Source organism: Globicephala melas, chromosome 4 (assembly GCF_963455315.2).
Source record: "Globicephala melas chromosome 4, mGloMel1.2, whole genome shotgun sequence".
NCBI lineage: Eukaryota > Metazoa > Chordata > Mammalia > Artiodactyla > Delphinidae > Globicephala > Globicephala melas.
Genome location: NC_083317.1, coordinates 98,919,782 through 99,051,945, shown reverse-complemented (window position 1 = coordinate 99,051,945; position 132,164 = coordinate 98,919,782). Strand labels below are relative to the sequence as shown.

At 34.8% G+C, this 132,164-nt stretch overlaps 1 pseudogene; it reads left to right on the top strand.

Annotated features, from left to right (window-relative positions):
* Positions 1-10,694: 10,694 nt before the first annotated feature.
* On the top strand, positions 10,695-119,521 carry LOC115857582 (dysbindin-like; annotated as a pseudogene).
* Positions 119,522-132,164: the final 12,643 nt, after the last annotated feature.

Here is a 132,164-nt window from a genome sequence, read left to right as displayed (position 1 = left end):
CATGTTTAATATTAATATGTATAAATAATATGCACACTCAGAAGCAAGAGATGACATGAGAGATCAATGTTAAATTTCTAAAGACTATAGTTACTAAAAGCTGAATTTTTTACATCAGAAGGAATTGTTTAGACATTCCATATAAACTTATATATGAAGAAAAATTCTATGCAATTTTCAAAAAGAAAATATTACAACTATTCTTTTTTTCCGAGTGTAGCAGTTTCGTTTTCACTTTGTCTCAAGCAGGACTTTATTTCACGTTGAGGTAGTCCATTTTAAAAACAATGTGGGGCTAATATTGCGGGAAAAAGCCTTTTGTCTAGATATCTGAATGAATCAATCTGCAAAGATGCAGCTTGACATCTGAAACTAAATTAGCATTTAAAATGGAGCATTTATATCTCATAAATATATTCCAGAATTTAGAAAACAATGAATGCAGGGAAAGGCCATTGACATATTACAAATAATACTGAATGCACACATGGAAAAGTACTGTATATTTAATGAGGGGTATTTTGGAACACTCAGAATATACATGTCACATAACCAAATAGCTTTTAAACATACTCATAAGCATCGTATCCTATTATTATAGGTAATTTTTTTTTACCAAGCAAAGATGATTAAGGGGACCATTCAAATATATTTAAATTTATGCAAATACTTAAATTAGCTGGATGCATATACAGATATAAAATGCATATATATAGATATATAGATATATAGATAAAAGCATGTGTACAGATGTGAATATGCATGTAAACTTATATGTGTGTATCTGGATGTATAGAATGGCAATATAAAAACTACCCAGAAGCTAATTGTAAATATGCTAAACATGTAATGGGTCCTTTAAACATAATCAGGCACTGTTAACTAAAGTGCCCAAAGATATAACATCTCCCAGACCCCCAGTATAGGTTTTGGGCCTATTTGATGGACACCTTTAATCTGTCCTTTATTTGAAGAAATTTCATCAAAATCCGGCTCCATTTTCAGAGAAAGTATATAGCATGAATGAGATCTGAGGAAAATAAAAGCCCAATAAATAAAAATAACAAAAGTGTTTAATAGTATTTTCAATCTTAATCAAAGCCAGTAGTATTTGGAATATTGTCTTTATTTTTTATCCACTCTAAAGAGCAAAGGAGAGGCAAATAGAAAAGATAATTGGGCTTCCATTACATTTATTCTAAATGAAGAGCTTATGTATCATCTGATGTTTCATAAATTCCAACTGATAGAAGCTTAGGTACTTTTTCAAGGTTGCAGTATAGATGTCTGTACAAAAGTAACTGAATGTAAGCAAGCTAACTATTCATCACTTACTTTGCATTGTGAATATTGGTTAAAAAACTAGTTCCTTATCAAATAACTGGAAAGTAAGATAGGTGGGAGAGAAAATCAGGTTGCTTGACTCCAAAGCTTTGGCCATTTTCTTTATATTATAAAATCATTAGGTTGTTCACCTAAGCCTGGAAGAAAGTACACTAGTGTCTGAGGTAATTAAGGTTAATTTGGTAAAGATTATGTAAATACTTTTTATTCGTTTTGGTTTTTGCTGGTATTTCAATTAACTGTGATAGAAATACAAATTTAGTTTTCTTTTTTACCTTACTTTTATAATACATGAAAACTACAGAGATTAACTCATTTTCAAAGTGATCACTGAAACACTAAAGTGATATTTTTAAATAACCAGCCATCTCCTCATTTTCTCACCTTTGTATTACCACACTTCCAACTCCAAGCTAATCAAATAAAGATATTGGTTTGTTATGTATGTATTAGTCTATAAAGCCATACCAAAAATTAAAAGCAGAATTATGTGATTTATTTTAACTATGAAAAATTTATATCCAGGTGGCAAAAAACTTTAATACACACACACACACATATTACACATTTTAGGTTGTAAGGATTATATTACTTTTAAAAGGTATCTTTAGTATTGTAATAATCTAATTTAATTATTTACAAAGAACTTTATGTATTCTTTCTCATTCTACACAAAATTCTGTAAGACATAAAGAGGTGAAGTGACTTGCCCAAGACTAAAATAAATGGCAGAACTGGAACAAGAGTCCAAGCCTTCAGTCTTATTGCAAGTGCTTTCTTTCATTCATTCCCTGTCTGTCTCTCTCTCATTCTTTCTTTGAAAAAAAAATGAATTATTTCAGTGGAAGAAATCTTACTACTCCCTGGAAAGTCATGAAAAAATATATCATGTCTGCATAATTTTTCAAGTATTTATTTTTTCTAAATCCCTACTACAACATTTTTGGACAGTAACATGCTTATTAGTGTTGTAGTGTTAAATATATGACAACATGCTCTAACATTAATTGAGAAATGTCTATCATTAGCATGTTGTTCTACAAATTGCGAAGTTCAATATTAATCAAGAAAAAATTATAATGCTAGCACCAAGATTATTATTAAAGCAAAATATCTGTTATAAATAATACTGAGTTTTGGAATCTATTACATAAACATGTTATTTGAGTTCCTGGAGTGTTTCTTATGAAAAGATCAGTATGGAGAAAACCACGCAATACTATATATTTGAAAGATATAACTGTTAACCTATTAGATTGGGATGAGGTCCTCAAGAAGCATGAATGAACAGAAGATGATTGTCAAAATGACTTCTAAGAAAGGTAGAGTCCTCTTAATGTGAAAGGCTCTGAGAGATGTCCTCTGTGGGTAATTTGCTCAGACCAAGGGAAGGGACACAGAGGATCACTAACAGTGGTATGGTTGCTCCATTATCCATGATTAAGAAATATTTTTAAAATATGGTTTTGAAGAGGCTACACATTAAGCCTGGAGGGATGTGCCCTTGCTCCAGAACCTAAAGGTCTGCACTGAGATACCCTATCACGACTTGTCAGGAACCTCACAAGGCATATTTATATTCCATAAATACCTCTTGGACCACAGCCTGGACCTGCTGCAGAGCCTTCTCAAAAATGACAACCTTCTGAGTCACATGGCAAATATATCAGAAGAGTATTCCCAAAGAGTACTGTATACAATCTTTCCAAAACTCAAAAGAAGCTGATCAAACACTGTGACTCTTTTAATTGTTGGAGGTTCAAAATGAAATATATTGCCACCCCTCTTTTTAGAGGAGTTATCCCAGCATGCTCACTAAGTTTAATTATCTTCTGCCATAATTCATCAGGGTTTTGCATAGGTAATTCTGATAAAATAAAAACAAATATGATGGGCACAGTCAGTGCTGCATTCTTTAAGTCTGTATATTACGAGTGGTTCTAATTTCTGTCATTGCACCTGTGATACAATGTTGTTTCAGTTTCATTAATCTGTCAAAGGACGGAAGCTTTAAAGACTTCCATTTGCCTTTTCCCCAATAGTAGTTCTTACTGCATAGGTCAGGGGACCCAATGTCAGTGTTTTGCTAACTTTATCTTCTCTAATTATACATTCAGGAATAGGTGAAACAGCCAATGATTGGATCTGTAAACTAATAGACTTGCTGTGGCATGGCCTTGGAGCAGGACCAAGTCCTTATTCTAATCACAGGGCTTCTGTATAATCCCATTGTAAGAAGGCAACTATGACAGATATTAGTTTTCTCCCTAGACTCTATAACCAAGAGCCATTAGACCATCTTGAGGATAATAATGAATAAAGATTTTTTATTCATTATTATCCTCAAAATGGTCTAATTGGAGAATAAACTGTGTATTATGTTCCAAAAATAAAATTATAATATATAGTGATGCTCTATATTAAACACTGTTAAGCTATATTACATCTATGCATGCAAATGGAAATGTAAACATATCTGTATTTAGGTATACATATATAGGGATACATGTGATAAAGAGATAGATACTATCTATATATAAAGACATAAATATAAAGGTATACATAATAGATATATTTAATGTCTCTCTATTACACAGGTTTTAATGATTATAAAGGTAATCATTATTGAAGTTACAAGTCAATTCTCTTTTGACTCAGAGAGACACTGAGGCTCATAGGGGTGAAGTACCTCTTAGGAAAACATTTAGCCAGTAGCACAGCTAAGTCTAAATCGGACATCCTGACTCCTAGCACAGTAATCCTTCCTGCGGTTCCCTTTTTATTCAGGAACTTTCTATTATGGCTCTTCACATTGCCTAATTAAGATATATCTTAAAAGTTTGAAAAAGAAAGTAGGCAAATACCAATAAAACATGTACTCATTTTAACATCAAATAATCCAATACTTTGTGCAGTGTTATTGGCTTTTAACAGTCCAGTGAGATTCATTCTGCCACTTTATTCTTCAAAGTAATGTGTCCTAATTACATGTGAAATGTTACACTGCATTAGTATGAAGGTATAATCAATGAATGGCCAGTTCATTCAGTATTTTGAAGACTTTGCAGAATGGAAGGTCATGCCTGATGAGAATACAATAGCAAGAGTGTCACCCAGTGCTTATAGCAATTCCACAGTAATTAGAGTATTACTTTTACTTAGATGCAGTGTTTTTTTTTGTTTGTTTGTTTATTTGCGGTACGCAGGCCTCTCACTGCTGTGGCCTCTCCCGTTTCAGAGCATAGGCTCCAGACGCGCAGGCTCAGTGGCCATGGCTCATGGGCCCAGCCGCTCCGTGGCATGTGGGATCCTCCCGGACCAGGGCATGAACCCGCGTCCCCTGCATCGGCAGGCAGACTCTCAACCACTGTGCCACCAGGGAAGCCCTAGATGCAGTGTTTAACTGGGTTACTGCCTAAAGTAAAACTTAATATCAAGCTCTTCTTGCTTTAAATATTTTATCAGCAACCCAATTCCTAATTGAAATGTAAGACCAGTACCTAACTATAAATGTCCTTTAAGTGTAGTCCATTTTATGAGTCTATTAGAGCAGTGAGTATACATCTTTCAACAAGTGATATTGTAAAACACAGCTAAAGAGGCATATAGTCAAATTTCTGAGAATTTTTTTCAACAAATACTTATCGTATATCTGAGCAGAGTGCTGAATACAGTGTGGTAGGAGAAGCAAATGAATGCTGTGACTAACAGGTTTAAAAAATACTAACAATAATAATAATAACATAAATGATACCACTTAATTGCATGAACAAGCTTTTTCCCTGGACATTATAATCTCAATTTTATAAATGTGCAAACTGAGATAAAGTTAAATTACCTGCTTAGTATCATTCAGCTATATGAATGTACACGATTTTAACTCGTTTATTTGCCACAAAAATATTCTGCATTTATGTCAAATTTGAGAACAACTGGTTCCTGCTCTCAAAGCTTTCATTAATTAATGATAGATGGAACTCACAATTAACAACACAACTAGGTACCTTTAGGAGAATATATACAGGTTTAAACACAATGATTAGCGGGCTCTATAGAGTTAGCATTTAAATTTGACTTTAGCAAATGTAGCATGAGTCCCAGATAGGGTAATATATGACCCTGGATTTGCATGGACAAACAAAAAAAGTTAGGTTACTTCAGTGATATTGAAGGCTGTGAGTAAAGACAAGTCAAGAAAGACCCTGGCATGTCCAGGTGTTAACAAGCAGTTTGGTACCTACAAAATACAAAATACGTAAAGAATAGCAGAAGAAGAGGGTTCAGTAGCAAGAGATAAGATTATATGAACTTATAAGAGGAAATCTTATGAAGTACTCAACTTGCCATGCTAAGACATTTTAAAGTTTTTCTACTGGCAATAAGAAGAAACATAAAAAATGAACAGTGAGGGAATGGTCTCAGGTGAAATGGCATGTGGAGTGACTGAAATCAAGGGAGTCATTTGGCAGGATATTGTAAGGATTTAACTGCAGTTAGATACACTTCTCCACATATCTAATGAGTAAGTATGTATCCAGAATCATTCTATAAACTGGATGGTTAATATTACTTATGGTAATGACATCCATTTTGATATCACTCTATAGCTTAAAGTTATCTCATATACTACCATATTCAATGCTAGCGGTGGGAGACATGAAAAAGGCAATGCAGGTATTCTATCAGCATTCTAAGATGCAGAATTTGTATTAGAAAAATAAAGATACCTGCTCAGACTCATACGAGCAATAACTGAAGAAAACAAAAGGAGAGCTTGAGGCTCCTAACCCTATTCGTCATGTCTTACAGCAAGCTCTAAGTAACAAAGGCAAATGATATCAAATTTTAATCTGCATAAATTAACACCATACTAACAGTTAATGGAATAATTATTTATTGCTAGCACAAATGAATCACTGATGAGAAAAGCTACCCATCCTTAATCAAATCTAAAACCTTGCAGAGAACACAGAAATCAACATAATAATTACTAAAACTAGTAATTCCTCTTTAGCTACTACTTAATTTTAAAAATCATAGTAATTTACATCTTTAATTTATACCCCTTCATCCACAATGTAACAGAACACATTGAGGTAAAATGTCTTGTTTTAAATGCTATAAATTACTTGAAATCTTGTCAAAAGTATAAGTCCAGTTCTTATAATTTCTTTGGATGCAGTCTTGGTAGCAAGATTTTTGGAAATAGACTTCAAAAACTCTGAAATCAAAGTTTTACTGAGTAAAGAGGGCTTATGAAAGAACAAGAAGAGGATGAAGGATTTATAGCACAGCTTCCCCACATAACCTCACAAAATAAAATCAAGGAGACTTTTCTGTCAAAGGGAATAGATATGGTTCAATCATGACAAAGCTTTCAAATGTATCTCTAGACACACCTAGATCAAAATGACAAATGGCTGAGCATTCACCACTGTAGAGTTTCCCAATTTTTTATGCATGGATATATAGAAAAATGAAAACTCTCAGCAACTTGGAAAAAGAAAGACTGGCAGACAAATTGACAATATGAGGGGGAATCTCTTATTAATGATAAGATATGGCATCCAAATCTGAAAAACCTAACTGAAATTGAACTTACAGCACGTACCGCAATTGCTTCATGAGAAGACACTAAGGAAAAAGTTAGAAAGTTGTTTCATTCTTAGATCTATTACCCACCATCTGCTGACCCAGAAATTTGGGGCACAGAATGCTCAGAGAAGATGGCATTTACTTCCTCACATAGGGAATTGACTTGTAAGTTAAGATGATCCCTCCCTTCAACCTCTGAAATTCCATATTCTCCACATTCACGGTGTATTTTAAAAGTAGGGTAGGTAGTTGTAAATATCACAAGTCACACGCTGAAATTAGGAACTGACTGGTGGTAGCATTGTATATTTAGAGATGTCCAGTCATGAAGTGGGAGAGAATTATGACTTTGTGTACCCACAAAAGCTTTAAGAACTTGAAAGTCAGGCAAACAGAATAAAAGGAAGACACCAGTAGAAAAGAATAAAAAAATTAAAGTGCTAAAATCAAGGAATTGTGCTAGAAGTTTGGCATTTCTTGAGTTCATTTCTAGCTGGAGAATTGAAAAACAAAGTTAAAAAGTCCAGAGAAAACCATAATTCAAAAAGACACATGTACCCCAACATTCACTGCAGCACTATTTACAATAGCCAGGACACGGAGACAACCTAAATGTCCATCAACAGAGGAATGGATAAAGATGTGGTACATGTATACAATGGAATACAACTCAGCCATAAAAAGGAACGAAATTGGGTCCTTTGTATAGACGTGGATGGACCTAGAGACTATGATAGAGTGAAGTAGGTATGAAAGAGAGAAACAAATATCGTATATTAATGCATATATGTGGAATCTGAAAAAATTGGTATAGACAATCTTATTTACAAAGCAGAAATAGAGACAGACGTAAAGAACAAACATATGGATGCTAAGGGGAAAAGGGAGGGGGTGGGATGAACTGGGAGATTGGGATTGACATATATATACTATTGATACTATGTATAAAATAGATAACTAATGAGAACCTACTGTATAGCACAGGGAACTCTACTCAATGGTCTGTGGTGACCTAACTGGGAAGGAAATCCAAAAAAGAGGGGATATATGTATATATTATAGCTGATTCACTTTGCTGTACAGTGGAAACTAACACAACATTGTAAAGCAACTATACTCCAAAAAAAATTTAAAAAAAACAAAACAAAACCTTGTTAGGAGGTTGAAAGGTAAACAGGTACTCCCTACTCCCTATTATTGGATAATCTTGTAGTCTTTTTTCTTTAATAGATAACAAGAATGTGGCTTCAATGCATAACATCTAAAATCACCAGGAGAAAGCTGGCTAATATTAAAAAGCAAGAAAATATTAAATACTCAATAGAAGAAATAAGGAAAAATGTCGTGGAAATGACAAATCTATTCAAATCTATACTAAAAAGAGTAAAGAGCAGAATTAATCCAATCAACACAAAAAACAAACTAAGAACAAAACAAAAGAAACAACAAAAAATGCAGTAAACCACTAAAACAACTCATCAGTTGTTGAGCAAGTTTGAAGAAAAGTTCTTAGAATGGAAAAGAAAGGACAAAGAAATGAACATTATGAGAGACAGAATATTATCATTATAGATAATTGGGAACAAAAATCCAAGATGTGAATATTGAAAATAACAAATCATATTACACAGAAACTAAACTACTTGTGTACAGGAGAGACATACAGAGTCAGGCAAAAACAATAACAACAGCAACTGTGAAGGCAAATCTTAAATATTAATAAGTATACTGTCTACTAAAAAGCAGCAAGCAACTATATAAAATGCCCAAAGTTTTAAACAAAAGTACTACCCTTAAACAATATCTCCCTTGCAACTAGTAAGTAGATAAATGTGTCCCTGAGATGTAATGCACAGCATAGTGATTACAGTCAATGATACTGTATTATAAACTTCAAAGTTTCTGAGAGACTAGAATTTAATTGTTCTCACCACCAAAAAAGTTATAATTATGTGACATGTTAGAGGTGTCAGCTAACTCTATGGTGATAATTGTATTGCAATATATAAATGTATCAAACCAAGATATTGCACACCATAAACTTACACAATGTAATATGTCCATTATATCTGAATAAGAAAATAAGAAAAAAATAAAATTACTAGACATGCAAAGAAACAGAAAACTCTGTCCCACCTTGAGCAGGAAAAACCAATAAATAAAAACTTAATTTCAAGAAGACTCAGATTTTGAATTTAGCAGTAAAAGACTTCAAGGAAGCTAATATAAATACATTACAGTAACACAAGAATGAGGCAAAAATAAATAAACAAGTGGTAAACTTATTGGAAAAGGAGTTTTAAAAAAACTATATTCAAAACACATTACTGTATATGTAGAAAATACTAAAACAATTACAAAATTCTACTAGAATTAACTAGATTTAGTAAATTTGTAGAATAGGAAATAAATTTACAACAATTAATTTATTTATATATACTTGAAGTGAGTATTCCAAAATAAATTATAATTAATGGTTTTTAACCATTCATAGTATCATTAAAAGAAAATAAGAATAATTTTAGCAAAGATGTGCAAGTCCTGTACACTAAAATCTACAAAATATTACTGAAAATAATTAAGGAAGGCCTAAGCAAATGGCAAACTACATTCTTTTCATGATTTGTAAGACTTGGTTTTGTTAAAGTGATAATTCTCCCCGAAGTTATTTATACATATAACACTATCCCAAACAAAATCTCAGCAGGCCTTTTAAAGAACCTGACTAGCTTATTCCCAATTTTTATAAATAAAAAAATTGACATTACAAAAGGCAACATAAATTTTAAAATTAAAAAACAAAGTTAAGGAGTTGCAGTACATTATTGTTACACTGAAATCAGGACAGTATGGTATTGTCACAAGCATAGATATTAAATATATAAGTTATTGGAACAGAAAGGAGTGTTTGCATGGGCCCACATGGTGACCCACACATATATGGATTCAATTTGATTTTATTAAAGTGACAAGATAATTCAATGGGAAAAGTACGGTCTTTCCAACAAAAGATACTGAAGTACCTGTATACTCATGTGGAAAAAAAAAAAGTAACCTTCGGGCTTCCCTGGTGGCACAGTGGTTGAGAGTCCGCCTGCCTATGCAGGCGACGCGGGTTCGTGCCCCAGTCCGGGAAGATGGCACATGCCGCGGAGCGGCTGGGCCCGTGAGCCATGGCCGCTGAACCTGCGCGTCCGGAGCCTGTGCTCCGCAACGGGAGAGGCCACAACAGTGAGATGACACAGATAAAAAGTAATTTCAAATGGATTATACAGATTTGTATATAAGAGCTAAAGTCAGAAATATCTAAAAGAAAACTTGGGGAAAAAACGTGACCTTAGGTTAGCAAATATTTCTAACAGAAAATACACAAAACTTAAAGGAAAAAAAAGACAAATTAACCTTTGTCAAAATTAACTTTTGGCCATCTGAAGGCACTATTCAGAAAATGAAGAGAGGGACAGACAAGGGACAGGGATTTCCTTGCCTCTGAGACGTCCGGATTCTCGGTTCGGCGGCGTGACTCGGCGCTCCGCGAGCTGTAGTTCCGCGGGACGTACTGGGCGCGCTCAGCTTGCGCGACGCGCATGCGCTCAGTGCGCCGGGAAACGGCGGCGCCAGCGCGCTTTTCTGTTTTTCCTAGTGGAGCTCTGGGATCGTGGCTTTCCCGCAAATGCAGTCCCTCACTCCCACCCCGCCCGCGTTTGGCTCCCTGCATGGGGGTCGGGGTTCATCTGTGGCCGCCTCATGAGGAAATGGTGACAGTTGGCACCCCAACAACTTGGAGCTTCGCTGGCCGCCAGGCCGTATGACTGGCCTCAGATGTATACCTGGAGCCAGTCGGCCCAGTGGCCCCTGTTCCTCCTCAGCAGCAGCAGTTTGGCTGGGCTCAGCTGCTCCAGCTGCCGCTGCTTCTCGAAGTGCTCCAGTTCTTCATGACCTTTGGACGAGCGGGTTCAAATGCAACAGCATGAGCATGATGGAGAGCTGAGAAGAAGGTGCAGCAGTGAGGTGCGTCCATTAGGCTGTGGCTTCCTCACCACTGGTTGGGGTCTGTGTCCTGCGACCCCTGGGCACCCCGAATCACGGCTGTCCCAGCACGGAAGAAGTGGCAATGGCTTCAGCTGTCCTGCTGCAACCCCGTGAACCCCATGCCCCAAGCGTAGAACACCTCACCAAAGGGTAACCCAGGCCAGATGAGGCAGGCAAAGGGGAGCACCTACCACCTACCCACCCTTGTTCTGTGGCAGCCCCTCCAATTGACATGACACAGATGCACCCCAAGGGGTAGATGCTGCCGGCCCTTGGGTGGTTAGGGGAGGGTTTGGGACCATGGGGGCCCCAGAAAGACCAGGGGTAGGGTGCCATTTTTCTCTGCTGCTTGGCACCCATCTACATCCCAATCCAAGCTTCCTCCTGCAGAAGGTCACTTTTGTAAGCTCTTCCCATGGTAACTACAGGGCTGGATCCTACCCCTCCTCCAGAAGGGCCTGGGGGTCAGGGATAGCACCCATATACTCCCTTCCCCAGTGAGGCTGGCCTCGTGTTCAGCAGGTCCTGCCAGCTTGTCCCCATGAATCCTGGGAACCATCAACCCACTACTGATACTGTTGCACTGAGTTTTTCTTTGACCACAACCTGTTGGTTTGCTTCTTAAAATCTACAACCATCACTTCTCATGTCTCATCCTGAGCATAGGCAGTACCCTGAGGACATGGCATGATCTTCCCATTGGGAGATGGTACAGGAAAGCATGGTCTGGCTGGGAACCTAAGGACCCACAGGATCTTCCTAGTTAGACCTGAAAACTCTTCTGTGAAGCTGCCCTGGGCGCGGTACAGCTGTCCCCTAGCCTGTGCTGCCTGGCCTTGCCCTACCAGTGTCAGCATTACTGTCCTTTCCTCTGAGACCAGGGCTACAGAAACAGGTCCTGACCATACCCTATTCCTGGGAGTTGAGTAGCTTGCTGGGACCCCAGTTAAATCTGTCTCCAACATTCCCCACATGTACTTTCCCCCATATGCTCAACTGTAAATATTACTCCCTTTCCAGAAACAAATTCCAAGGAAGCAAGACCTAAGTACTTACCAGCGATCCATCTTGGGTCAGAATGCAAGCCTCAACTCCTTCAGGGAGACACACCATGGTCAGCCTGGCCAGGAACTTGACGAGGCGCAGAGACGCTGGCCCAGCTGGCAAGAAGCTGAGTAAGTACAAGGAGTTTGTTATTCAGCACCTAAAACATGCATCTGCTTAGGCCACTGGCACTAGGAGGCAGAGGCAGGGCTCTGCACTTTCCTCTTGTAGCACTGTCCAGTTGCCACACTGATCCACACTTCTCTGTGCAGCAGATATGTGTGGAGCCCTGCTTAGTATCAGGTCCAGGGATTCCTACCTCCAATTCTCCAGCCCTTTCCTCAGCCCCACCCATCTGCCACCCAGCTCAGTGACCCCTCTGTAAACCTGGCAAGTCACTCAATCTCTCAAAGCCTCTAAGCCCAGTTTCTTCATCTGTAAAATGGATAAATGTAGGAAACTCACTGAGGTCAGCCCCTGGCTGTGATCACTGTGGTCTCAATCACCACCGCTTACTACAGGAGCTATAGAATGTTGAGGAGATGCCACTAAAACACAAACAGCACAGGGCTCAACACATGACACATAGTGTGAGGTCTTTAGCTTGACTTGTTAAAACACATTGTCACCATAAACCCTAAGAAATGTACACACTCACAAAGAAAAAAAAGAGAGAGAAGGAAATCAAAACAGAATACTACCAGAAAATTAGCATGAAAGCAGTGATGGAGAAAATGAGGGACAAAAAGGTGTAAGACATACAGAAAACAAATAGCAAAATAGCAGAAGTACTTCCTTATCAGTAATTACTTCAAAAGTAGATGGATTAATCTTGCCAGTCAAAAAGCAGAGATTGACAGAATGGATAAAAGACATGATCCAACTACACACTGTCTATAAAAGACTCACTTTGGACTCATACAAGTTGAAGGTGAAAGGATAGAAGAAATAGCCCGTGAAAAATAGTAATCTAAAGAGAGCTGGGGTGGCTATACTAATATCAGACAAAATACACTGTAAATAAAAAGTTATAGGAGGACCTTCGAGATGGCAGAGGAGTAAGATGTGGAGATCACCTTTCTCCCCACAAATACATCAAAAATGCATCTACATGTGGAACAATTCCTACAGAACACCTACTGAATGCTGGAAGAAGACCTCAGACCTCCCAAAAAGGCAAGAAACTCCCCATGTACCTGGGTAGGGCAAAAGAAAAAAAAAAAAAAAACAGAGACAAAAGAATAGGGATGGGACCTACACCTCTGGGAGGGAGCTGTGAAGGAGGAAAAGTTTCCACACAGTAGGAAGCCCCTTCGCGGGTGGAGACGGGGTGTGGGCGGAGGGAAAGCTTCGGAGCCATAGAGGAGAGCACAGCCACAGGGGTGCGGAGGGCAAAGCGGAGAGATTCCCTCACAGAGGATCAGTGCCAACCAGCACTCACCAGCCCGAGAGGCTTGTCTGCTCACCAGCTGGCCAGAACAGGTTGGGGCTGGGAGCTGAGGCTCCGGCTTTGGAGGTCAGATCCCAGGTAGAGGGCTGGGGTGGACTGCGTGAACACAGCCTGAAGGGGGTTACTGCCACGGCTAGCCGGGAGGGGGTCCAGGAAAATGTTTGGAGCTGCCGAAGAGGCAAGAAACCATTGTTTTGGGACACGAGGAGAGGGGATTCAGAGAACCGCCTAAATGAACTCCAGAGATGGGCACGAGCCGTGGCTATCACCAGGGATATCAGAGACGGGCGGGGCATGAAACGCTAAGGCTGCTGCTGCAGCCACCAAGAAGCCTGTGTGCAAGCACAGGGCACTATCCACACCTTCACTCCCCGGGATCCTGTGCAGCCTGCCAGTGCCAGGGTCCTGTGATCCAGGGACAACTTCCCCAGGAGAACACACAGGGTGCCTCAGGCTGTTGCAACATCACGCTGGCCTCTGCTGCGTCAGGCTCGCCCTGCATTCCGTACCCTCCCCCCCGCCCCCCCCTCCCCCGACCCCGGCCTGAGTGAGCCAGAGCACCCTAATCAGGCACTCCTTTAACTCCATCCTGTCTGGGCGAAGAACAGACGCCCTCAGGTGACCTACACGCAGAGTCAGGGCCAAATCCAACGCTGAACCCCAGGAGCTGTATGAACAAAGAAGAAACAGGGAAGTTTCTCCTAGCAGCTTCAGGAGCTGCAGATTAAATCTTCACAACCAACTTGATGGACCCTGTACCTGTGTAATACCTGAATAGACAAGGAATCATCCTAAAACTGAGGAAGTGGACTAACAACCTGACTTTACACATAAAGCAATTAGAGAAAGAAGAACAAAACCCCCCAAAGTTAGCAGAAGGAGAGAAATCACAAAGATCAGATCAGAAAGAAATGAAAAAGAAATTAAGGAAACAGTAGTAAAGATCAATAAAACTAAAAGCTGGTTCTTTGAGAAGATAAACAAAATTGATAAACCATTACCCAGACTCATCAAGAATAAAAGGGAGAAGACTCAAATCAACAAAATTAGAAATGAAAAAGGAGAAGTAACAACTGACACTGTAGAAATACAAAGCATCATGAGAGATTACTACAAGCAACTATATGCCAATAAAATGGACAGCCTGGAAGAAATGGACAAATTCTTAGAAAAGCAGAACCTTCCAAGAATGACCCAGGAAGAAATACGAAATATAAACAGACCAATCACGAGCACTGAAATTGAAACTGTTATTAAAAATCTTCCAACGAACAAAATCCCAGGACCAGATGGCTTCACAGGCGAATTCTGTGAAACATTTGGAGAACAGCTAACACCTATCCTTCTCAAACTCTTCCAAAATATAGCAGAGGGAGGAACACTCCCAAACTTATTCTGTGAGGCCACCATCACCCTGATACGAAAACCAGACAAGGATGTTGCAAAACAAGAAAACTACAGGCCAACATCACTGATGAACGTAGATGCAAAAATCCTCAACAAAATACTAACAAACAGAATCCAGTAGCACATTAAAATGATCATACACCGTGATCAAGTGGGGTTTATCCCAGGAATGCAAGGATTCTTCAATATATGCAAATCAATCAACGTGATACACCATATTAACAAATTGAAGGATAAAAACCATAGGATCATCTCAGTAGATGCAGAGAAATCTTTCGACAAAATTCAACACTCATTTATGACAAAAACCCTCCAGAAAGTAGGCATAGAGGAAACTTACCTCAACATAATAAAGGCCATATATGACAAACCCACAGCCAACATCATTCTCAATGGTGAAAAAGTGAAACCATTTCCTCTAAGATCAGGAACAAGACAAGGCTGCCCACTCTCACCACTGTTATTCAAAATAGTTTTGGAAGTTTTAGTCACAGCAGTCAGAGAAGAAAAAGAAAAAAGGAATCCAAATGGAAAAGAAGAAGTAAAACTGTCACTGTTTGCAAATGACATGATACTATACATAGAGAATCCCTTAGATGCTACCAGAAAACTACTAGAGCTAATCAATGAATTTGGTAAAGTAGCAGGATACAAAATTAATGCACAGAAATCTCTTGCATTCCTAAACAATAGTGATGAAAAACCTGAAAGAGAAATGAAGGAAACACTCCCATTTACCATTGCAACCAAAAGAATAAAATACCCAGGAATAAACCTACCTAAGGAGACAAAAGACCTGTATGCAGAAAACTATAAGGCACTGATGAAAGAAATTAAAGATGATACAAACAGATGGAGACATATACCATGTTCTTGGATTGGAAGAATCAACACTGTGATAATTACTACACTGCCCAAAGCAATCTACATTTTCAATGCAATCCCTAACAAACTACTAGTGATAATATGATAGGAATGATAGGAACTAGGATTTTATAAAACTGTCTAGTAATCTACAAAATATTAAGGTAAAAATAATTAAACCACTGGAGAGCCAAACCACACATCTGGGCACTAACATCATTCACTGGATACCTTGTTCCTGGACTCTGTAAACATGATCACCACCAGCTGTATGACAAGATACCCTCTTCATGAACAGCAGTGTCAGGAGACATACATTCAGGCCCCTTTTGTCACATCTGACTCTGATATTACCCTGCACCCTGAAGAATGTTCCATTGTAAAGAAACTCTTAATCTCTGTTTTAGTTGCTCTATGATCCATAGTGATGTCCTCGACCAAGGTAGTTTTAGTTGCTCATGCCATAACCACGTGCCCCGTTCAGTTATCAGTTGAATTCTGAAGGCTAAAATAAACATTGCCAACATCTATTGAGTACTGAGTGCCAAAGACTGTGCTAAGATTTTTAATTTGTATTAGCTGATTCAACAAAAAAATGAATATATGAACTACACATCATTGTTATCTCCATTTTACAGATGAGAGAATGATGCATAAAATTTAAGATTCTTTATAAAGAAAGTGAAGAGTAGAAGTTATAATTCATAATTCAAATCCAAGCAGTTGAATACTTGATCCAGCAATGCTAAGACTTCATAGGCTTTCAATTAATCCCACGGTAACATGAAATGACAATGTCCCAAAATTTTATCCTCAGTGCACTGAATCCCCAGGCCCATTATGCCAGTTCTAAGTTGACACTTTTAGTAAAATAACACATCTAATTATCAAACTGAGGCTCTCTTACAGAAATAAAGATACACTGAAATGTCCTCAAGGACAGCTTCTTAAACAACATCTACAACTGTATCCTTTAGTTTTATTTATTTTTAAATTATTTATTTGTTATTTTGCTGTAACAAACGGGTCTCCATTTATTGATAAAAATACAAATGCTTCCCACTTCTTTTTCACAATTTGACAGATAAACTTATCTGAATTTATGAATCAAGGCCAAGATCACTCTAATGTTTTTTAAAGTCCAATGGGAGAGCAGAGAACGGGCAAAGCTTACGCCTACCCCTCTCTCTCCATAATACATGGTCTCCTTTGTTTCTCTCATCTGTTCTGCTGTACTGGCCTGGTGTGTAGGGGATAGAATTTTTTGCTACTAAGAAAGGAGAAGGGTCAGGAATGGCTACCAGTGCAATCTATTCTAGAAAATCAGTCTTAGACCTGATAGAGAGGAAGTTCCTCACAAAGCAGTGTCATCGTTGAGATCAAGACTTAGTAAGTAACCATATCCAGAGAAGAAGCAGCCTGAATGAAACAGCAGGAACATGTGTAGAGGACTGTTAAACATCCTGAATTCTATCTGAGTCATAAAAATATTTTGGAAGAATTAAGGCAACAGCTTAAGAAGGGACTTGCTAATTCAGATCCAGGTTGTTAAAACAGTCAAACCATAGAACAGAACAGTGTTATTTTGTTCTGTTTTGTTTAAATTTTCTTGTTTTGGACAAAACATGCAAAACAGCTTTGTTTTCAGCATTTTTATAAACACCATCTACCTTTGTTTTTATATTTCCTATGCTACTTTTACAGGTGTGTGAGAATTCTGTCTTTATTTGTTCTTCAGTACATTGCCAATCCTTTCATTATTTGTTTATATAACTTAATCATGTGAATTTTCAGGAGAGCCACACAAATTGATACATTGTCTCTCAATCCACCTCTCCATCCATTAATTAAGTTAATTGGTAAAAGTTAGACACTTATGTTTCAGACACCTTGATAGGTAAGCCGAGGTAGTGAATAAAAGAGATTCCATCTTTATGCTTAGGAAGTTTACAGTCGAGGGCATCTGATGTTAAACAAATAATCAAACAATAAATAATTACAATTGTGGTGGAAGAACTATGATGGAAAAATCCACTGAATATGAATGTTTATTAAAGGATTTCCAAGGAAAATCTGTTAAGGAAAAGATTTGAAAAATTATAAGAAAGCATAAGTTTTGAAGGAGAAAAAAAGTATTTCAGGGGTAACATAAAGACCCTAGAGTAAGAACAGGCATGATATGCTCAATAAACTGAGAGATAAATGTGAATAAAGAGTTCATTATTCTCACTAGCCATGTAAAGACTATCTCCACCTAAACCTGCCAGAAATAGCATACAGCCAGCAGGAGAGTAATAGCTCCCTTATCTAAGATGCTTCTGAAAAGAGTCAATATCTCCACTAAGAGTTATGGTCATGAACATTAGAGAGAGAGAGAGGAAGACAGCGAGACAGAGAGAGAGAGAGAGCTCAACCCTCGAAGAGCTCTTTACTGTTCATTGAGGACTGGCCAGTTTAAACACTTATCATTTATGCCTAAGTCCCCAAGACTTGACTTCTCTGCTAGTTTCCCAGACTTCCCTACATATACCCCTATACTAGAAACAAAAAGAGGTGGGGAAAGAGGAAAACTGGAACCTAGAATTGAAAACGAGGTCTATCACATCAGAGGTTAAAATGCACGTCTATCACATCAAATTTCTACTTACTCAATTCCTAAGACTGTATCTTGCCTCTGGTGATTTTACATTCTTTGCACAGGATTTTCATCAGTGCACATTAAAAACAATTTCTGACTAGCATCTCATAACGCTGCAGTTCACCAAACTTTCCTCCTTGATTTGTTAACCCATTTTCTATCATACCTGCAAACTCATGTTATTCCCTGAATCTGATTTTAATTATCATATAATACTTTTATTCTTCTCTTTCCTTTATTCCTCTCTTCATTCCTGTCTCCTTTCCTCCTCATTATTTCTTCTGTCCTTCACTCCTTTTTAACCATAAACATTTATTACATTAAAAATATGTCAAGTCCTTGTGGTATTGAATGTGTACCACCAATTGTCTTTTCAAACTCTGAAGCAGGTACTCTTCTTACTTAAATATTTCCTTCTCCTTAGCCTCCAAAGGCTAATTTCCCCTTTGATAAGAGTCACCAGCATAGGGGGTCTGGGGTCTGTGCTTATATAGTCACAATTTATTTTAGGTATGGCCATATCAATATGGGATTTTTATTATTCCTGTTTTCCATGTTTGTTTTACTTGTCAGAATAGGGCCAAGAAAATCTGTACTCCTTAAAATTTTTCTATCTGTCAGAGAATCAAATTCTTAGAAAATCTGTAATTAATTAACAGATATAAACTAGCAGAAACCCTGAATTTCAAAACTTTTTACATATATAAAATATTACTATACTAATTACATAATCTATATCCAGTATTGGATAGGTGGTCTGACATCTATTTGCACTATAATATAATTTATTTCTCTTCCTCTTGTCCGCTATCTCTCCCCCCCTCTCTCATTCTCCCTTTCTCTCTCTTACTGACTTCAAAATGTCCTTTATGTTGCCTCTAAGATCCGTCTCTCTTGCTTCAATTACAAGGCTACTTGGCCTCTTCATCTACCTCTTCTTTTATTTCAAATTATGTCTCTTCTTGGCTCTGTTTCAATTGTTAGGTTTTTTTGTTTGTTTGTTTTTCCGGTACGCGGGCCTCTCACTGTTGTGGCCTCTCCCATCGCGGAGCACAGGCTCCAGACGCGCAGGCTCAGCGACCATGGCTCACCGGCCCAGACGCTCTGCGGCATGTGGGATCTTCCCAGACCAGGGCACAAACCCGTGTCCCCTGCATTGGCAGGTGGACTCTCAACCACTGCACCACCAGGGAAGCCCATTTGTTAGGTTTTTGATAATTTTCAAATCATTGATTTCATGGTTTATAACCTGTGGTTAAAAATCTCATTTTTCAGTGTATAAGCTAAGTATTAGCTCATTTTCCTAGTTTTAGGTTCTCTGAACTAGTGGTAAGCATTTCCATTGTCACTCTTTTGTATAAACTCTAGCAAATATCATTTGAATATTATCTCATAGTTGTATGTGAAAATTCTTTGTCATTCATGTGTAGTTTTAGTTAAAAATATAATTCTATTCTTACTAGTCTTAAATGAATATATATTAATAGTATTTATATGATGGAAATTTGATATATAGATAATAAATTAATATTTGTTAGGTTTTTTGAAATGACTAATCACTTCTCTCTTGAAGGGGAAAAACATGTGTCTATAGTAAATAATACTGAGTAAAAGCAGTGACTTGCACATACATTGAAAGAAGTGGAAAGAATTTGTAATAAGGAGATAAGACTATGAATAAAGTAATATAATAACAAAATAAAGAGATAAAGTAATACATGGGTATATTAATTTCCTACTGTAGCTAAAACAAATTGCCACACATTTCCATAGGGAAACACAAATTTATTACCTTTAGTTCTGGAGGTCAGAAGTCCAAAATCAGTCTTACTAGACTAAAATCAAGGTGTCACTAGAGCTGGTTCTTTCTTGAGGCTCTAGGACATTCCTTTTTCTTTGCTTTTTCAAGATTCTAGAGGCTACCAATTTCACTAGCTAGTGGCCACATCACTCTAACCTCTGCTTCCATCAGATTTACTTTTCTTCACTTTGACCTTCTTATAGGGATCCTGTAATTTTACTGGGTCCATCTACATAAATCAGAATAATCTCCTTGTCTCGAGATGCTTAATTAAATCAGATATGCAAAGTATCTTTCAGTATTTAAGGAAAAATATTTATAGGTTCCAGGGATTAGGACATAGGAACACTTGTGGAGCCATTATTCTACAATAATATATGGGAAATATTTTTAAAAATTAAAAGCAAAATTCAAATGTTAAGTTTTAGTATTTTCATGTCATGTGACCAAAGAATCACAAGTATGATACAGACCCGAAAGAGTAATTTCCATAGTTTTCTTTAACTTGATATTATGTTCACTTCTATTTGACCTTCACAGAAATTCTAGTAATATGTGTGGCAAATACCATGATTTCCACTCTCTAGAAGAGGAAATAGATACAGTGTATTCTCGTCACTTGCTTAAGTAGCATGTATAATTAGAGACAAATTTAGGGCTAAAATCCAAATTCCTAAAACTTAGTCAAGTGTATTTCCTGTTATTGTCCAATATTTTTTCTTAAAAGAAAAAAAAATCAACCACTGTAAGGATAGAAAGAATGTCTAAAGAGTCTAATCCCAATTGCACTAGTTCTTCAAGTCAGAAAATATGTCATTTTCATCCTTGTAACCACAGGAGTACACACAGTGACTAACACATAGTAGGTGCTTAAAGTATGCTAGGGAATAATAACGGACTGAGAATTTAGATTAATAACATGAGTTTATTTGTAATTTTCCCTATATATTTGATTTATTTAGTACAGATATACAATGTTTAGTGCAACTAAAATATTATTTTTAAAGGGAAATATTAATACGTACTCATGGATATTTTACTTTGCTTTTCTGGTTGGACCCCTTCCTATACATTTATTTCCTGCTGACAGCAAAACATGAAAAATCAAAGTCAGAGTAAAACAAGGCAAAAAGTAAATAAACCCTACTATATACTCCAGGTTTAGCTGAGATTCTGTAACATTAGCTGCACCTTCACCCAGTAGTTATCATGGACAGTTCCTTCAAAGATTCTCTATATTCACCTGGTGTAATTGGTTTGTGTTGAAAATAAAATCAATGCAAATCTTGGACTTTCATCATAGAACAAAATGTTCAGTGAACCATTTTCTTCACTTTGCCTGTGATTTTCACTGCAGGTAACAAAGACCCATTTAAGGGTGTGTTATCTGTTTCCCCCATGAAATTCTGTTCCAATCTATAGTATATTGTATGACTTTGTTTCCTAGAGTCCCTATGTTTTGAATAGGGACTCTAGGAAACGCCTTCAGCACCTCCTCTCAGTATATCATAGTGTACTTTCTTATTTCTCTGATTTGGGCGTTGGCCATGAGACTTGGTTTGGCCAGTGGATTAGGAGTGGTTGTTGTATTTTCAGAAGCTGTAAGTGTGCTTGTGTAGTTTGACCTGGCCCTTGCACTACCACTATTCTAGAAGAGAACATGTCTTGGGTAGCCACTAACCAAGGAAGATAAAAAATACATGACAGACGTGAGCTCCACCCACAGGCTGGATCTAAGCTGAATGTAACCACTGCTTGAGGTAGAACTGTCCATTCAAGCCCAGCTGACATTACCCAAGCTTTCTTCCAATCCACACACCTGTGAACATGAGAATAAATGTTTGCTGTAATAAACCACTGAATTTTGAGTGATTTTTAACAGCATTTTTGTTTCAAAAACTGACTTATAACCTTTCCAAATTAAGCTCGAAGTTCACCCAGGCTGGCTAGTTGATTCCTATCCCCATCCCTCTCCCTCTTTTCATAACCTGTGGCTCTCACTTCTGTTATAGCAAAGCCACATATTTGCTTTTAAGTTTCTTCCTTAAAATGTTTAAGGAAAGAGCTGACATTTAGAGATAATTTGAATGTTAACTGTATTGGAAGATCTATTATTTGCACTCCTTTTCTTTAATGAAAGGCTAAACACTACCTAAATAATGAATTAATTTTCAGGCTATGACTGCGTGGTATGCAACATCTTACTGAATATATTACCTTTTTGCTATTGGTTACAAAGTAGAGTGCACTTTTGATTTAGAATGCCTTTCTTCTCCTTATCTTTTGAACTTTATCTTCCTGCTCCATAAGTGAGCTAATGTAGACAAATGAGAAATATTGGTTGAACGTGAATGTTATACTTTTATTTCACCATCTTCTAGTCCTTGCTCAGACTTTGCACTGTGTAAAATAGCCATAATTAAAAATCTCAATCATTTGAAGTTATACATTATTTTATTACATTGATTATTGCTTTTTAATGATTACTATCAAGTTTCCATTAAATTCCTTTATATTCACTGTTATAAGTCTACTGATTATATGTTGACTTCTTCTGTGAAGAGTTTTCTGTTTACTAGAGCAGAATATGCCCATGTTTTGCTGGTGATTCTCTAATGAGGACTAGCAAAGTCATATGCAAACCATTTATTTCTCAGACAGCATTTATATTTTTGTCACAAAAATATTAACCCCCTTTCAATATTATAGCTATTACTTTACTCCTAAAGGGCTCATATCTAATGTCCACAAAATGCTAGTTTTGAGGCCATTAATCCTTAACTGTCTGATTCAGAGATACTAATTCTCTCAAATATGTTTGTTAAATCGCAATAATATAACTTATTCATGCAGTAGGTCCTAATTGTTTCTAGAAGATTCGAGGTAAAGGAAGGATCTTATTGTTCGTGTTTCAATTTCACACATAATCTCTGTGAAATGGTTAGATTATCGTATACTGAAAAATCCTCCCACTAATCAAGCATGAGAAGCCAAAAAATATATACTGCACAGATGGGCAGTTAATTTCTTTCCCATTGAGCTTGCAATGTGCTCCATGATTTTGCAACAGCTATGATGAGAATGGTGGATATCCCCAATCTATGCTTCATTTAACTTCAGGAACTCTAAGAGAGTGCATTGTGTAGGAAATAAAATTGTATTTTTAAGCAATGGAGCTTGTTGTCCTGAAGGAGCATTTCATTTTTAACAACTGAAGTTTTAGCACAAATGTTGATAATTGTATATTTCTTTCTTCTGACAACTTTATCATCAACTTAGATTGTATTTCATCACTAAACACATACTGTTGACTTAGTCCTAGACACACTAGAAAATCAATGGGATCTTGATGCAATAAATGGAAGAATTGTACAGTAAATATTGTGTTTCAATTGTTTACCACTGAAGTTTAGTTTTCAAAGACATCGATAATGCCATATTACATTTGTATAGCACTTTTTGTATTCAAAAGCATTCTCCTGTCAAATGGGAATAAAAATGCCTATCCTACCCTCTTCACAGAGCTGATGATATGATTACATGACATAAAAGAAATAAAATACTTTCTAAAGTATGAGTTTATCATTGTCCTCATGCCTGAGGAAAATTTTAGTCAGTAAAAAGTACAGAGGCTTGGAAACAAGAACTGGATTTCACTTCTGGTTCCACTACTTACAATATGTATAAAACTTGGTAATTTCCTTACTTTTACACTAAGTCTCAGTCTTTTTGATGTGTAAAAATTTTGAATAATTATAAATTAACAGATAAGGGGTGTGTGTGTGTGTGTGTGTGTGTGTATATATATATATATACACGCTTGAAAATTACAGGAGTTTATATATGGAAAATGCATAGTTCAGTGTTGAGTTAATGTATGTCATTTAAAATTTTTAGATACCATAAAAGCCATTATTTTAAAAATATCAACTGTGGATAGACTGGTAGAAGACACATTTTAACAACAGATATTAAGGGCCTACATCAAATCCAAGAAAGAAGAGGAAATATAATTATAATGGCTGAAGGAAATCTTGTGTCCCTTGTCCTCCATTTAGTATGCCTAAGTGGTATATTTAGTATTTCTGCTTAGACAGAGCCATTTGATGGTCATATTTCTGGTGGATCTGTAACTGCTAGATTATAGATCATAGATCATAATCCCTTTAGGAACAATCCTTGTTAAATTTCTAGAGGTAACTCAAAACTCCTCCATAGCATCCTCTTCCAGTCTCCAAGAATTGGTCAAGTCACTTCATCCCCAGAGAGTAAAAGTGTTATTCAGGTTTTAGAATAATAAAATGAGTAACCATGACAATGGGTAATATTGGTATACTGAGTTAAAATTTCGAATATACATAGTTATGGTCCCTTTTGAGACTTTCTCTAATATAGCTAAAGTAGTAAAAATTAATGGCTATTTTCTGTGATTTCCTTTTTTTTGAGACTTCTTTTGCTGTTGCATTTTTCTTCCTACATAATGGAGTAGAAATAACAGTAAGGTTAATTTTTCCAAAGAAGGTGCTCATTAATTTATTGTGCTCCCTTAATTGGAATCAGTTTCCTTTCCTGCTTTCTCACTTCCACGAGTCTCAAGGGGACATAAACCCAAGGCTCTTTAGAAAGAAAGCCCCACCATCTTTTCTTTCATGTATTTCTCTCTCTCTCTCCCATTCATATGCCATAATATGGATGCTGTTGTATAGGACATCCTTCTTTACCTGATGCCCCAGGCTCAAAGGCTCACAGTTCTGTGGTTCATGAGCTAAACCATCTTCTACTCTGGTGCAGAGGATATGCTTGAATCAATCATTGTATCCTCTCCCTGTTCCCTATTTAACATTCAAGTTTTAGACTTTACTATTTTCTTTTTTTTTACTTAAATTGACAAAAATTTAATAGAAATATTATTCTGGCTGCCACTCCACCCTTATTACAACTCATTATGGTTAGCAAGTTTAGAGAATAGAGTTATTCTGTACAGTATTTCTAATACAATCCCTGGAGGTATTTAAAACTAGCCTAGATGAAGTATTACAAAGTATATTGAAGAAAATAATTTTGCACAGGCAGGGAGATTTATTTAGATTCAATACATCTTTCTTTTTTCCTATCATTGCTCCTAATTTTTAAAGGACCATTGTGCAAATTATAATGTGCCTATTATTTTCTTTTTCTTTTTTAAAAATTTTTATTGGAGTATGGTAGCTTTACAATGTTGTATTAGTAGACTTTATTATTTTTTTACTACCTGATGTACCTTACCTTTTATTTCTTTACCTGTTTAATGTCTATCTCCTCTTCCTCCACTAGAATATAAACTCCATGTAGGCAGGGGTTTTTATGGGTTTTTTTTCCTGTTGCTTGGAGGAAATGGCAGGTGCAAAATAAATACTTGATGTACAAATAAGTCAGTCCATAAATAGAAAACCTGTTTTGACTTTAAAGAAAAGACGTATTTCCAGACTTTGGCTTTCCTAGTACAGCAGAAAGGTGCCATGTTCATATTCCAGCTTAGCATGATAGAGCTCTACCATAGGAGTAAGCCAAATCTTAGCTAATAATAAATTATTGCTTTGCTTTCTTTGTGATTGTTTTTCTCAGGATCCTCACAGCTTATGCTACTAAGAACAACTAGGCAAGAGATCAAGATAATACTGCCTTGGTATTACTGCCTAAAAGTACATCAATCCATCATTTTCAAAAATAGCATGGTTTTCCTAATAATAAGAGAAATTATAATAATTCTATAAAACAAAAAATATAAAAGTATAGAAAAAGGACACATACTCCTAAAACAGGGGAAAAATACAATAAAATTATAGTACTTTTTATTTTAGGCATTTTTCCTAGGTGTATTTTTATTTTCTATGTTAAATTAGGTTCATTGTCTTTGTTAATGGAATCATTTCTGCCATGATATCAGGAGTGTTGTCCCCTAGTATATGCTATATAAAACATGAATTCTAATGTTTGCATAGGGCACCAGATTATCAACCATATCGCCACATTTAGCTACTTCCCTAACATTGGGAAATTGTTTTGTTTTTCTGTCTTGTGCTCTCATTTCCATAGTTTGCTATCGGTGTTTGATTAGAAATTATTTAGTAAAAACCCTTTGATTTTACAGAGAAGACAAATTAGATCCATGGATGTTTAAGTTAATTACCCAAGCATCATACGTTAAGACTCAGAATTTGAACTCAAGCTCTAAATTCTTATTTCAGTACTCTAAAGAAATGCACATGGTTATTAAAAAATAAGTTGCATTACTTATTTTAAGCCTTAAGTTGTGCTCTGGATTTTTGACGTTAAAGAAACCAGATGGAATTATGGTAGAAACCTGTTATAACTGTTAGAGGAGTTGTGAGTCATAATTTTTTTCACACCAAGATTTTAATTTATTTCAATGAAAATTTACAATGAAACAAGTATTTATAAAATTATATCTAAAGTAAATCAATAATAAAAGACTACCCAAAAGTGGTGAAGGGGATGGCTTAAGCATAGGCAAATGGCCCTGGATGTCTGGGAATGAAGGAAGAGGCCACAGTGTAGAAGAAGAGGGAAAGAAAGTCTGTGGACACCATATTCATCCCTTTTTGGTTCCTCAGCCTATTTCCTCCAGCAATGTATTCACTAAGGTATTATCCTGTTATATGAAATAGATCAAAACAAAAGGATGGGGAAAAAATAACCACATTCATTAAAAAATGGCCTCAGTTTTCAAGCTCAATGTCATTTATATTAATAGTGTGTGTTTTGGGGCTTCCCTGGTGGCGCAATGGTTGAGAGTCCGCCTGCCGGTGCAGGGGACACGGGTTCGTGCCCCGGTCTGGGAAGTTGCCACGGAGCGGCTAGGCCCGTGAGCCATGGCTGCCAAGCCTGTGCGTCCGGAGCCTGTGCTCAGCAGTGGGAGAGGCCACAGCGGTGAGAGGCCCGCGTACCAAAAAAAAATGAAAAAAAAAAAAAATATATATATATGTGTTTTGTAATAATGCATTATATATATACATATTTATGCATGTATGAATGTGTGTGTATATATTTCACAGTGTTAAACTCACACACATATAAATACGTGTTCCCCAAAACAACTTTCTAGGTTTAAAAATACTGATTTAGATTGAATAAAATTTTTGTTTTAATAGCATTAAAATATTTTAATTCCACTGTATATTACTTGATAAAATTTAATAGGAAGTGCTAATGAAAAGAGGGATTCTAGGTAATGTATTATAAATAATAATTTAAAAACACTAAATACTAAGAACACTAAATACTAAGATGTTCTTGTGTTTATTGTGTTTGAAAATGATTACAGTTTAAACTACTAGTTCTTTTAATTAATTTTAAATTATTATGAAACCCCATAGATATTCTTATGATATCCTTATTACTATCAAGTGAGTATCTCTAGATGGATATTGTAACAGTATTTACCAAAGGAACTAATGCAAATAACATCTTAATTTTTAAATGCTGCTGGTATATTTTTAATTTTACTTAAACCTAAACAAGCCTAAAATTAAATTGAAAGTGGTCTTCAAAGCCAAGCAGGTGTTCTGGTCAATAGCTCAATTTTATTGAAATTCAGTGAAAACTAATTAAACATTTCAAAAAGAAACACTCCCCTATGAGAGCTTCACTTTTCTGTGAAGCCTTTTTGGAACTCCCATATTCAGAGTTGGAAAAACTAAACACCTGCTTTTAAGGGACTCATGAATGTTTAATCCTGGTGAATAGATTACTCCAGTGAGATCCAGGCAAACAGAGCAGATCAAGTAAACATGAAAACAAAATACTCCCTACTTCAGAGACATTTCCTTATGCTGCCTTCCCTCAGTCATTCTATTTTTCTATTTATTAAAATTTGTATTTTCTATTGCTCTTGATTATATATGTATGTATGTATATTCTTGCAAAATTATGGACATGTATATTAGATATAAATAAGAATATTTGATATGACTTTTGATTACTTTCTTAATCTGTTAATAATTTACATATAACATATTAATAAAAATTGTATCCACAGTTAATTTCAAGTTCTTTTAATACTTGGAGTTAATCCTAGGAAAACCATGTTTTCTAAGTATAACATATATTACTTGCTTTAAATAATGAATTCTTAGAATATATCTGAAGTATGCATAAGTTACCTTTGGAAAGGGTAAGAGTCATACACGCAATGTGTTATTCTGTTTATCTGACCACAGATCCCCTTTGCTTTGAACAGAACTAACATGAATCATGTAAAAATTGTAAAAAGTTAATGTAACTTACAGGTTTGGAGGATAAAGAGAATCTGTATGAAATATTAGATAGATGCATACATACATACATAGATAACCGATAAACATTTTACTTAGATATAAACAGTGCCATTTAAATCAATAATATTATTGTGTGCTGTTTTTAATTTACAACCAGTTCTTCAATCCAATAATTCTATAAGCTGCTAAGTTAGGCAGTGCAAATAAAAATTGAAAACAAAAATACAATTGAACAAATACTTAATTCTTCAGTAGTCTGGTATGACATTTACTCTAAGTGTGCACTTGAAGACATTCTGCCAGTTTTTCAATATCTCTTCTACTGTATTTGAGTATTTGAGTGGATTTTAGGTTCTTCATTGGCAAAAACATAAATAAGACATTTAACATTTTTTCCACACCTTAAATATGGTGTCCTATTTGGGTTGTGTAACCGAATCTAATTATACAGTTACTCTGCTCACTCAGTGGAAAACTAGGGCTAGGGAGAGCAAATATAGGATGGAATAAGGTGGTACAGAGTTGTCTAAACCAGAGAAACCTCAAAGCCAACAGAAATTAAGACAGCAAAAAATAATGCCTGATTTTTTTTTCCCTCACACTGCAAATTCTGTCAATCCCAACCTCCAAATATATATTATATTTGTTTCTTTTCACATCTACCATGAATACCTCCAGAATATGTCACCATTTCTCACATTTGATTATAGCTCTAGCCTCCTTACTGTCCTACCTTTCTTATTTTTTCTACTCTTGCCTATACTCTACTATGCACAGGAGAGCTAGCGTGAACCCCCCCCACCAAAAAAAAAATATATATATATATAGGTATAATAATCTCTACTGACAGACTTAGCAACATGGATGAATTCAAAGGCATTATGCTGATTGAGAGAAGTCAGTTTCAAAAGATTATATATTATATGATTCCATTTATGTGACATACTGGAGAAGTCAAAACTACAGTGACAAAAAATATTCAGTGTTTGCCAGAGGTTAGCGGTAGAAAGAGGATACAACTTCAAAGGAGCAGGACAAGAGAGTTTTTGGGGCACTGGGATCATTCTATGTCCTGATTATAGTGGTAATTACACAAATCTATACATGTGCTAAAGTTGTACACCAAGAAGATTCAAATTTGTTAATTTAAAAAATAAAATTAATTAATTATTAGTTCTAGTTTTTCAGTTGGCCAAATATAATTTGGTATTCCTGAATAAATTATTCAACGTCTCCAGCCAGCGTTTCTTCATAAATGAAAAGAGAACAATACTGTTATTTTTAAAGGACTGCTACCTCTAAAATATAAAATGTTGTCTCACTATCATATCCTTCTGTCTTGTTTAGGGTTATTTATTCAGTAAGTATAGAGAGACGCATTATTTATGTTTCTCAGGAGAGTTCAATTGATCTAGTCATTTCTGTTAATGCAGTCTATGCAGTACCTTGTTTTTGTCAGGGAACCAATTTTGTTGGAATCCCCACAGTTTTATATACCACAGTGGGTGTTCTGCAGATGATACATACAAATTACAAGTTAACATAATTGCTAAATCTCTTTCTATAAAAATATAATGATGACAGACTAAAATAATCTAATTGTATTTTTTAACGTGAAGGTGATATGCTTAAATAAGCAATTACAAAATAAGTCAAGGAGCCCTCCTAAAATGTAATAGGCCATACAGAATCATATTTTCCGAATTCAAGTCAAGTATAATAAAATATCCGGACTTGTAAAACAAATTATTGGCAATGCAGACATAAAATCCCTTTTCAAAATAGTGATCCTCAGGTGTCATACATCTGAATTTAGATAGATACCTGACATGTTTATTCAGTCTTCTTGCAATCAAAAGGAACCATGTGCCTCTTACTGATTTAAAATGAGTGTAGAATATCTCTGCAGTGAAGAGTGATTATTCTATTTCTTTTATGAGTATGAAAGTCTCATAACTCATAGACAACACAAAATGCCTAAGGAGTTTGTGAGTTATTAAGCTCAGCCATGGGAATAAAGAAGATAATCACTTTTTACCAGTGAAATATTCAATTTATTTTATGAGAAAACTTTTTTATTGATTACCACTTCAAGAATGGCAGAAACTAATAAAGAACCCAGAGGACTTTTCTGTCCATCTGTCCATATCATTCCCAGACCTATGGGACTGTGTCCTCGTTGTTTTAGAGATGGTCACACACTGAAACAATAGCAGAGAAGAATAATGATTTCTTTCAGTTAATTTTGTAATTTTTTAAAAAATATTTAAACATAAAATAACTGTTCTCTGCCTTACTTAATAATTTATTTTCAGAGAGTAGGAAAAAAAAATTTTGTTTTGGTATGGCCCCAGTCAGTGTGAAATAGGGATGTAGTTTTTCGGCTTTCTAAAATAGGCTTTCTTTGAAAACCAAAGGCCCTAAAACACAAAAATCAAGGACTACTAAGTAATTTTTGACTCCAGTATCTAAAGTGCATTTTTTAAAATGAGAACTTCATTTTGATAAGATATGTTTGCATATTCGCCAAACAAAATTCTAAAGCTATGAATACAGTAAAAATATTGAGCAGGATGAAAGGATCTTAGACCTCCTGAATAGCAAATGATGTAGTATGTGTGAGAAAATGTGTGTGTATGTTTGTCCTCCACGCACTTATAATGTTGAGTATTTAAACTTTATGACAAGAAAGAATGATATGGGGAAATATTTAGGTAATCTCAAAACTCAGTGTCCTTTGTATCTTATTGCTTATGAGGATGACTGTTTTGTTTTTCTTGTGTTCACTCATTAATTGTTGGTTCATTCAACTTTTATTCATTAATTTCTTAGAAAGGTCTCAATTTTATTGAGAAAAACTTCTCTCCTATAAGGTTTTACACCCTGGAAACAGTTATATTCTCTGTCAATATTTCAACAACTCTAATTTTATTTCCTCAAATATTTGAAGACAAATATCATTTCCTCAAATTTATCTATTACATAGTCAAAGCCACAAGGTCAAGATTTCCTTATTTAACTTAGCTTGAAGTTCCTTCATTATTCTACTTACGTTTTTCTTTTTTAATTTAGTTTTTCTTGCAATGATATTTAAAAATTGAAGTTTCTGTGTGACATGGACATACAGTAGGTGTAAAATTCACAAACAAAATGTCAGATGCAACATGCACATTGTCAAAAGAATTGGAGAGAGCTTGTTTTGGGAGTCTTGAAGACTCTTAAATGCTTTCCCTTACTTGAAGAATAATAAGAGAAGGTTGTGAAAACATTCATTTGTTAAGAATTAGCCATAAAAAGAATGAAACTTTTCCATTTGTGACAACATGGATGGACTTGGAGAGTATTATGCTTAGTGAAATAAGTCAGACAGAGAAAGATACTGTATGATATTACTTATATCTGGAATCTAAAAAATAAACCAGTGAGTATAACAGAAAAGAAACAGACTTACAGATATAGAGAACAAACTACTGGTTACCAGTGGGAGAGGGAAAAGGGGAGGAGCAAGATAGGGTTCGGGAATTAAGAAGTACAAACTACTATGTATAAAATAAATAAGCTGCAAGAATGTATTGAACAGTACAGGGAATATAGCCAATATTTTATAATAACTATAAATGGAGTATAACCTTTAAAAATGGTGGGGCTTCCCTGGTGGCACAGTGGTTGAGAGTCCGCCTGCCGATGCAGGGGACACGGGTTCAAGGCCCGGTCCGGGAAGATCCCACATGCCGCGGAGCGGCTGGGCCCATGAGCCGTGGGCGCTGAGCTTGCGTGTCCGGAGCCTGTGCTCCACAACGGGAGAGGCCACAACAGTGAGAGGCCTGCGTACCACAAAAACAAAAACAAAAACAACAACCAAAAAAATGGTGAATCACTATGTTGTATAACTGCAACATATAATATTGTAAATACCTCAAAAAAAAAAAAAGAATAAATGAAGTTAAGTTTTGCATACTGCTGCCACTTGGAGAGGAGAAGAGAGGTCAGCAGAATGAGACTTGTGAGCCAAGAGAAGTCTTGGAACTGAGAAAAGAAATATTTGCAGCCACATGAAGCAAGGACTCACTCTCTTGGGTAAAAACAACCATTAGTGGGAAGTGCCTGGTGATGGGGATTTTTATCTCAAAAAGTCCCTAAAAATACCCCGAAAGAAAAGCCAGCTTTAAACAGCAATATCCTAGAAGACCCCAAGACAGATTTTGAGGGTCCTAGTTCAAACAAGAATTCTGCCCTGTTTCACTCCTCCTTTCCCATATTCCTGCTCCAAAGTGGTGCAGCAATATACTTCATACGTTTCATATGTTCCCTACTTGTAACTTTATTTTGATAGGTTTCTTTAATTTCAAATTATATTTCCTTTTATGAAGGGATGACATACTTTCAGAATTCTTGACTATTTGTTTTAGTCATTATTTCATTTGTTTGCCATTATAAGTGTTTCTAAATGTTCTCGTTTGGAAAAATCTGGGGGTTCATTATTTTATCTTCCTCTGTCTTCTGTCTTCTGAAGTCTAATGTTAAGGAAAATAGACCTAGAAATAGCTTACATTTTCTTTTGGTTATGTTCTAGGTCATCTGTTTGCTTTACTTGGTAAATTTTATGGGACTAAAACACATTGAAATTGCATACACAAGCTCTTTTAGCAAAGTTCACTTCTCTTATGTTTTATTTGTTCTCTTCTTAATGGCAGTCTCTTCCTTTCATGGGTCTATCTTATTAGTATCTCTTTATGAGTCCTAAAACTTATACTATGTTCTTTTTATTACAAATAATGCTAATTATCTGTTTTAGGTGTTAATAATTTATTTTTTAAATTCTATGAAATCATTGTTGTTTTCCCCTTAATGTCTATTCTAGGCATTATCAGATATGCTTTTATTTTATTCTACTATGTTATCTTTCATTTTTTAAGCAACAGATTATTCTTTTTAACTGGTGCAATTATTAAATAGTTTCTGCCTAAAATTAAATATGTTCTTCTTCTATCTGTTGTATCTTTCAGCTGTTCTTTCCTATCTCATCCAAATATTTTTCCAAAATATCTGTGTTGTTTTAGATGTTTTGTTTATTTCCCTGTTTATCTTTTCATGATAGCAGTACTATCATGGATCCTTATAAATAAATGTGTGTACAGGGGCTTTCTTTTAAAGATTTGATTGCACTGATTAGGAAAAAATAAATAATAAAAATACCAAATATATTTATTTACTAATAGTGCAATTTTGAAAAAGATAAAGCATCTTTTAAATTATCAGAAAATTTGCAGTAATGTGCTGTTGTCTAATATTAATATCATGTAAAATATATAAGAAAATATGCCAGTAAAACATAACAGCATAGTTTTGACCCCAAAATTCAGGTACATATGTTCCTCTTGGAAGAATCTCCTACTCTTGACAACAGAGTAGGAACTGACTGATCTGGGAGACAGTGGCCCAATTGTTCTGTTCCTTTAGGTGATATCTTGAAAATTAGATAACCCCTCAGTTTATCTGGAGTCATCCATTAAGGTGAGCATTTCCTATTAGTAACATTGAATTCCAAGGGAAATTCTGTCTACAACATTCATCACAAGCCACACTTATTTCTAAGTGATATGGCTGGTGTATAAGTGGTTCTCAGGAATGAGAAAATAAAGTGTATAGCTATAGCTGATAATAAGTGCATATTCTTGGCTACTATGGCCCCAGTTAAAAGGTTTTTCATTAAGTACCTGTGGATTTAGGCTTAAAGTAGTTCTTCTCTTCTCTAAAGGCTCAGAAATTACTTAAAATCTTTAATTAAATAGGGCATTTTGATTATTGATTCAGAAGCAAATCTGATACTTATCCTTTTTACAATATGTTTAGAATGGTGACTTTTGAACCTCTTAACTCTGGCACATTAAAAATACACTTTCTACATCATGACACTACACACACACACACACACACACACACACACACACACACCTGAAATGCATAAAACCTATGCTCTACTCTGTTATTTCTCTTTTAGTCTGTTTCATTTGGAATAATAATAATGGATCTCACAAACTAAATCTATTTTGTGACCCATAATAAGTGACAAACAACAAATTTAGAACAATACTTCAAAAGGCCCACAACCACAATAATTTGAGTTTGGCCAACATCAACTAATCAAAATAAAAGTCTGTGAAGCCAAAGATTCTTATATTTAAATATAGGTTTCATTACTAGATTGGGACAAGACCTCCTCTAACAGAGATAGAGAATGGGGGAAGTATTCGTAAAAGTCCTTTATTGCCAAATCCTAAAATAATCTATAATTAAAACTCAGAGAACAAACTAGATATTCCCTTCAGGGCTACAATTGCAGAGAGATACTTCAAAGTGAATACTTCAGACTTGGTTTAGACTAAAGTTACATTTAACATTGAATAGTAACACTTAAATCTGGTATCAGAAAGGTAACCAGGTATTTGCCTTTTATAAAACTTTACCCACTAATGTATCAATTACTGAAAAATATATGCAAAATCAGTGTTTATTGATTATTTATATTATGAATTTATTAATGATACATTATAGATTAAATTATGTCTTCCCCAAATTCATATGTTGAAGTTCTAACCCTCAGTACCTCAGACTATGACTGAATTTGAAGAGAAGGTATTTAAAATGGTAATTATGGTTAAATAAGGGTGTTATGGTGGGGCCCTAATCCAATCTGACTGGTGTCCTTATAAGAAGAGAACATTTAGGCAAACAGAGAGACACTATAGCTGCACATTAACAGAGGAAATATCACATGAGGACAGCCGGAAGGTGACCATCTACACACCAAGGAGAAAGGCCTCAGAAGAAACTAAACCTCTCAACACCTTAATCTTGGACTTCTGGCCTTCAGAACTGTGAAAAAATAAATCTCTGTGGTTTAAGCCATCCAGTCTGTGGTATTCTAGCAAACTAATACAATATGTTTTTTGGGGAAAAAAAGCAAAATGAACTGTGCTAAGTGTTTTCTCTCTTTTATTGTTTCACACTAGTAGAAAATCGAACATTAGATCTATAAAACCAAAATCTCAGTCACTTTATTTCATTTGATGTCAGGTGCCTAAAATGTCATAGTGGTGCCTAGAAGATAATCAGAAATAAGTAAGTTATGAATAAGTAGTATTGCTAGACAAACTTAAAATGATAGCAGATTTCACAAAGTGCAGATGGGGAGGAAAATAAAACGAAACCATAAAATAAACAACCCAATATTCTTTGTTTTCTAATGGCTTCACCTCAACAATAACAAAAAAATTTGTCTTGTCATTAAATCTCAGAGGTCTTAAGAAAGCATCTGAGATGTCATACAGATGTGGTTTTAGGTAGGTTATTTGACTGCACCATGACCCATTTTTCTCATGTTCAAAACATTCGTGTAACAGAAATACCTACCTCATAACATTGTCTTGTACATGGAATGTTAGTGCACATAAAGCACTTATGTTTGTGTTTGCCGCAAAGTAAATGACAAAAAATGTTAAATGTTGAATGTTGAAAAATCATAAATATTGGTTCTGATTATAAAAATTGTTATTTTTTACACATGCACATAGCAGAATATTTTTCCACAAACTATAATGTTCCCTGAAATCTAAGTAATGAATAAAATTAATAAAAATAATATTAATAAGACCAATAAAATAAAGTAAAATAAAAGCATCAAGAGAAAATGAATCTAGAAACAAATAAAACAAACAAACAAAAAAGAATTAGCAAAAATCTACATATGAAGAAGAATGGGAGAGAAGAAAATGTTTCTTCCTGTGAATAATCTATAAATAATTTACAAATACACAATAATGATTGCTCACCTTTTAGACAGGCAAAAGAAAAGCCATCTTAGACTTATGAATTTTCCGGTAAGATATATGGTTTCAAATATTCAAATTAATTACCACAATATCAAGCAATAGTCACAGTTTACCAGATAAGGCTTTCTTTGCCAACCATATTGAATATTCAAGCTCAGTTTCACAAACAGCCCACATTCAATTCACATGTACTATGTGTTACGTAGGGCTTGGGGGAGAGGAAAGGCATGCCTAATTAGAATGTCAACATTTGTTTTTGATGAAATGACATATATTTCTTTTCTAACTTAATTTGTATTCTTTGACTTTTAAAATTGTTCTTGGCTATAAAAATGTGGCATTTCAGGGGCTATTCCAATTGACATTACGTAAGTTCTTATAATAGACGTTTCATAGGTAATTTAGCTTCTTGATCCACCTTCCCCTCTCTTGAATCTTAATAGTGGTTATTTCCAAAATTCAACTCTTGGAACTTTCTCTTCTCTCCTTGCAGAATTACCCAGGCTCACAATCTGAGCTTTATATGGCTGCCTACATAGTTTAAATCTCTGCCTTTTTTGCCAATTGATTTATAAGCTGCATCACTCAGCTTTCTATGTGGTAGCTAACTAACCATCCCTTAAAACTCAATATGTCACAAGTGAAGAGTATTTCTTTCCTCAATAAACACTTCCCTCCTCTTATTTCAGTTTCTGTTGGCTGCATCCCCAGTCTTCCAATCACCTCAGTTTGAAACCAGAAAGTAATCTTTTAGTCATTGTTTTCCTTCAGGTCCTGTATTTGTCCAACTTCTGAAAATCTACGTCTCAGTTCCTTTCTCCTTTGTCTTCACTACTATGATTCTACCCTGGGATATCACCTCTTTACAGTCCGACTACAGAAAGGGTCACTTCACTGATACCTTAGTTTCTAGGCTTTGATCTTTTCAATACATCCTCCTTGCTATTGCCAGAGTAATTAGACTATTTAGTTATGTCACTTACTTCTTCAAAATTTACAAAGCCTCTCTCTTTCTTCTTTTAAAATGTATTTATGTTTAATAAATAAATGATATATATATATATATTTAAGGTATACAACATGATGATTTGATATAAAAATACACAGGGAAATGATTACTACAGTCAAGCTAAGTAACATATCCATCTCAGCACATAGTTACCATTTTTGTGTGGGTTGCGAGCACCTGAAACCTACAATCTTAACAAATTTCTGGTATTCAACACAGTATTATTAACTATAGTCATTCTGTATATTAGATCTCTAGATTTATTCATCCTATGTGACTTTGTACCCTTTGACCAATATCTCCCCATTTTCTGTACCCTCTGGACCCTTGTAATGACCTTTTTATTTTCTGCTTCAATGTTTTCAACCTTCTAGATTTCACATAGAAGTGAGATAATGCACTATTTTTCTTCCTGTGTCTGGCTTTTCACTTAGGATTATGTCCTCCAAGTTTGTATGTACTTTTAGGAAATGAAATCAGTACCTCAAAGAGATACCGGCACTCCTATGTTCATTGCAGCATTGTTCGTAGTAGCCAAGATGTGGGAATAACATAAGTGCCCCTCCATGGATGAATCGATAAGTAAATTGTGGTATAATATAGATATAGATAGATAAATATAAATATTACTCTACCTTAAAAAGAAGAAAATCCTGCCTTTTATGACAACAAAAATATTTCCTCTCTCTGAATTCTAAAGCCTCAAATCGTCTTGACTATCCCACTTGTATTCTTCTATATGCTCCTACTTGCACTCACTCATTCTTGATTCCAGTCTTACGGCTGGCCTTGGCCTGGAATGATTTCCCATTTTATTCTATCCAAATCCTACTAATCCTTTAAGATCTACTTTCTAATATTTCCCCTTGAGAATGTAACACTTGTTGAGTTTTCTTAACTCTCACTTTCACAACACTTCCTGACTGCATCAAGTGCTTAGGCTCTAATCTCTTGAGTTGTTTGTTGCTACTGGCACACTGAACACAGAATATTAAATTGGGAAGAAACTGTGACAAAGACCAGTCCAGATTTTTTATGTTACAATTAAGAATCCTGGACTTTGCTACATTTAATATTTGAAAACTTCTTGAAGGTAGGATGAATGTTGTATCATTCTTCTGTATTCTAACCCCCTCCATCCATGCACTTAGTCCAGTGCCAAGACTCCATTAGGTACTAATTAATTCTGTCATCCAACTGTATTATGTGACTTCAATTCTGTCTTAGAAGCTGAATTTTAAGCTTTTTGATGTTCTATAATTCTTCTGTATTCTAGGACACATCTATTTAAGGCTATATGAGGTACTAATATTTCTGGACATCATGTAATTTTTCTCTGCTATATGTATATATAAATATAATATATATGAATTTATATTATAGACATACATATTCTCCCATATTACTGATGTGGACACTAGTCATTTACATGGCTGGCATGTGGTGAAGCCATGTTTAAGATAGGTCAGATATCAGAGACTCCCCAGATAACTTCCATGTTATATTTCCTCTTAGGTACTTAAAAACAGTGGCTAAATAAATATATGTACTTCAGTTAGGTTGATTTTGTAGCTGGTATTTAAGTTCTTTGTGATACCAAAATAATTTCATTGGATCCATTCTATGATGAAAGCTATTCTAGTGTGAATTCCAATAAATAAGGCATGTATTGAGCAAACATTAATTAAGTACTATTTATGAGCCAGGCACTAAGCTTGTACTAAGAAATAAAATGATTCTCAGATGGTGCTTTTATAGGCATGTGACATCTTCCCTCCTTTGACACAAAGCACACAGGATATGTTTGGTAGTGTGGTGACAGCTCTTTGAAGACAGGTACATTAACCAACTGGATTCTAAGACAAAAGTACCTCGATTTTGTATGACAATATGGACAGAGTCTTGATACAAATAGGTGAGTTGGTATAGTGTCAAAATGATAGGAGAGCTCTCTACTGAAAAGAAAAGAATAAAGAAGAGAAGAGAGAAGCAAAAAGAAAAGAAAAAAAAAGAAAAGAAAACCCTTTATCTGCAACTCTGATGTCCTGAATCCTAGTGAGAGACCCATTGTTTATTTTTATGACTTAGCTTTTAGTGTACAAAATTCCAGTATGACTTGCATGTTAATTTGTATATTTTTGTATAATTTAATTTGTATCAGTCATCACTGTATCATTTGCTGGCTGGTACAGTTCTTCAGTTTGCTTGAATGCCAATCCTGCATCCTCTGATTTATGTAGGCAAAATGACTAGATTGGAGTGAGTGAGAGATTAGAATATGATGTTATTTCTTTCACTTTGCAGTTTTGTTCTTTTACTGAAATCCCATATCAAACGCTAAGTAGTTGCACAGATAATTTATAATAATAGCTGTCACTAACATGATGTTTACTCTGTGCCAGGCACTGTTCTACAAAATTTACACCTGTAATTCTTTCAAATAGCATTAAACCCTATGATATGTGTGCTAATATTATTTTTATTTTTTAGATGAGGTTAATTAGCTGATCCAAGACGACATAACCAGGAAATGGCAGTGCCAATATTTGAATACAGTCAGCCTGGCTTTTACATTTTTGTTCCTAATTACCATGTTTTACCCACTCTTAGGAGTTTGACAGAAAGTGACAATATACATGTTTTTGATTACTTATTTTCTACATCATGACATTTGAATTTAATACTAAATACATTCTGACAGTACGGCTCACTAATATTTTTATTTGAGTGATAGAAAAAAATAAATGATTGGAGAATTCTTTAAAGATAGACCAGCACAAATAAGGAGCTAAACAATCGCCAATAAATGTCACAATTAGGATGTCATGTGAGTAAATTTCTGAAAAATAGATTTGATAACTTTGCTTTATGAGGATGGAAAGGGAGACTGAACACAGCATATCTTTCCATCTGTTTGTGCTATCTTCAACTTCTTTCATCAGTGTCTTATAGTTTTCTGAGTACAGGTCTTTTACCTCCTTAGGTGGGTTTTTTCCTAGGTATCTTATTCTATTCAATTTCCTAGGTATCTTATTCTTTCTGATAATATAAATGGGATTGTTTTCTTTACTTCTCTTTCTGATAGTTTATTTTTAGTGTATAGAAACACAGCAGGTTTCTGTATATTAATTTTGTATCCTGCAACTTTACTGAATTAATTGATGAGCTGTATTGCTTTTAAATTGGACTTCCCTGGTGGTGCAGTGGTTAAGAATCCACCTGCCAGGGCTTCCCTGGTGGCTCAGTGGCTGTGGGTCCACCTGCCAATGCAGGGACACGGGTTCGTGCCCCGGTCTGGGAAGATCCCACATGCCATGGAGCGGCTGGGCCCGTGAGCTATGGCCACTGAGCCTGCACGTTCATGTGCTCCGCAACGGGAGAGGCCACAACAGTGAGAGGCCTGCGTACAGCAAAAAAAAAAAAACAACAGAATCCACCTGCCAGTGCAGGGCACATGGGTTCGAGCCCTGGTCCAGGAAGATCCCACATGCTGTGGAGCAACTCAGCCTGTGTGCCACAACTACCAAGCCTGCACTCTAGAGCCAATGAGCCAAAACTACTGAGCCCACATACCACAATTGCTGAAGCCTGTGCACCTAGAGCCCATGCTCCACAACAGGAGAAGCCACCACAATGTGGAGCCCATGCACCGCAACAAGGAGTAGACCCCGCTCACCACAACTAGAGAAAGCCCGTTTGCAGCAATAAAAACCCAATGCAGCCAAAATTAAATAAATAAATAAATAATTTTTAAAATTTTTTGTAGGAATTTTTAACTGGTAAGATAAAAATATAGGCAAGTTTAGATCACTGGAATAATCAAAATTACTCCTTCCAAGAGTGGAGAATGGTAATAAAGCATGTTTAATGTTGAAATATTTGAAAAAAGGGACCCAGAATGAGGTTTAGCATCAGACACAGCATATATCAGAGAAATAAACACGGAGAACAAGGTGGAAAACAAGGTGACCTAAAATGGAGAACAAGGTGACCTAAAATGAGGAAAAATTTTTCATTTGATTTTGAAGTTTGGATTGAAAATCATAAAGACCTCTGGAAGAACCCTCAGGAAGATGTTTCTGATCAGTGAAATGTGAAAGAAAAGGAAATATATATGTATACACACATACACATACCCATACATACACACATTTTATACATTTAAGGTAAGGTGACTGTGTTGGATGATTTGATGTGTCAACTTGGCTAGGCCATCAAACACAGCTTTTGGTCAAACACCAGTCTAGATGTTGCTGTCATGGTATTTTTTTGAGATGTGATTATCATTTAAATCAGTAGGCTTTGAGTTAAGCAGATTACCCTCCATAGTGTGGGTGGGCCTCATCCAATCAGTTGAAGTCTGAGGTCTCCAAGAAAGAATAATTTCTGCCAGAAGACTGTCTTCAGACTTCAGCTGCAACATTAACTCTTCCCTGAGTCTCCAGTCTACCCTACAGATTTTGGTCTTGCCAGTCCCCATGATGGTTTGTGTCAAAATAAAATAAATCTCTTAATATATTATATTTACCCATTCTATTTCTCTTACTATATTATATTTACACATTCTATTGCTTCTGTTTCTCTGAAGAACCTTGACTAATACAAAGACCACTGTGGGGTTTTTTTTTTATAAGAAGACCACCCAAAATATTTTACTACAGTAGGAAAGGTTAGAGTCTCTACAAAAATCAGTCTGTGTATTACTCCAGATTCTGATGTGGCTCTAGCAGAAGTTTGTGGTGTTACCTAACTGCCACTGCTGTTCCTACAGATCCCTAGGCCCCATGGGAAGCACAGACTGACAAAGAGGTACACACTGAAGTATTTATGCATTGGCAGACAGTGCATAGCAGAGGCTGGCTTCTGCATCAGTCACCTGGAGGGGACTGGTGACAGGTACTTGTGGAAGTGCAAGGCAGATAATGGCAAATGTAATCAAATGGGATAGGAAGGGGAAGGGGAAAAGAAAATGCGGTTAGAAACAAGACATATGCTTCTCTACCACTTATAGCCCCCGTGGGATTTTGTCAGGCACAATAGTTCAAGGGGCAGCTATGAAGTTGCCCTATGAAATTGAGCTTGTTTGGAAACTGTAGCTAGCTTAGAAAAACATCTCCTTGTACTTGCTCTCCTTTCTCCCTCATTTTATATCCCTTTTATCCCTCACTTTTGCTTCCTTGCAATTATACTACTCAATTAACTGTTAGCACATACACTTTTGCCTCACATCAATTTATTTTGTATGGGACTCAGGCTAAGATAGGGCCCGTGGGAATTGTACAATATTTTGTCTGAGTAAACTCACAATTCCACACTTTAGTAAGAAATAAAGATGTACCTGTGCTGCATCTGAGGTAAATGCCATAAACATTAAAGTGTTTAAATGTTAATTACAGCAGGTTGGTAGGCTCAAATGAATATAATGAATTCAAGAATAAGATGTGTCATTTATTATTAAGAAAATACAAATAAAATGGTGTTGTTTGAACTACGATTCTTTTGAACCAAAAGTATCAATTAATGTGTATGTCTTAGGTGGTGCATTCTTAAAGCTAATATAATATGCAGTTGTGGAAAAATAAATAGATTTCAAAGGGTTTCTCTTTCATGTTGTTCTTATATTTTGATATTCTAGTTGAGAGTTAAATATAAAAATGCAATTCAAATTCCACTATCTCATTCTCCAGAAAAATTAACAGAACTTTTTGTGTGCCTATCGCTTTATAATCTATAGTGATAATAACCTTTTGTTAGCATTCACTCTACTAGAAAACAAGTTTTTGGCAGATATTAGTGACAATTCCCAGAATAATTAGGTTATCCCTGGTGTTGAATAATTCCAATTTTCAGATCCATGCTCTGAAAAGATTTATAAGGGTTACTTATATTAACATATGAAAATGTAGAGAAAAAATTTGATTTTGATGAATAAAGGCAGTTTCAGAATTAAATCTCTAATAATATATATTAGGGTATCCCTGACCTAACCCATTACTAGGTCTCCTCTTTATCTTCCTATTCTACTCTCTCCATCCTTGCATAATGCTTTTCTGAATCATCTTGAGTCTTTTATAACTTGATTTTTAAAAAGCCTACTCTCTAGGAACCCTTTTTTTCCTACCTTTAATCCAGATTGAGGTTTCCCCATTTAGTTCCTCTGTTCAAGGTAGGTAAGTTCTCTGTATAATAACTAAAAGTTCTCAATTTTAAAATTTACTTTCTGAATAAACAGAGGATCAGAGAGGAGGTTATGCCCTCCTCCTGGGCTTTAACCTACCTGAGTGGTAGGATTAAAAACAAATTTAGAATCTTATTTTGGAATTTGAGGGCCAGGAACTTTTTAGGGACAGAAACAAATCTTAGAGCTGTGAAATATTTTATTCTAACGTAACTATGCATCTGCATTGAAACACAATGTATAATTCTACAGAATCCATGTTTGTTATGAAAAGATCATTTTATAGTAGATATAATTAGAAATCATTCTTCTAGTTGTTCACCATTTCTTATATAATTATTTTTCCTTCCCTTTATTATTTCTCTGAACCATATACCACCTTAGCATGATTAGTTTTTTTCCATCAAACAATTACCTCTAAAGATTCTCTTGAAAATATATTTAAAGAGCATGTTCTTTGAGGCTACAGAAAGACACATAATGATACAAGGTGTAAAGAGAAAAAAAGGCATAGGCAGGGTTAGATTGGGAAAACCTTGACTAGCAGTAAGAAATTTTGATTCTTTTCATATATAATAGAAAGAGGGAAAATTTAGGCTTTTGAGAAGAATGTGATATAATTAGATCTGAACTTGAGAAACTAACCTGGTGTCCATGCAATGGACTAGAATAGAGCATAGCAATGGAAGACTGAATGAGGAACTAAGAAATAGTTCAGATAAGGGACAGGGAGTGTTTGAACTGGAAGCAGGAGATAAAGATTTCCTATAGGATATGACCTCCACACTTCCTCCTCACAGAAAATAATTCAGTGTTTGGAGAACCTCTCTGCTGTCATGGCTGTGTTTATTAAACCAAACTGTGAAATTGGCAACATTTGCTTTTTGAGTTTTCCATATGGCTGCCTATCAATCCTCATCCCCTTGGTGATAAGATCTCTTATTTTTCCACACTATTAAATCCTGATCTCAGAAAGCATATGATAAGCTTAATTCATAAAAAATGGGTGAATAACAAATAATGTTTACTATATCACACTTGCCAGGGCTTTGTGAAATTTAAGAAGGAATATTTATGAACTGTTCATGAACTGTGGGGGTTACAGGCATCATCCAGCGTGAGAGGTGATTTTTGAGGGTATAGGGAGTCTCTAATATTTCCCCATAAGATTGCATCACATAGGTGACAGGTTATTATAGGTATGTGTAAGGTGTATCATACCAACACAAAGAATACAAAAAAAATAATAAAATAGGAAATGGAAAGCTGGGTTTTCAAGTCACCTTAGGAGTTCAGAAATTTGGTTAACTTCTTTAGGCCCAAATGGCCCTGATCAGCAAAATGTAATTCCTTAATCCCTTCCTACTTTGGAATTCTATGTTTAGATCTCTTCCTACTTTTAAAATTCTAAGTTTGTGAGCTATGATCCAACTATTAGAGATTTAGACTGAAGAATAAAGACTACTAATATTAAGGACATGAATATAAGTTATATATTAAAACAAAACTTGGTAGTTTACAAAAAAAGAACAGCCAAATTAGTCAACCGATCCTGGGATGAGGGTAGATATTTACATATAAAATTATTGATAATTTAAAATATTTATGATTAGACAGAAATTCCCAAATTATAAAGAATGTCAACTCCCAAATTCTAGGGGTAATTTTCTAGGGGTATCATGTTACTTTGTATCTTATAATAAAATACCCTACCACTTTCCCTTCCTAACTTTTCTTCAGAACACTTATCACTGTTTTAAATATGTCTTTTTATCTCGTTATTACTTGCTTCTCCAGCTCTGCCATGATTTCCACAAAAAGGAGAGGATTAGTCCTTATTCTCCAGTGTATCCCTTATGCCTAAAACAAAGTCTGGCATTAATCAGCATTTGATATTTGTTGGATGAGTGTTACAAAATTGGAAACGTGGGGAAACTATTCAAATAGTTTAATTATTGAAAGCTGAAAACTTTTGGAAATTATTATGACAGATATATCAGAAATTAGTGAATTTAAAATGGAAAGTATATTTTAATTCAACTTTTTAAAATATGAAATCTGCAAACATGACATACTCATGATGAGTTAAAACTACCCAGGAGGAAAAGAAAGGACCCCTGCAGGGTTCACAGAGAGCTAAATTACATTCATAAATGAAATCAGAATGAATTTTTATAATGTAAAGCAAGCTTGGTTAAGTCACTAAGGATAGGAAAATCACATTCCTACTATCTCTGGCAGCTACCTGCTATTTGTACTAAAGTTATAATGTAAGATTCCCTGAGTCTCAATTTCTTTATTCTAAAAATTGGATTGAAAGCTCTGTTTTGCCTAACTCACCAGGATCGAGATATTGCAATATTCAATACAATAATATATTATAAAGATAAAAGGGCTATACAAAATATGTTTGAAAATTTTCACCTTAGAAAATCTAAAAATTATTTCATTCAAATAACCAAAAACAAATATATAACAAAAGTGTTTGAAATGTTAAGTTTTATGGAGGAGATATCAGTAGGTCGGGACGAGAGGAGACTGAAAACACTTGCCTTTAATGGAAACCTTTATAATATAATTTTGCAACTGGACTTGGAATTTTGTACTTTCAGTCCAGTTTCTCCTTAACTTCGTTGGGGAAATTAGAGAGCATTGTATTTAATCGTATGGGGAAATTAGAGAGCATTGTATTTAATCATATTTATCAATCAAGGCACAATAGATATTTAAACAAAAACTAAAAGGGACATATAAAACAATGTTACTTGTACTGAAATTTTTTAGACTTTTTCTACTTACTGAGAGTTAAACCAGGTACTGGCACATGTGTTCAGAATAATTTCCTAAGTTGATTCCCAGGCTTCTTGTTCTTTAGACTTATGGTGAGTTTGCTACCGACCTCTAAACATACTCCAAAATAATTAAAAATTTTGAAAAAAAAATGACACTGAAGTAGACAAATTTTCAAAATAGTTCTTTTCTCTCTCTTTCCTCTTCTTTCTTCTCCCTTTTCTCCTCCTACTTCTTTCTCTTCTTCTTTTGATAAACTACCAATCCAAATTTTAGGTGTGCATATCCATAACATTATGTGTCTTAGAGAAAGTATAATATATTATACATGTAGGACAATTTATGTCATAACATTTTCTTAAAACATTTGTGATGTGCTTAGAGCAAGGTCTTGTTGCTTATCTTGTAGATTTAGAAACCTATGATTCCCCAAATTTGTACCTGAAACTTCCCTAACATCTGATAAAACTGAAAATACGTAAACCATTGCTACTCTTTAATAGTATCTCTCTTCATTGTTTTTATTTGTTTGTTTTATACTAAGACCCATTCATAGCTAATTATGTGCCAGGCACTATTCTAAGCAGAGTAGGTCTCTTAGTTAATATGTATAACAAGCTGTTTTTTCCCCTGATTTTTTGAGATATAAATGAAATATAATACTGTGTGAATTTAATGTATGCAAGCTGTTGATTTGATACACTTATACATTGCAAAATGATTACTACCATAATGTTAGCTAACACAGGTTTTCCGTGCTTTCTGAAAGTAGAGTATTCCTTTGAAACCTTTCCTAAGCCGAAATGGCCTAAAGCAAAGGGTGTTCCCCTGCTTTCCAAAAGTTCCAGTCATGCCAATTTGCTTGTCCAAAATATCTGTATTAGTACAGTAATGGCTTTTTTCTTAAGTGGAAATCCTCTTCAGGTTTCTTTCAGTTAGTGAAAACAGGTACTGATGTAACTACTCTGCTGGCAACTTGCAAGTGTATAATACATTATTATTGACTATAATCACTATGCTGTACATTAGATTCCCCAGAAATTATTCATTTTATAACTTGACATTTGTTCTCTTTGATTAATGTCTCCCATTTTCTCCACCCTCCAGCCCCTGGTAACCACCATTCTAGTCTCCATATCTGTGAGTTCAGCTATTTTAGATTCCACATATAAGGGATATCATACAGTAGTTGTCTTTCTCTTATTTTACTTTTTGCACAACAGTTCTTGATGTAGATATATTACTATCCCATTTTCACAAAACATAAACTGAGTCACAGAGATATGATTATGAATGATCACAACAAAATTTTATCTTAAAATAATGTTAATAATTTATTAATTTTAATATTATTGTTTTATTCTACAAGCAGAAACTCTCTACTAAACCAAGGATGAAATTAATGACCATGCAAAATGGGTGTCAGGATAAGAACTGGTTGATTCGTGATAATTCCTATCCAGTAATTATAGCATTGAGATTACATATTTATGTCTATGTCTCTATATGTCTATATGTCTTTATATATATCTATTTGTCCTTCCATCTACCTGCTTTGGAGTCAGACTGAGTTTATATATTGAATGGTCCAACGGGAAATGTATCTAACTTTTCTAAGTTTCAATTTCTTCATTTGCAAAGATAAAAAGAAGTAGAGGAAAATAAAGAATCAGGAAGAAGTAGAGGAAGAAAAGAAGATGGAAAAGAAGAAGAAAATTATATGCCTTAAAGTGGTCATTCTCAACTGCAGTTGATTTTTTTTCCCCCTAGAGAACACTTGACAATGACTGGAGACATTTTTGGTTATCACAACTAGTGTGGGGGATGTACTAATGGCATGGAGGTAGAAGCCAGGATGATATTAGACATTCAACAACTTGCAGGACAGCACCCTGCAGCAAACAACTATCTTGTTCAAAATGTGAACAGTATCGAGGTTAAGAAACCCTGACTTAGACAGACATGTCATGAGGATTATAAGTTAACACACGTCGAAAAAATTTTAGTGACATATTGGAGCCAACCCACAGCAGCTTGTGAGAGCAGATTTTTCACATCTCTGACCAACTGCTATTGAGTGATATTTTATTGGTAGCTTGAAGTTGGCCATACTGGGGTATTTACACCAAAACAATGGACAAACTACAAATCAGGGCCCTCCCCTGACCCAGCCCTGGCTCCAGAGAGCTGGTGGTTAAGCACTTACTAGCCACCATTGCTTAGCTACTGTTTATCATATTGCAACCACAATATAAATGTTAGCTATTGTTACTCTTACTCTTAAGCCCTCTCAATTCATCTGGGAAAAGCACTCTAGATTTTATTCTTCCCTTTCCCCATTGTATATCAATTGTTCAGTTTCCATTTCTCCTTAAGACCTGCCATTGACTTCTAAGTGCCCCTACTTTTAACCACTCCCTCCTCTATCTTTCACTCTTCAGTCATATTCATTATTATATAATGCAAATCTAATCCTACTACTCCCATATTTAATATTTTGCAATGCCTTGTCATTCCTTATGGTATAAATCTGAACTCCTTCATATAGCATATGCCTAGACCTTAGCTTTCAAAATCAAAAGCCAACCATTTCACTGTTTTTGTTCTGAGGAGTCACATTTTTTTATATGAAAGAAGAGAGCATAGAATTTTCCAAATACCTCCTAAATAAAAAGGAAGGTCACAACAGTTAATATGTCAAAATTTGGTTGCCTTGTGTATAGCAATTTGAACATCTTTATGTTCTAAATTCTACAATGTGAATTATCTCTACTAAATGCTTTATATAATTTATATTTTTCAAACAGTACATTACAAAAGCCCAATAAATATTAAGTATAATAATTGGCATAGACAGAAAAATATTGGACAATGTGTTCATATGAAGCTCAAAATCATTTGGAACAAATTCTATTTAAACTACAGCATTATTATAAAATCTAAATACTTACAGGCATCAGCTAACATACAATTTATTTTGAGCAACATTCAACAGAAAACAAAGGAAAATATTTCCACTATGACTTTTATAAATGTTATGCCTTATGAATTCCCAGCCATATATTTACAGGTATCAGCTAACATACAATTTATTTTGAGCAACATTAAACAGAAAACAAAGGAAAATATTTCCACTATGACTTTTATAAATGTTATGCCTTATGAATTCCCAGCCATATACTTAAGTCTACAAAAATAAAGACAGACCTTTAAAAAGTATTTTCCACCACAGGATTTCACTACTTAAAATTGCTATAATTAAGCTAAGCAGAGGAAGCCATGTGCAGCATTTCTAATAAATGTATCATTCTTCTCCACTAGAATATTTTTTGAATTAACTTTTTTAACCAAGCACATCGAAATTCAAAGCACAATAGGAAACTGTACCCTGACTGGTAACATAAATGTAAGAAATTATGTAGTGGCTATCACATGAGAAAGATACCAAAATCCTGCACTAGCCCCTATTGGGAACTTATGATTTTCAATCATCAAACATTTAATTGAGCATCATAAAATGCCAGGGTGGAAAAACGAATAATACATGGCCTCTGCCCTTGAGGCTATCACAGGCTACAGAAAAGATATCTTGTAAACTGGAAGAGAAAAAAAATGAATGGGCAATTTACAGAAGAGAAAACAGTAAATGACCAAGAAGATATGAAGTTAGTGGAAAATAAATTAAAAGCACAGTGAGATACTATGTCACATCCATTAAATTATGAAAAAATAAAATATCTAGCAACACCGAATGATGGCAAACATATGGAGCCATGGGAACTTTTATGCATTGTTAGTTGGATAAAATTGGAACACCACCTTGGAAAACAATTTGGCAGTATATAAAAATTAAGGTAAAATATGCATGTCCTAGATGCTAACAATTCCACTTCTTAGTGTGAGGCCTAGAGAAAGTAATGCACATATATGTACAAAGATATTAGAGCAACAGATTTTGTAACAGAAAAAGAAATTACAGACATCCAAAATGTCTGTTATCAGGATAACAATTAAATAAGTTACATCTATGCCATGCAAAGGTACCACAAGTTTCCTCATAAATATATACACCACAAATTTATTGAACCTCTTTTCCAAAAAAGTCAGTTGTAGAAGAAAGAGCACACAAACACACATGCATACACATATATTACATATATTAATACATACATATTAATACATACATAGAGAATATTAATTTAAAACTTTAAGACATGCAAATAATATATGTATTATATATTTGTATATCTCTATATAGTTAAGGATATAAAATGTAATAAACACATAAAATATCTATAAAAACAACAAATACCAATATTAAGATAGTGGTTAACTCTGAGAAGGTGGCTTCTATTTTACTGATAATATTTTGTTTCTTACAATAGCTTGTGTGAGCATGATTCTCTCATATTATTGTTTAAGCTTTTTGAATATCAGAAATATTTAATAGTACATGTTAAGTGTGAGTAATACAGTGGGAGCACAGAGAAGGAAATGACAAATTTGTTTGGAAAAGTTAAAGAGGACTTAACAGAGTGCAATTTTGGGCACTCTGTTAAAGAATAAGCAATGATTTTTCTAGACTGGAAGGAAAGGGTGCTGAAAAATAATTGAAGACAAGGAGAGAGAAGAGAATTAGCTAAGACTAAGAAGCATAAAGAATGAAATGTTTAGGAACCAATGAATACAAACTTCATTGGGTTATTTACCTAGAGGCCCTGGAACAGGAAATAGTGGTTAATGGTGAACCTGGACAATTAAGTAGAAAACATATTGATAGACGTCTGGAATAATATTTGACCAGCTATCTGGGTACCTAGCCAAGCTGATGTAAAAAATTTGTCATCACACCCAATAACTCAGCTTTTGGATTAGTCGTTGCAATTTAAATCATGAAAATTCATTTTAGTACCATATAGGTATAGTTGACTACTCAAAAGTTTTCCAGGAAATAACAATGTAGCACTTATCTGTGATGGACTTTAAACATTAATTTCAAAAAATATATAGATGTTTATTTGGGCGTGTTAATATTTCATGTCTGAAATATCTCATTTTGTCTGTAATTTCTATAAAAATCTAATTCATAAAATGAGATGGTAACTATACATATTTTAATTTGTAGCATTTGGAATGCTGTTAAAATATTCAATCTCTGACTCTTAATATTATCCCAACATATAAATAGTCACAATGTAGTGTACTCTATTATGTTGTCAAATTGAGAAGTTCATTTTTCAGAATGCATAACTTTTGTATTTTTTTCTAATATTTGTGCTCCAGTGTCATTGAAATTTAAAAGAAATGGTTGAAATTTAGAAGAAATGGTATGGCCAATTTTTGTTTGCTTATTTATTTATTATACTGCATCAAATAAGTGATTTATATAGTCAGATTTATAGTAGAAAGAAAAATGAATCAGAAAACTAGGTGTGGATTCTAGGTATGACTAAGCAACCGGTATATGTGTGACTTTAGAAGAGTGGTTTAATTTCTTGGAGCCTAAATATCCTTATTTGTCCAACTGTAGAAAAGATTAGCTTAAATATATTGATAAATATATAAATATCAAAACATTATTTAAAGATATAAATACCTTATTATCAATTAAAATGAGATAATAGAAATCAAAGTATTTATAACCATAGTAGTAAATGATACTTTAGTGTATTAACACAATGTCTTTTATGCTTTTGGTAATTTCCTTTTGCCCCATAGCCTTTTCCCCAGCCAATTTATCACTACATGCAGGATGGAATTCCACCCTAAAAAATCAGAAGAGAAAATGATTCTGTGGGAGGCACCACACCACAGCCAGAGGCAGCTGCAGCTGCTGCCCTCTTCCCTGCTGCCAACTCTCTGGTCCCTTCTGTGATTACCTCTCCAGTTGCTGGGAATGGGCGAGAAGGGGAGGAGGGTGAGAAACTCCCACCGACCCAAAGAGGTCCCCAAACTCCACGAGGACAGGAGCTCCTTTGTTCAGGACCTTGCCTTATGTGTCTCTTCATCTGGCTGTTGGAAAACAGCGTCAGGCAAGGAGTCTCCTCCATTCTGCCTTATTGTAATTAACCAAAAATCTATTTCATGCAAGCCATCTAAAGACCAGAATCAAATTGTTCCTGGACCAGCATTTGTATCCGGAGTTCAATTCAATTGGCACTGCTTTAGTTGTTAATTTCCATCACAGCTCTACATAATTGCCTTTCTCAGACTTCAGTTCATGATTCCTGGGAGAGCTGTGAAAAAAAGAGAACCTTGTTTTCATATTTACTGCTAATAAAGAAAATTAAGAATATGAATACTTTCTGGTTGGCCTCTCAATATTTTGAGTTTATGAGTTTGAAAACAGAGTCAGGTTAAAGATGTGTTGGGACTTCAGCAGTGCCCCTTGGGTTATTAAGAATTCATCTGATGGAGCATGATGCAGTGAGGCCGGTTCCACAGAGGCACACAAAGCCAGATCACACAGGCCAGAACACCTGCTTCTCAGATGTTATAGGGAAGGACCTTCAAGATGGTGGAGGAATAAGATGTGGAGATCAACTTCCTCCCCACAAATACATCAAAAATACATATATATGTGGAAAATTACAGAACATCTACTGAACACTGAAAGAAGCCCTGAGACTTCCCAGAAGGCAAGAAACTCCCCACGTACCTGGCCATGTGGCTGACAGGGTCTTGGTGCTCCAGCCAGGGGTCAGGCCTGAGGCTCTGAGGTGGGAGAGCTGAGTTCAAGACATTGGACCACCAGAGACCTCCCGGCCCCATATAATATCAATCAGCGAAAGCTCTCCCAGATATCTCCATCTCAAAGTTAAGACCTAACTCCACTCAACTTTGGAGTTGGAAAGAACCCATAAGGTTAACATCTGATCTTTAAGCAGAAACTCTGTAAGCCAGAGGGGAGTGGCTGGACATATTAAAAGTGATGCAAGGGAAAAACCTACAACCAAGATTACCCAGCAAGGATCTTATTCAGATTTGAAAGATAAATTAAAACATTTACAGACAAGCAAAAGCTAAGAGAATTCGGCACCACCAAACCAGCTTTACAACAAATGCTAAAGGAACTTCTCTAGGTAGGAAACACAAAAGAAGGAAAAGACCTACAAAAACAAACCCAAACAATTAAGAAAATGGTAATAGGAGCATAGATATTGATAATTACCTTAACTGTAAATGGATTAAATACTCCAACCAAAAGACATAGACTGGCTGAATGGATACAAAAACAAGACATATATATATATATATATATAAATGTGCTGTCTACAAGAGAGGCACTTCAGACCTAGGGGCACATACAGACTGAAAGTGAGGGGATGGAAAAAGATATTCCATGCAAATTGAAATCAAAAGAAAGCTGGAGAGCCAGTTCTCATATCAAACAAAATAGACTAAAAGAAAGACTATTACAAGAGGCAAAGAAGGACATTACATAATGATCATGGGATCAATCCAAGAAAATATAACTATTGTAAATATTTATGCATACAACATAGGAGCACCTCAATACATAAGGCAAATGCTAACAGCCATAAAAGGGGAAATCAACAGTAACACAATAATAGTAGGGGATTTTAACACCCCATTTTCACCAATGGAGAGATCATCGAAAATGAAAATACATAAGGAAACACAAGCATTAAATGACACATTAAACAAGATGGACTTAATTGATATTTATAGGACATTCCATACAAAAAAACAGAATACACATCCTTCGCAAGTGCTCATGGAACATTCTCCAGGATAGATCATCTCTTGGGTCACAAATCAAGCCGTGGTAAATTAAAGAAAATTGAAATCATATCAAGTATCATTTCTGACCACAGCGCTACAAGACTAGATATCAATTACAGGAAAAAAAAACTGTAAAAAATACAAACACATGGAGGCTAAACAATACACTATGGAATAACCAAGAGATCACTGAAGAAATCAAAGAGGAAATAAAAAAATACCTAGAAACAAATGACAATGAAAACACAACAACCCAAAACCTATGGGATGCAACAAAAGCAGTTCTAAGAGGGAAGTTTACAGCAATACAATCTTACCTCAAAAAACAAGAAACATCTCAAATAAAAAACCTAACCTTACACCTAAAGCAATTAGAGAAAGTAAGACAAAAACACCCCAAAGTTAGCAGAAGGAAAGAAATCATAAAGATCAGATCAGAAATAAATGAAAAAGAAATGAAGGAAATGATAGCAAAGATCAATAAAACTAAAAGCTTGTTCTTTGAGAAGATAAACAAAATTGATAAACCATTAGCCAGACTTATCAAGCAAAAAGGGAAAAGACTCAAATCAATAGAATTAGAAATGAAAAGGAGAAGTAACAACTGACACTGCAGAAATACAAAGGATCATGAGAGATTACTACAAGCAACTATATGCCAGTAAAATGGACAACCTGGGAGAAATGGACAAATTCTTAGAAAAGCAGAACCATCTGAGACTGAACCAAGAAGAAATAGGAAATATAAACAGACCAATCAGAAGCACTGAAACTGAAACTGTGATTAAAAATCTTCCAACAAAAACTGCCAGGACCAGATGGCTTCACAGGCGATTTCTATCAAACATTAGAGAAGAGCTAACACCTATCTCTCTCAAACTCTTCCAAAATATAGCAGAGGGAGGAACACTCCCAAACTGACTCTACGAGGCCACCATCACCCTGATACAAAAACCAGACAAAGATGTCACAAAAAAAGAAAACTACAGGCCAATATCACTGATGAATATAGATGCAAAAATCCTCAACAAAATACTAGCAAACAGAATCCAACAGCACATTAAAAGGATCATACACCATGATCAAGTGGTGTTTATCCCAGCAATGCAAGGATTCTTAAATATACACAAATCAATCCATGTGATAAACCATATTAAAAAATGAAGGAGAAACACCATATGATCATCTCAATGGATGCAGGAAAAGCTTTTGACAAAATTCAACACAAATTTATGATAAAAACCCTCCAGAAAGTGGGCATAGAGGGAACTTACCTCAACATAATAAAGGCCATATATGACAAACCCACAGCCAACATCGTTCTCAATGGTGAAAACTGAAACCATTTCCACTAAGATCAGGAACAAGACAAGGTTCCCCACTCTCACCACTATTACTCAACATAGTTTTGGAAGTTTTAGCCACAAGTATCAGAGAAGAAAAAGGAATAAAAGGAATCCAAATTGGAAAAGAAGAAGTAAAACTGTCTCTGTTTGCAGATGACATGATACTATACATAGAGAATCCTAAAGATGCTACCAGAAAGCTACTAGAGCTAATCAATGAGTTTGGTAAAGTAGCAGGTTACAAAATTAATGCACAGAAATCTCGTGCAGTTGTATATGATAATGATGAAAATTCTGAAAGAGAAATGAAGGAAACACTCCCATTTACCATTACAACAAAAAGATTAAACACCCAGGAATAAACCTACCTAAGGAGACAAAAGACCTGTATGCAGAAAATTATAAGACACTGATGAAAGAAATTAAAGATGATACAAACAGATGGAGAGATATACCATGTTCTTGGATTGGAAGAATCAACATTGTGAATATGACTATACTGCCCAAAGCAATCTACAATTCCAGTGCAATCCCTGTCAAACTACAAATGGCATTTTTCACACAACTAGAACAAAAAATTTCACAGTTTGTATGGAAACACAAAAGACCCCGAACAGCCAAAACAATCTTGAGAAAGAAATTGGAGCTATAGGAATCAGACTCCCTGGCTTCAGACTATACTACAAAGCTACAGTAATCAGGACAGTATGGTATTGGCACATAAACAGAACTATAGATCAATGGAACAGGATAGAAAGCCCAGAGTTAAACCCATGCAATATGGTCACCTTATCTTTGATAAAGGATGCAAGAATATACAATGGAGAAAAGACAGCCTCTTCAGTAAGTGGTGCTGGGAAAACTGGACAGCTACATGTAAAAGAATGAAATTAGAACACTCCCTAACACCATACACAATAGTAAACTCAAAATGGATTAAAGACCTAAATGTAAGGCCAGACACTATCAAACTCTTAGAGGAAAACATAGGCAGAACACTCTATGACATAAATCACAGCAAGATCCTTTTTGACCCACCTCCTAGAGAAATGGAAATAAAAACAAAAATAAACAAATGGGACCTAAGGAAACTTAATAGCTTTTGCACAGCAAAGGAAACCATAAACAAGACCAAAAGACAACTCTCAGAATGGGAGAAAATATTTGCAAACGAAGCAACTGACAAAAGGTTAATCTCCAAAATATACAAGTAGCTCATGCAGCTCAATATCAAAAAAACAGACAATCCAATCCAAAAACGTACAGAAGACCTCAATGGACATTTCTCCAAGGAAAATATACAGATTGCCAACAAACACATGAATGGCTGCTCAACATCACTAATCATTAGAGAAATGCAAATCAAAACTCACACTGGTCAGAATGGCCATCATCAAAAAATCTACAAACAATAAATGCTAGAGGAGGTGTGGAGCAAAGGGAGCCCTCTTCCACTGTTCGTGGGAATGTATATTGATACAGCCACTATGGAGAACAGTATGGAGGTTCCTTAAAAAACTGAAAATAGAACTACCATATGACAAAGCAATCCCACTGCTGGGCATATACCCTGAGAAAACCATAATTCAAAATGAGTCATGTACCACAATGTTCATTGCAGCTCTATTTACAATAGCCAGGACAGGGAAGCAACCTAAGTGTCTAGCGACAGACAAATGGATAAAGATGATGTGGCACATATATACAATGGAATATTACCCAGCCATAAAAAGAAATGAAATTGAGTTATTTGTAGTGAGGTGGATGGACCTAGAGTCTGTCATACAGAATGAAGTAAGTCAGAAAGAGAAAAACAAATACTGTATGCTAACACATATATATGGAATCTAAAAAAAAAAAAAAAGAAATGGTTATGAAGAACCTAGGGGCAGGACAGGAATAAAGATGCAGACATGGAGAATGGACTTGAGGACACGGGGTGGGGAAGGGTAAGCTGAGACAGAGTGAGAGAGTGGCATGAACATATATACACTACCAAATGTAAAATAGATAGGTAGTGGGAAGCAGCCACATACAACAGGGAGTTCAGCTCGGTGCTTTGTGACCACCTAGAGGGGTGGGATAGGGAGTGTGGGAGGTAGATGGAAGAGCCAGGGAATATGGGGATATATGTGTACATATAGCTGATTCACTTTGTTATACAGAAGACTCTAACACAACATTAAAAAGCCATTAAACTCCAATAAAGATGTTGATAATTAATAAATAAAATAAATCTCCCCAATTAAAAGAAAAAAAAATGATTCTGAGTATAAAATGCCTATGCTTTCATGTTGTTTTGTCCTGCAGCGTTACTTTTCAATCCTTGAGGGTAGTCGAGCATAAATTATATTCCATAAAATACTATGGATATTCAAGAATGCACCATGACGTAAGAGCCAGGTTTTTACCTTTCCCTGACACCATGATAGATATTCTCCTCTTGCCTCTCCAGATGCATTCTTCATATTCTCCACGTGCTCTGTGTCTCAGACTCTGCACCATATTGAATGTATCAATGACTTCCCCTGCCCTCTGGAAGAATATCAGAGTCAAGGAAGAGAATACAGCGAGGGTATGTATTCTCCATTCCCTAGAGCCATATTGCTATTGATCAACATTGGTTGGCTGCATCCAGTGTCTGAAGTGCACAGCTCTTGGACCTTCCATCAGTTATCCTTTCCATACAGTTACTTTTTCTTATTTCCAAAAGCTATTATTTCCTTGGCTACTCTGAACTAGGGCTGCTAATATTTTACCATTGTTTTTAGTTCTGGGAATAACAGCATCCTGTATTGGTCAAACCAGCCGCCGTTTGAAAATGTCTCTTTATTGAAGGCTCCTTAATTGCTGTATTTGAATGTGCCTTCTTTTCCTGCCAGAACACTGGTGCAGTTCCAAATGATTTAAATATTTATAGACTGTTGTTGGAGGATAAAAGGAGAGAAATAATCTAGGTGTAAATGTATTTTGGAAGACATTGCTCAAATAAATCCAGGCTCTTCCTTTGTGCTGAGTTTAATTCCACCCTGGAATTGGCCTGCTCTGTTTGCTGAATTACCTGCAGGGCACTGAATGCTAATCGAGGCACGAAACATATTGATTAAATAGTGTTGGTTGGTAGCCATAGGTCTATGGAGTTTGGAGATGGTTTGTATCAGCTTGTCAGCATTCTTCTATTGATAACAGTGAGATTGATGATTTGCACCTGATATCTGTGGGGTTTCTGGGACAATTTGCAGTTGGGTCTGATTAGGTAGAATATGCTTACATGACCATCAGAAACCTCAAGGGTGTCCCCATTTGGGGTTCTGTTTCTGAGGTATTTTGTATACATATAAGTGTCCTGATCTGAGAGGGAAAATCTGTTTGATAAACCCTACAGAAGCAGGGCAATTGTGGCTCCCACCTGGCTTCTTCGGACACTTTCCTATGAGGCATCCTTCATCTGTGATACATATCCTTACTTTAATGCTGTCATCATATTGTATCTTTTCCTGCAATAGACTATGAGTATGTAAGTATTTTTATTTTGGGTCATATGATTCTTCTTTATCAATCAAAACTTTCTAACTGACACTGTTAATGTAACCTTGCTTTCTTCATGTTGCCTGAGAAGTTGGCACACCTCATTGCATTTATGGCATCCAGCATAGTTCAGAAGTCATAGGATAGAAACACTAGCAAGAGCCCTTTAGTCAGAGGGGTCTGAGAAAGTTTTGTTAGGTTTTTATGTACCAGTATGAGTAACATTATGTTTCAGTTGTGCCCAAGAAAGGTGTGGGCATGGTGTTGACAACCAGGTTTAGAGAAGTCTTGTGACTGGGAGAAGGAGGCCTCAACAACACTTTATATGGTCTGGCTCTGTGAGACTTGCTGAGGATGGAGATGACTCAACATATGCCAGTGGGGTGAGGTGACTGTACCCAAAGAACTTATAATCTCACCCTCCAAGTAGGTTACTACCTAAGCCCCAGATCATAGAACTCACTATGGGGTGAAAGAGACCTGTTTTGACGGGAAACACATAATGGGTTGCGATTTTCATTACTGATTGAATAATGTTTCTCTATCATGTAATGTAATAAAGCTCATTTATAAATTAAGTTCTTTAATAGAAAAGTGAAGTTACATTTGTAATACCTGAGGTTATAGCCTGAGATTGATATCCGTTTAGAATACTGACTTTTTTCCCCAGGCCACACAGAACACTCATAAATTAACAGCCTCCAGAGAATCTTACCCAGTACACCATATTTAACAAATATTTATTGAATATGTGGTAGGAAATGAATAATATTATGAACAAAATCCAAAAAGAGTCTTGTTGAAAATAACATGACAATCAAATCATTACAAATAAATGTATAATTTATTACTTAATAAATCTTCTGAATTATGAATACAAAGGACATGGTCCTAGGTATCTGTTTAAAGCATGGTCCTAGTATTGGAGGGGTGGGCCAATGAAGCTGTCTCTGCTGAAAAGACATTCGTGTTAAAGTGTGAAAGATCAAAAGAAGATAAATAGGCAAGTTTGAATGTACTAAGACAGGAAGGATATCTGCGAACGAAAAACATTAAATATACAATAAGGTAATAGATGGGTGTTCCCAAATACCTCTGAAAAGAAATCCTGATACTATCTCACCTGCAACTGAGAATCTCTACACTGAGGGTGTGTATGGGTGTGTGTGTATGTATTTGTGTGTGTGTAAATGTGTGTTTCAAAAACAACTGCAATTACAATTTAATTTCTTAACAAGAGTGGAAGAGGCTGTTTTTTTTAAACTTTGACTTTAGCCAAATGTTATAACTTAAGTCATACTAGAAAATGGTAAACTGCAGAGCTCATGCTCATCTAGAATGGAGAGTTACTAATAATAGCACTGTTGAATAATCAACCCAGGCTTAGGACGATACCAAGTATGATGTGCTAATAATGGTGCTAAAAACTACAACCGCGCAGGGAGGCGATTAACATCATGTCCCTTCTTTAATGATGAGGAAGCCAAATCTAATAAAGTTAACTCCTTAATATTCATCCAGTTTTTGAAAGTATTGATCTTCCACAATGAAACATATGATACCCATATGCATATTTATATTTATTGTGCTGTGTAAGTCTGAGATAGGAGCATTTATTTACTTTTACTAAACAGGGTAAGGAGTGAGTCTGTGTGGTATCCATGTTGTTTCTTCTCAGTGTGCAAATGCTGCTTTCTCCTTTTGTAAGAGGAACCTGATTGATGCACGTATGCTTCCTCGAGATCTCAACCCATGTGTTTCAAGGGAAACTGATTGATGTGTTCAAAACAGTCTAATCTAATCCTGGTAAATGCATTCCCCCTTGCAAGTATCTGACATACAAAAGGGCAGGCCTAAGCAAATTTGGTCAGTTAACCTGAGAAGAATTTGATACAGGCTTCATGGAAAGAAGCTTCCTTACCATTAAAATGCAACCTGAGGAAGACAGGCTCCCTCGCTCACAACTATGCATGAGCAAGCATAGCCCAAATAGCTGCTGCAGTTATGAAGGGTCCAGTCTTAGGATGTAGCAAACATGTTGGGGGCAGAGCAAAGCCAGGATTTTAGCAAAACAATTTGTCCTTGCTTTAATCATCTACCTGCCTTCTCTTTAAGACTCTGTAAATTAACGAGTGTATATGTGTATATGTGTGTGTGTGTGTGTGTGTGTTTTAAGTCAATTTAAGTTTTAATTTACTTCATTTATTTAACTAACTTACTAATAATGCAGGCAATGTCAAAAGTTAAAGAAACAGTATTTGGAAGAGAGTTTTCAAGCACACAGGAAAGGAAAAGGGATTTTAGGAAGATGAAAAGGATGGAAAGGAAAGAAAAGCATGGCAAGTGGCCTGGGACCAAAGGAGTTTCAGTATGATTAAAGCAGAAGTTAAAATTAGGATGGAGATATGTTAAAATTTAGAAAAATAGAAATAAAGTAGAAAAAAATACAAAAATATCAAATTGCTGCTTGGTTAGGGAATTCTAAGGAAAAGCATTTACAAATGCAAATATACATGTACTTTAATAACTATGTACATTTAAAGAGCAAGGAATAGAATAAAATCTAAAGAGTTATAGCAGTTATGAAAATAAAAAGGGAAATATGCATAAATTCCTATAAATAAACACAACACTAAATATTTTATGAGGGTGGATATATACCCAAGGACAGAATTGAAATATATTAGAGTGTGTGCCTTTGGTGAGAGAGGAAAATGATACTGGAGGTCAGGGATAATGTGGAAAAGAATATATCTTTAGGATAGTGATTTTATTTCATTGGATATATACCCAGAATTGGAATTGTTGAATCATTTGATAGTCCTATCTTTAAATTTTTGAGGAAACTCCATACTGTTTTCCATATGGCTGTACCAACTTACATTGCCACCAATGGAGTACAAAAGTTCCTTTTTTTCACATCATCACCAATACTTTTTTTTTTTTCACTTTTTGAAAATGACTGTCTACCAGGTGTGAGGTGATATCTCAATGTGGTTCTGATTTGCATTTCTCTGAAATACTAGTATGTTGAGCATCTTTTCATATACCTGTTGGCCGTTTGTATGTGTTTTGAAAAATGTCTATTTAGGTTCTTGCTGAATTTTTAAGCAGATTGCATTCTTTTTTTTTTTTTTTTTGCTGTTGAGTAAATGTGTTCCTTATATATTTTGGATATTAACCCCTTATCTGATATATGGTTTGAAAATATTGTCTCCCATACCATAGGTTGCCTCTTCATTTTGTTGATTGCTTCTTTTGCTGTGCAGAAGCTTTATAGTTTGATGCTGTCGCATTTGTCTATTTTCACTTTTGTTGCCTGTGCTTTCAGTATCAAATTTTAAAAAAATTACCAAGACCAATGTCAAGGAGTTTGTCCCCTATGTTTCCTTCTAAAAGTTTTATAGTTTCAGGTCTTACGTTTAAGTCTTTACTTCATTTTAGGTTGGTTTTTGTGTATGATGTAAGATAAGGGTACAATGTAATTCTTTTCCATGTTGATATCCAGTTTTCCCAGCATCATTTTTGAAGATACTATTCTTTCTTCCCTCGGTATTCTTGGTTATCTTTGTTGAAGTTTAGTTGGCTGTATATGTGTGGGTTTATTTCTGGGCTCTCTATTCTGCTCCATTGATCCACGTGTCTGTTTTTCGCCAATACCGTACGCTTTTGATTACTATAGCTTTGTAATATAGTTTGAAATCATGAAGTGTGCTACCTCCAACTTTGTTCATCTTTCTCAAGATTCTCAAGATTAATTCTCAAGATTAATCTGGATATTCAGGGTATTTTGTGGTTCTATATGAATTTTAGGATTGTTTTTTGTACTTCTATGAAATATACCATTGGAATATTGATAGGGATTGCTTTGACTTTACAGATCACTTTGGGTAGTATGGGTAATTTCAAATAATTTGTCTTTGAGTTTACAGATTCTTTCTTGTGCTTCATCAAGTCTGCTGTTGACACTCTACATTGCAATTTTAAAAATTTTCATTCATTTTATTCTTCAACCCCATAATTTCTGTTTGGTTCTTTGTTATGGTTTTAATTATACTTCTTTTAACAATTGTAAATGACTTACGTCTCTCCCTCTTTAAAATAGAATTATCTCAATGTTTTTCAATAGGCATTTATCCAGATGAGTTATGCATGTTTATCTACATTAATATACCCCAATTGAAAATATCATTTTTGAAATAATTGTTGAGCTTTCTTAAACTAAAAATAAGATAGTGCTCATAAAATAGATGCATTTGGTTCAGAGTCATACAAGTGCATTTTTTTCTGTAGGAAATATGACAATACTTGTGCTTTCATAGTAAAGGTTATTCTCTGAATTTAACAAGGCATTATTAAATATAAATCAACTTTACACTTTTTCAGAAGATGAAAATATGACAAAGTATTTTGTCCTATTAATCTAAAGAATGGAAAGATGTGGAACTTCATTCAGAACAGACTGAATTTGGGGGGAGAAACAAACATGTAAAATAAATAATTCAAATACAGTTCTCTAAATGATATATTAAAAGCAGGTACAAAATGCTGAGAGATGATATAGGAGATAAGAGTTAATAAATATGCTCATGTATATACATGTTCTTTCATAGGTTCAATTTCTTTCCAAGTTTAATTCTTCCTTAGAATGTGGTGAGTTGTAATCATCAAATCAAATTATTCCCAGTGTCCAAGCAGTTTCATTCATAACAACTCTCAATAGGTCATAAAGGTAATTTTGAAATTTAGAATTGGCTTACTATTTTATAATAAGATAACCTAAAATGTGTATAAAGCACATTATATATTATAGAATCTATAATTTTAGTCAATTACTATATTTAGTTGTCGACTTTAGTATTTTCAGAAGGAAGGGAAAGAAGTAAAGAAGTTGTAGTGGTGGTGGTAGTGAGGGTATTATCATTGTATCTTACAACAAACACAAATCCTAGACATATACCATCTCGGGAAAGCAAAACTATGTTCTGTCCATGTTTGCAGTTTTCAGTCTAATGTTTCTCAACTTCAGTGCCTTTGCTTAAAATCTTTTATCTCCCCTTTCTTGTCCCCATATCTATGTATTCAAGTTTTACTTATTTGTCAAGGCCTATTTCTCCTACAAAGCTTGCTAGATTGTACAAGTTAAAATTAATTACTCCTTTATAGCATTTTTAAATCCCAAGTGTGTATTAATACTATTAATTATAATCTGCAATGTGTTTTTTAGGGATCTTATCACATTCATCTTTGTAGTGCCCCATGGCCAACATGAGTCACAAATGTTCACTATAAATGGCTGTGACTAGTTTCAAGAATTCATTTTGCCGATGGTAAGAGATAATGACAAATTGTGATTAGATTTCAGATAGATTGCAAAAATATTTAAAAATAGAAATCAAATTAAATCAATCTCAGGTAGCATGATATAATGTGTAAAATAACATGGCTTTGGAACCATAGACCTTTACATTATAGACCTAGCTCACTAACTTATTTCTGTTATATAGGTCAAGCTATTACCCTTGAACTGTAGTGCCCTTCTTATTTGTATAATAGGGATAATATTATACAAATAACATTACATAATATTACATAACATTCACAGTAGGTCTCATAATTATAAATCATAAATGTGAATACCTGGAATAGCATCTCTTACAAATGCTCAAAAATTGGTGGCTAGTACCAGGAGAAGTAATCACAGTCAGTATTATCGGTCATCTAAAGACTGGCTAGACGAAAGCACCAATAAGTCTATCATATTGAAATTAAGATAACTATCAATCTGGTTAAGTCATCAACACAAGATATTTGTGGTAGTGTACTTATAAATCTAAATTAAGTGTCTGATAGAGCTTATGAAAAAGCTGCAAATAATAGACAGGTATAGCTCGATCAGATGTTTTGTGGTTTTAAGGTAATGAAATCGTTAAAATATGTAATCACAGTTGATATGAAGATGTATGCTATTAACTGACAATATGAGCTTGTTTCTCTTAATTGATAGAGCTAAAGTACTTAATTGTTTGGAAGCTACCCATGTTGCTTTGTATAACTGGAAATGCAATTATATAAATGTCCCAAATATCAGATACATGAATATATGTATCCACCTCTTTGAGTTCTACCTTATTTCTTTATTTGGGAAAAATTGTTTTATATCTCTGTGGGGGGTGTGTGTGTGTGTGTGTGTGTGTGTGTGTGTGTGTGTGTGAAAGAGAGAGAGAGAGAAAAGAAAGGAGAGAATGAGAAAGTGTACCAGGTAGAAATAATTTTTTAAAATAATGAAATAAAATAAAATGAATTGCAGAGACTACATCAAAAAGTTATCACTAAGAAATAGAATATAATACTAATGGAAAACAACTGTTGTCTTTCCCTGAGATTTACATTTTGGGGGAACTTTTATAAAATATTCTCATAGGAATAGTTCTCAAAACATAATGCATACTTACTTAAAAACTACATAAGTATACTTAAAAATGCTCTGATTTTCAGAACTCATTTCTAAAGTAGTTGTTTTCTAAAAGCTCCTCTTGTGCTGTCAGAATGGAGTTAGCATTCACACTCTTACATTCAATTCCTCGGAAGCATAAATCCTTCCAAATGCAAGAGGATCCTAAAAATAGTCACTGGCCAGTAAGGATTAATCAGACTCTGCTCACGTTATCGTTATTTATATACCATTTTCCCAACTGAGCATCCCTACTGCCATAATGACCTGAACGCATGCAGTGCTCAGCTGCCAGAGGAGAGCTTACAAGCGGATTTTATTGCTTTAGACACAGTGAACAAAACAAGAGCCCATCAGCACAGGAACATTAGGATGCCAGAAGTCTGTTCCAATCATTTGCAATAGGAAATCACTCTACAGTATGAATATATATCAAACCTTGTGTATCTTTTTTCAAAGTCTATAACACCCAATAAACTATACCTTAGCAGCAGTGATAAATGCATTCTCCTGAATTGCAAATGATATTTCTTTTTTTTAATTGAAGTATAGTTGATGTACAATGTTGTGTTAGTTTTGTAAATGGTATCTTAATTTTATATTTAAGTTAAATTATCATCATTCCCCACAAATGGTTTTATAGTTAACCTCTTTGCCTTTTGGCACCACTGAAATTTGGGGGCATATTGAATTATCTTCTACCAAATAAAAACAATAACCTTCATATCTATGATACAGAATAGTACTTTTATTTTTTGGGTTGGGTTCCAGACCTTGTATAGAGTATTCCTATTCATATACCATAATAATTTAATTTGTGTTCACTGTGAGTCATTGAATTAGACAGTGATTTATATCTTATTCATCTGTCCTTGAAAAATAAAAGGGTTTTTAAGTATGTATCTGTAGTATATCCATTCTAGAAGTCAAAGTAAAGATGGGATAATTATCTCTACTTCACAGATTTACATCTAAAGATTTTCCTCTTAGAAATTTCACATATGCCAATTTATAGTCAATATGGTTGATGATTTCATATTGTGAGACCCTTATCTTATGTAAAATATAACATATGTTTAATTCCATACCATACTAGGAGGCTGACAGAATTAGAAACTGTCAAAAAAAGTGTCATTGTAAGCAATTATTTTGATATCACTATGTATTTTCTTACAACATAAAATCTCAGATTGGCAAAATCTAAAATTCTTATTCATTGTCATAGCTTCATTGTAGATAATGAAACTATAATGAAATTTTAGTTATTTTGAATCAAACAGAACACCTATTGTGTTTAATTTTATGTTGATGACCAGCAAGAATCAAAAGCTTTCAATTTTTTTTTTTTTTTTTTTGCGGTACGCGGTCCTCTCACTGTTGTGGCCTCTCCCATTGCGGAGCACAGGCTGCAGACGCGCAGGCTCAGCAGCCATGGCCCACGGGCCCAGCCGCTCCACGGCATGTAGGATCTTCCCGGACCGGGGCACGAACCCGCATCCCCTGCATCGGCAGGTGGACTCTCAACCACTGCACCACCAGGGAAGCCCAAAAGCTTTCAAATATTTGACAAAGCAATTGCAAATGAGTAAATCAAAAAATAAATTTTAAAAAGTCAACTTTCTTCCATTTTTGCATTGTCATGATGATAAACACCTCTATATATTTAATTCATGAAATTTGTCATTGTTCATAGCTTTTTTTTAGATAATAATGTGAAGTTGTTTACGTGAGCCTATTACCATAACTTGATCAATTTACTAATACAAATGCAAATAGTCTCATTTCTATCTTAATTATTTAATATTAAATTGCAAGAAATAACTGATAGAAATAAATATGGTGAATGGTATGGTCTGTTCAAATGCTTGTCTTCCTAATAAGGAGTGCAGCTCAAATAAACACATTGAGCATAAATCTGAGCGGTTGCAAATGATAGAGCAATACCTAATTGAGAAATACTCTGAGTCATGAATTGTCAGAGCATCTAGCAGAGTTCATGGCTTATAGCACGTGCTTAATAAAATATTCTTGCTGAATTAACAGTAAATTATAAACTGATGTTTAGAACACATTAGAGAAAATACTACATAAATACATTTAAGGGTCTTATGGACTTGTTGAATCAATTATAATACTGGAATTCTTTATAATTAATTAACATTTAAATATGTAAGTGTGTTTTGTTTTACCTTGGACTTTTTTTTTTTTTTTTTTTTTTTTGCGGTACGTGGGCCTCTCACTGTTGCGGCCTCTCCCACTGCGGAGCACAGGCTCCGGATGCGCAGGCTCAGCGGCCTTGGCTTACGGGCCTAGCTGCTCCGCGGGACGTGGGATCTTCCCGGACCGGGGCACGAACCCGTGTCCCCTGCATTGACAGGCGGACTCTCAACCACTGCATCACCAGGGAAGCCCTTACCTTGGACTTTTAATAGCATTAAACCAATTTAAAACAGTTCAAAATAATTTAGAGTAAAATAATATTTGGAAGTATTCTGTTAGGCAACAAAATTGTACTGTACTAGATGCAGAGATGGAAGTGATGGTGTGATTTAGGGAATGGGCAACGAATGTCAGGCAAAGTGAAGTTTGGGTGGAGGGTGCCCAAATCAATAGAATTAAAGGGCCAAAGAATAAAATCATTTGTAAAACCCAATATGCAATTGATTTTAACATTCAGTTTAGAAGATGGTGTGACCACAGGTAGATGATAGTTAAATACATTTTCTCACTGTGATCTTGTGTCATGTTGACCAGGACTCTTGGGCATTTCTCTTTTAAAAATCTTGGGTGATCCAGGAGAAAGACCTGAATAGCCTATCATTGCAGAAAATATCAGATGTTAATTGGATAAAAGAGTAGCTATAGTTTAAAAACAGATTAATGATTTTGTCTAAAAAAATAAGATGAACTATTGTATGCAAAACCCCTAATGGAAAAAAATGGTGAAACGATTATATAATCTGTAGGAACTATAAAACAGAGATATTCTCCTGTGGAAACATTAATGAATGTCATTTTGCCATCAGCGTTTGGTGAGTGATAGGTAAAAGAGATAGAATGAAATTATAAAAAATATTAAATTAATCCAAAGAGGTTAGAAAAAAGAGGAAAAAGGAACTAAAGCATATGGGATTAATACAAAGGAAATGTCAAAAGAACAGACCTAAACTGAAAACTATAACATATACATAATAACGTTAAATATAGAGTATCCAAACACCCCAATAAATGGCAGAAATTGTCAGATTGGAGCAAAAAGGAAGGCACGACTCTATGCTACCTACTAGAAACCTACTTTAAATATAAATAACCAAATAGATTAAAAGTAAAAGGATACAAAATGACACATGCTCACACTAATTGAAAGAAAAAGTTGGAGTGACTACATTAATATCAAACAAAGTAGGTTTCAGATTATAAAATAATGACAAAAGCACTAAAGAATCTTATTTCATAATGTTAAAGTATTCAATTTATCAAAAATTATCTTCCTGAATGTATTCTATATACATAATGGAAATTAACCATAAATAACTTGAATGCATACCTTGCCTCATATATAAATTCAAATGGAAATTCAAAATGGATCATAGACATAAGTCTATACCTAAAAGTATAGAGCTCCAACAATAAAATGAGAAAATATCTATTACTTTCAGTGACCAAGATTTTTTAGTTTCAGTACCAAAAACACAATCCAAAATAGGAAAAAATTATAAATTTTGAATTTCATCATTGAAAGACATTTTTGATTTTAAATGATGTCAAATGAAAGAAAAGACAAATAATATTCATAGAATGATAGAAAATATTCATAGAATGATAGAAAGTATCATTCATAGAATGATAGAAACTTTGATCCATAATATACAAAATTTCTGAAAAAAATCAGTAAAGGAACCAGAAAGCTCAAAAATGAGAAAAGTATTTGATATTTAGATGTCAAATGATATCCTATTTGGATGTCAATTGATATTTGGGTCTCATAAAAGCTCTTTCAGAGATGCTCTACAGATTCTTGTTAGGATAATGTAAAATAAAGCCACAATAGGATACACAAAAACACCTATTAGAATATTTATAATTAAACGGATTGACCATATTAAGTAATGGTTGAGAATTGGAGAAACTGCTCCAATTGGAGAATAAGCTCCATGCTTATAAAATGGTGGTAGGAAATGTAAAATTACACACTTTGGAAAATAGTTTGTAGTTTCTTTAAAAGTCCATTATTGTCCACACAAAAAACTGCTCAAGGGTGTTTATAGCAGTTTTATTCATAATTGCCCAAACTTGGACGCAACCAAATGCCATTCAGTAAGTAGGTAAAGAGATAGCCTGTGGAATATCCATAAAATGGAATATTATTAAGCAGTAAAACGGAATGAGCTATAAAGCATGAAATGACGTGGAGGAAATTTAAATGCACACATGCTAAGTAAAATAAGCCCATCTGAATATGCTACATACTGTGTCATTCCAACACTGTGACATTCTGGAAAAGGCAAATCTATGGAGACAGTAAAAAGATCAATGGTTACCAGGGATTAGGGGGAGAGAGAGATGAAGAAGTGGAGCACAGAGGATTTTTAGGGCAGTGAAAATACTCTGTATGATTCTATAATGGTGGGTATATGTCATTATACATTTGTCCAAATCTATAGAATGTGCAACACTAAGAGTGAACCCGAATGTAAACTAAAGGCTTTGGGTGAAAAAGATATGTCAATGTAGATTCGTCAGTTGTAACAAATGTACTGCTTTGGTGGCGACTCTTGATAACAGGAAAGGCTATGTTTGTTTGGGGGCGGGAAGTATACGGGAAATCTCTGTACTTTCTACTCAGTTTTGCTGTGAACGTAAAATTGCTCTAAATATTAAAAAAAAAAACACTTTTGCATGTTTTCCTGCCTAAAAAGGCTGACTGAAAAAAAATTTAAAGCCAATGTTAGTGGTAAAATAAATAGATCAGCAATTATCTTTGGAAATTGTCCTGCTTCTCTGTAACCTTGGGCAAGTCACTTACTCTTCTCAGATATTGAGGTTTTGTTTTTTTAGTTTTTTTCCCTTTGTAAAATGAGGGCTTAGGAATCTGTGATCATCAAGAGTTGTTCTTGCTTTAAATTCTAGGACCCCATGGTCTTGTCTCTTTTTGTAATGTTTCCCTTGCTCATCTGATTCATAACAGATGATAATTCCTATGAAAGCAAGCAGGCATAAAGCTGACTCCTCATTTTAAACCTAAGATTAAAACACGACTAGACACTGAAAAAGAAAGTCAGTCACTGATCTGCTATTAGACCTAGCCATTCCATTTCTAGATATTTATTTATCTGGAAAAATGAAAGCTTCTATCTACGCAAAGACTTTTGCACAGATGTTTATAGAAGCCTATTTTTCTGTTATAGCCCCAAACTGGAAACAACTCAAATAGCCATAAGTAGTATGACAGATAAACAAATTGTGGCAAATCTGACAGATGAATTATACTGTTTGGCAATATAGAGGAGGAGACTGTTAATACAACAGTATGGATGAAGCTCAAAACAATTACGGTGAGTGAAAGAATCCAGATGAAAAGAATGTATATTATAGGATTGCATTTATATAAAATCTTATACATGCAATCTAATGTATATTAACAGAAAGCAGACCACTGACTACAAGAGGTCAACTGTGGAAAAGGGCAGGAAGGAAGGATTAAAATAAGGCATGAGGAACCTTTTGGGGGTGATGGATATGTTTATTATCTTGATTGAGGTGATAGTTCACAGTTATATGCATATGTCAAAACATCAAATTTTACACTTTTTCCATGTGGACTTTATAGTATGTCAGTTTTACATCAATAAAGCTGTTACAAAGTAAGTGTAATTCATTCCAAAAGAAAGAAAGCTGAGATAATTCATTACAACAAATATATTTCTGAGGGTTGAACTACTGGCTAATGCATGGCATAAAAATGAGTAATTTAAATTGGAAGAATCAGTGAAACTCCTGAATAATAAATTATGAGAAGATATAGAAGTCAAAGAAATGTGCTACTGATAAAAAATAGAGCCAACAACTTAGTGGAATTCATAGCCCCAAATAATCCTTAATATACTTACTATGCATATAAACTTAATTTATGACAAGATGATTTACAAATCAATGAAGAAAGGAAGAATTATCCAACAAATGATGTTCAGATAAGATGCTAACACTTGGAAAAATAAATCAATATAGATGCTCAGATCAATTTCAAATTTTATGTAATTAAAATATAATAAATATCAAAAACTGCCTAAAAGTAGAAGAAAATAACTTTTATCAGATATACGAAATCATTAGAAATTGTTGAAGGAAAGAGAAAAGAGGTAAAGAGAAATTCTCTTGTCTACATGAAAATAAAAAACTATTCATCAAAGAAGAAATACCTAAAAAAATGGCTAAAAATGAAACAGGAAAATATATTTGTAATAAATGATTTAAAAGGATATTTCAGTGAATTTGTCTGTATTTTGTGATAGAGCTTAACCAATGACTTAGGCCTAAGATTGAGGGCATGAGGGCAATCCATCTTCCAGGCCATATGTATCCATTCACAGATGAATATATTTCTCCAGCCAACCCAAGGAATCATCTTCAGGAAGTATGCTACAACGACTTTCTAAGAAATGGTCTGAGTTTGATGGTATAATTGACTCTGTGGATCATGGAATCCAGAGCTGCTGAGGGCCATTTTTAGTACCACAAAGAGAGAGACTGGTTGAAAATGAACAACATAAAAATAAGACTACATTTGAAAGATAAAATGGAAGATTCTTAAAATATTGTTTGAACATTTGAATCTTTGTCTGGAATTTTTAAATGCCTGGCCCTTCTGGCTCTATGAATTGGTAAGTTCTATTTTAGCTTCAGTCGAGAAACTTTTTGTCATTTGAAAATAACAGTTATGAATCATACTAATACCATATTTTAAAAATGAAGAACTCATACAAATCGATGAGTAGAAATCCCCTTAATGAATATATGATGAACAGATAATACATGCACACTCATATACACTTCTATTTATCAATCAATTGAAAAACTGTTGAAATTCATTTGCAATTGAATCTAGAAAACTACACCAAATTTCTTAATTGAGGTATAAATGAAATACAACATTATATAACTTTCAAGTGTACAAGATACTGATTTGATATTTGTATACACTGCGAAATGATCACCGAAATAAGTCTAGTTAACATCCATTACCATTCATAGTTATAAATTTTCTATTTTTGTTTTGATGAGGACTTTTAAGATCTATTCTCTTAGTAACTTTCAAATATGCAGTGCAGAATTATTAACTATAATCACCATGCTGCACATTACATTGCCATGACTTATTTATAACTGGAAGTTTGTACATTTGACCTCATTTTGTATATCAAATCTTAACTGATTAAAATAATATTTGTTTTAGTCATGATTTGGACTGCAATTTGGAAAGTCCTTGAAAAGGAAAGCTAGGCTCTGCTGCCCCTGGAGCAGATGGAAGGCTGCTGCTTGCTGTAATCATCTGATGAGTTGCTTACTCATATGTCTGGGACCTGGACTAGGAAGCTTTAGAGTTGGGCCTCCTTGACCATTTCTTTCTGTCTCTGTGCAGTCTTTCCTTGCGTCTGTCCAACACGGAATCTTTAAGGTAGCAGGGGTTTTTTGTTTTGTTTCGTTTCGTTTTGTTTTTTATGCATTAGCTCATCTATCCTGAGGTGAAACTGCATTGTCTTTTAGGATCTAGAACTCAGCAGCTATGCAGTATCGCTTCTGCTGCATTCTGTTCATTGTCAGTTTCAAATACAATAGCAGGTTCAAGGGAGAGGAAATGGACTCTACCTTTTGAGAGAGTGACAAGTTTCTGAAAGATCATGTGAGACTACAAATGCTCTTATGGTCATTTTTGGAAAATATAATGTACCACAAGTAGATCAGTGCTAGAAGCTTTCACTATAAAATCCTCCCAGAGATTTTCTCCTCCCAAAACACTTTGATACATTTCCTTTATGACATGGTCTTATCACTGAATGAATGTGATTTTAGTAATTTTACATGTATCTGTCTCTCCAGATAGACCCTATGTTTCTTGACAATAAAGACCATATCTCATTCATTTATATGTGCACATGTATGACAATAGTTGGTGATTATATCTGTATCTATCTGCCATATTGTGGCACTCAGTAAATGTACCTTGTGATGGATTAACTATAATTGAACTAAGGTACTACTAGTGCTATGGGTCTTATTTCATTTCCTCTGGGTGCAAGAGTTAGTAGATTGGTAGAGTTAGTGTGCCATGTTGGGTCCTATAAGAAGTAGAAGCATGGAGAGAATTAAACATGAATGGGATTTATTAAGGTTAATATCTAGGAAAGGTGAAGAGGAGAAGGATCAGGGGTTGGCAAGAAAACTTTCAACGAACACCTGATAGCTGTGAAACAAGAAGGGGAAGAAAGGGAGAGTAGATAGTAGGAAGCACTTTAGACTACAGCTATAGTACTTCTAGTACCTTTGCCATGCTTAGACATTGGCAGCCCAGAGAGAATGTGGCTACAATGAATTCAAAAGAAATATATAGAAGCTGGAGGCTGTTGTCTATAGTTCTCAGATCAGTTTCTCACTTGAAGGGAGATCTGGGTGGCACACTTATTAGCCTGTATAGCTGACTTCTTACACCTCTTGAGCTGCATCAATCCTCCACATTTTTTTTAGCAGAGATTCCTCCAGGTTTTCTGTAGCCTGTCATCTGAGGAGAAACTTAGAAGAAGGAAGTTAGCTGGACAAGTTATGGCTAATGTCACTAGTGATGGTCTCAAGGCTGCAAATGTTAATCATCTTCTTCCCCGCACTATTCATTCTAAATCCCCCTTATTCAGAGCTATCACCTCTGTAGGTCTTTATTAATACTTTCCTGGTAATGTGACCCAAACTTTTATTCACTAACCCTCTGAGCCTTAGATAATATTATGCTTCTAAAGGCCAGGGTTGCTGTATTTGTTTACTCACCGTAGCTATTAGGCAAGAGAGAATCAAATGGCAAACAGGTAAATCACTGGGGTTCTATACTTTCTGGCTCCAACTGTGTCAAAACAGTAGGCTTCTCCTGTTGATCAGAGTCAATTATTCCTGCCAAAGTGGTGACTCTTCCCACCCACTCATCAATGGATTCAAAGAATTCAAAGTGCCCAGGTAGCAGCTATAATATACATTTCAATAGAACACTTGCTATGTCCCCTGACAAGAGTGTGGCCTTTATGGAAACCAGCACTCCTAATCATTCAGAGCTTAGAGTTTCAGGGACAGGAGACTAAAGTTCTCTAGTAGGAGGTCATGGGTAGGGATGATAAGTGGGGTCTGCTCTTTCTTCCTATTTTGGTTGCCAGAATCATGTATTCTTCCTTTCAGGAATGCATACTAAGGCCCTGCTTTTAGCATATATAATGTACCCTAGAGGATGGCAACCTCTCCTTTTTGAGTATTTCCTCTGGTACTTGAGTATATTCTCTGGCTAACGCTACAGTTTTGTCTCCCGTAGGTCATTCCAATGATTTATCAGGCCGATTACTTCTTGATAGTGTGTCATATGTAAGGTCTATAAGATTCTATGGCTATGGGTCAAACACTTGGTAGGGACCCATTCAGTGTTGCTAGATGAAACTCTGCAAATAAGAAAAGGAAACCCATACCCAGAAAAGGTATCAGTCCCTGTGAGGATGAACCCCTGGCTCTTCTAGTAGGGAAGAGGCCCAAAGAGATCAACGTGCAACCAAGTGGCTGGTTATTCTCCTTGAGGAATAGTGCCATAGTGGGGGAATCTGTATTGATCTCTGCCAGACTAAACATTCATATGAGGCGATAGCTAGACTGACCTTGGTAAGGAGGAGTCTATGCTTTGGGGTCCAAATATAGCCTCTATATCTGCCACTGTGGTCATTCCATTCCTGTGGCCATCATTCCATTATGGCTAATAACAAAGGCTGGCTGCTACTGATTAGCCAGTTCATTTTTGTATTCTTGGTTTTCCAGTGTGTTTTCCATGGTGGATATTTTCTGGTGGGCATTAACATTAATACATAAATGCTCACACTTTTTGTCTAATCCCATATGTCCATATACATGATTCTATTCCACCTCTTTGTCTCAGATCTTCTAGTCATTGTTATTCCAGAACCTGACCAGCAGTCTATGTTGTGAGCCACTGCCCAGAATTCTGTATATATTCTTACCTCAGACCACTTCACCTCTCACAGAAGTGGATGATCAGTGCACTTCTTGAAACTTTTCATTCATTGAATGAACTTTTTGTTCAATGCTAAGATTTTACCTCAGTATTACCTCTCAAGGAAAACCCTGAATGCCCCTGTAATGTAGCTGCCATCCATTTTTCAGCTACATGCACCCACTGAGCAGACTTATCAACATAGCTCAAGATTTTCTTCCTCATTCAGCTAGTTAAATGGGAACCACCCCCCTTCTTTGTAGCCATATATGTAAGCTAAGGACCCTTTTTTATACCATGGAGTTTCATGCAAGTCTGAGCTACTTGCTTGTATTGTTTGCTCATGCTCTTTGGTCTTCTTTGGGCTTGGTACTATATGTACCATTTCCATCATATGATGGACTAATGCTGAGTTGGTCCATATTTATGTCTTGGTAGGTCCAACAGAATTTAGCTCATAATGAGCAGTTCCAAATGAATGGTCACTTAGTAACCCAGAGTCAAACATTTGTCTCTATCAGAACTACTAACATACTAAAACCTATTTCTTGAAAGGTGTAATACTCCAGTACAGGTGGCATGGCTTTGTTCCAAAGGTCCAGTGGCTCACATTGTGATTCTGCCACTGGGTCTGGCCATACATTCCATACTGGGTCATATCCCACCAATGATACCTCTAACAACATAAGGTCTCCAATTGTGTAGCCCAAAGGGGTAAGGCTATTTGCATTGTACCCTAACTTAGAGAAGAGCCCTTTCTTACATTTGACCCCACTGAAATCAGGCAGACTTCCATGTCACAGAGAACAGCGGCAGTTGCAGTATCCCTAGCTGTAAAATGTATTACCTCCAAAATGTAAAGAGGCTTATCATTCGCTGTGGCTCCTTTGCAGTAGGTGATGCAAAATGCAGCAAAGTGACTTTTACTTTGAAGGGAATTTCTTGCTGTATTCTGTCTGATGTATCCTTAAATATTTTACAGAGGTTGCAGATCCTTCAGTCTTCAAAAGGGTTATCTGTCCATGTATAGAGTGCATGTAGCTTAAAAAAGCCTTCAGCAGGCTAGCTATCTCATGTTTATCCGGCTTGATCAACATGATGCTATTGATATAATGATTCAGAGTGATATTCTATGGGATTTCCAGATGGTCTAGAGCACTTTGAACAGAGGACAGGAGATATAACATAGGCCTGGGGCAAAACTGTAAATGAATATTGTTGTACAGTCCAAGTGGGTATGGAATGATTTGGAACTTCTTCTCTGTTGAGATAAAAATAAATGTATTTTCCAAATCAACAGCTGTATACCATGCATCTGAGGTCTTATTAATCTATGACAACAATAAATATGTCCAGAATGGCAGCTGCAACAGTGCCTACTATTTGTTTGAGTTGCAATGGCCACCAAGATCTATCAGATTTTGGCAGAGGACACACTGATGAATTGAATGGAATTACATTGGGACCACCGAGTTTGAATACTTTAGAACCTCAAGGATTGCACCGTTATTTACCATTACTCACTCTCTACCCCCATTCCTTCATGAGATGCATTGTTGTTTTGACTTACTCTCTTGCTTGATAGTGAACAATTTCAGAGGTTTTTATTTGGTCTTTCCCTCTATTACAGCTTTACCCTGTAGGTGAAGGACTTAAATTGCTAAGGATGTCAGTTCCAATTATAACACTCAGGGGCTGGGGAAATAATCACACAAGTTTAGTTAATATTTCACTTAATACCTGGCCCCTGCATACCTCCACTTAAATATGGGGCCTTTATGCACTTCAGGTTTCTAGGTATAAATATCAATTATGACCCTATATCCAACAGTCCTCAAATATCTGCGTGTTTGCTTTCATATGGTTTTCAGTCACCTGAGTAAATATCCATAGGCTCTTTGGGGGAAGAACTGGAGGAATCATTTCAGTACATACTGACTTAAGTCAGCAAGTTCTAGGTATGAAAATTGGTTCATGTCTGGGAACTGAGAAAGGGATCATAAGTATTTTTGGGGAAACCACCTTCAAATTCCTACTGTTCCATTCATGCTTTCTTCTGAGTATAGATATTGAAGAGCATCTTCATTTCCTGCTTGATTTACCCCAGTAATGTTGTGTTCTATTAACTAACTTAACTCCTCAGTAAAGGTCTCTTTACCATTCTCCAACCTTGTTGATCTTTTCAGCAATTTGTGGCTCTCTGGCATCAGGTGGTTAAGAAACAACACCTGGCCTCTATTATTCTGAAGACCCATTCTTTCCTTTATATTAACACACAAGCTCTGTGGCTACATCTACCATTAGCTCCAGCCTGTGGAGGACTGCCTCCTCTCAGCGATGCTAGTGTCCCTTTCACCACTGCAGTTATTAAATCTTTGACTAAATGTGAGTTCTCTGGGCCTTCCTGTGGCACATGCTCTTTTGTGGGTCCTCTGGTCTTACATTACATAATTATTTTATATGCATGCCCCTTAAGCCTTTTTATTCCTTTATCTAGCATCTGCCAAGGTAACTCAGGTACTTCAACCTCACTAGGGGTCATCACTTTTTCTAGGTTTTATAAGTGCCACCCTAGCAGCTCATTTGCATAATCCCTAGGGTCCTTGCCAGGGAGTTAAATATTCTGTTCCATAAAAGTGCCCCTAAGTCAATGAATTTTTGCTTATTTAGTTCCTATTCCAGGTCCCTTGAAATACAGCAATAGAGGCCAGTGGTGCTACTTAACCACTGTAAAAATCAGCAAGGTCAGAGGAACAGCCAAGAGGGCTTTACTGACAGGAATTTGATGAGTTAGTTAATAAAACATAGTGTTGCTAGGGACAAAATCCAATACCGGGAATACTCCCTTGGCTCCTGTTGTTACATGCTAGCTAATTTTTACAGCTCCTTTGGGTTGTAATCTCTTTTCTCTATATTGAAGTTAGCATATTGCCAGCTTGGTTATGCTGAGATTTAACTGTAATTATCCGCCTGGGACAGCTCCTGAGGGGAATGCCTATTAGTCCACAGTATCTCCTCAAGCAAGGGAAGTGCAAGTTCTTAATACATTAGATGGGCCACCTCTACAAGCACCGAGTGTTCAGAGAAGTTTGAGGAGCCCCGGTGATCAGGGGAACCCATCTTGATGTCTTCATTCCTTGTTTCCATGTCTTAGGTAAGAGACCTTCCTTGGCTAGGAATTCAGTCATCTCTGGATCTCTATGGAGACAACTAAAGATCTGAGTATAATATCTGCATGGCTACCATACTGGATAATAGTATAATAAAAGATTTTTTTCTTGGTTCAGGTGCATTAATGTTGAAGAACCAATATCATTTACCTTACAAATTTATATGCCCTCAAAAAAATGCACTGATCCATGTTTCTAGGGTTTATGCAAAAAATCAGAATTGGTAAGCATTGGTGAATTTAAATTTGCAAATTATTTGCCCCAGTAATTTTTTCCCCTTCTCCCCAGAGAAGATCAAGATTCCCCAAGACATATGTTTAATTTATCTACTGACATTTGATTAGAGGGAAAACAGAATTTAGACTAAAAGTTTAATTTTTCAGAAGACCACATTAAATAGATGAAGTGAAATAATACCTTCATATTAGAGTTTCATTTTAAAAATTATGTTTTGTCTTCATTCTCCAGTGACGTAAGTTTAATTTATTAGAAATGATTTATATGAACTGGTTAACCACTTCTTGGTAGAAATTAGGAGTATTTTGAGATTGAAACTTGGAATGCTTACTGATATTTTGTATGCCAAACTTTCTGAGAGATTAAAGTTTCTATAATTTTCTCCTTTCTTTGGAAGAAAATAAGCTCCCTTTAATTACAGAAGTTCCCATTGGTTTATTCTTTAATTGTCTATAATATTAATAAATAAACTATATAAATTATTAATATAATTGGATGATACATTTTAAAAGTAGAAAATAAACAAATTTGAAATACTATAGCTAGCAAACTGTATTCTTAAATGAACTATTTGATACTAACTATAAATATAATTCAATTTTAAAGATTCAAAAACTGAACATTTCTTAAACAGAATGGTGTACAATGAAAAATATAGGAACTAAGAGAAAAAACGAATCAGAAAACCTGAATGAATTGGGCTCCATTAATCCATCAATTTGATAGCTTTCTCTGGGAGCCTTGGATTTCATTCCCTTATTCTATCACACTAGAGATGGCTAATTAGATTTTAGTAGAGAAAACCTATACCTTATCTATTATAAAACAAATATAATATACATATATATTCTTTTATTTCTAAAAATATTTATCTAAAAATTGATCCTATATCTAGTACAAGACGTGATAGGGCATGGGAAAACCAGATTTTTACTAATTAAGCAATAACAATTTCCTCCAATAATATGAAGTATAAAATAAATTTCTATTTTTTCAGTGAAACATGAAATCAAACCTCCCCACCTCATCCACATATAGATAACATTTCTTTGTTTAAGATGATTTTCTGTAATGTCAATCACATTCTGGATAAAGTGAAAAAGACAAGATTTAGATGGATGAAAAACATGACTTTTACATATATTCATCTCTAAGATTGCTTTGTGTTCGTGTATTATAGTGTTCATTTCTATTCTATATTGACATAGTTCTATAAGTTTATGAAAACTATGTTACAATCAAAATACAAATTGTGTTATATTTTTGAAATTTTAAGTTAATTTCCATGATAACACAGGTGAAAACAGAATTTGGTTTGCTGTTACATTGTTCAGCTAATATCAATCTCTGATCCAAAGAAAAAAAGGATCATAAGAAATAATGGTTGTTGTCATTATAAAAATGTCAAATGCATGTGGGATTACTTGACTTTTTAGAACCTTCTAAATTATTTGCAGAATCTCCCATTTACAAGCCATTTTGTGTATATATATATATATGTATACACACACACACACATACATATGTATGTGTATACATATATTTCTCTCTTCATGCAAATGTTTCAAGGCTGATGGCTTACCAGAAGAGTCATAGAAAATGAAATGGTAAAACAAAAATAGAAAATGATAGTCAAAGAAGAAAAAGCAAAGGTACCAAGCATGCATCTTAATGCCCTTTTTATACACGAGCTTCAGATGTCCCAGAGTTTCATAGAAAACAAGGCACAACAGGAAAACATAAGCAGTTATCTAGTTGTCATTGTTGGAAAAGATGATGAATGCCAATTCTTTAGGAGAAAAGCTCTCTATCACTAAAATTATGAACAATATCTCTCATCTGCAGCATTATAAAAAGGAAAATTGTATAAGAATATAATATATTCTTAATATTTCCAGAAATTTTAAGTCCTTTTCACTTAGTATTTTTGTCTTCTATCAATATTAGATCAATGTTGAGGGAATGACATCAGTATGTAAATGAATAAGGACATGCCTTCTATTAATCTTTATTAATCTATTGTTGGAGCTTACAGAAACTTAAGGCCCAGAAAACTTATATTTCCATAAATACCAGTTATGTAATTTTATTGAGTGAAGGACCTAGAATACTAAGATGAATTATTTCAGGCTACATAGAAAATCAGTGATGGACCATAGTGTCTGCTAGAAAGACACATATGACTTTACTGATTTGGTTGCACTTAGTTACACACCTTTCTTACAATCACAGACCTGTAGGAAATTTACTTGATTCACTTTGAAATTCTGTAATTTGTCCTTAAATCACAGATATAGACATATGAAAGGAGGTGATGGTCCTAATGAAGAGATAGGTACAGCATGAGGGATGAGAAGGATGGAAGGAGTGAAGGATTAAAAATAGGGAAAAAATAGTCAACAAAATAAAGGAAGGGTCAAAATGAATGAAGGTCAAGAAAAAAGAAGTAGATCTTGACAGGAAGAAAAGAGACAAACCTAGTAACATCAAACAAAGGGACAATATGATACAGATTTTACTCACCACTGCACTTATAGCATGGGACAAACTGAGTAAATTTTGTATCCTGAACTTTCTAATATACCTAATTCACTGAAACAGCAGAAACAGATCCAGAATAACTTCAGCTATTGCAATTACCTGAATTAAGTATAAAATAAATATGTTTGGTACATTTGATGCATTAGAAGATAAGACTAAAATTGTAAACTTGGGAGAAGAATATTTGAAGAAAAGCTTAATGAAATGAAAATATAATAGGGTAGTTCAAATTTCAACCTCAATGATGGATCAGCTAGCAGATTAAACACAGCTAAAGAAACAAAAACTGAAAAACATAAATTGTATAAAATGTAGTCTAGGTAGACAGATGGAAAATATGAGAGGTTAAATAGTATGAAGGATAGTATGAGATAGCTGAACACATACCTGATTAAGCAGGAATATAGAGAATGGGAAAGAAGAGATGCTCAAAAGTGGCTGATTTTTTTCATTTTTGTTAAAAGACAATAACCCCCAAATCCAGAGGCAACCCAAGGATTTAAGGCATACCATGTTGGCATCTAGGGACAAAAGAAGGTGTATATATCCTCATGGTGGAAAGAGTGATTGATCATTTGTACAGTCTTTTTCTGTTGCCTGCTCAATCCACTGTGAGTCCATTTCCTGGATTCATTTCAATGCTTTCTATCGCTGCTTCTCCTAATAAAAACTATTTACAGTTAATGTATGGTCTCTTATCTGGATGTAGTCAGGGCCCACTATCTTCCAGTCTGTCCCCTGCACTTCTCCCTGGTTCTGCAAATACCAGATTCTTAGCTATGTCCTCTATATGGTCTTTGCCTAAACTATACATTCCACAGATTCTAATTCAAGGTCTCTTCACTCAACTACACCACCCTTTGAAGGTCAGGGCTGTCTCCCAAATCTCAGCTATGTTTGACCTTCCTCCCTAGAACCTTTGGATCCCTTCCGTGCCACATAGGACTCGAAGAAAGGTGAGGTACCATAATCTCTGAACCAATCCCTGCCTACTTGTATTCTGCTTCTATTTCTACAATGCCAAAATTACACTATATTCACGTGGGTTCCCAGGATTCCAACAGAAAATACCTCCTGAGTCTCCTGATTCCAACAGAAAATACCTCCTCAGTCTCCTCTGCTTGCCTTTGCACTCATTCTATTTGGCTTCCATTCTCTCATAGACCACCTTCGGCATCGCTCAAGGTCTAGAGTGGCAGAGAATGTGCATACATGAGGTAATGGGTTAAAGCTCCATGATTTAGTCCTATTGTTAAAGGTTGCAAAGAAGGGGAAAAGAAGCTGATTTCCAAAAGAGGAAAGAAACATAAAGAGGAATGTGACAACTACTTGCCCTATGAGAAAAAAAAATTCCATGAGCACACACTTCTTTCTTTCTTATTTAAATGTGTATTTTACAAAGCTTGCTTTTAATTTAAAGCCAATAAAAATAACTTTCAAATTATCAGAATTTTCATAAAGTGTATGTACAATAATTGTTTCCTTATGACTTACTCATTAATATGGTATAAATTAAGACAAATATTTTGTAAGGGAAAGAAGAAAAAGAGATACTTTAATTAATTCAAAAAATTTTACTATGTAATCATTACATTTGATTGGGTTCTTAATAAGTAACAAGCAATGTTCATACATTTATGATGTTTTCACTAATTTATGAAATGGCATCTTATTTATATGATATAAAATTTAATGGCAATCCATTATTGATCTCAAAAAGGGCAGGACAATAATATTTTATGTTATCTAAAGACTACAATATTTTAATAATAGATGCATAATAATTTACATATTATTAAATAAAATATAAGGTCTATCTGTTATTATAAAGAATCAAGTTGAATTAAATCCTATTACATCATTTTATCAGAAAACTAAGATATAATTATTAAGAAAAACTTGTGACATAATGATTCAAAGATATTAGAAATTAGCCCCTTGGAAAATCTATGAAATTTATAATTATTTTAAATGCTATCTATTAACCTTCATAAGCAGCAACTATTTTGCATATATCAAAATATCTTCATTTTTCAAACATGTTAAGGTCATTATTAGGCAAAAGACATTCCAAACCCAAACAACTTCGTCAGTCTCATGAAAATCACATATTTTTGTTATTAAAGCTATAATCCCAGAATCCTGACTTGGCTTTGAGGTAAATATTCATCATTTTCCCATTTAATATTTTATTTTAATGAAAAATTCCTGTGATGTGGGAAATATATCAAATTCCAGATAGTGTGAAGGGGATATAATACAAATCATATATATTTAGAACTTATTTAGAACTTGTCACTGAAAAGAAATAATAAAACCTGATCAGATTTTCAGCAAATTTATGACAATGTTGGAGAGTCCTACAATTTCAGATATGATCCCCTTCTAACAGCATTAGCAACAAATCTCAGTAATGTTTTATCAATTCTCAATAAATGGATACTTTACAAAAAGGCCTCTTCCTACTACAAATTATGGTTACTTTTAATTGGGAGTGGGCCATTGTGAGCAAGAATGTGGAAAGGGGAAGGGGGACTGGATAAGAGGATACAGAAGAGAATTAAGTACAATTTTGTGTTATCCCAGAAGCCTTGGAGAAGAAGCGCGTTCACACCTTCTGCTTGTAGTGCAGTGTGGAACGTTTAGGCAACGTGGGCTGGTTCTTTGCGGGAAGGTGGGCGCCCTGGTGCTTGGCCAGCCGCGGCGTTGCAAGCCTTGGGGAGCTGCAGATTTGGTCTTTTTTCACTGATATAAGAGCTCAGGGGCGGGCCGCGCAGCGCCCTGACCCATCCTCACCATGTTGGTGCTGTTTGAAACGTCTGTCGGCTACGTCATCTTTAAGGTAGGTGGTAGATTGAGCCGTTGCAGGTGGAAGGTGGGTGTTGGGTAGGAGAGGAGAGGGAAAGACGTAAGGAGAGGAAGACGGTGCTCAGGATCGCGTGGGTGCCTTTTCTGTCCCCCTGCTCTGAAAGGAACGGGGAGGCTTTGGGCCTGGGAGGCGCATGTTTCGGTGAACACGTGGCCGCGCCGTTTGGGGCACTGGGTTCAGGAAGAGGATTTGGCCCATTTAGAGAGGTAGGCAGGAGACGTTTTAGAATTTTACAGGTTCTGATAGAAGTTTGGGTTTTGTTCTGAGAGTTTTGAGGAATGATTGAAAGGTTTTAACAGAGGAATGACCTGATCTAACTCTGTCTTTTTCACCTCTGTGGCCTCTCCTGTTGCGGAGCACAGGCTCCGGACGTGCAGGCTCAGCGGCCATGGCTCACGGGCCCAGCCGCTCCGCGGCATGTGGGATCTTCCCGGACCGGGGCACGAACCTGTGTCCCCTGCATCAGCAGGCGGACTCTCAACCACTGCACCACCAGGGAAGCCCTAACTCTGTCTTTTAATGAAGTTGTTTTGCTCTGTGCAGAATAGATTACGGGGAATGGGGTGCAAGAAGGGAAGAAGGATATTTTTGCATTAATCTAAACGAGATGAAGTTGCTTGGGTTAAGGCTGGCATGGAGGGAAAGAAATATCCGGAGAAAATTAGAAGGTAGAACTGACAGGATTGGCTGGTTGATGAATGCGAGGTTCTGGTTTAAGTAAGTGGATTTGTGGTGGTAGGGAAGGGAAGAGAAGGTTTAGGGATTTGGGGGCTGGGAATGGGGAGGATACTAAAGAATTGCAGTTTGGGCTGTGTGAAGCTTTCGATGTCTGTTAGACGTGGAAATACAGTGGTCATTTCAAATTTGAAGCCCAGGGGAGAAATCTGAGCTGGATATAACCAATTTGAGTTTGTTTTTTTTTAATCGGGAAAGTTTGAAATTAAGTTCAAGTTCATCAGCAAGGAAATAATTGAGCAATGGGACATTTGTGTAATAGGGTGCTGTTGAGATGTTAGGAAGCATGAGGTAAATTGAGTGCTATCTACGTGTCAGGGACTCTTGCGTTCAACGAATATAGCAACGAAAAACAAATTTTTCATATGTACTGACAAGTCAAAAAATTCTAGATAAACTATATATAGTGTGATTCTAGTTATAAATCAAAAACCTATGTGGTATGGGTGCAGAGAGTCAGGAAGGATATGTACCAAAATGTTTATTTGGGAAAGTTTTTCATTTTATTTTCCAAGTTTCTCTTTTGACGTTTGAAAATATACTTCTATTTGCATGTTACATTAAATACTTGTTATTTTTAAGAAAACCAATAAGATAATTAAAAACCAAAAGGTGATTTTGCTCATTTTTCCTCTCATTAGAGTTGTCTGAGATTGTAGTATTAGCAATTTTAAGGGAATAAAAGGGTTTAGAGCCAGGGAATGGGTCTATTAGATTGTCCACAACTTTTTGCAGTCTTTTCTAAATTTTTTTTCTAATATTTATTTATTTATTTGGTTGCGGCAGGTCTTAGTTACAGCAGGCAAGCTCCTTAGTTGTGGCTCTCAGGCTCCTTAGTTGTGGCATGTGAACTCTTGGTTGCGGAATGCATGTGGGATCTAGTTCCCTGACGAACGATTGAACTCAGGCCCCCTGCATTGGGAGTGCAGAGCCTTAACTACTGCACCACCAGGGAGGCCCCTCTAAATTCTTAAATAGAATTCTGCACATTCTCTTAGCCAGCGAAGTCTGTCATATTTTGAATCAGTGTCTGTGGATGAATTTCATCCAAATTGATGTTATGTATACTGTTCTGACCTGGATGCTAAGAGGAGAGGGGTAACTTTGCACTGTCCAGTGATTACTTCTAATAGTGGGGAGGAGTTAGTTTAGCAATTGTATGGTTTCTAGACCAGGGTTATAAAGTATAAAGTCATATGATGAATTATTGATTTCTACTAATAAAGAGTTTCTCCATTAAAAAAAAAAGAAAATACAATTTTGTGACTGATATTTTATTATTAACATCTCCATAAATGAAAAGATCATGTATTTTTTTTCTTTATAGTAATTAAATGACAGACTGGAGTTCTATCTGTTACAGAGTTTCACAGCAGTTGTGATTCAATCTGAGGAGATACTTGCTTGTATATGGGAAAGGACCTTTTGTAACCTGAGTAATTCCATTAGGTGACTGTACTTTGAGACTAACGTATATGTAATAGCCTCGGTTTCTTTCTATTCTTTTCACTCACAAAAACACTGAAAATATTCTACATAAAAAAAAATAATTAAAAGTCGATTTCTCAGCCTGTAAATCTAGAGGCTCATATCAATTAGCTCATATATTTGAAAATTCAAAGCATGATTTATGGCCATAAATTCTCATGAGAGTCTTTATGTGATCTTATTATTTAATACTTAAGCTATTTCTTTTTATTAAAAGATATAAAATAGCCATAATTACATATTTATATGCTATGGAAATATTTAAATTTGACATATCTATGTAGCTATATTGAGAAATATGCAGACAAAAGAAATAGCTTGAAAATTAAAGAGTTTTTTTAAGTCAAATTGTGTATTAAATCAGTAGAATGTAAGCACTAAAGTAAACAACAACAGAAAAATAATAGCATTTATATTGCATGAAGACCCATGTGGATAAAATGGTGACACTGAGGATGAAATGCCTATTTTCTCTAATACCATCATCTCTTCCCTTTCGGCTCTCCTCTCTCCCCTTCCCTTCTCTCTCTCTCTCTCTTTCTACCTGTGGAAATAGAGATTTATGTTAAACACATCTACTTTAAATTTCAGTTCTAATTTTTAATTTAAAACATTATGAATGGGCTTTCCTGGTGGCGCAGTGGTTGAGAGTCCTCCTGCCGATGCAGGGGACACAGGTTCGTGCCCCGGTTCGGGAAGATCCCACATGCCGCGGAGTGACTGGGCCCGTGAGTCATGGCCGCTGAGCCTGCGCGTCCAGAGCCTGTGCTCCGCAACGGGAGAGGCCACAACGGTGAGAGGCCCACGTACCGCAAAAAAACAAACAAAAAAAACCATTATGAATTAATTGTATGTGTAGCCTCAAATGAAGCATATTTAATATACAGCTTGTTGGTGTTTGTATGCTCAGATTTCCAATAGATAGGTAGATGGTATTATAGGTTTAATTGATTGTGTGCTCTGTGACTGGTGCTTTACATTCTCAAAGTCTGGAAACTAATACTCAGAACTGAAGCTTTGTTACCATTCACCTTACACTTATACAGTCACACGAAGACTTCCCCTCCAGGAATATATCTGCTCTGACTACATAACAAATACCTGGATCTAATGTTTAAATCACAATATTTAATTCCTTCCTCCGGGAAATTCTGACTTAATAAATCTGAGAGTTTCTCTAAATTTGTTTTCATTTTGTTCCTCACACCCAAGAAATTCTGTTAAAAGTTTCAGGTTTGGGAACTCAAACAAATGTCAACCAACCAGAGTTGGTACTTCCTGCCCCTCCTTCAGAATCTACGAAACTAGTTCACCCTCACCTTGCTGACAATGATACCGTATCATTTAGATTTCTTTGCTTCCAAGCCACAAGACTGATTCTTGATAACTGAATCAAAAACCATAACTATACATTTTTTTGCCTGACGAGTATTGGCTGCAAATATGTGTGTGTACATCTGTACATGCACATAAGCATACTGTTCATAGTATTTCCTTATAGTCCTTTTTATTTCTGGAAGGTCAGTAATAGTGTTCCCTCTTTCATCCCTGAGTTTAAGAATTTAAGGCTTCTCTTTTTCCTGGTTAGTCTAGCTAAAGGTTTGTCCTTTTTTATCTCTTCAAATAACTACATATAGAGAGATAAAGACTGATATACATTTGTTAAATATAAATACATAATATCTATCTGTCATCTATCTTCTATGTATGTATGTATCTATCTATCTATCTAAAAGATTGGGGATTTGCAATCATTCACAGAGTCTACTAGAAGGATAAAGAGCAAGGCTCAGAGAGTTTATGAACTGTGATAATACTTGGTATCAATGTTATTTGGACAAAGAATACATGTTGATTTTTTAATCTCCCAAACTTGGACTGAAACCATCACTGAAACTAAAAAAATGTTTAGGCGACTGTATGGTAGTCTGTGAAAAGCATCATTAATGAATCCTTTTGAAACTTAGATGAAATAATAGCAACAGCATCATATTGTCAAAACATTTAACTTATGCATTAAAACGATTTAGAAAAACATTTTGATTAGTGTAAACTTTTACTTGACAAGGCTTGACTACAAATCGCACAGACCACTTTAGCAAAGTTAACTGAATTAAGCTATGAACTTTTTTGAAATCCAACATACTAATTTAATCTTTCTCTAACAGACTCCATCTTTTTTGACATTTGAAGCTTCCTGTAGGAAATAAAATGTTCTCCACTGGGAGTCATTAATTGGAGGATTTGAACAATAACCTATTTTATTAATATACTCTGCAGTATCATTTAAAATTATGTTTGGAAAATTTTTATTAGTGTTATTGGTGCATATATTGATTGTATAAAACTCCCATTTTGAAAACAGCTTAATTTTAACCTATGTAAATACAATTTCACATTCTACTTATTTGTGACAGGAAATAACTCCTGGCAGTAGTGGTCTTCATTAATGTCAATGGCCAAAAGACAAATACAGCCTACTGCCCTCTAAATCTCTTAGGCACACAGGCACGAAAAATAAATAAATAAATAAAATAAAGCAAAAACAAAGAAACGAAAAACTGGGGAAAATGTGAGTATATAAGTTAATAATAATTTAAAGGAAATTAATAAGTAACATTATTTCCTTTTACATTCCTCAAAGGACCTAAAAACATTTATTAGAATAACCTATTTTTTCTCTGTTTTAAATAATGCCTGTCATATTCTTTAATTCTTTTTAATCCTTAAATCATGGTATGCCTTTTTATTGGATTGCCTTCTTTTTTTCTTTTCTTGAATTGTAGGAGTTCTAACATTAACCAGTATAAGATCTCAAATGAATCTTATTAATACTAGATTTAATAGAGAATAATGGCTCATTGAAAAGATTAATTTTGTTTTCTGTGTTCAAATAAATTCTTTTTGGAGTCAAATTATTTTATTTAGAAAAATCTTATCACTTTTTATAAAGCTAAATTTAAGTGGTTAAGTGAAATGTTTAAATATATCAGGGAAAGTTGATGAAGATAGTTTTAATTTTTTTAAATGGAGCAATTTTTCCCCTAATTACCTTAGAAGTATTTCTTTTGTTCCTTAGCTTGATATCTCAAACCTTAAAATCTTTAAAACATGCTTATAGTTGGATTAAGATATCTAACTCCAAGACGTGCAAAATTACTATTTTGGGACTAATACTTCTATTCCCTTTCACCCACCCCAGAAAGTCATTAGTGATGAAAGTTGCTGTATTTATCTTTAACACATATTATAAAGGTTATTAATTTGCTTTCCCACCTGTTATATACATATGTGGTAATACAGAATAATATATATAGTCAAAAAAAAATCCTTGCTTTTTGATCCAATACTGAACACTCACTGGGGTGATTAATATGCACTGACAAAGACTTCTTATTTTGTAATGAATATATGTATTTCTAAATTAAATTTTCTATCACACATGGAAAACTTTTGATAATTATGTTACACACATAGCCATATAAAAGCTACTGTGTTATTCCTATTTATATATTTAGTTCTCACTATTTCTTAGGCACAGATTAACTAGCAAATTCAGAAAAAACAGTTTCCCTTTTCTCCCTGTCTCCCTCGAGCTTAGTTATGACCAAATGACTAAGCCTTGGCCAGTGAATTATGAAGAGCAGTGATGCACGCCTCTTCCATGCCATTTCTATACGAAACTTGCCGCATGACTTCAACAGTCTCTTTGTCCTTCTCAGTCCTTGCTGAATTGAGGGTGACTCTCAAGGAAATTTTAGTAGCCAAATGTAAAAGCGTATTTTCTAACTCCTAAGTCACTAAACACCTAAAGGACTATGAAGCACAGTGACAGTTCTTACCATCAACAATCAGAACAGTGAAAAAGAAATAAACTTATATTGCATTAAACTATTATTTTGGGGTTATCTGTATAGGAACTTCTATTACCATAACTAATACAAATTCTAAATTATCATTAACTTATTTGCATCTACATTCCTTTGGTATCTTATGGTTTCCATGGACATTATTTTATTAGCCAATTAATCTAAAAATAAAGGTAAGTCATTTATGTTATGGCCTTATCTAAAAATAGAGATAGAAAGGACAGAATTGATTGTGAATATAATCATTGTTGAAATGGTGGGTGTAACCATTATTTTTCACTTACTCATACTTTGGAAAAATGGATTATAATAGAGGAAAACAAGAAAAACAAACCCGTATTTATCGAACATCTATTATGGGAAGCTACAGTGTGCCATTTGGTTTGCCTATTATCGTACATTGATTACCTCATTTCATTATCATAGGAGTCCACTTATATATGATAAACCTGAGGTTTAGAAACATAAAATAAATTGTAAATGGATGTGTTAGAACTAGAATTACAACCAAGTCCTAGTTATGTTATTATTGTTCTAAAATCTAAAAAGACAAAAGTTAAGGGTTCATAATACTCTTTTACTGTTATTTTATAAAATTTAAAATGTATTCTGGTGCTTTTACTTGTAAAATTTTCTTTTCTTTTATTTCCCTATTCTAAAAACACAAAAGAGTCATAGACATTTTTCCTTTTTTCATAATATTTGTAAAGTACCTTTCCTTTAAATATCTTGCTGCTTTCTGCAAAGCTTGACTATTCTTAATTGCTGACTGCCATCATTCAGCTGATAAACTGTTTCAGCATCATCATTTGGTTTGGTAAGCATTTTTTATCTTTTCCGGATTGCAGAAAACATGGAATTTGTAAAGCTCATTTTGCAAAATGATACGTTCATGGGAATTTTAATTCACATTACTCATATTTATTTTGTATCTAGCACAAGGACCTGAGAACATACATTTCATATATTCTATAGATCAGGAGATATATTTTCAGTGATTATTTTAATAGTTATAATTAATATGCACATAGATAAAATATTCCATGTATGGAATATATATCATGGGAGATTCACTAAAGAGAATATTGGAATTCAGTTTCAGTATCTGATTGCAGCTTAGCACTTAATTTTTAGTCAACCACCTATATCTATAGTTATTGTCTACATACAAGAGAAAGGACACTAGTAAATATTTATTTGACAGTAATTCTGAAATTCAGGTGGGTGCCCTAAGGACCTTCTTATTAGAGTCTATCCTTATCTTCCTACTCCAGCCTCTCCCCATTACCACTTAGAAACATTAGGTCATTCAGTAAATAAGGTAAATGCTTAAAAGCTTGACACGATCCATACTAATGACTTCAATTGCATATTGGAATCCACTTGAATTGATGTTTCCTTAGTGTTGATATTGCTCTACAAAACTTAGAGGCCCGGCTGCTGAATTTCCAAGTAGGTCATGTTTCTTCTCCATCTGTTTCAGATTCTCTGTCATAATTAGAAAACGAAGAGAGAAGAGCAGGCTCAGCAAATTGAATGAGCTAATTGAAAAGCAGATGTAGAGATGATTTTCCTTCATACATGTTACATGACCAAATTCTTTTAAAAAGTGCAATTGCTTGAATGAGAGTAAGAGTATAAGACAACAGATTGTTCAAACACATGATCTTGGATTTTTAGTTGTCTTTGACTATTTTGGAGAAAGTTTAAGGCAGTTTCATTCTCAGGAAGAATTTGCTTCCTATGTATTTAGACATAACTAAAAGTTATTACAGTGTCCAGAGATTACAACTACTTAAAAGTTGAGAAAAATTTAGCACAGGTTACACACCTTGAGAAAATGCTGTTTCGGAATAAACCAGTTTTCATAAATGTGGACTCATTCCATGTATGAAGAGACCAGCAACTAGATTAGAAACTTTCATTGAATCAAATAATTCAAGAAATATTTAATGAATAGAGTTTCATAGTGTACCTTTCAATATATAGATATACATCTCCTTTTATTTCAGGAAAGTTTTCTTCTATTAACTAATTACCTGCCCTGAACTCTTGAGTTGGCTTTCCTTTGCAAAGATCCCAACTATACATGTTGCATCCTCTTTAATTATGCTTTGCATTTATTGCTTCCTTTCAGATCATTTATTTCTTTTAAATTTTAATAACACAATTTTCCTTTTCTATTTTCTAGTTTATTTGTTGTGCTTTTTGTAGTGTATATTTTGATCTTATTTTTCTCCTGATTTAAACTTCATTTCTAAAATGAGTCTTATTTTTTAATACTTCTTGATTTTTATCAGTTCTCAAATTTTTCAACATCTGATCGAGATGTCTCAATCCCAAGACATCCTATTTCTGACTTTTTAAATTATTTTGAGGCCTATATAGGTTTTTGGGTTTTTTTTTTTAAGTTTATTTCTAGTTTACAATTCTGGCCTGATGCATCTTTTTTTTTTAACATCTTTATTGGAGTATAATTGCTTTACAATGATGTATTAGCTTCTGCTTTATAACAAAGTGAATCAGCTGTACATATACCCCCATATCTCCTCCCTCTTGCGTCTCCCTCCCCCCTTACTAATTTATTTTATTTCATTTAAACATATTAGATAATGGTTTCATATTGTCTGTAGTCCCTATTTTCCTAATGACTTTATTTTATCATAAACAAAATTTGATTCACCTTCATTTATTCTCATAATAACCTTTTTGTTCCCCATATGTGAATAACTATAGTTCTCTGTGAAGAGGGTGGTAAAGCCAGGGTACTTTACAAAGTTTCACAATTTATTATTTCCTCATCTGTTATCATCATGAAGTAGTCAAAATGTGACCTGTGTAGCCACTTCATAGCTTTACATCCACTCAGAATATTTTTATTGTTTTATATATGCTTTCTTGTTTCCAGATATTCCTAAATCTCTATAGGTATTGCCTTTCAAGAAAGTGCTCTCAAATTTATAGGTTGTATTTTACTGTCACTGTACTTTCTTTCTGCCCCTTCTGCCTTCTAAATTAGCTTCCCTTTTCATTTTTCCCAGACTTTCTGCCTTGCTATATTTGAATTTTGCGTGCAGGGTGGATTTCTTTGCAAAAGAAATTTGTTGGATATTTCTGAGATTCTTTACATCTCTGACCACCACATCCCTGTTTGATCACTTGCTGACTCTGCAAGCATTTTTTTTTGTTTTGGTTTGTTTTGTTTTGCCCTTACCCACAACTCCAGAACTATAATTTCTTTTTCTGGTACTTAAAATAATTCACGTACTCAATTTCTGCTTTTCTCACTCAGAGAATCCTCTCCTTTGGGGCATGAGTTACTTGTTGGAGGGTTCATTATTCCAAGCTCTTAACACTTGGTAGCATCTTCTCACCAGCTCTTGCACAAAGCTGCTGATGCTGCCCATATTCTGCTTTTTGGGATGGTAGTTTGGGCAAACACCGCTAGATATAAGTAGTATTTTGTGTTGAGTAATTGTATAATAAAGGAGTCCCCATCTCATGACTTCTATTGTCTCTATAAATCGGAAAGCAGAGTAATCTTCTGAGAATGAGGGGAAGAGTTAGAAGTTTCAGACTGAAAAGAAAAAAATTGATTTAGTCACTGTAGAGAGAATGATCAGAGAGGTGGTAACACTGCTTAGTCTTTCTAATGGCTTATTATTATTTGTTTTTCCACAAATTTATGGAAGAAACAATTTGTCTCTTAGTATGATTTTTTTCCTAGAAGTACTAGTTTGCTTAGATGCCAGTGTAGAGAATATCCAGAATTAGGCTCATCCAATATTGGGATTTTTTTAAACAAAGTTCGAAAAAATTTAGGCCAGCAAAGAATCTTTGTGAATTAGCAATCTAAGCTGGATAATGAGAAAATTAAAAATAAGAGGATAATTATAAATAATGTTAATGAAGTGGGAAAAAGTAGAGAAATGGATTGCACATCTTGACAAGGTTGAAAAGAAGTCCCAGAGAAATGAGCAAACTGGGAGTAGCCAAGGGTTGGTTCAGAGTGGGATGACTGAATCATACTTGGAATTGGATTGACTTAATTTGTTGACAGGGTTCCAGGTGTGAGCGTGGTAATGACTGACTGAACTGGAAAAGATTAGAAGGTCAGTGGTTATGAATAGGCTAAGGACTTCACCAAATAGAGGGATTGATGGAATATTCAGCTGCTCATAGAAGTTGCACAGAAACATAGCAGGACTTGGAATTTAAGGAGAATAAACCTCATGCCAGTTGATGAACTGTTTGTAGCAGGAATACATGAGGGCAATCACAAGGATGTGAGAAGAACATGGGAGGTGTCTTAGTCCATTTGGGCTGCTATAACAAAACACCACAAACTGGGGAGCTCATATACAGCAGAAATTCATTTCTCATGGTTTTGGAGGCTGGAAGTCTAAGAAAAGCATACCAGCATGGTTAGGTTCTGGTGAAGGCCCGCTGTTGCATTGCAGACTTCTAATTGTGTCCTCCACATAGTGAAAGTGGCTACGGAGTTCTGTGGGATCACTTTTATAAAAGCATTAATCCCATTCATGAGAGTACCACCCTCATGACTTAATCACCTCCTAAAGGCCCCACCTACTAATACCATCACACATCACTTTTGGAGGTTAGGATTTCAACATGGAAATTTTAGGGGGACACAAACATTCAGACCATGGCAGCAGGGTTTCTTTAAAACTTTGGAATTAACAATAATCTCTGAATACTATCTGCAGAGATAACAGAGAACACTGAAACAAACCCCAAAATCTCCAAAAAATCAGTCACTCAAGAAAATTATTGAACAGCCACCAGTCCAGTGATATTCTCAATAATGAGTCATTGAAAGAAAGAATGGAAGTAGAGAGAACTTTTAGATGAGAGATTAAAGTTATTAGAGGATTTCTTAGTTATGGTGCACAATTCTTGAGAGTACAATGAAAAAGTTTAGGATTCAGGTAATAAGAAAGATCAGAAAACTTAGGGTGATAGAAGATAGGTGGTCAGGGCCATGCACACTTTAATATTAACTGGTACAGGCAGGAATAAGTGGCGTGGAGGACTTAGTCTGTTTTAGAAGAGTGGACCCTGAGCCTTGTATCCAGAGGTTCTGCCCCAGTATAGAGTGATGAGTAATGATGTATTTTGAAATACATAGAGCATTTTACTAGTGCAGAGAACTATGTAAGCTTCAACAAGTTACTCAAAAGATGAGTTTTAGTGTCTTCATCTAAAAACATGACTATAATATCTATCATGAATAAAATCATATTAAAGCTTAATAATAAGTATTTATACTATTATTACCTGGTACTTAGAATGTGCTTAGTCTTTTTTAATTGTGCCATCAGTTCTTTTTTGTCAATATTTCATATCTTTAGTTTAAGACTTAACTCAAATTATATGGAAATAGTAGGTTCTTTATGTGAAAAGGGATAGCGTTTTATTTTTTATGCAACTATTTATTTTCAATATTGTACCCTTCAGAGATTATAAATCTTGTTCATTATATATTTTAAAGGGGAAATCTATGTTGTAGCCTGAAAGACAGATCAAGGTGAACTTTCTGGATCATGAACTTAAGGTATTAATCAAAGTATATACTCAGAAACATGATAATTTAATTGCTCAAGACATTAAGTGTATGTATTGTCAAAACATTTGTGAGAGTGATTTTTAGGTCATGATACAATCAAACGATTCAAGGAAATTTTACTGATCTACTAATAAATATTAAACAGTATAGTCATGAGGCTGCATATAAAAAATAACAAATTTGTTTTCTAACTCAAATTTATTAACCCCCTTTGGCAGCTTAGTTAGGAATTTTCCAAGCAGAAATGCTAATATAAAATGTATTCGCTTTCGTACTGAAAACCACTCAGGGCCCTCTTGTAATGCCAGCATTAATTTTTAACAATACATTGGGGCTTCCCTGGTGGCGCGGTGGTTGAGAGTCCGCCTGCCGATGCGTGGGACACGGATTCGTGCCCTGGTCCGGGAGGATCCCGCGTGCCGCGGAGCGGCTGGGCCCGTGAGCCGTGGCCGCTGGGCCTGCGCGTCTGGAGCCTGTTCTCTGCAACGGGAGGGGCTACAACAGTGAGAGGCCCGCATACCGCAAAAAAAAAAATCCCAAAAAAACCCAATGTATTGGCAGAATTTTCCACTATTGTGAGATGTGTAACAAATGATCCACAAATATTTTCCAACTTTAGCATACCTAGAGAAGTTTCAATACATTGATTCATAGATAATACAGATGCATATGTTACTTCACATTTCTTTGCATGATAACAGCATTTATTCACATGGCTTTGGAACAAAGGTACTATGAGTGAGAGGACGCTGTGGGAATACTGTTAGTATGAGAAACTGACCTTGATTTTACAATAACTCGTTTATTAGGGTGGAGGGCCAGAGCAAATAATGCAGAAAAAATTTTACATGCCATAGCACAGATTTTCTCTTTAATTACCAGTTTTTCTCCCATGTTCATTGAGGCATTTCTCCCTCCAGAAAATTATAGTTTCTTTTATGCCTCAGTCGTCAGCAGATTTTAAAAATTCAGTTAATATCTAGTTGTTTGAAATATAACTGTTAACTTCCAATTTATTTTACTTCTTTGATATATTTTCTTCAAAAAAATCTCCATTGACTAAATCTTGAATGGACAGCTTTGTATTTGCCACCTTTAGATTACGGGAAACTTTCTATATTTGCATTTAGGCCTTATATACACACATGCGCGCGTGTGTGCACACACACTTTTGAAGTCTAAGTTCATATTTATGAAGAATGGTTAGTCAATGTTGTGTCTGTTTAGATTAAAAAAATCTTATTGACAGACTAATTTGAGATACGCTAAATTGCCAACACTACATAATAGCACCTACAATGGCTAAAACCATACAACAAAAGCACATAATATTGTAAAAATTCTAGGTGAGAAATCAGGAGAACATAGATCTTGATCTCGTTTTGCCAATTAACCATATGATCCTGAACAGTTTTTCATTCGTTTTGTTTGGGACCTCAGTTTTCAAATTGGCAAATGAGAAAGGTGGAATAGATGACCTCCAAGAGTGACTCAGTCCTTGAAATATTTTAATCTTTATTGGGAAGTTGGCTTGACATATTGCACAGTCTCATCACTTCTTATTATAAGTTCCTCTGATTGTAAAAGACTTGGGTTACAAAATAAAAATCACTTTAAGATGTAAATGTATAAATATAAGTACATAGTATTATCCACTTCTTCAGGGAGGGAAAACTCAGTATACAGAAGTTAAAGTTGTTTAAAATTCTGGTTATTTTCATATGGATAAATAGTTACGTATTAAAATTTTTATTCCCAAGTAATCTTGAAAGAGCCCACATGGACTTAGTCTAATAAAATTCTAGTCTCGCTCTCGGCCTTCAAGGTGGTGGAGAAGTAAAATGTGGAGATCACCTTCCTCCCCACAAATACATCAAAACTACATCTACATGTGGAACAACTCCTACAGAACACCTACTGAACGCTGGCAGAAGACCTCAGACTTCCCAAAAGGCAAGAAACTTCCCACATACGTGGGTAGGGCTAAAGAAAAAAGAATAAACAGAGACAAAAGAATAGGGACAGGACCTGCACGTTGGGGAGGGAGCTGTGAAGGAGGAAAAATTTCCACACACTAGGAAGCCCCTTCACTGGTGGAGACTGGGGTTGGGGGGGAAGCTTTGGAGCCATGGAGGAGAGTGCAGAAACGGGTTCAGAGAGCAAAGCAGAGAGATTCCCACAGAGAAGATCCATGCTGAGCAAAACTCACCAGGCTGAGAGGCTTGTCTGCTCACCCCCTGGGGGGGTGGCGGGGGCTGGGAGCTGAGGCTTGGGCTTCAGAGGTCAGATCCCAGGGAGAAGACTGGGGTTGGCTGTGTGAACACAGCCTGAAGGGGGCTAGTGCACAACAGCTAGCTGAGAGGGAGTCTGGGAAAAAGTCTGGACCTGCCTAAAAGGGAAGAGACCATTGTTTTGGGGTGTGTGAGGAGAGGGGATTCAGAGTACCACCTAAACGAGCTCCAGAGATGGGCACAAGCCGCAGCTATCAGCACGGACACCAGAGACAGGCATGAGACACTAAGGCTGCTGCTATGGCCACCAAGAAGCCTGTGTGGAAGCACAGGTCATTATCCACACCTCCCCTCCCGGGAGTCTGTGCAGCCCACCACTGACAGAGTCCCGTGATCCAGGGACAACTTCCCCGGGAGAACACATGGCGCACCTCAGGCTGTTGCAACGTCATGCCAGCCTCTGCCGCCACAGGCTTGCCCTGCATTTCATACCCCTCCCTCCCCCCCGACCTGAGTGAGCCAGAGCCCCCTAACCAGCCGTTCCTTTAACCCCCTCCTGTCTGGGAGGGGGCCAGACGCGCTCAGGCAACTTATACACAGAGGCGGGGCCAAATCAAAATTTGAACCCCAGGAGGTATGCGAGCAAAGAAGAGAAAGGGAAGTTTCCCCAGCAGCCTCAGGAGCAGCAGATTAAATCTCCACAACTTGATGTACGCTGCATCTGTGGAATGCCTGAATAGACAACGAATCATCCCAAAATTGAGGCGGTGCACTTTGGGAGCAACTGTAGACTTGGGGTTTGCTTTCTGCATCTAATTTGTTTCTGGTTTTATGTTCATCGTAGTTTAGTAGTAGAGCTTATTATCATTGGTAGATTTGTTTATTGATTTGGTTGCTCTCTTTTATATATATATATATATATTTCCTTTTTCTCTTTTTGTGAGTGTATGCTTCTTAGTGTGATTTTGTCTATATAGCTTTGTTTTTGCCATTTGTCCTAGGGTTCTGACTGTCCCTTTTTTTTTTTCTTAGTATAGTTTTTAGCGCTTCTTATCATTGGTGGATTTGTTTTACGGTTTGGTTGCTCTCTTCTTTCTTTCTCTCTTCCTTTTTTATTCCTTTTTTATTTTTAATAACTTTTTTCTATTTTAATAATTTTATTTTATTTATGTACTTTTTCTTTCTTTTTTTTTCCTCCCATTCTTCTGAGCCGTGTGGCTGACAGGGTCTTGGTGCTGTGGCCAGGTGCCAGGCCTGAGCCTCTGAGGTAGGAGAGCCAAGTTCAGGACACTGGACCACCAGAGACCTCCCAGCCCCACATGATATCAAATGGCAAAAGCTCTCCCAGAAAGCTCCATCTCAATGCTAAGACCCAGCTCTACTCAATGACTGGGCAAGCTACAGTGCTGGACACCCTATGCCAAACAACTAGTAAGACAGGAACACAACCCCACCCATTAGCAGAGAGGCTCCCTAAAATCATTATACCTTCACAGACACCCCAAAACATACCATAGGACGTGGTTCTGCCCACCAGAAAGACAAGATCCAGACTCATACACCAGAATACAGGCACCAGTCCCCTCTGCCAGGAAGCCTACACAACCCACTGAACCAACCTTACCCACTGGGAGCAGACACCAAAAACAACGGGAACTATGAACCTGCAGCCTGCGAAAAGGAGACCGCAAATGCAGTAAGTTAAGCAAAATGAGAAAACAGAGAAATACACAGCAGATGAAGGAGCAAGGTAAAAACCCACCAGACCAAACAAATGAAGAGGAAATAGGCAGTCTACCTGAAAAAGAATTCAGAGTAATGATAGTAAAGATGATCCAAAATCTTGGAAATAGAATGGAGAAAATACAAGAAACGTTTAACAAAGACCTAGAAGAACTAAAGAGCAAAAAAAACCAATGATGAACAATACAATAAATGAAATTAAACATTCTCCAGAAACAATCAATAGAAGAATAACTGAGGGAGAAGAACGGAGAAGTGACCTGGAATGTAAACTAGTGGAAATAACTACCACAGAGCAGAATAAAGAAAAAAGAATGAAAAGAACTGAGGACAATCTCAGAGACTTCTGGGACAATATTAAACACACCAAAATTTGAATTATAGGGGTCCCAGAAGAAGAAGAGAAAAAAAAAAAAAAAAAGACTGAGAAAATATGTGAAGAGATTATAGTTGAAAACTTCCCTAATAAGGATAAGGAAATAGTCAATCAAGTCCAGGAAGGGCAGAGAGTCCCATACAGAATAAATCCAAGGAGAAACATGCCTAGACACATAGTAGTCAAAATATCAAAAATTAAATAAAAAATGTTAAAAGCAGCAAGGGAAAAACAACAATTAATACAAGGGAATTCCCTTGTATTCCCATACAAAGGAATACTCATAAAGTTAACCTCTGATCTTTCAGCACAAACTCTGCAAGCCAGAAGGGAGTGGCAGGACATATTTAAAGTGATGAAAGTGAGAAAACTACAACCTAGATTACTCTACCCAGCAAGGATCTCATTCAGATTTGACAGAGAAATTAAAACCTTTACAGACAAGGAAAAGCTAAGAGAATTCAGCACCACCAAACCAACTTTACAACAAATGCTAAAGGAACTTCTCTAGGCAGGAAACACAAGAGAAGGAAGAGACTTACTATAACAAACCCAAAACAATTAAGAAAATTGTAATAGGAACAAATGTATCGATAACTCCCTTAAATGTAAATGGATTACATGCTCCAACCAAAGGACATAGACTGGCTGAATGGATACAAAAACAAGACGTGTATATATGCTGTCTACAAGAGACCCACTTCAGATCTAGAACACATACAGACTGAAAGTGAGGGGATGGAAAAAGATATTCCATGCAAATGGAAATCAAAAGAAAGCTGGAGTAGCAATTCTCATATCAAACAAAATAGAGTCTAAAATAAAGACTATTAAAAGAGAAAAAGAAGGACACTCCATAATGATCAAGGCATCAATCCAAGAAGAAGATATAACAAATGTAAATATATATGAACCCAACATAGTAGCACCTCAATACATAAGGCAAATGCTAACAGCCATAACAGGAGAAATCAACAGTAACACATTCATAGTAGGGGACTTTATCACCCCACTTTCACCAATGTACAGATCATCAAAAATGGAAATAAATAAGGAAACACAAGCTTTAAATGATACATTAAACAAGATGGACTTAACTAATATTTATAGGGCATTCCATCCAAAAACAGCAGATTACAATTTCTTCTCAAGTGCTCATGGGATATTCTCCAGGATATATCATTTCTTGGGTCACAAATCAAGCCTTGGCAAATTTAAGAAAATTGAAATTGTATCAAGTATCTTTTCTGACCACAACGCTATGAGACTAGATATTAATTACAGGAAAAAATCTATAAAAAATACAAACACATAGAGGCTAAACAATACACTACTAAATAACCAAGAGATGACTGAAGAAATCACAGAGGAAATCAAAAAATACGAGGAAATCAAAAAATACCTAGAAACAAATGACAATGAAAACACGATGACCAAAATCTATAGGATGCAGCAAAAGCAGTTCTAAGAGGGAAGTTTATAGCAATACATCCTACCTCAAGAAACAAGAAACATCTGAAATAAACAACCTAACCTTACACATAAAGCAATTAGAGAAAGAAGAACAAAAAAAACCCCAAAGTTAGCAGGAGAGAAATCATAAAGATCATATCAGAAAGAAATGAGAAAGAAATGAAGGAAACAGTAGCAAAGATCAATAAAACTAAAAGCTGGTTCTTTGAGAAAAAAAACAAAATTGATAAACCACTAGCCAGACTCATCAAGAAAAAAAGGGAGAAGACTCAAATTAATAGAGTCAGAAATGAAAAAAACAAAAGAAGTAACAACTAACCCTGCAGAAATACAAAGGATCATGAGAGATTACTATAAGTTATTCTATGCCAATATAATGGACAACCTGGAAGAAATGGACAAATTCTTAGAAAACCACCACCTTCTGAGACTGAACCAGGAAGAAATAGAAAATATAAACAGACCAATCACAAGCACTGAAATTGAAACTGTGAATAAAAATCTTCCAGCAAACAAAATCTCAGGGCCAGATGGCCTGACAGGCTAATTCTATCAAACATTAAGAGAAGAGCCAACACCTATTCTTCTCAAACTCTTCCAAAATATAGCAGAGGGAGGAACACTCCCAAGCTCATTCTATGAGGCCACCACCACCCTGATACAAAAGCAGACAAAGATGCCACAAAAAAAGAAAACTCCAGGCCAATATCACTGATAAAAATAGATGCAAAAATCCTCAACAAAATACTAGCAAACACAATCCAACAGCACATTAAAAGGGTCATACACCATGATAAAGTGGGGTTTATCCCAGGAATGCAAAGATTCTTCAGTATACACAAATCAATCAATGTGATAAACCATATTAACAAATTGAAGGAGAAAAACCATATGATCATCTCAATAGACGCAGAAAAAGCTTTCAACAAAATTCAACACCCATTTATGATAAAAACCTTCCAGAATGTTGGCATAGAGGTTACTTACCTCAACATAATAAAGGCCATACATGACAAACCCACAGCCAATATCATTGTCAATGGTGAAAAACTGAAGCCATTTCCACTAAGATTGGGAACAAGACAAGGTTACCCACTCTCACCGTTATTATTCAACATAGTTTTGGTAGTTTTAGCCACAGCAATAAGAGAAGAAAACGAAATAAAAGGACTCCAAATCGGAAAAGAAGTAAAAATGTTACTGTTGGCAGATGACATGATGCTATATATAGAGAATCCTAAAGATGCTACCAGAACACTACTAGAGCTAATCAATGAATTTAGTAAAGTAGCAGGATACAAAATTAATGCACAGAAATCTCTTGCATTCCTATACACTAATGATAAAAAATCTGCAAGTGAAATCAAGAAAACACTCCCATTTACCATTGCAACCAAAAGAATAAAATACCCAGGAATAAACCTACCTAAGGAGACAAAAGACCTGTATGCAGAAAACTATAAGACACTGATGAAAGATGTTAAAGATGATACAAAGAGATCGAGATATATACCATGTTCTTGGATTGGAAGAATTAACATTGTGAAAATGACTCTACTACCCAAAGCAATCTACAGATTCAGTGCAATCCGTATCAAACTACCAAAGGCATTTTTCACAGAACTAGAACAAAAAATTTCACAATTTGTATGGAAACACAAAAGACCCCGAATAGGCAAAGCAATCTTGTGGGGGAAAAAAGCAGAGCTGAAGAATCAGACTCCCTGACCCCAGACTACAGTAATCAGGATAAAGCTACAGTAATCAAGACAATATGGTACTGGCACAAAACCAGAAATATAGATCAATGGAACAGGATAGAAAGCCCAGAGATAAACCAATGCACCTATGATCAACTAATCTATGACAAAGGGGGCAAGGATATACTATGGAGAAAATACAGCCTTTTCAGTAAGTGGTGCTGGGTAAACTGGACAGCTACATGTAAAAGTATGAAAGTAAAACACTCCCTAACACCATACACAAAAATAAATTCCAAATGGATTAAAGACGTAAATGTAAGGCCAGACACTATAAAACTCTTAGAGGAAAATATAGGAAGGACACTCTGACATAAATCACAGCAAGATCTTTTTTGAGCCACCTCCTAGAGTAATGGAAATAAAAACAAAAATAAACAAATGGGACCTAATGAAACTTAAAAGCTTTTGCACAGTGAAGGAAACTACAAATAAGATGGAAAGACAACCCTCAGAATGGGAGAAAATATTTGCAAATGAATAAATGGACAAAGGATTAATGTCCAAAATATATAAATAGCACATGCAGCTCAATATTAAAAACAATAAACTGCCCAATCTAAACATGGGCAGAAGACCTAAATAGACATTTCTCCAATGAAGACATACAGATGGCCAAGAGACAGATGAAAAGGTGCTCAATATCACTAATCATTAGAGAAATGCAAATCAAAACTACAATGAGGTGCTGAGAACTACAATCAAAACTACCTTACACCAGTTAGAATGGGCATAATCATAAAATTTACAAACAACAAATGCTGGAGAGGATGTGGAGAAAAGGGAACCCTCTTACACTGTTGTTAGGAATGTAAATTGATAGAGCCACTATGGAGAACAGTATGGAGGTTCCTTAAAAAACTAAAAATAGAGATATCATATGACCCAGCAATCCCACTACTGGGCATATACCCAGAGGAAACCATAATTCAAAAAGACACATGTACCCCAATGTTCATTGCAGCACAATTTACAATAGCCAGGTCATGGAAGCAACTTAAATGCCCATTGACAGACGAATGGACAAAGAAGATGTGGTACATATATACAATGGAATATTACTCAGCCATAAAAAGGAATGAAATTGGGTCATTTGTAGAGACGTGAATGGACCTAGAGGATGTCTTTCAGAATGAAGTAAGTCAGAAAGAGAAAAACAAATGTCATATATTAATGCATATATGTGGAATGTAGAAAAATGGTACAGATGAGCTGCTTTGCAAGGCAGAAATAGAGACACATGTAGAGAACAAATGTTTGGATGCCAAGGTGGAAAGCAGGGGTGGGGGTGGGGATGAATTTGGAGATTGGGATTGACATATATACACCAATATGTATAAAATATATAACTAATAAGAACCTTCTGTATACAAAAATAAAATTCAGACAAGAAGCCAACGGAAATGCACATGTACTATTCGTAAGAGTTAGTTTGGTGCACCCAATCTGAAGACAAATCTGTGAGTACTTAACCAAATATAATAAATTGTGATCTATGATCCAGAATTCCTATAACAGAAAAAAAGCATATGTATGTTCATAGGAGAGCATGTGTGAGGCTATTCATCTTAGCACTGTTGTGGTTATGAGGATTCTGAGGCAATTTAGAAACATTAAACATCTATCTTGAAAGCTCAATATATTTTTCATTTTCTTTTTATTTACTTTTCTTCTATTTTTTAAAACACTGTAAAACAAATAATCTGTAGCCTGTGGACACCTTTGGTAACCTACTCTAGTAATTTTTCATTTTCCTTCAAAACCTTATTTGTATTTAACTTTATATATGCTCTTGTATTCAAAACCATGTTCACCTATACTAACATATGTGAGTTGAGGCAGAGATCAGAGAAATACATTACAATAATATTTTATATAATATAAATCAACTATACTTCTATAAAAAGATTAAATAGATCACTGCTTTACTCTCTTTTTATACATATTTGTTTATTATACTATTACATATTATTTGTGGTATTGAATATGTAAATATTTTATCTTTTATTTTCTCAACTGTTAGCCACAAAGAACTTAAATTTCTTTCCTTTCTTCCTTTCCCATACTTTTCTTGCTTCATCTCCTCACTTTCATCTCTCCTGCACTTCTTGATCATTGTATTCTTTGAAAGTATCACTTCTTAAGGGGATACAAATCTATTACAATTTAGAAGGCGTTATTCAATGCCTTTATTGAAGTTACTAAAACAAACCCACAAAAAACAAACAACAAAAAAGAGATCCAGTTATATAATAGCCACTTTTGGAACCCTAGCAAAGAGAACTTTTGCTGAGGTGCAAGAAATGAACACAATTTGTTTACAGAACCTTCCCAGTATATCACATTCACTGTTACTTAAGTAAATAGATATTTCACAATAAATCAATTGTGAACTGGAATTAGATTGGTAAACTCTCTGCATATAAATGTATGAATTAAATAGAAGTTGCCCTACATGTAAGGTAACAACACAAGTATTTCCAAAGAGAAATAGAGAAAAAAGATTTTGCAAACATCTAGTTAATATAAAGGTCATTTTTTCTCCCTTTAAAAAAAATAAACTATACAAATCATCTAACACCTAATGCAATATAATGTAATTTTAAAATAGCTTAGGGGAGTAAATTATGTGTCAGAACTTTCTAAAAGTAACTAATCAAATTAGCTTTTAAAAATAACATAGGAATGATGATTATAATTCTGAATATCTCCAGAAGGTGAAAAATCAATATCATAAAATTTAAAAATTAATTTTCTTACTAAATTCAAGGAAATAATTTTTATTATATAACAGGAAATTATCACACACATACACATAAACCTACAGGAGACTGAGTGGAAATTAGTTCAGTTTATTGTATCAGCCAATCTTATCCATATGACCCCAAGTAATAGACTTTACTAATTGCACATTAGTTTATAGAAACCAGGAGAAACAAATCAAACCAATATTTTCATTTATGGATGGTTTTGTCTTATTTGTATATATCAATTAACAGAGGCTTTATACAAGTTGTCATTGGAAGGTAAATCAATTAAACATTTCCATAATCTACCAATTAGATCATGAAATTGATCATTATAATGATAATGCGATTTTGAGCATTTAGTTTGTTTCCAAAGACTATATTTTATACTTCATGTTTATTATTACACATAATAATTTTTGCTCATAGCAACCCTTAAATAGGGTTATGTTTTTATCCCCATGTTACAGATGGGAGAAATGGGATACAGCCCTTGCCTTGCTCATCATTATAGAAGGTCCATACGAATAGCCAATGTTTGAATCCTGGCCATATAAAAATACTATCTTGTGCTGTAATATAGGCCAATACACACTGGAAACCAATTTGGAAACAAGGTTGGCAATTCAATACCATGAAAATTGAAAACACATGTTCAACAGAGTTATATGCACATATACATAGAAACTTTATTTATAGTAACCAAATATTGGAAAAAATACATGTCCTCAACAGAAGAATGGAAAAACAAATATGATATATCTACACAGTTAAATACTACTCAGCAATAGTAGGAACAAACTACTGCTACATTCAATATCATTTTACTGAATAAAAGAAGACAGAGAAAAGATTGTTCATCATATTATTACATTTCATAAAATTCTAGAATATGAAATCAATTCAATGGTGGCACAAATCTGATCAGATTTTGCCTGGGGTTGGAATAAAGAGAAGGATGCATTAATAGGGCCACAGGAACCTGCAGAGTTTAATAGAAATGTTTCGTACTTTGAATGTGATGGTGATTTAATATTTTATGAATATATTTAAAAAACACCAAGATGTATAATTTAAATATAGGCAGTTTATTGTACATAAATTAAACCTTATTAAATCTGTAAAAGGATTAAAGGGTTTAAGATTATATGCCATCTGACATCTGTGACACATTAAAAGTTTCAAATTTTCTCTTTATTTTCTTGAAACTTTTCATTTATTGGGAACAAGAGGTAATGGAGACACTGCATTTCATGGCTATTATAGTAAAATAACTAGGCCTTTGAATCACAAAGACTTGATTAAGTGTTTAATTCCAAGTGCCATGTTTCCCCAACAGAGGGGTTACACAAATCCACCAATAATTTGTCCTGCCACAGAAACATGGATGATATGAAAACAGGACTCACAGTGAGGATCTCTAATGCTCTGCTACAATGTAGCTCAGAGCCTAGGCTGGTTATGCAAGGTATCACATACAGTGACAATAGATGAGTATAGACCCTGAAAAAATGCCAGCTTATTTAAGGGAAAGGAGGGTGAAAGAAATGTCTGTAATCAAATGGGTGTAAATAGAATGCCTGGGATGAGAAATCGGAGTTAGTTCTAACTGGTAAGAAATAAGGTGGTACTTCAGTGGAATTAGTAGCGAAGAATAATCACACTATGAGTAAGAGCATCTAAGTCATTGACTTCATATGGATCTGGCAAAAACAACAAAGATATAAAATTTAAGTGACCCGCCCCCAAACGGTGTACGAGGTTATCCTGGGTTAGTTATACAGTGAACATTTTACTCTAGAATAATTTAACTGAATCCTGATAGAAGTGTAGGATATACAGAGGAAAGGCATCTTCCAGGCAGATGAAAACGTGGCTATCGACCTGAAGGCATAATACAGTGTAGTATATTTTGGAAGTTGATGTAGCCAGATAGTACTATATTTTGAGAAGTGAGAAAGAAAACAATGGGGTAAAGATCGCAAAAGAAGGAGTAAATCATAAGGAATCTTTTATTCCATTTCTAACTTAAGATCTATTTTGTAGTTAACAGAAACCGTTGATTGATTTTAAGCAGGGAAATAAAATAACTCAGTTTGCATTTTAGAGCACCTAGTTTTCAGTTGGGAAGAGACATTTGATGGGGCATTCCTGACCATGTGACTTTACATTATATTATACACTATGATACTAGATACCAATATCCAAGACACTGTGAGACCAGAAACTGCAGAGGTGGGGATAGTCTTTATATTAAGTTGAATATACAGAACCTGATGACAGATACATTTGAAAGAGGGGATAAAAGGTATAAGAGTAGTGTAAATTGCTTCAATAATTTCTGGTTTGAGCAACTTTTTAGTTTATGGTGTTGTATGTTAATATTGGAAATAGTGTGGACAAGCATTTTTCACATTCGGCATGTTTAGTTTCACATGTCTATGGGAGGGCTCAGATAAGATGTACAGTACTTAGGTATATATTTGTCTGGAACCCAGGATAGTTACCTGGACTAGAGATACAGATTTAGGAGGCTTCAGAGTATGACTAGTAAACCAAGGAATGGATGAAATCTTTGAGACAGGCATTTTAAATTGAGGAGACTGAGAGAGAGACAGAGAGACAAAGACAGAGAAAGAGACAGAGATACACAAAGAGGGAAAACAACAAGAGAGGGAAAGAGGAGAAGAGGAAACAGATGTGTGAATTGAAACGGAATGTTCATAATTAAACAATAAAAACTGTACAAAACTGGTTTTTCATAAGCAAAGTAGGAGAAAATTTCCATGAAGGTATGAATAATTGTTTACAATGTACAAAGAGCAAGTAAAACATAAAGATTGAAATAATTCACTAAAATGGGCAAATTTCAATGGTGAAAGATGCCAGATTAAAGTAGGCCGGATACTAACTAGAAAGTATGAGGCCATGATTTTCAGTTTGGCTTAGTCCTGTTTGATGTTGAGATATGAAGATGAAAAGAGGGGAGGGAAAATAAAACATAATCAGAAACTGGCACAGAGTAGAGACCAGAAATTTTACTTATTTAGTAGTTTAATTTTAAGTTCATAAGCATCCAATATTTACTCACTACTAGGCATTTATCTTCACTGAAGACACAAATCAACTGACCACATTTTTCATCCTATTCAGTAGGAACTGCTTGAATAGAATCTGAATTAGTTTATCCAGTTTCAGGATCAAAAGTTCTCTGTTCAGGGAGGTGCTATAGAATGACAAAAAAACAAGAACTGAATTGGAAATGAGTAGGTAAGTTAAAAACAAGTCTCAGAAAACAGGTTTTATTATTTCTGTTGAAAATAAAATAAAAAATACTCTAACTCATTATACTATCCTAGCCTTTCCTTATTTATCAACTTTATATTACAATTCTAGAACCAAAAACACATCATGAAAATAGGAAGAAAACTATATACAGAACCTCTAACATTTGATAAGAATTTATTAATATGATTTGCATCAATATATTGCTCTCTATTTCAAAAATTTTTTCCTTTTATAAGGGTCTTTCTTGTACTATCTCTTTGATCCTAAAGAAAAGTAGGTAATTAGAATACCATTTTGGGGGGGATTTCGTTTTAGGTGAAGTAATTGAAGTTTCAGGGGCCCCAGGGAGGTGATTAAGATCTTTTATTCTGGAGCTTGATGCTTGAAGATTATATAAGAACAATAAGGCTACAGACATTACTCATATAGACTCCTAATTTATTCAAGTTTGAGGGAAAAAAGAATGTAAGCAAAAACTATATTGGTATTCATCTTATCATGAATTTCCCAGTACACTCTCTTATTGATTTAATGATTCTTTGAAAATGGACATTTAAAGCAGGAAACAGAAAAGATACACTGTAAGAAGACTATGGAGGAGTTATATATGGGGGTGGGCATGAATCATGCTCACCATGTAGAAAAGTGCTTGCTGAGCCTTTGAAATACTCTGTGCAATTTGTTTATAAGAGGCATTTGCAAAATTATTATTTGCCTTGCTCTTGTGTCTACATTTGTGCTTGTGCCCTCCAAGTTATGATTTGCTATTAAAGATATTTTGATATATATTTTGTCTTAGAAAAATATGAATTTAAGTTTAGAATCAGTCCTCAGTATAGCCTATTTTTCTTCTGATATATTCCAACCTGTTAATTTAAGATGATGTTGAAAGAGGACTGGAATTATATTTAGGTTTTTCCCTTTCTGAATGTCACTTGTACCTCTTATTACATAAGCTTGGATAAGGCACTTGAGTGCTTTGATTATTTTTTTCTGTAATTTTGAGAATACAGTAGCTTTTTTAACTTTTTCTTTTATATTGGAATATATATAATATAGTTGATTAACAATGTTGTGTTAGTTTCAGGTGTACAACAAAGTGATTCACTTATACAGGTATCTATTCTTTTTTTGTAGCTTATAAACAACAGAAATTTATTTTTCACAGTTCTGAAGGCTAGAAGTCCAAGGTCAGGGTGCCAGCATGGTTGGATTTTAGTGAAGGCCCTTTTCTGGGTTGCAGACTGCCTATTTCTTGCCGTGTTCTCACCTGGTAGAAGGGGCTGGGGATCCCTATGGAGCCTCTTTTACAAGGCACTAATCCCATTCAGGAGGGCTCCACCCTCATGACTTAGACACTTCACACAGGCTATACCTCCTAATACCATCACCTTTGGGGATTAGAATTTCAACATATAATTCAAAATTGTGTGTGACATAAACATTCAGACCATAGTATCTTCTCATTGGTTCTGTGACATCAACATGTATCTATTCTTTTTCAAATTATTTTCCCAATTAGATTATTACAGAATATTGAGCAGAGTTCTAAATACTTCACTGGGCTATACTAAAAATCAGCTAATGAATGCATAATTAATGGAACATATAGCTGAAGCAACATGGTACAATGGTAAAGAATGCTGAAGAACCAAATTCTGTGTTTAAATACTGATTTTGCCACTTTTCAGCTGTGTATGCTTATCAAGTAACTTAGCCTCTCTCTGCCTCAGTTTCCTTATCTGTAAAATCAGTATGATAATAATAGTTCTGACCTCATGTGACTGTGAGAATAGAAGGAAATAATCTATCCAATGCTCTTAGAACTGTGTCTAGAGTATAGTAAGAATTATTCAAATATTTAATGATGATGATGGTGATGGTGATGATGATGATGATGATGACAATGTGCCAGGCACCAGGATACAGTGCTTAAGAAATCACAATCATTTTTTTCAGTAGGAAAGTTGAAGAGACACAGAATCTTAAAATTATAGTGCTGAAACTCTATTAATAAAACCTATGATATTTCTGAAATTTAACTCATAAAGCCTACTAATAAATTTAAACTTCTTCAAATGATTTGCATGCTAAATCATGTTGAGCCACTTTTAGGTGTTTTCTTTTGACAGAATCCCTAGGAGACTATGGGATGTGATACAAAGGTCCAGGATCTGTCTCATCCAACCTTGTGCTGAGATCTCCTCATTTATAAAATGAACTTGCTGAATAACATGTTTTCTTAGGTTTATTACAGGCTGAAATTTAATGCTCTAGTGATTCCTTTATGTATAATTCTACAATTGAGAATGCAATAATGATAATTATTGCTTTGCAAGCTACTAGTTTCATTGCAAATGTCATTACTTATAATAAATACAGGATAGCCAAAAGAAGTACTTTCTAAAATATTATGTAAAATTAAAATGAGCATATAATTCTTTTAAAATAATTAATCTTGAAATAGTAACATGTTTTATAAAAAAAGTTCCAAAATGAAAATTTTGGAATTATCTCTACATACATATTCCAAGAGGCAAACAAGTTCTCAAGGACCATTATTGAATGCTTATAGAATATTAAAAAATAAAAAGGAATATAAGTCAAAACAATATTTAACACAGTATTCTAAAAAATCATTTGTAGATTATGATATTATAAAGAAGAAAAAGAAAAAAGTTAACTATATCTCTTCTGGGGTATGTGTGACTCCCAGCTTGAATTTTTAAAAATTCTACTGAATACTCCAATTTTGTCAAAAACAAAACAACAACAAGAAACGCACACACAAAACTACCACAGCACTCCCAAAGCTGTGCAGTGCTCCAGTGGCATATATTCTCACAGTTCACAAAGCATTTCCACAAACATTTCCTGGGACCCTCACAAAAAAACCCTGTGATTTAGGCAAAATATGTCTCTCAATATCTTTCCATACTCCTACATTTTCTCCAAATAGATTATGTGACAATTAGTGTCACTTCCATATCAGAAAAATAAACACATACAGCTACTTTGTGTTACATCTAAAGAATGGCTTAATTATAATATTGTGGGTCAAAGACTGAGTTTTCCTTTTTCTACAGAAAAGCAGTGTTCACTCTGCCAAACATTTAGAGTATAAAGCTTCAGCATCTATAAAATATGAACAAAAAATAATTACCTCAATTGTTGCAAAAATTCAATAACGTGCTTAGAAATTTTCACATAATAATCTGCAGACAATAAATGCCTCTACATCTTAGTGCTTTTCTTCTTTTCTGAAAAAACACTAAGAGATTTCATTTGTACAGTAGAAATGGCTTCATGATCAGGAAATTGGAATTAATATTCTACCACAGACTATCAGAATATGTTATTGAGTTTTTATTGCAAGTAAAATTCAAATAATACTACCTTCAGTGTTACTAACACTACTAGTAGTAAATATAATATTATCAGCAGAAATAATACTAATAATTATAATAATGACTAGATTTTATATAGTGCTTTTTTGTGTCTGATATTAGTCATTTCTATCTTCACGATAACCCTATATTATTATCCTATTTTAAATACAAAAAAACTAAGGGACTTGACTTGCCTAAGAGCAAAGTTCTGGTTACTAGTGAAGTTGAGATTTGAACCTATGAAATTTTCACCTTCAGGGCTCATGCTCTTTATAATTGTTCTATAGGTTATTTGTAATTTATAGAAGCTCTATAATAGAGTTATGATTATATTTTTAGAAAAATTGACTGCTTGGCTAAACATATGGAATTGCGTGCCAGTTTAAGCATTTTTCAGGCAGACGCAATGTGAAATAAACAAATACATTAAATAACATTCATGTGAGCTTCTTTTTTGTTGTTGTTGTTTCCTATTTCCATGTAGTAGAAGTAGGATCTTATTTTTTGAAGAACAGAAATGTTAAAATTGACAAATAATTTGGAATAGATAATAGTGTGCCTTTTGAGTGCCTTAATTATGTAATGAACATTTGCTGTTTGTGCATATTCTACTTTATTTTACCACTTGAAAAAGCCAGTAGATATAAATAATGTAATAATTGTGAGGAGTTTTGCATTTCTGGAGAGGACATTACAAATAAAATGATCAACACAATAATTCAAAATTGTGTGAGGCATAATATTTTCCAAATTTTTCATATTCTATTATGTAACTATTTCCAGTGTCTTTCAAGATAAGGAGAATCAATTTTTCTTGAAGATACAGATTAGGCAACTGCAAAGAAAAATTCAAGTGACCTTAAGGATTTTCTCCCCTTAGTCATTCTTACGCTGATTGTTCTAGCTTTCCACAGAAGGTAATAATATCTTTTGAATTACTGAACCATTAGTTCACTCTTAACCTTGATGAAAACTTCAAGAAATGTCTTATTACAAGAATAATTGTGAGGGAACATAAGGTGTTATTTTGGTTTGTACTTCATATTTTATATTATAACAGATATAGCATTAACATTAACAAATATGGCATTATTGATGTTGGAATTTTTTTATTTAAGCTCTTGGCAAGTTTCCATATTTTTATTATAAAAAGTACAAGCTTTTCTGAGAAAAACAAAAACATAAAGCAGCAGAAGAATTTTAAAATATGTTCTAACCAAGGTGGCTATCATGTAACACACAAGATAAAATAATGAACTTTACTGATTTTATTCTTATTTCTAATTATTTATTCTAATATTTTCCAAGATGTTCATTTTATATTTTGAATACCGAATTTTAAATTTATAGAAATATATGTTTAAGTTATGAGTTTATGAATTTTTATGCAACTTGCATTTTTACTTAATTAATCCTGTAAATTTTTCCATATCAGTAAATATTCCTAAAAATAAAATTGATAGAGCTTGTTATTTCCAAAATTTAAGTGTCAAGCTACAGTTGCCCTTTAGATCTTCTGATTTTCACTCCCAGCTGCAGCTGTAAGGAGTCCCTCTCTTTACCTTGGTTAACGATGTGCTTCATCATCAATCTAAATATCTTAGTGTAGAAGAAAAAAATAATGAATTTGCCCCACTTCTTCATAGTTATTTTTGAATCATAATATAAAGCAAAAGTTACAAAATAAAGGTAATTATATTTCAGGTATTAGAAGTTCTTTAAATGAATATCTACAAAGTATTAATTTGGTATATACACCTTGCATTAAGAATTATTATAAATATTGTAACTATAATTTTAATACCAAGGATATTATAAACAAAACATTTAAGTGTATGCATATGTGTGTATATGTATTTGCACATATGTATAGGATGAATATAGAGGCTATGTTTATTCCTAGTTGCATTAGATATGAACTCTCCCTTAATTTTACAAAAACTTATGTATAGATTTTTATGTGTATTCCTTTTTTATTGGGATTTGACTTTTATAAACTATTGAAAAAACAGATAATTTGTTGTTGAAGCAGAAATCTTGCTCTTTGTGGTGGAAATGGCCCTTTATCATATGTCATCATCTGATGAAGACAATTCTGTTAGATCTACTGTAATGGGAATTTCTCTTTAGTATGTGGTATGTTGAAGATTGAAAAAAAAAAGTCTTGTCTAAGGTTCAACACTCATATGTGCTAGAACTTTGTCTGGATTCTATAAGTTTCAACCCAACATTTTATTTGCCATGTTCCACCAGAGTGAGAGTAGAGATGGTTTTTTTTTCACCACTCTATTCCATAAGCTCTTGAAGCTCATGATAGAGAGAGAGAGAGACAGACAGAGAGAGACAGAGAGAGAGATAGAGGTAGAGATATAAGTAGAGAGATATATTAAATATTTAGTTTAAAATCCACAAAGGAAACCATAAAATCCCTAACAAACTTATCATTTGATTTTGTTTGATAATTAAGCTGTGCTGGAGCTCTATATGGAGTTAATTTTGAGGCTGTGAATTTTCCTTTGGTGATAGCCCATAAGAGGACAAACTGTGGAATGGAGTATGAAATGAGGGAGGAGGACCACAGGGATGAGACCTAAGCACTCCAAAGCCTCAGAGGACTGCTTGCCAACTCCAAGAAACAGGAGAACTTGAGGGACCTTGACCTGCAGATTCTAGCGAGAAGCCTTTCTTTTCACTTTGGGCAGACCTTATGATTCTGTTTTAACTTCATGAACTAAAAAAGAATAGCATAGGTATGCAATCACATCTCTGTAAGAAAAATATTTTAAAAAGTAACATCAAGGTAGCAACATAATCATACTTAAAATTAACAGTAGGGCTTCCCTGGTGGTGCAGTGGTTGAGAGTCCGCCTGCCCATGCAGGGGACACGGGTTCGTGCCCCGGTCTGGGAAAATCCCACGTGCCTTGGAGCGGCTGGGCCTGTGAGCCATGGCCGCTGAGCCTGCGTGTCCGGAGCCTGTGCTCCGCAACGGGAGAGGCCTGCATACCGCAAAAAAAAAAAAAAAATTAACAGTAGTTACTTACTACCATCACATATTCACTCAGTATTCAAATTTTCAATTGGCTGATAATGTTTCTGAATCATAATCCAAATAAGATCCTCACATTAGTTGCTATGTCTCTTAAAGTCTGTTTTTAGCTATAGCCTCCACTTCTCTCTCTCTCCCTGCCTCCTCTTATAATTCATTTGTTGAGGACACAGATTTACCTGTCCTTAGAGTTTTCTACTGTCTGGATAATGCTGATTGCATCCCCATGGTATGATTTAACATACCCCTCTGCCTTCTTTACATCCTGTAAATTCTTAGTTAGATCTAGAAGGCTTTTCCCTTTTGGACTATTATGCCATAAGGGCAGCTGTGTTCTTCCACAAAGAAAGTCATGAAGCACTACTGTCTCTTATTTTATCATAATAATAGTCATTGCTGATTAATATTAGGTATAGAAAAATAATATTTTAATTCTATAATTCTTTTTCATTTATTAAGTAGAATATTTCTATAAAAATTCATCTAATTTGCTGTATGTCTTGAATACACACACACAACTTCTTTCTCATGACTTTTACCTTTTTAGACATTTTTGGGCTTTTTTACACTTTTATTTTCTAAATCCCATTTGTTGTTGTTGTTGTTGTTGTTGTTGTTTTGTGGTTCGCGGGCCTCTCATTGTTGTGGCCTCTCCCGTTGCAGAGCACAGGCCCCGGACGCGCAGGCTCAGTGGCCATGGCTCACGGGCCTAGCCGCTCCGCGGCATGTGGGATCTTCCCGGACCGGGGCAGGAACACGTGCCCCCTGCACCGGCAGGCGGACTCTCAACTACTGTGCCTCCAGGGAAGCCCTATGTTATGTTTTTGATTGCATATATTCTCCATTGGAAACCTTTGTCATTTAGCCTTCATTCCAGAGATTCTACTCTTTAATTCTCATTTCTTTAATTCATTCAATTCTGATTTTATATTCTTTTATTTGTCCATTTGTAGTCAGATTCTTTGTATTTCTGATTTGTGGTATTATTTCATTTCTGCAAATGCTTGTTTAATTACATTTAATTCAGGTCAGAATGTTGTCTTACACTTTTCTTTTTTGTTCTTAGCTTAGTTTAGAGAAATTTTTGCCTAAAAATATTATGTTTATGCTTTCTTTTATTATGGTAGCTCTGATGGGATCAGTGTTCATATTTATTTGATGTTTTTAATTATTGTTTGATTTTTCTGGGACTAACAGCAGAAAAATTATATAAAGGTGAGGTTTGGTGGCATACTTCAATTCTTAGTTCAAGAGAAACCTTTCCTGCTGCTACAGTTTTCTTTCTTCAACAAATGGAAAGTAATAGAATCTCTTCTGTTCTAACACATTTTGATTCTTTGCTGTTTTCTAATTCTAGTAAGGTTTTGATTTTCAGCCATCTTTTTATTTCTGTTCACCACCAAGCCTCCAAAGAGTCCCTTCCTGAGGATCCTCCATTGCCTTCAGAGTTGTTGCTTGTATGACACTGCCGTCTTTGGTATCACATAATTTAAAGTCATTCTGTTTAATTCCCTATTAAATGTTCTCTGTGTTATCTTACCATGGTTAGGATCCTCTGCTTCTAAATATAAATATTATTAGATGTTATCTGTGGTCATCCCTACTAGAACCGTACAGCACTCTCCTGTGTTCATCACAATTGCCTGTTAACCTCCATTCAGGCGTGGGCTCCACTTAAGTACAGGCATTAAACACACTCTGTGGTCTTGGGTGGCTATGCACCATTAAAGTAAACTGAAGGAGTATTCTCTGTGTCCTAGTTATGCTGTTAATATTAACTATGCAAGATTTTCTTATCTAACTTTGTTGATCAGAAGTTTTTCCCTTGGAGGATGTGTAGAGATTCAAATTTAAAATGCTCCCATTATCCTTGAGGTACTTGGAAATTCTACAATAATATTTTGAATGGAACAAAGGTGCCAGAGTTTAGAAAGAATTCTAAATCACAAAGTCCTCCCAAGAAGGAAGACGATTGTAATTTATAAAAGCAAAGCGTTTATTCTTAGAATAATTCTTTCTCTCCTTCAGAGACCTTTGAATAGGCAGAATATGAAAAAGAGTATTCTAAGTGAATAGTGCACTGGAATCTAAGCATGATGAAACTAAAGAAGATAAAGGAGAACTGGGAATACTTTATTTCATCAAAAAGCAGAACTTGCATGAGTTAAAATGCCTTTAAAACATAGATAGCTTAAGTTTAAATAGCTTTAAAACATTTTTTAATATGTTGTTGAGAATAGGTATTATATTAGAATTAAAGAAATAAGAAAATATTGAGTTAGTTTATAACAATCTTTCTATAATTCTTCTTAACTAATATACTTCAGAAAGCTTTTCAACAACTGGAAAAATTGGCCCCAAAATATCCCATATTTGCCAAAGTGCTCTGCTGGACTAGAATTACTTAGCAGGTATGAAGATACATGGGCTGCACTTCACAGAAGAACCAAAGAATGTGCCGGTGCTAGAGAGCTGGTGGATAGCAAGGTGGTTATGCTTTCAGCACACTGGGAGAAAAAGAAGACAGAGCTAAGAGTTACAGGTGCATCCTCAGCAACTTCCAGGTTTAATACCAGATTTAGAATTTATGACAGCAAACCTGACATATTTAATGGCTAGTTTTTAGGAGATAAAAACCAGCTGCTGGGGCTTCCCTGGTGGTGCAGTGGTTAAGAATCCACCTGCCAATGTAGGGGACACGGATTCGACCCCTGGTCCGGGAAGATCCCACATACCGCGGGGCAACCAAGCCCATGCACCACAACTACTGAGCCTGTGCTCTAGTACCACAACTACTGAAGCCCGTGGGCTTAGAGCCCGGGCTCTGCAACAAGAGAAGCCACCGTGGTGAGAAGCCCGTGCACCGCAATGAAAACCCCGTGCAACCAAAAATAAATAAATTAAATTAAAAAGAAAAGAAAAAAACAGATAAGTTAACTGGGTAGGAAACACTTGTATTCTCTCAAGGATACCCCTTCCTCAGGCTCTCCAGATTTAAGGACTTTCATCTGAATTCCTCTCCAGTTTAAAAAAAAAAAAAACACAAAAAAAAACCCCACCTGCTGAATCTGGACGTTTTATATGGGCAATAGAAAAATAAAATATAAGCAGTCCCAATAACTGGAAAATTACAGGAAAAATAAGAGGAATGAACTTGAAATCTTCAAAGTTGAACTAGATGTAGAGCACACCCAGAAGGTCTTGGAAATGGAGCATACCCAGCAAATGAGGCTGAAGGAGCAGCAGAAGGTTTTTGAGGAGGCCGTCTCGCAGGACGTGGAATAGTACCTTTCCACAGGTTACCTGCAGATAGCTGAGAGGTGCGGCAGTTGGGGAGAAGGCCCCCTGGCAGCAGGGACTCTCCCTGGGTGTGCAGAGATAGTGTAATGCCATGCTCCCTAGAATGGAAGGGGCATGGAATAAAGTCCTCATAAGTCCTGTTCTATTGTTAGACCCCCAAAATCAAAGACGATGCATCATGCCATATTTGTCTTGACATTGTTTTGCCTCATTCTATAGTTCTAGGCTTTAGTTGAAGATATTTAGAAAATGCAGAATATGTTAAAAAAAAGTTAAAAAGGCAAAGGAAATATACACATAATCCTACAGCACAGAATAATCCTTAATACTATTTTAGTGTAGCTCTTACCAGTTTGTGCATGTGAAAGAGTCAGTCTATTTGAGATTTTCTATTTATGTAATTGGTATAAAAATGTATATATACATCTGGCTTTGTATCTAAGTTTTCTTAACATTATATGGGAATCTTTCCTCCTATATTATTAACATTCTTGAAATGCTAAAAAAAACATTATATCATTTTCATCTCTGTGTAAAAATTTTTATTTTTCATTTTGTAATAATTTTGGATTAATTTTATTTATTAATAAATATATTAAAATAATCATACATATTCAGCATTTTTCTTTAAATTATTCTTTAATTTTTAATCACATATGTTCAGCATTTTTCTTTATCATGTTTCTAATTTTTGAAATATTAAAATATTTATCTTCATTTTAATTAATTTAATTGTTTATTATTATTTTATTTATTTTATGAATTCCAAATAACATGCAGCATAGCACTATTATTGTTTTGGTATTCTGAGAAACATATATCTAAAACTTGCTTTATTATTTTCTTTCAGTATTTAAATCAATAAATAGGACATATGCTTTCTAACTTTAAATAGTAAAAAACAAATTTAAATAATCCAACAAAATTTTAAAAGAAAAATTAGACTACATGGGTGAGTTTCAAACATACAATAAACACTTGGAATAAATATAAGGACAAAAGAAACCACAATAAACGTGCAAGTGTTAAATAACAAGATTCAAAATAGACATACCTACAGTTTTATATAAAGCATATAAATGATGAATAATCAAAATATCCATGTATGTATACTTAAATTATACATACCTAAAGCTATCCCCAAAAGAACAAAAATAATGAAATTCATAGAAGTCACCAGGTAAATATTATTCAAAAGCAAGGAAGTGTAATAAAAAAAATGTAAGTTTAAAATTTATAGTGTAGCTCATATGCAGAAAATTTAACTTTCTTCCCAGACATATAATAAACTTAACTTAGTTAACAACTTCCATTTCTACCTGTGGTAGAAAAATTAATCTTGCCAAATTCATTCTATTTTTTAAACAGTCTAATTTTGGATAAATATTCTTCCAAGTTTAGGGTTCAGTTCTCTAACCTTTTACCAGTCCAATTATTTGCAGTAGTTTATGTATTGTCCCAAGGGAGTACTGGAGAGTCACTCATCCACGTGCTTTACTCTTTCCTCTGGCCTCTACCTCTGTGTCACGGTTCCTGCCTGATCTCAGAGTTTTATGATCTGGAATAATGTCCACATGCATCAATACGAGCTCCATGCATGAAGTTCACGCTGTCTGCAAACTGTCTTTAGTCTTTTCCAGTTAGTCAAACCTCCTAGAATTTCTACTATCATTATAGTATTTTGGTCATTGAAATTTTGTTCTAAGATTCACATGTAGAGAAAGCCCTCAGCAATCACTATTCTGTGTTTCAGGAAACATTTCCAACATGGATATCTCCTAAGTGATTCAAAATCCTTTCTCCACATCATAAAAGTAAAACAAAATTCTCTTCTGCTTTCAGGTTTTCCTACAACTTCTCTGGACTTCTATTAAATTATCCTAATAATTTCCATCATTGGGTATAAATTCAGGGAGGTAATGTTTCTGGGCCCCTTTAAAGGACCTATCAGTTTTAAAACCCAAGTCATAATGACTTAGATTATCTTCTGCCATCTGGTTTTCAAAAGCACACTTATATTTGTGTGGAAAAATGCTTCTTCTGTCATCACATAGTTGTCCCTATTCTATAGACCCAGGAATAAACTATGGTGGTCCAGGTGCTTAAATCTCTAGCTCCTTGGAATCTAAAATTTATCTCTTTCTCCATCAATTATTGGTCTTGCAAATGGAAACCTTGCTTTCATGGATATTGTTCCTGCAAGGTGCTTAAACTATTATTAAAGATTTAATTGTCTGAGATTATATGTGTATGTCTGCAGGACATGTATCTCCACCACCATTCAGTGACTAAATACTATCATTTAGTCTGCTGGAATTTGCTGTTTATCCTCTTTATCATATATGCAGATTGGGAAAAAAGGAAATAGAGAATGCTCTGTGAGAAGTACTTACAGCTCAGTCATAGAAGTAGTATATATCACTTTCTTCTACATTCCATTGGCCATAACCTAGTTCTATGTATGGTTCAACTTCACTCCAAAAGGCACAGAAAATATATCCTGACTGTATTCCCAGGAAAAAGAGTACATTGGGTTTTATGCACATCGATTAATCTCTAGCAAAATCTAACATTTTGCTTACCAAATATGTATTTTACTCCCACTCTCTTATTTAGAATATATTTAACCACTTGCCAATGAAGAAAAACCAGTTTCATCCAATTCCTACATATAATTTACATTCAAGGATTTCTAGACGATATACAGTCTTCTCTGTCAGATGGCAACATGGATCCTTGTGGTTGGCCAACATAAGAACTAGAAACTTTTCTTCACACCACCACTCCTCAACAATCAAATAACAGTAATGAGGCAGGGAGAGATAACTATAGAGAAATTAATGTAATGGAAGAGTAAAAACTAGATTAGAGCAGTAAAGGTCACTAGCAATTCTTAAATCTTGCTGTCATGTATGAGTTTCATTTTAGGCTCTGATTCTACTCTCTGGAAGGAACTGCTGTGTCTGTTTTTCTCTGTTGCTCTTGATTCTGCTCATTTGGAGGTTACTACTCATGTACTGGCTTCTCTGGCTATATCTGAAATGAACATAGGCCAGTAGCCTCTCATTACTTATTGGGCAGCCTCCACATGCTTCTCCACAATTGCTTAAGATGAACCGAAGAGTCACAGAATGTTTTAGACCAGTCTTATACTCTCCTTGACAATATGATTCTCTCCAAATTGAAGTCTTAAAAACAAAAACAAAAACAGCAAAAAAAAACAACAAAAAAACTAATCTGATTTTTGCTGCAGGGTATTAATAAGTTTTAGTGTGCCTCTACCACTCAAAAACTTCTTCAAGCTTATCTCTTTTAGTTCTAGAAATGTCAAAATTTCCAAACTTTTATGCCCCAAACTGTAGGTCTTCTTCTATTCCCTTTCTTTTAAGTGACCAATTTTTCCTGAATTTATATATATTTTGTAATGCTTTATGAACGGCAGTCTGTAGTAACCAGTGCACAAATCCTTATGTTGATTAGTTTTCAAACGTTTAAAAAATTCTAGAAAACCCTGTTGATTTTTAGTGCAATTTAATTCTACTCAGAAAAAAAAATCTTTATTTCAAAGCTTCTAAATGTTTGAGACTTACTTTATGACCTAGAATATGTTATATTTTTGGAATGTGGACCATATTTACTCAAAAAAAGTGGTTTGGTAGTTGTGTTTAAAAGTATAAATTATGTCAAGTTGATTAATGTTGTTTGCTAATTTATATATATTTATGACTATTTTGTCCACTTGCTCTATTATTTATTGAGAAAATAGTGTGTTAAAAATATCCAACTATAATTTTGAATCTGTTTATTTCTCCTTTTATATATTTAAACTCTTGCTTTATGTATTTCAAAGATGTCTCATTCGGCTCATACAAATTTAGGATTCTTATGTTCTTTTGAATAATCCCCTTTTCACTATGAAGTTTTCCTCTTTTATCACTGATAACATTCTCTCATTGAAGTATATTTTGCTATTAATATATTTTTTACCATTTTTGGCTAGTGTTTTCAATTTTTTTTTCTTATCCATCTTATTACTTTCAAAATTTCTGTATTTTTACATATAATGTATGTCCACTGCAAAGGCACCACATTTATTTTTAATGCAGTGTGGTGATATTTATCTTTTACTTGGAGTGTTGAGTTCAGTTATATTTAGTATGAGAGCTGATATAATTGAGTACTTTTGTATTCAATTTATATTTGGGGGACTTCCCTGGTGGTCCAGTGGTAAAGAATCTGCCTTGCAATTCAGGGGACGTGGGTTCGATCCCTGATCAGGGACCTAAGATCCCACATGCCACGGGGTAACTAAGCCAGGGTGCCACAACTACTGAGCTCATGCGCCTCAATGAGAGAGCACACGTGCTGCAAACTACAGAGCCCACATGCTCTGGAGACTGTGCGCCACAACTAGAGAAGAGAAAGCCAGCAGGCAGAAAACTAGAGAGAAACGCCATGCCACAACGAAGAGCCCATGCCACAATGAAAGATCCTACATGCTGCAACTAAGACCCAATGCAGCCAAAAATAATAAAATTTTTAAAAAATTTATATTTGGTATCATGATCCTGAAGCCAAAACTGGGCATGGAAAATAAATGCATTTACACTAAATTTTAAACATGAATACAATTATACAAAAAAACATACCAAAATTGTACATTAAACATCATGAGCAAGTAGACTTTATTTCATGAATTCAAGAATGGTACATTGGGAAATTCCCCCAAATTAAAGGATGATTAGCATAATAAAATCTCAGTAAATAAAGAAAAGGCAGATGATAACATTAAAAACATTTCTGATGCTTTCTTTGTAATTGCAAAATGGGAATATAAATGACTTAATATCTTTTAAAGAACCACAACAATATCATATTTAATAAATAATTAATTTAAAGCATTCACACTAAAGTAAAAAATAAGAAAAGATGCTCCTATTTCCAATTAATGTTAACAGTTGGAAGCTCTATGAATTATCAGACAAAAAAACAAAAATTATACACATTTGAAAGAAAAAAATTATTATTTAAATAGACACGTTTAATGATAAGAATCTAATACGTTTTTCTGTAATAAAAGAGTTTAATGAGTATGACAAATGCGAAACACACACAAAATCAATGTTTTTGATACACTAGTAATAAAAAAATTTAAATACAATGAGAGCAGTATCTACTTTAATGTGTATGTTTTAAAACTAAAATTGGTCACTGTGTACTTGCATGGAAAAATTTCCTGTACATATTGTTAATTTAAGCAAACAAAGTGAAAATTTAAAAATGTTTAAATGCAAAATAATCTAAATTGCTTTAAAATTTCATTTTACTATTATCCTGTTTATTTAAAACACAAACAGTCAAAACAAAACTATATATATGTACATGTTTATAGAAAACAGAAAAATGATAAAAACAGTTAATTGTGTTTCCACTTGGGGATGAGAGTAGAATTTGGGGGAGGAAGTAGATCAAAAGATGTATTTTTTAATGTTTATGAGAAATCATTGTGAAATTAAAATTATTTTAAGACATATTTCAGTATAGCAGCTTTGGTAAAATCTTCAATAAAAGGAGGAGATTTTCATAAGAGTTTTGAAAGCATTCTGATCTTTTAACAACTGGGTATTTTTACTGGCCAAATTTATCCTCAATTACCTGCATTATAATACATTTCTCTAGCAGCCAATAAAGTCTCACTACTCTCCTTTTCTTCTTCTGCCAAATTTTTGTTCTTTATACAGAATATTTTAGTTTTTCTTGATTCCTCCTCTGGCTTTCATGGTGTTCCGTCTACTAATGGTTGGATGACATGAATTTGTAGCATATGCAAGTAGATTTTTTTTTTTTAGTGTATCCAATTCAGCAATATTCTCTATGGATAGAAATCACTCAAGCGAAAATTTTATGGTCCTTTTCAGCAAAAAAGCCCACTTCACATTCAGGCATAAAAGGTATTTTTCTTCTGATTATATAATTAAATAGGAAATTATAAACAGAGATATACTGATATAATAACCTAGTTTACCTTGTCCCTAATGGACAATCCTAAAATATGATCAATAAAGAAATTCACTAGTAAAATCTTTATCACCTGTTGAATACCCATGAATTCCTATAAGTTAAACCATCACAAAGAGTCTATTTCTTTTGTTGGTGCCACACTTACCAAGTTGTTTTATTGTGATTTATTTTTCTTTACACATATTCACAATGTTTTGAAATTGATAGGTTTTTTGGAATGTATTTAATTCAATATTTTAATTTTTCACAAAGGGAAATGAAAGATTACATAGGATAAGCAACTTATCGATGATTAAATTGGCAGTTAATGATATGCATATATTTGAATTTAGTTCACATGCTTGGTACTGGTAAAATACCTCCATTTTATTTCTTTTTTTTTTTGTGGCTGGGTGTATGTTCTTGTTAAAATGAAAATATCTTAATTAAATAAGAATTACAATATAACCTACATAAATCAGTCATGATCAAGGAATCACACTTGAAATTCATCTTGAAAGTCTATGCATTGAAAAAATTTATGAATCAATTAAATTTATCTAAATATGAATCTTCCCAAAAGAGCATTACAGCAAAACATTTACAGGTTCACAGATCATTTCCACGAAAGCCTGTGAAGTCTGTAACTTGTTTAGTTCTGAATTTTAAAGCCTTTAGAAAGTTAGTCTGGGTAAAACATACAGTCCAGTGAAATCTGTTAGTGGTTTAGAGCAACAAATAAACTCATGGTCTTGAGAAACATAATTTACCGAGCCTCCAGGGAGACCACGCTCCTTCCAGTAAGTAACTCATTATTGTTCTCATGGCTCGTGGGAAAGAGTTTAAAAGCTTATCTAATGCTACAACATGTTACTTACCCTTCAGGTCTTCATCTGAACTTATAAATGAGCAAATGCACAGCATTAAAGACCCTGAGAAACCTGAAGGATTAAATAGATTAAACAGTGCTATTTTGGGCATATATTCTAGTCTTATTTTTCTGTAACAAATCATAAGTATCTGTTACCTTTCAATGTAAGAGTATTTTCAATTAATACATCAGTAGATATAATTAATTTTCAGTGTTATGGCAAACTAGCACACACATTTACATCTATATATTTATATATTAAAAAATATATATGATGCTAAAAGCTGCAACCCTTTAGGTATTGTTTTCTTCCCTCAAATAGCACAAAAGTCATAAGTAGTCATTTTGCCAATGTGCCGTTTCTTACTTTTGAGTCACTGACTTTCATTAATGCTTCTCCCAGGTTTTCCAACAACTGTATTTATTTTGGTGTTTTATAACATGAAATGAGTTCAAAACTAAAGATTGTATTCTTGGAAACAATGTAACTGGATGTGTATCAAACTGTAGTTTCATCTTTGTGTGATTAATGTTTTCACTTGGGGCTATTAAACTCTTTTGGGGTTCGAGGTTGTTGAAATAATTTTTAACTGTAGCATGAACTAGTGTAGCTCAGCTTAGGAATTCTACAAAGTGCATTTCTTCCCTTCCCTCTACTGCCAGATTCTGGGCATGGTATTTAATAACTATTAGACAGAATTGAATGGCAAGTTGCTTCCTACATTCTCACTCTACATTTCTGAAATCAAATTATGGTCTAAGTAAATATACCAATCTGAATATTCAGACTAGGTAATGGTCAGTCAAGTCATAGTCTTATAAATGAGGCATTATTTATGAAGGCAGATAATATATATTTGAAGTTAATATTTTCATGTACTACTCTGGTTTATAGCAGAAATAAAAACAAAATAGGAGTACACCAGACTGAAAATATATTACACTGCCCTTCAGTTGTGGAGAAAATGACAAAATTTAACTACCCGATCTTTTAGGGGGCTAAAAGATTCCGTAACACCTGTTGTTTAAAAATCACTAAGGTTGGACCAATGTACTGTGTGACAATGAATAATGAAAAGTAACCAATTAGGGGCCAATGGAGAAAATATACTGAGAACAGAAAACACTGATTCACTGAGGAAACTCAGAGAGGAACAGAAAGAACCTCTGAAAAAAAGATCTTGCAAGACCCAGAAGAAAAGTTCAGAAAGCTGACATTCTCGGTAGGGTTCATGATTTCAATCTTTATGAAGCAGAAGCCAACACAACTAAAGAGTGGGGTGGGATGAAATAGGATATGGTGTAGTAAGGTAGTACTGACAGGCAACTAAATATTTAACACCAGGAATGAGAAAGACACATAATTTTAAAAATCAGAATCCATACCACAGTAAATGGAATAACCATTGTGGAAGTGACACATCTAAAGCTTTTCCCAAAACAAAAGCAAAAGTATAAAAACGCAAAATTCTTAGAGCAAATATAAAATAAATTTAATTATCAACTATGAAGGGAACAAAGCTAAAACAGTAGTAATCAAAGGCTTTGTACTAGTTTCTTATTGCTACCAATTACCAGAAACTTAGTGGCTTAAAACAACACAAATTTATTATCTTGCAGTCTGGATGTAAGAAATCCAAAATGGGGTTTTATGTGGCTAAAATGAAGGTATTGGTAGGGCTGCATTCCTTCTGAAGGCTGTAGGGTAGAAGTCATCTCTTGCCTATTCCAGCTTCTAGAGGCCATCTACATCCCTTGGCTCATGGGCCCTTCTTACATCTTCAATGACAATAGTGTAACTTCTTCAAATCTCTCTCCTCTCTGAGCTCTGCTTTTGTCATCACATCTTCTCTAATTCTAACCCTTCTTTCTTCCTCTTATAAAGATTATTGAGATTATATTGTGTCAGCCTGGATAATTCATGATAATCTTCCCATTTTAAGACCCTTGACTTAATCACATCTTTAAGTCCACTTTGCCATGTAAGGTAACATATTTACAAATTTGGGGGATTAGGATATGGACATCTTTGGGAAGTAATTTTTCTACCTTCCACAAGGCAGAAGAAAAATTTCCAGTTTGGATTAATATAACTTCTGTGCATATTATAAGAGCTCACAAAATTCCAGGCAACATAATTGAAAAGATATCCACAAATAGACATATAGTGGTGAAATGTTTGGGCTATAAGAATAATGATAAAAAAATTTTAAGCATTTTAAATTTGAAGGAAGAGAAAATAATGCACATTAGCTAAAAACATACCTGGCCTCTTAATTCTGTTTTATGTGAAAAAACAGAAGACAGTACAACTTTATCAAGCTGTCTATATTATTCTGTTACCAAAAGTAATGATTAATAGTGGCACTAGCTTAAATTATATCATTATCTATTACGAACCAATATTTCTAAAATACACCACTCAGGACATTTATTAATTTAGTGTCTTTCTTTGGTTTACTACCAACCTATGAATGTGATTGTCTTTTTCTCCATACCTTTCCATTCCCAGCTAGGACATATTGCTGAGAACTGTATAACCAGAAATAGATTCTGAACTGATAAAAAATACATAAAAAGTTATCTGAAACATGATTGGTAAGACTACCTTTGAAATAACTTTCACATTTATTTTGATATTTCATTTCTATATTTCTATTGCTTGTATCTTAAATCAATTGAAAAACAATAAATTTTAGATAGTACTTCAAGCAGAAAAAAATGAGGGAAGGCAAAGACAAAAGTTAAATTCCGTTTTCCATGTTACATTATTCTGTGGTTCCAAAGAATTATAGGGATACAGAGTCCAGACATCATCTTAGCTTCTAAGAGAGACAAACTCAGATGCTTAATACACCTTTGGACTCCATTCAGATGGAGTAGAGTGTCCAAAGCCCTCTCTATTCTTTTACTTCAATTGTGAGTCATCATGTTCTGTAATAAACTTTATGCCTATTAATGTGTTTTAATCACCTCATGGGTTTTTTTTCCACATTAACAAATTGATTCTACCATCCTTTTCAAAAACATCCGTGATCCAAAATAGACAGAGTGGTTGGAATAGCTAAGGTAGGAAATCGTTTCCATTCTCAGTACTTGTGTTTAATCTCATTTTGCTTAACTTGTATTTTGAGGTACAAAAAATAGAATAATTATATAAAAATATTAATGATTTTAACACTTGTAATGTTTTAAAAGTAACTGTGATCAATCATTTAAATTTGAAGATATATTTAGGATACTTGAGTTTCAATTAGACATAATTAAAGAAAAATTATAAACGCCAATTTCAGTGAGAAAAAAATTATTTTCTCACCTCAAAATCATCGTCTGAGAACTATGTAATAGAAATTTTACAAAGGATTAGTGGGGATCAAGCAATACATTTTGTGATTGTTCTAAAAGACAGTAAGTTTACAGTGTATCTTACTGCCTTTTAGGTATTTGTGTGACATGTGACCATGTGATTTGTTGTTTGTGCCACATACTTTTTGGGAACAAAAGTAATGTTAACTAGACAGGATGTTAGGACAATGAAAACGAGCCCAGATTTTCCCAGGAAAACTAACAGTTATGATTTTGTTACTTTTAACCCACCTAATTTTTAACCCTACCTAATATAGACCACGTATATGTGACTATATATAATATACACACATATATATGTGTGTGTGTATATATATTTCTTCAATCTCCTTTCCTTTCTTAGATTTAATCATTCTAATTAAAACATATATTTTTATTAATTTTCCTTCCCTTCCATTCCCTTTCCTCCCTCCCTCCCTCCCTTCCTTCCTCCTTCCCTCCTCCTTTTCCTTTTTCATTTCCTTCTTTAAAAAAAAAAATCCTAAAGTAAAAATCTGTTCCTGAAATATGGAGAGTGTCCAATTTTTCTTGTGATATTTTTCCTATTTAATCTCATTCAACAGTTAACAATATGAGTTTTTGTAAAAGTTTAGCATATTGAGTATTTCACATTCTTTAGAAATACAAGCAATGCTACAAATAGCCTATTCATTTTACATATTTTTATATTAATATATAATATTTGTATCTTGAAAATTAAACAATAGTTTAGACTTGCATATTGTATCACTAAGGTCTTAAGTTTACCCAAAGGATAAGTCCTGAATAAAGATACAAGAGTGGGAATGTTAACATATTCATTTAATGTACACTAAAAGGCAAAAGTACTTAATTAATTGTTTTGCCTTCTCCACAAATCCATATTAGTAATTTTCTATGTTACTTGTATATCTTATAAATTTGCTCTTATACAGAAGTAAAAAATATTAGTAAACAAAATCAGCTATGAGGAGCCAAAGGCAGTTTGATGAAATTATGGACTTTAGTCATAGAGAATATTTTCATCTCTTAATCCCATTTGATTCTCCACACATCTCTACCCTACCACACACAGTTTTCATGAGGCTTATGGTCTATTTTCCAAGATTACAAACAAGATAGATATTTATAAGATTACAACCTACCAAAAGAAGAAGTGATGACTTTTAGCCTAGGAGCATATAGAAGTCTGTTAATTCTTTGGAGCAGGTGAACGGCATGTCCATTTGTATTTTTAAAAGTCCTTCTACCACTCATTTGAGCACTGATGGTTATGGAGTCAGATGAAGCCAGGTAGCACAGATAGCTGGCAATTACAGTTATCCAGGAAAAGTCAGGATGATCTGCAGTGGGGTGATGATGCTGGGAATGGAGAGAAGTATCTAATATTAAAACTGTAACATTGATACAACTGCTGAATTTTTCATTCAGGAATGAGCAAACCGGTTCCTAGATTTCTGGCTTGGGATACTGAGTAACATCTAGCATCTAGATACTGTTTCTAAAATAAATAATTTGGGGGATGAATCCATTTTTGGAATATTTGCATTGATTTCCCTCTCCTATTATAATTAATTCACAATCAATTATTTTTTCTCAGAATGACCTTTTTCTAACATTTGAATTATGTATATGTTTAAAAATTTAAAAATGAAATTAAAATATATAGAAAACATGACCCCTAAATTAAAAAACAACAACAGAAATAAATGAATAAACTTTATATAAAGTTGGTGACATAACCACTTAGTGAAGAATACTTTAATTCTTTAAGATACAGTATTTTGACTATATTTCCCAGGAGGGATAAATTCTGAGAAACAAAAAAACAAAACAAACAAAAACCTGCAAAGAAATCTTAAACCAAAATTAACAACGTTATTATTATAATGTGAATTGTCAAATAAATAAAACTAATAATAAGTTATAGCAATGTTTTTAGAAACCAAAATTTAAAAAAATTCAAGTATAAAAATCAAAGTAGTTAAGCATACCATGTATTATAACCTCTGGACTGTAAATGTAATATGAACTCATAATTTATCTTTTATTTCTAAAAAACAAATAACACGAAAAATCTCTGTTTACTGAAAAACCTTGAAGCAATAACAAAACCACTCCTAAATGCCCAATCTGTGGTCTCTAAAAGCCCCAAAGAAACAAGAGAGTCTTGGGGGGCATGTAGAGTGCAATGTACAGGGCATAAAATGCACAAGATAAACTTTGTATAATCTGCAGTGTCAGAAAGTAATAATGCTATCATAGAATAATGGAGTTTTGACAAAAAAATACAGGGTCCATCTTGAAGGGGTTTGCATTGTCCACACATGAGACTATTTAAGTGCAATGAAGAAATTGACAGTAATGTGGTTGAAACACATAAATATATAACAATCCTTGACTTTATGATGATACAAAAAAACCTACTTGATTGCCTTAGATAGGCAAAATCAATCTTAGTATTCTGAAAACTAATAAGAAAAAAATTAGGCATTTAGTCTGTGTTTCATGTAC